This window comes from Sarcophilus harrisii, chromosome X, assembly GCF_902635505.1.
Source record: "Sarcophilus harrisii chromosome X, mSarHar1.11, whole genome shotgun sequence".
NCBI lineage: Eukaryota > Metazoa > Chordata > Mammalia > Dasyuromorphia > Dasyuridae > Sarcophilus > Sarcophilus harrisii.
In genome coordinates, this window is record NC_045432.1 from 77,801,593 (window position 1) to 77,945,771 (window position 144,179).

A 144,179-nucleotide genomic window follows, 5' to 3' on the forward strand; every position below is an offset into this window, starting at 1 on the left:
AGAGAGGAAAAAGTAAGAAGGAGAGAAATAAAGAGATAGAGATAAAGTAAAAGAAAATATGAGAGAAAGTAACTAGACTAAGCTGGAGAAGAGAAGCAATGAGAAATAAGAGTGGATATAGATATAAAGAGAGACTCAAAGATGGAAAAAGACAGAATGAAAAAGTGAGAGAGAAAAAAAGATTGAGACACAAACAGAAATAGATCAAAACTGAAGAGAAGGAAAAGAGACGCAATGTGAGAGAGCGAGGCCTGAGAAAGACTGGGGACAAAGAGATGATGAAAGAATAGAGGTAGGATAGAAAAACATGAGAGGTTGAAAGAGAAAAAAGTGACCAAGAAAGAGAAATAAAGATATGAAGAAATATGAAGTGGTCGAGAGAAATTGAAAGAATGGGAGAAAACAGAGAAAAAATAATGCAAGACAGCAAGAAATAGAGAAAGTAAAACAGTTTTTATGTGAATGAGATTAAGAGAAAGATTAATAATGATGGAGAAAGGAAATAAGACAATAGAAGGCAAAAGAGAGAAAAGAAAATGTGACTCACAAAGCAGAAATATAGCAAAAGAAACAGAAGAAGAAAAAACAGTGAAAGAGCAAAAAGTGAGAAAGAAGGAAAAAGAACATGGGAGAAAAGGGAAAATATGAAAGAGTGGGACTTGTAATAAAACAGAATGAAACAGAAAAGGAAACTGAGAGAAAAAGTAATAATAGTGAGACTAAGAAACAGAATGGGAGACACAAAGACAGAAATAGAGAAGGAAGAGAGAAATAAAGAGATAAAGGTAAGGTGAAAGAGTGAAAGTAAGAAAGAATAAAACAGAGAAGAAAATGGGAGACAGAAACAATGAGTGAGCAAGAAAGTGGAAGAGAAAATACAAAAGAGTGGGATACCATCAGAAAAAGAAATAGGATAGAGGGAAAAGAAAGGGAAAGAGGTAAAAGAATGAGGGTGAAAAGAGAGTAAAAAATAAAGTGGAAGAGAAAGTATGAAAGAGTAGGACTGAGAAAGAAAGAACATAAAGTAGTCAAGAGAAATTGGAAGAGAAGAAATTGGGAGATAGAAACACAGAGAAAAAGTAATGAGTGTGGGAGAGAAAAAAGAATGCAAGGCAAAAATAGAGTGAAAAAAGTAAAGAGGGAGAGAAGTAATGAGAGTGAGATACAGGAAAAAGGTGAGAGAGATGGCGAGAAAGAGAAGCCTAAGACAGACAGAGCAAGGGAAAGAATGAGAAAGAAAAAGTATGGAAAAAGTAGTAATTAGAGCAAATGAGAGTGAAACAATGAGCCAAAGAAAGAAGGGAAGATAAAGAAAAAAGAGAAAAGGAAGTTGAGAGAAGAAGCAAGAAGGAGAAGTAATGAGAGTTGGTTACAGATAGAGAAGCAGAAACAGTGAATGAAATAAAGATAGAGATAATTACAGACACATAGATATGGTGAGAGAGAAATACGAGTAGGATGCAGAGAGTGAAGGCATGAGGCACAGGAAGACAAAATGAGAGTAAAAGAAGTCTGAGATCAGGATAAAGAGATGGAGAAAAACAGAACAAGAGAAGGAAAAAAGAACAAAAAAGTTAAAGTGAGACACAAAGAAATAAGAAGCAAAAGAGAGGTAGTGAAAGAGAAAAAAGCGAGTGAGAAATAAGTGGGATACAAACTAAAGCAAACAGAAAGAATGGAACTGAGGGAAAGGAAGAGAATGAGAATAGAAGACAAAAAAGAGAAACAAAATTGAAAGAAAAATGAATGAGACACAAATTGAATGAAAAAAGTAAGCGAGAGAAAGATTAATACGGAGAGAGAAATAGTAAGAAAGATTGGGACAAAGAAATGGAGAAAGACAGAAGAAAGAGAATGAGAAAGATAAAGCAAGAAATAGAAAAATATGGAAGAGAAATTGGGAAACAGCAACACAGAGAAAAAAAGTACTGAGAGCAAGAGTGGGGGATTGGAAAAAGAATGCAAGGTACAGATAGAAATAGAGTGATAGAAGTAAGGAGGAAGAAAACAAAGGGAGAGAGAAATAAAGAGATAGAGCTAAAGGGAAGGTAAGAAAGAATAGAACAAAAAGAAAAGTTGAATGAGAGAGTAGAATACAGACAAAATAGTGAGAGAGATTAATAAAGATGAAAAGAGAAGAAAAAGAGGGATGGGGAATGATATTGAGAGTGAGTGAAACAGAAAGGGAACCTGAGAGAAAGAATAGAAGACAAAGAAAATATGAGAGAAAGTAACTAGACTAAGCTGGAGAAGACAAAGAAAAAAGACATGAGAAGTGAGAAATACAGTCATGGGTGATAAAGGGAGACAGTGAAAGAAAAATACAAATGGTATAGAGAAAAAACAGTGAGCAAGAAAGCGATTATAAAACAGAATGAAATGGAGAGGGGAGAGACAGAACAAAGAAAAGAAAGAAAGAGAGAATAAAAAAGCAAGAGAGTGGGACTGATAGCAAAACAGAAAAGAAAATAATGAAAGAAAGAATAGAAGAGAAGGGAGAGAGAAATAAGAGTGAGATAAAGACGGGGAGCCCCAAAGTAAGAAAGATTAGAACAAAGACATATCAAGGGAAAATGACTGAGAGTGAAACAGAAAGAGAACTTGAGAGAAGAAGCAATAAGGGTAGGATACAGACAGGCAGAAACAGTGAATGAAATAAAGAGAACGATTAATAAAGAAAAAGGAAAAGTGAGAAAGATTAGTACAAAGATATGGAGGAAGACAAAAAGAAAAGAAAAGAAAGAGTAAAAGAAAAAGGGAGGGATACAAAGAGAAATAAATAGTGAGAGCAACAGATTAATAAAGACGAAGAAAGTAAAAGCAAAAATGAGACAAGGTGAGAGAAAGTAATGAGAGTAAGACAGAGAATGAGAAAGCAAGAAATAGAATGGAGGAGGGATTTAAAAAAACACAAGCAACTGAAGAAAAAAGGAGAAAGAAAGAGTGGAAGATAAAGATAAAAATAGAAAAAAAGTGAGACTCAGAGAATTCTGAGAAAGACAGAAAGTGAGAAAAAAAAGTGGAGGGAAATAAGAACAATGATAAAATGGGAGAGAAAAGGTAATGAGATGGAGAAAGCAAGTAGAGAAGAGAAAAAGAATGAAACACAAAGGGAAAGAGTGAGAGAAAGAATAGAAGATAAAGAAAAAAGCAAGAGAGAGACAGAGGGGAAAAAGGAGGAAGTGGGGAAAATGAGAAATAGAAAATCAAGAAAGAAATGAGAGAGGGAGAGAATGATGAACAACAGTGAAAGTCTTAGTTCGTCTCACCAGTTCCATGATCCAAGATATTCCCACAGGAGTCATGATGAAAAATGCTGTCCACATCTAGAGAAAGAACCAATGGCATATTAATGCAGAGCAAAGCTTCCTATTTTTCACTTCTTAATTTTTGTTTTTTTAATTTGTTTCTTCTTTGACAACATGACTAGCATAGAAATATGTTTTACGTGATTACAGTTAAATAACCTGTATACAATTCTGTACCATCTTAGAGAGGGGTAAGGAAGATAAGAATGGGAGAAAATCAAAAATTTAAAAAGTGAATGTTAAAATTATCTTTTCATGTAATTACGAAAAAATGAAATACTATTTAAAACAAGTGAGACAGAAAGAAACAGAGCAAGAAAAAGAATGAGAAAGGAAGGAAGAGTTGGAGAGAGAACACATGAGAAATGGAGGAAAAAGTAAAAGGGATAAGTGGGATAAACAGAAAGAAGGAGAATGTAAGAGAGACAGAGCAAAAGACTGGTAGAATAATGGAGAGATTAGAGTGTATACAGAAATAGAATGGAGGACACAAAAGAGAAATTAATGAAAAAAATGCACAGAAAGGTGGTCTAGCTGTATCAGACCTAAAAGTATAAAGTGGCGGTCCTCAAAACCATATAGTACTGGCTAAGAAATAGAGGGGTGGATCAGTGGAATAGATTAGGTACACATGACACAACAGTCAATGACTATAGCAATCTAGTGTTTGATGAACTCACTATTTGACAAAAATTTCTGGGAAATTTTGAAAACACTATGGCAGAAACTAGGCAAAGACAACATCTCACACTCTAGGTCAAATGATAGGTCAAAATGGGTTCATGACCTAGATATTAGAAGCAATTTAGCAGAGTAAGGGATAATTTACTGGTCAGATCTTTGGGGAAGAGAAAACTCTATAACCAAACAAGAAATAGAGAACATTATGAAATGCACAATGGATTGTTTGATGACATTAAATTAAAAAGGTTTTTCATAAACAAAACTTATGTAGCCAAGATTAAAAGGAAAGCAGAAAATTGAGGAAACATTTTAACAGACGGTGTTTTTGGTAAAGGCCTCATTTCTAAAATATATAAAGAACTGAGTCAAACTTGTAAGAATACAAGCCATTTCCCAATTGATAAATGATCAAAGGATATAAACAGATAATTTTCAGATGAAGAAATTAAAGCCTAGTTATATAGGAAAAATGCTCTAAACCACTATTGATTAGAGAATGCAAATTAAAACAACTCTGAGATACCACCTCTCAGATTGACTAAAATGACAGGAAAATACAATGGTGGAGAGGATGTAAGAAAACTGGGACACTAATGTGTTGTTGGTGGAGTTGTGAACTGATTCAGCCATTCTGAAGAACAATTGGAACTATGCCCAAAGGGCTAACAAACTGTGCATATCCTTTGATCCAACAGAGTATCTGTATCCCAAAGAGATCATAGAGGAGGGAAAAGGACCCACAGGTACAAAAATGTTTGTAGTAGCTCTTTTTGTGGTGGCAAGAAATTACAAATTGAAAGGCTGTGCATCAATTGGGGAATTGCTGAATAAGTGATGGTATATGAATGTAATGGATTACTATTGTTCTATATGAAATGATGGGCAGGCTGACTTCAGAAAAGCCTGGAGAGACTTACATGAATTGATGCTGAGTGAAGTGAGCAGAACCAGGAGAACATCGTACACGGTAACAGCAAGACTGTGTGACAATCAACCTCGGCGGAATTGGCTCTTCTCAGAAGTGTGGTGATCCAAGACAATTCCAGTTTACTTGGGATGGAAAAGGCCACCTTGGGGACTGAATTTGGATCAAAGCATACTATGTAATTGTTTTTTTCTCATGGTTTCCCTTTTGATTTTTCTTTCACAACATGGAAACATGTTTAGAATGATTGTACATGTATAACCTATGTTAGATTGCTTGCTATCTTGGAGAGGGAGAAAAGTTTTTGTAACTCAAAATCTTAAAGAAGTGAATGTTGAAAACTATCTTAACATGTAATTGGAAAATAAAATACTGTTAAGTAAAAAAAAGTGAGAGTGAGACTAGATGAGAATTCAGTATAAATTCCTGAAACTTAACTAAAAATATCATTGGCAACAGAAAGTAAAAAAACTGGGAGAGCAAATAGGAGTTTGAGAGAGAGTAAAAGAAATTGAGAAATGCAGGGGAAAGAGAAACAATGGAATAGAGAGAAAATAAGATGGAGGAGTATAGAAGAGACAAAGTGAAAGACAAGTAGGGAATGAGCAAAAGATTAACAGTAGAAGTAGAGAAAGAATGAGAGAGACAAACAAAAGCGGAGTGGGGGGAGAGAGAGTAAGAAGTAGTGAGAAAAAGAGGGAGAATGGGAGGACAAGACAGAAAGAGAGATGGAGATAGGGAATGAGAAAAAGAATGAGAGGATGACAAAGAGAAAGAAAACTTAGGAAAACAGTGATTTTTTTTTAAAAAAAAAAGGACAGAATGTGAGAGAGCCATAGAAATAACAGGAGAGGAAAAAGGAGGAGAGACAGAGAAAGCCCAAAACAGAATGAAATAGAAAATGAGAGTGATACAGAGAGAGTGAGAAATGGGAAGAAAATTAGAGGGAAAGAAAAATAGTAGAATAGAGAAAAAAGGGAGATAGAACAAGAGAAATAAAAAGAAAGACAGACACAGTGAAAGAGAATAAAAGATTGGAGAGGGAAAAGGGGAAAGAGTGGGATAGGAGAGTGTGTGAGATTGGATTATTAGCTTACAATTTCTCAATCCTTACAAATGAGTGAGTCAAAGAGCAAATTTTAGGATGGATAATTTCATTAAAGATAATGACAACAATGAGCCAACATATGTGAACTGATCCAGCCATTCTTGAAAACAATTGAGAACTTTGCCCAAAGGGCTATCAAACTGTGCATACCCTTTGATCCAGCAGAGTCACTACTAGATTTGTATCCCAAAGAAATCATAAAAGAGGGGATGGGACCCCCGTGTGCAAAAACAGCACCTTTTTCTGTGGTGGCAAAGAAATGGAAAATGAGGGGATGCCCATTGGTTGGAGAATGGCTGAATAAGTGAATAAGATATATGATTGTAATGGAATATTATTGTTCTATAAAAAATGATGATTTCGGGGAGACTTACCTGAACTGATGCTGAGTGAAGTAAGCTGAACCAGGACAATATTGTACACAGCAACAAGATTATGTGATGATCAACTATGATTGATTTAGCTCTTCTAAGCAATGCACTGATCCAAGACAATTGTGAATTCAGAGAGAATTATGGAGACTGAATGTAGATAGAAGCATATTATTTTCATCTTTTTCCTTTTTCTTTCTCATGGTTTTCCCCTTTCATTCTGATTTTTCTTTCATAACATGACTACTATGTTTAAAATGATTATACATGTATAAATTATATCACATTGCTTGCTGTCCTGGGGAGGATAAACGGGAAGGAGAAAAATATTTGGAATGAGACAATGTACCAAAATTTATGTGAAACAGCCAAAATAGTACCAAATGGAAAATTTATGTTTCTAAATACTTACATCAATAAAATAGAGAAAGAGATGGATGAAATGCATATGCAACTAAAAACTAGCAAAAAATTAAAAATCCTGAAAATCAAAGGAAAGATTAGTAAAAATTGAAAACAATAAAAGCACTTAACTAATAAAACTAAGAGATGTATTCATGGAAAAAAAACCCAACAAAATAGAGAAAACATTGGTTAGTTTGAATTTTAAAAAGAAGAAAATCAAATTACCAGTATCAAAAATGAAAAGGGTGAATTCACCACCACTGAAGATGAAATTAAAGCAATTATTAGGAGCTATTTTGCCCAATTATATCAACAAATCTAACCATCTAAATGATTTTTCTCTCTTTCTCATCTTTTTCAAGAATGAAAGAGAAAAATTGCGAGAAATAAATGAGATTGGAAGAAATATGAAAGTGAGAAACAATAAGGGAGTGAGAGAGAATGAGAAAAAGAAAAAAGGTGTATTCTTGAAAGAAGAAAGAATGGGACAGTGAGGCAAAAATAAGAGAAAAAAGAATGGGAGAGAAAAGCAAAGTAAAAAAGAGTGGGAGACAGAGCCAGGGAAAGAGAGAAAGAAAAATGGAGAGTGAGAGAAAAGAAAAATAGACAAAGCTTTGGAGACAGGGAAGGGAGCAAAAGAGACAGAAAAAGTGAAGAAAACAGGGAGCATAAAATAAAGAGATAAGGGCAGAGTGAGGAAAAGGGAAAGCATGAGTCAAAGTGTGGCAGAAAGAAAGAAAAAGAGATGTTGGTGAAAGAGAAATTCTGTGAGTGGAATACAGAGAAAAAAGGAGAGAGGAAGAGAAAGAAGCAGAGAGCATGAGTGGGAAAAACAATTAGAAATTCTCTTATTTTTATGCCAACAAAACTGAAGATAAAATGAAATGGGTGAATATTTATAAAAGTATAAAATGGAGGAAATAACAAATATAAACAATCTTATCTCAGAGAATCTGAGTAAATCATAAATGAAATCCAAGGAAAAATTCCTAGTTTAATTATGAATTATATCACACATTTAAAGAACAGTTAATCATTCTGCTATGTAAGCTGTTCACAAAGTAATAGAGCAAGATGCCACCTTTACCAAATTCCTTCTATGAGAAAAATATGGTCCTGACAAACTAAATTAGGGATAAAGCTAATAAAGAAAAATACACACCAATATCACTAATTATTTAGTTAACCAAGCAGGTATAATATATTAAAAATTATTCACTATGATCAATTTAGATTTATACCAGAAGTATAAGGTTGGCTCAGAAATGCCATATATTTGAAAAACTACGCATTTATAACACATCATATTAATAAATCACATAATCATTTCAGTTCGGAGGGGAAAAAAAGCCTCGGGGAAAATATACTTTTATTTCTGATATCCAGTGAGAATATTAATTATGTTTTTTTAATATCTGTAAAATCAGGAACTAGTTTTTATTTGTAACAGAATAACACCATAGTCTTTCCCAGTAAGATAATACAAGATTCCTCACTGTCTCTGTTATTATTTGAATACCTTTCTAGAAATGCTCCTATAGCACTGACAATGAAAAGTAGCTCAGGGAGAACAAATCCATCAAGGGAGAAGAATATCCCTTCTATTGGCAGATAATATGATGTTTACTTTAAGAATTATGGGGTTTCAGAAAAAACACTCATCAAAATGACAGCCCCAGTAAAGTTGTAAGATATAAAATGAAACTACAAGTTGTCACCTTTTGTCTACATCACTTACAATCCAAGAGGAAGAGATGGACAGAAAAACTCTACTAAATCCTCTGTGATGCATTAAAAAATGGATTTAAGAGACTGAGACACGGTTAAGAGTGATCTAAACTCTGCCATAAAGCACTGCTGAGTGTTTTATGAGTAAAGTACATTGGAGAGAGATTCATTACTCATGGTTGGAGCGTGTCAAAATGTTTTAAAAAATTGTGATGACATTTAAATTAATTCATAAATTGAGTTTTTTTTTCAAGCAATATATTACCAAGGCGTTCCTGTATAGGACCATATAAGTCATAATGAAAGTTCATTAATTTCAAGGGAAATAGTGGGAAAAAATAATAATGAAGGGAGCTTAGCATTATCAAATCTCAGATGATAGTATGAAGCAGTAATCATCTATTTGAATGGTTTATATGGTTTAAGAAAAGGACTAGAGAAATGGGACTTAGGAGTAAAGGATACAGTCGTTCAGTGTTTTATAAACCCAAAGATATTGATATCATGGATATGGTAGATAGAAGAGTTCTTGGGAAATCACATTGGACTAGCATTTTATACCACGTAATCGTCATAAGCCTGAAATGGATGTATGACAGTAATATAAAAGGTCATAGCACCAAAAATTAAGAGTAAAGGTTCCATATATACCAAAATATTCCTAATTTTTTTTCCTTAACAGAAAATTCTCCAAATAAAATTAGTCCTTGTCTCTTAGGAAACGGATAAACAAAATGTGATATGAATGTAGTACGATATTATTTAATGTAAAAAAAATGACTATAAAATTCAGAAACTTGGGCAGACTTGTATGAACCTTGGGAACATTAATGATAGTAATTATAATTTCAATAGTACTTTAAAGTTTACAGAATTCTTTGGAAATGTGATCTCACTTTATCCTCACAACTCTAAAAAGTTTGAATAGTTATCAAAATAGAAAATGCCCAGATTCACAGAACAAGAAGTAAAGGGCTGAAATAACAGTTCATAAAAAGAAATGAAACAAGCCATAAATGACTTCCAAAAAGGGAGAGAGGACCTTAGACTTTATAAGTAAATTTGATTATTCAGAAAAAAGAGTCCATGGTGTTGTTAACCTAAACCAAGAAAAGTAAAAACAGAAAGAAAACTATGGATCAATATCCCTAATGAACACGGATGCAAAACAAGGTGGAAATGAAGGGAAAAGACCTTATGTATAAAAAAGTATTTATAGCAGTTCTCTTTGTGGTGACAGAACCAACAAAATGGAAACTAAGGGCGTGAGAATGATTTGGAGAATGGGTAAACAAACAATGCTATTTGAATGTGCTGTTATTCAGCCATTTTTCTGTCATGTCGGATTCTCTGTGACCCAGTTTGGGGTTTTCTTGGCAAAGATACTGATTGGCCATTTCCTTCTCCAGCTCATTTTACAGATGAGGAAATTGAGGCAAACAGGGTGAAGTGACTTGCCCAGGCTCACACAGTTAGTGTCTGAGGCTGGGTTTGACCTCAGGTTTACTTGACTCCAGTCCTGGCATTCTATCCATTGCACAATCTAAGGTGCCTTATATGAACACAGTGGAATATTACTGTGCAAGAAGAGATGGCAAAGGGGATACATAGGGAAGATGTGTATGAACTGATGCAGAGTGAAGTGAGCAAACCAGTAGAACCATTTATACAGTAATAATAATTTTGTAAAGACAAATTTGAAAGTCTTAAGAAATTTGATTATTACAGTGAATTACGATACCAGTAGAACTATGATGAAACCTTCTGTCCATTTTATGACAGAGAGGTGATACCTCAAATTTTGTTTTGTTCAGTTATGTCTTTATTGCAAGAATTTTGCTCTTTCCCCCCCAAATAGGGTGGGAGAGGAGTAAAGTGGGGAAGAGAGAAAATAGATTTATTTAACTGAAAAAGAACTAAACTTGATTTTTAAAAAAGGAAACAGTAGGGAAGATGGATTGGTTAGGGGGAAAACTCAAAGGAAGACAACCAGTTTGGAGATTGTTGCAGTAGCGTCTGCCAAAAGAAAGGAGGACCTGAAGAAGGGTGGTTATATCAGCACTGGAGGGAAAAGTGGGAGAGATCTTTTCAAGGTTGAGAGCTTGGTAATTAATTGGATATGGGGCAGGGCTTATCAGGAATGGGTAAGAGTTCAGGTTCTGAGCTTACAAACCCGAGTGACTGTGAAGATGGTGGTAGTGCTATGAACAGAAATCAAAGCCTTATGGGAAAGCACAGGTTTGGGGAAAGAGGGAAGATGTTCAATTTGTGGTGCTGGCCGTAAGGAGCTCTGGGGAAAGATCATGGATGGCTATGCGGATGTGAGTGTCAGTACTTAAACTGAAAAGATGAGCAAAGTAGTTCCCCGAGGGAGAGAATGGAGGAAGACTTAAGAGGAAAGTCCAGGAGAGAACCTTGCTGCATATCTCTAGTTTTATAATGGAAGGAGAATAGAAAGTCAGCACAAGAAAGAAATGGTCAGAGAGGGAGAAGGAACATGGAGTACGGGGTATCACCAGGGAAGAGATGTTGGTGACTGAGGCCAATATACACACCGGCTACTTATGGCCCAAGAAGGTCAAAGACAAAAAAGAAAAGCTCTGTATATCTCTGTATATATAATACTTGTCTTATATATACTCTCTCTATTCCCAATAGCACTTCTGGTAGGACAAAAACTAGAAATGAAGTGGATGCCTAGTGGTAGGTGACAAATTGCTGTCTAAATTGTGGCAGGTAAATGGGAGAGGTATGAATTATGGCCCCAAAATAAGAAGCAGGAGGAATTCCAAGCAACACAATCCAGGGCACATTAGTGCGTGCTAGGGATACAAAAGCAGATGAGATAGTCCTTACCTCCAAGTTATCTGGATTCTGTTGAGGAGCTGCATATAACCTGTACACATTCACCATGACAATCTAGACTCAAAATCAATCCAGGGACTAAGGACTGGGGAAATCATCAGGGGAGAGATCTCTTGAAGGAGAAGGCATTTGACCTGAACCTTAAAGGGAAGGAAAAGTCCCAATTACTAGAGGTGATTCCAGACATGGGGTGACTTTCACTGTACAGAAGAATGAAGGTGGAAGGGAGAGGGTCCAGTAAATCAGCTTGGTTGTAGTGGAGAATGCTGTGGGAGGAGCAAGATACAGTCAGTTTGTAGTGTTCCTGACAATTTTGCAATTTATCCCAAAGGCAATAGCATCCACCAGGGTTTCTGTACGGAGATTAGTCCTGTCCTTACTAATCCAGATCCCTGCCTCATAGTTGCCTGACCCCTTCTACATTTAAGGAATCAGCATGGGATAGTTGAAAGCTTGAACTAGGGTGTCTGTGGTGTGCATGGAGGGAAGGGGTGGTGGTGGGGGTGACATTGATGAAATTTAAAGTAATTGGATATGAGGAGTGAGTGAACTGAGTGAAGGGCCAAGGAAGACTCCTAGCTTGGAAACCCGGAAATGAGAAAATGCTGAAGATGGCTTGTAAATTGCCAAACATGGGAAGACTTGTTGGAACTGAGAAGAAGTGAAGAAAGTTGAACAGAAGAACATACCCGATGACTACAATAATGTCAACAAAAGCCAGCACTAAAGGACATTAGAACATGGAGGAGATCCGGCACCAGAGGATGGAACCCAGGACATCTCAAAGCAGAAATGGAGACTTCAGGTATGGAAGGGCAGCTTCTGCCACACTTGCTTTGTCCCAGTTCTCCTTTGTATTGGGAGGCTTCTTGGGGGGGGGGGGGAAGGCACACAGACCAGCTATTGGGATATGACAGTGTCATAGATCACAAATCAATAAAACAAACCATTGCTAAAAAAGAACGACCATAACAAATATAAACCATTAATCAGTAAAATAAATCATTGCTAAAAAAGGAAGACCATTACAAAAAGCTTCTATGAAGTCAGTCAGACTTGGACAAATGCGTTGTATTTTTTTTTATCACAACAGAATTTACCAAGACTGGAAAAATCATCAAATATGGAAACCTGGTTTCTTCAATCTACAGAAGGTAGGGTTATTTTACTGACTCCTCTAGTATATCTGGTTGTATTGAAATAAAGTTTAAGAAGGGTCTTCCTTCTTACCAAGTTCAAAAGGTGTAAAACTCAGAAGAAAATCGGGTCCTCCATAACCACCCCTGATTCCTTGCTCTTTGGTTCTTCACCTCAATCTACAAATATGCTCAGACATCACTTTGTGCATGTGGTTCCACCCACCCTTTAGATTGGCAGCTTCTGGAGGGGTTAGGAACTGTGTTTTTTAACCTTCTTTTTATCCCCAGTGTTTGGCGCGGTATCAACTCATGAAAGGTTCCCAATAATGCCGCTGACTGACCAGTGTGTATTTGTGTCTTACCTTGGCCTTTGGTGGTGTTTGATCTCAGAGCTCCAAGATCTGCAGCCAGGGAATGGACACCAGCATGAGAACATAAGTCCCAGAAAACACCTTTTGTAGCTCCGTGGGCCTGTGGTCGCCATTATCATCATCATTGTCGACATTATTGTTGTCCTCGTCGTCGTCCTCATCCTCGTCGTCACTGCTCCATGCTGTCTGGACCAGAGTGATCCTTCTTTGGTAAGGAGACATTCAACAATTGCTACTTACATAGCCTTTAGCTTGATTTTAGCAGGTGACTCAGCAGAAAATTGGTGGTCCCTCCTTTCTGGAGGTTTACAACTGAGCTGAGGGGCTGGGACTGCAGGCCCTTATGAAATATGGGAGCAAACAGAGAGTAAAGAAGTATGGGACAGGACAGACATGCCATGGCAGAAGAGTGCAGCAGATTCAGGTTGCCCTCCCAGGGCTGCCTGAGTCTTCTGAGCATGAGCGGGACCTGAAAAGAGAGGAAGAACCCAGGGAGGGGTCTACCCAGTCAGAAGGAACAATATCAAGAGTGAGGGTGGTCTATTGGAGGATAGGGAAGCAAGCTGGAGCCCACAACAAAAGGCTTCATTCTCTGTCATTAACCCACAGTGATCTTCCCCCCACCACAGTCAGCCCATCCCCCTGGGAAGTTAGTGCCTTGTTTGCTCCCCAGATTACCCAGCTGCGGGACTCTTGAGACAAATAAGGCTATGGGTAGTACAGAAGGCCCGAGATTAGAGGACCAGCATGGTTGAGTCTTATAATAGCAAAGTGAGAGAGAGGAGAGAGGGAGTGCTAGGAAGGGCAGAGGAGGGGAGGAGAGAGCTACATGAGAAGAAAAGGGGAGAAGCCATAAAGGAGACCACTGGGGAGTGAAGGCAAAAGATGAGTACAGAGAATTGGGTAGTGAGCTAAAGAGAGAAAGGATGGCAGTGGGCAGTCATGACTGGGCCGTGGGATCATTGGGCAAGAAAGGAGAAGTGGAAGGGGTTGGGCAATAACTGAGACAAAGGAGGAAAGCAGGGACCAGGTAGTAAGGTGCATGGGAGGGAACATTTCCAAAGGAGATATGAGTAATTCTCACCGTGGTCTGCTGTGCTGGCAGAATAAGCCAATTTGGGGGTTTCCAAGCCGCATACTACAACATCAGGCTGGTCGGTCATGTGTTCAGCTTGGCCTGAGCTTTGTGCCTAGGAAATTTAGGAAGCACTACAGACAGGAGTAGCCCTGGGCGGAAGTCAAAATGGTGTTCGCCCTTGTCAGAATGTGCATGCCGGTGGACTGACACGGGGCACAATTTCTTTCGGGAGATCCTTATCGGTAAATTCAGCTGTAGCTTGAGAGATGGCCTCTACCCACTGGGCTAGTTGGTCCTCCGTAACAAGACAGGTCTTATAGTGGCCAGACTTGAGCATGGAAAGGAAATCTGCAAATGATCAATGGGTATATGAGCTAGGAGATGCCCCCCATGGGGGTATACTGATCATATATCTTTCTGACCTTCCTGCATGGATAAAAATGTCTATTTTAAAAACAGAGAAGGGCTGAGGACAGAGCTCTGGAGCCCTGGAGCACAAGACACAGAGCTATCAATTAATCTAGTGATCAGCACCAGTCACTCAAACAGCTATCAAGCTGTGTGACTGAACTTTCTAAGACACATCTGTCACTTTTCTACAGGGTTGCCCCAAGAACCCCTGTTATATGTCTTATTGGCTATGGCCTTAGAGAGATACTCTAGATCCCCCCACTGGGGGAAAAACAAGAAAAGTAAATCAAAGAGGTTGTGAAGAGAAAAATTTAGAAAACATACCTTCCTCCATCTTAATTACAAATAAGGGATTATATCAGTGTGGAATACTGCATCTATAATCAGATCAAGATGGTGTTTGGCTCTTCCTTTTTTATATATATATATATATATTCATTACAAGGGAAAGGTTTGGGCTGGGAGGGATATATTCAGAAATGTGAAACATTTATGGGTTCATATGCAACGTTCTCTTGTTCTTCATTTATGGCAATGTTAATGTTTTTGTTCATTAAGCTCAGAATTAAAAAGCAAGTCAAAAAGGAAAAGGGTGAAGTAGAACAATTTAAGCTTTACTTTACTTCAAAATCCTTTGATATATAACTTGTTCTTAGTGAATACACACATGCTAGCTCTTAGTGGTCACTGTTTCTCTTTCTACATGTTCAAAAAGGATCTATTTCAAACCTAGAATTTTGAAATGAATGGCTATGTTGGTTTGGAGATTTATAAATGTATGGATTGTGTTTCTGTTTTTCTAAATCCTCATTTTGAAATCAAGTAATCCAAAGTCAAATCTACAGAGAAAGCATGGCCCATGGTCACAAAGGGACATTGCTGCTGCTGCTCAACACTGCCAGTGCCATTAGAATTCTAAATTACTTGAGAATGCCTCATGGATTTGGGCAAGTTCTCTTTCGTTTTCCAGTCTATGAACTCCCCAGAGATTCAATCCAGTTGTTCTGGGTTTCCATTTTCCCTAAAGTGAAGCCTTTACATCTCGGAAAACTTTGACAGAAAGCTAAGAGCAAGACTCAAGAATAGAACCCAGCATTCCTAGCTATTGCATCCAGTGTTCAATCATATTAACAATTTCTTGAAAGAAACACTACTAAATTATGATCATGGCTGGCCAGCTCAGACATATTCTTCAAGTGTAATTGATAAAGAATACTCAGGTGAATTTGTGGAAGTAGATCACTGCTTCCTCCTAATCTTCCCTAGTGCTCCTCTTTTGGGGAACTGTTTTAATTTGTTTCAGGAGTGGAAGTTCTTGCACCCCCTAAAAAACCCCAAGATGGTGGAACAGAGAGAACATTCCAGTGGAACTCTACCAACTTGCCTTTCCAAAAAACTTGAAAATATCAAATAATCAAATTCTGAAGTGCCATACAAAGAAAAAGTTTGTCCAGCTGAAAAAAATGTTTGAGGTGAGGAGAAGTTTGGGTCACTGGCTCAGAAGGCAAAGGGAAGGGCACTTACTATGGATCTTGGAGGACGGGAGGCACAGTGATAGCTGCAGGAATAGTTGTCACATTTCTTAAAGTTTTCACTGCCAAGAAACCAAGTATTAGACAACTGCTAAAAAGGTGATTAGGGGCAGCTCTGTGTGGGCACGGTAGACATTACCAGTTTCACACAAAGGGGGAGAGAGGCCAATGCCATCACAAAAAACTGGTGGTAACACCTGGAGCTCCAGAGTGAAGACGATCACTTGTTATCACAAGTAAACACATTCCCTGCTACTGCTCCAGGGTGAAGAGGAGCACCTGCCAGCATGATGACAAGGAAGAGGAAGTCCCCCCTGCAGCTACTAGGTGAAGAGACCTTGCTATAACAAAAAAAGCAATAGTCCCAGCTGCATCTCAGGGGTGCATAGAGGCCTTTCCCATTACAACAAAGCAGAGGTATCGGCTGCAGTTCCAGTTTGAAGAAGACCACTTTCCCATCACAAGTAACCAGAAGTCCCAGCTGTGGGTCCAGGGTGAGGAAGAGCACTTGTCATCACAATTAATCAGAAGTCCCTGCTGCTGCTCCAGGGTGAAGAACAACAGTTGCCACCACAAGTTACCAGAAGTCCCTGATGCTGCTCCAGGGTGAAGAGGAGCACTTGCCATCACAAGTAACTAGAATTCCCTGTAACAAGCTCCAGGGTGAAGAGGAGCACTTGCCATCACAAGCAAGTAGTGGTCCCAGCTGCAGCCATGGGACGGAGAGAGGGCTTTGGCATCACAACAAACCAGAGGTCCCAGTTGCAGCTCCAGTTAGAAGAAAAACACTTTGCATCACAAGTCACCAGAATTCCCAGCTGCGGGTCCAGGGTGAAGAAAAGAACTTGCCATCACAAGTAGCCAGAAGTCCCTGCTGCTGCTCCAGGGGGAAGAGGAGAACTTGCCATCAAAATGAAGCAGAGGTCCCAGCTGCAGCTCTGGGGTGGAGAGAGGCCTTTGTCATCACAACCAAGCAGAGGTCCCAGCTGCAGTTTGCATTTGAAGAACACTTCCCATCATCACAAGAAACCAGAAGTCCCTGCTGCTACTCCAGGGTGAAGAAGAACAATTGCCATTACAAGTTACTAGAAGTACCTGCTGCAGCTCCAGGGAGAAGAGGAAGACTTGCCATCACAAGTAACCAGAAGGCCCAGCTGCAGCTACTGGGTGAAGACCAATTGCCATCACAAAAATGGAAAGAACGCAGCTGAAGCTCCAGGGTAGAGAGAGGCCTTTGCCATCAAACCCATGTAGAGGTCTCAGTTACAGCTCCAGGATACAGAGAGGCCTTTGCCATCACAACCAAGCAGAGGTACCAGCTGCAGATCCAGGATGGAGAGAGGCCTTTGCCATCACAACCTAGCAGAGTTCTAAGCTGCAGCTCCCGTTGGAAGAAGAAAACTTGCCATAACAAATAACGGGAAATCCCAGCTGCAGGTCCAGTGTGACGAAAAGAAATTGCCATCACAAGTTACCAAAAGTCCCTGCTGCTGCTCCACAGTGAAGCGGAAAACTGGCCACCACAAGTAACCAGAAGTCCCTGCTGCAGCTCCAGGGTGAAGAGCAACACTTGCCATCACAAGTTACCAGAAGTCCTTGATGCTGCTCCAGGGTGAAGAACAGCAGTTGCCATCACAAGTTACAAGAAGTCCCTGCTGCTGCTCTAGGGTGAAGATGAACACTTGCCATCACAAGTTACCAGAAGTCCCTGCTTCTGCTCCACAATGAAGAGGAACACTTGCCATCACAAGTTAGCAGAAATCTTTCCTGCAGCTACTGGTTGAAGAAGACCAATTGCCCTAAGAAAAATGCAGAGGACGCAGCTGCAGCTTAGGGATGCAGAGAGGCCTTTGCCATCACAACTAAGCAGATGTGCAAGCTGCAACTCCCGTTTGAAGAGGAACACTTCCTATCACCAATAACTGGAAGTCCCAGGGCAAGGTCCAGTGTGATGAAAAGAACTTGCTAACACAAGTAACCAGAAGTCCCTGCTGCTGCTCCAGGGTGAAGAGGAACACTTGTCATCACAAGTAACCAGAAGTCACTGCTGTTGTCCAAGGGTGAAGACGAACACTTGCCAACACAAGTTAACAGAAGTCCCTGCTGCGGCTCCAGGGTGAACAGGACCACTTGCCATCAAAAGTTACCAGAAGTCCCTGCTGCAGCTCCTTGGTGAAGAGGACCACTTGCCATCACAAGTTACCAGAAGTCCCTGCTGCAGCTACAGGGTGAACAGGACCACTTGCCATCAAAAGTTACCAGAAGTCCCTCCTGCAGTTCCAGGGTGAAGAGGAACACTTGCCATCACAAGTTACCAGAAGTCCTTGATGCTGCTCCAGGGTGAAGAACAACAGTTGCCATCACAAGTTACAAGAAGTCCCTGCTGCTTATCCAGAGTGAAGATGAACACTTGCCATCACAAGTTACCAGAAGTCCCGGCAGCAGCTGCAGGGTGAAGAGGATCACTTGCCATCAAAAGTTACCAGAAATCTTTCCTGCAGCTACTGGGTGAAGAAGACCAATTGCCCTAAGAAAAATGCAGAGGACTCAGCTGCAGCTTAGGGATGGAGAGAGGCCTTTACCATCACAACTAAGCAGATGTGCAAGCTGCAACTCCCGTTTGAAGAAGAACACTTCGTATCACCAATAACTGGAAGTCCCAGCGGCAGGTCCAGTGTGATGAAAAGAACTTGCCACCACAAGTAACCAGAAGTCCCTGCTGCTGCTCCAGGGTGAAGAGGAACACTTGTCAGCACAACTTACCAGAAATCCTTGCTGTAGCTCCAGGGTGAAGAAGACCACGTGTGACCACAAGTACCCAGAAGTCCCTGCTGCTGTTCTAGGGTGACGAGGAACACTTATGACGCCAAGTAACCAGAAGTCCCTGCTGCTGCTCCAGGGTGAAAGGGAACACTTGCCAGCACAACTTACCAGAAGTCCCTGCTGCAGCTCCAGGGTATAGAGGAACACTTGCCAGGTCAACTTACCAGAAGTCCCTGCTGCTGCTCCAGGGTGAAGAGGAACACTTGCCAGCATAACTTACCAGAAGTCCCTGCTGCTGCTCCAGGGTGAAGAGGAATACTTGCCAGCACAACTTACCAGAAGTCCCTTCTGCAGTTCCAGGGTGAAGAGGAACACTTGCCATCACAAGTTACAAGAAGTCCCTGCTGCTTATCCAGAGTGAAGATGAACATTTGCCATCACAAGTTACCAGAAGTCCCTGCTGCAGCTCCCGGGTGAAGAGGACCACTTGCCATCAAAAGTTACCAGAAATCTGTCCTGCAGCTACTGGGAGAAGAAGACCAGTTGCCCTAAGAAAAATGCAGAGGATGCAGCTGCAGCTTAGGGTGTAGAGAGGCCTTTGCCATCACAACAAAGAAACTGTCTCAGCTGCAGCTCCACGATGGAGAGAGGCCTTTGCAATCACAACTACACAGATGTCCCAGCTGCAGCTTATGGGTGGAGGGAGGCCTTTGCCATCACAACTAAGCAGAGGTCTAAGCTGCAGCGCCCATTTGAAGAATAACACTTCCTATCACCAACAACTGTAAGTCACAGTTGCAGGTCCAGTGTGACGAAAAGAACTTTCCACCACAAGTAACCAGAAGTCCCTGCTGCTGCTCCACAGTGAAGAGGAAGACTTGCCATCACAAGTTAACAGAAGTCCCTGCTGCAGCTCCAGGGTGAAGAGTAACACTTGCCATCACAAGTTAACAGAAGTCCTTGATGCTGCTCCAGGGTGAAGAGTAACACTTGCCATCACAAGTTAACAGAAGTCCTTGATGCTGCTCCAGGGTGAAGAACAACAGTTGCCATCACAAGTTATAAGAAGTCCCTGCTGCTGCTCCAGGGTGAAGATGAACACTTGCCATCACAAGTTACCAGAAGTCCCTGCTACAGCTCCAGGGTGAAGAGGAACACTTGCCATCACAAGTTACCAGAAGTCCCTGCAGCAGCTCCAGGGTGAAGAGGACCACTTGCCATCACAAGTTACCAGAAGTCCCTGCTGCAGCTACAGGGTGAACAGGACCACTTGCCATCAAAAGTTACCAGAAATCTTTCCTGTAGCTACTGGGTGAAGAAGACCAATTTCCCTAAGAAAAATGCAGAGGACGCAGCTGCAGCTTAGGGGTGGAGAGAGGTCTTTGCTATCAAAACAAAGTAGAGGTCTCATTTATCGCTCCAGGAGAGAATGAGCCCTTTGCCATCAGAACTACGCAGATGGCCCAAGTGTAGCTTAGAAGTGGAGAGACCCCTTGGCCATCACAACTAAACAGAGGTCCAAGCTGCAGCAACCGTTTGAAGAAGAACACTTCCTATCACCAATAACTTGATGTCCCAGCTGCAGGTCCATTGTGACAAAAAGAACTTGCCACCACTAGTAACCAGAAGTCCCTACTACAGCTCCAGGGTGAAGAGGAACAGTTGCCAGCACAACTTACCAGAAGTCCCTGCTACAGCTCCAGGGTGAAGAGGAACACTTGCCAGCACAACTTACCAGAAAGTTGTAGCTCCTTGCTGTAGCTCCAGGGTGAAGAAGACCACGTGTGACCACAAGTACCCAGAAGTGCCTGCTGCTGCTCTGGGGTGACAAGGAACACTTATGACCCCAAGTAACCAGAAGTCCCTGCTGCCGCTACAGGGTGAAGAGAAACACTTGTCATCACAAGTAACCAGAAATCCCTGCTGCTGCCCTAGGCTGAAAAGGAACACTTGCCAACACAACTTACCAGAAGTCCCTGCTGCTGCTCCAGGGTGAAGAGGAATACTTGCCAGCACAACTTACCAGAAGTCCCTGCTGCTGCTCCAGGGTGAAGAGGAACACTTGTGACCCCAAGTAACCAGAAGTCCCTACTGCCGCTGCTGGGTGAAGAGAAAAACTTGTCATCACAAGTAAGCAGAAGTCCCTGCTGGAGCTCCAGGGTGAAGAGGACCACTTGCCATGGAATGTTAGCAGAAATCGTTCCTGTAACTACTGGGTGAAGAAGACCAATTGCCCTAAAAAAAATGCATAGGACACAGCTGCAGCTTAGGGTTGAGAGAGGCCTTTGCCATCACAACTACATAGAAGTGCCAGCTGCAGCTTATGGGTGGAAGTAGGCCATTCCCATCACAACTAAGCGGAGGTCCAAGCTGTAGCTCCCGTTTGAGGAACACTTCCTATCTCCAATAACTGGACGTCCCACCTGTAGGTCCAGTGTGACGAAAAGAATTTGCCACCACAAGTACCCAGAATCCCTGCTGCTGCTCAAGGGTGAAGAACAACTGTTGCCATCACAAGTTACCCTGAAGTCCCTGCTGCCGCTCCAGGGTGAAGAGGAACACTAGTCAACACAAGTAGCCAGAAATCCCTGCTGCTGCTCCAGGGTGAAGAGAAACACTTTTCATCACAAGTAACCAGCAATCCCTGCTGCTGCTCCAGGTTGAAGAGGAACACTTGCCAGCACAACTTAACAGAAGTCCCTACTGCCGCTCCAGGGTGAAGAGGAACACTTGCCATCACAACTTGCCAGAAGTCCCTTCTGCATCTCCAGGGTGAAGAGGAACACTTCCCATCACAAGTTATTATAAGTCCCTGTTGCAGCTCCAGGGTGAAGAGGAACACTTGCCATCACATGTTGTCAGAAGTCCCTTCTTAAGCTCCAGGGTGAAGAGGAATAATTGCGAACATAAGTACCCCTAATTCCTGCTGCTGCTCGAGGGCGAAGAACAACTGTTGCCATCAGATGTTGCCTGAAGTCCCTGCTGCCGCTCCAGGGTGAAGAGGAACACTTCTGACCACAAGTAACCAAAAGTCCCTGCTGCAGCTCTAGGGTGAAGAAGAACATTTCTGACCACAAGTAACCAAAAGTCCCTGCTGCAGCTCCAGGGTGAAGAGGAACACTTGCCATCACAAGTAACGAGAAATCCCTGCTGCTGCTCCAGGGTGAAGAACAACAGTTGCCATCACATGTTGCCAGAAGTCCCTGCTGTTGGTCCAGGTTGACGACGAACACTTTTGATCACAAGTAACCAGAAGTCCCTGCTGTAGTTCCAGGGTGAAGAGGAACACTTGTGAACAGAAGTACCCAGAAGTCCCTGCTGCTGCTCCAGGGTGAAGACGAACAATTGTCATCACAAGTAACCAGAAGTCCCTGCTGCGGCTCCAGGGGGAAGAGGACCACGTGCCATGAAATGTTACCAGAAATCTTTCCTGAAGCTACTGGGTGAAGAAGACCAAATTCCCTAAGAAAAATGCAGAAGACACAGCTGCAGCTTAGGGGTGGAGAGAGGCCTTTGATATCACAACAAATCAAAGGTCTCAGTTGCAGCTCTGGGTTGGACTGAGGTCTTTGCTATCACAACCTAGCAGAGGTCTCATTTACTGCTCCAGGATAGAACGAGGCCTTTGCCATCACAACTACGCAGACGTCCCAACTGCAGCTTAGGGGTGGAGAGAGGCCTTTGCCATCCCAACCAAGTAAAGGTCCAAGCTGCAGCTCCCCTTTGAAGAAGAACACTTCCTATCACCAATAACTAGACGTCCCAGCTGCATGTCCAGTGTGAGAAAAAGAACTTGCCAACACAAGTAACCAGAAATCCCTGGTGCTGCTCCAGGGTGAAGAACAACAGTTGCCATCACAACTTGCCGAAGTCCCTGCTGCTGCTCGAGGGTGAAGACAAACACTTGTCATCACAAGTAACCAGAGTTCCCTGCTGCAGCTCCAGGGTGAAGACGAACAGTTGTCATCACAAGTACCCAGAAGTCCCTGCTGCTGCTCCAGGGTGACGAACAATAGTTGCCATTAAAAGTTGCCTGAAGTCCCTGCAGCTTTTCCAAGGTGAAGAGGAACTCTTGCCATCACAAGTTACCAGAAGTCCCGGCTGCTGCTCCAAGGTGAAGAGGACCACGTGCCCTGAAATCTTTTCTGAAACTACTGGGTGATGAAGATTAAATTCCCTAAGAAAAATGCAGAAGACACATCTGCAGCTTACGGGTGGAGAGAGGCCTTTGATAGCACAACAAATCAGAGGTCGCAGTTGCACCTCTGGGTTGGACAGAGGTCTTTGCTATCACAACCTAGCAGAGGTCTCATTTACCGCTCCAGGATAGAACGAGGCCTTTGCCATCACAACTACGCAGACTTCCCAACTCCAGCTTAGGGGTGGAGAGAGGTCTTTGCCATCACAACTAAGCAGAGGTCCAAGCTGCACCTCCTGTTTGAAGAACACTTCCTATCACCAATAACTAAATGTCCCAGCTGCAGGTCCAGTGTGAAGAAAAGAACTTGCCTCCACAAGTAACAAGAAGTCCCTCCTGCTGCTCCAGGGTGAAAAACAATATTTGCCATCACAAGTTGCCAGAAGTCCCTGCTGCTGCTTCAGGGTGAAGAGGAACACTTGTGACCACAAGTACCCAGAAATCCCTGCTGCTACTCCATGGTGAAGAACAACAGTTGCCATCACAAGTAATCAGAAGTCCCTGCTGTACCTCCAGGGTGAAGAGGAACACTTGTGATCACAAGTAACCAAAAGTCCCTCCTGCAGCTCCAAGGTGAAGAGGAACAACTTGCCATCAAAAGTTACCAGAAGGCCCTGCTGTAGCTCCAGGGTGAAGAGGAAAAGTTGTGACCACAAGTACCCAGAGGTCCCTGCTGCTGCTCCAGGGTGAAGAGGAACACTTGTGACCCCAAGTAACCAGAAGTCCCTGCTGCCGCTACAGGGTGAAGAGAAACACTTGTCATCACAAGTAACCAGAAATCCCTGCTGCTGCCCTAGGTTGAAAAGGAACACTTGCCAGCACAACTTACCAGAAGTCCCTGCTGCAGCTCCAGGGTATAGAGGAACAATTGCCAGGTCAATTTACCAGAAGTCCCTGCTGCTGCTCTAGGGTGAAGAGGAACACTTGCCAGCACAACTTACCCGAAGTCCCTGCTGCAGCTCCAGCGTATAGAGGAACACTTGCCAGGTCAACTTACCAGAAGTCCCTGCTGCTGCTCCAGGGTGAAGAGGAACACTTGTGACCCCAAGTAACCAGAAGTCCCTGAAGCCGCTACAGGGTGAAGAGAAACACTTGTCATCACAAGTAACCAGAAATCCCTGCTGCTGCTCCAGGTTGAAGAGGACCACTTGCCATCAAATGTTAGCAGAAATCTTTCCTGTAACTACTGGGTGAAGAAGACCAATTGCCCTAAGAAAAATGCATAGGACAGAGCTGAAGCTTAGGGTTGAGAGAGGCCTTTGCCATCACAACTACATAGATGTGCCAGCTGCAGCTTATGGGTGGAAGGAGGCCATTCCCATCACAACTAAGCAGAGGTCCAAGCTGTAGCTCCTGTTTGAAGAACACTTCCTATCTCCAATAACTGGACGTCCCACCTGTAGGTCCAGTTTGACGAAAAGAACTTGCCACCACAAGGAACCAGAAGTCCCTGCTGCATCTCCAGGGTGACGAGGAATACTTGTGACCACAAGTACCCAGAATCCCTGCTGCTGCTCAAGGGCAAAGAACAACTGTTGCCATCACAAGTTACCCTGAAGTCCCTGCTGCCACTCCAGGGTGAAGAGGAACACTAGTCAACACAAGTAGCCAGAAGTCCCTCCTGCTGCTCCAGGGTGAAGAGGAACACTTGCCATCACAACTTGCCAGAAGTCCCTGCTGCAGCTCCACGGTGAAGAGGAACACTTGCCATCACATGTTGTCAGAAGTCCCTTCTTAAGCTCCAGGGTGAAGAGGAATAATTGCGACCATAAATACCCCTAATTCCTGCTACTGCTCGAGGGCAAAGAACAACTGTTGCCATCACATGTTGCCTGAAGTCCCTGCTGCCGCTCCAAGGTGAAGAGGAACACTTGTGACCACAAGTACGCAGAAGTCCCTGCTGCTGCACCAGGGTGAAGAAAAACAGTTGCCATTACAAGTTGCCAGAAGTCCCTGCTGCACCTCCAGGGTGAAGAGGAACACTTGTGACCACAAGTAACCAGAAGTCCTTGCTGCAGCTCCAGGGTGAAGAGGAACACTTGCCATCACAAGTAACGAGAAATCCCTGCTGCTGCTCCAGGGTGAAGAACAACAGTTGCCATCACATGTTGCCAGAAGTCCCTGCTGCTGGTCCAGGGTGACGACAAACACTTTTGATCACAAGTAACCAGAAGTCCGTGCATTAGTTCCAGGGTGAAGAGGAACATTTGTGAACAGAAGTACCCAGAAGTCCCTGTTGCTGCTCCAGGGTGAAGAAGAACACTTGTGACCACAAGTATCCCAAAGTCTCTGCTGCTGCTCCAGGGTGAAGACGAACAATTGTCATCACAAGTAACCAGAAGTCCCTGCTGTAGCTCCAGGGTGAAGAGGAACACTTGTGACCACAAGTACCCAGAAGTCCCTGCTGCTGCTCCAGGGTGAAGAACAACAGTTGCCAATACAAGTTGCCTGAAGTCCCTGCTGCTGCTCCAAGGTGAAGAGGACCACGTGCCATGAAATGTTACCAGAAATCTTTCCTGAAGCTACTGGATGAAGAAGACCAAATTCCCTAAGAAAAATGCAGAAGACACAGCTGGAGCTTAGAGGTGTAGAGAGTCCTTTGATATCACAACAAATCAAAGGTCTCAGTTGCAGCTCTTGGTTGGACTGAGGTCTTTGCCATCACAACCTAGCAGAGGTCTCATTTACTGCTCCAGGACAAAACGAGGCCTTTGCCATCACAACTACGCAGACGTCCCAACTGCAGCTTAGGGGTGGAGAGAGGCCTTTGCCATCCCAACCAAGTAAAGGTCGAAGCTGCAGTTACCCCTTTGAAGAAGAACACTTCCTATCACCAATAACTAGACGTCCCAGCTGCATGTCCAGTGTGACAAAAAGAACTTCCCAACACAAGTAACCAGAAATCCCTGGTGCTGCTCCAGGGTGAAGAACAACAGTTAACATAACATATAACCAGAAGTCCATGCTGCTACTCCATGGTGAAGAACAACAGTTGCCATCACAAGTTGCCAGAAGTCCCTGCTGCTGCTCGAGGGTGAAGACGAACACTTATCATCACAAGTAACCAGAAGTCCCTGCTGCAGCTCCAGGGTGAAGTCGAACAGCTGTAATCACAAGTACCCAGAAGTCCCTGCTGCTGCTCCAGGGTGACGAACAATAGTTGCCATTACAAGTTGCCTGAAGTCCTTGTAGCTTTTCCAACGTGAAGAGGAACTCTTGCTATCAGAAGTTAGCAGAAGTCCCGGTGGTAGCTCCAAGGTGATGAGGAACACTTGTCATCACAAGTACCCAGAAGTCCCTGCTGCTGCTCTAGGGTGAAGAATAACAGTTTCCATTACAAGTTGACTAAAGTCCCTGCTGCTGTTCCAAGGTGAAGAGGACCATGTGCCCTGAAATCTTTTCTAAATCTACTAGGTGATGAAGACTAAATTCCCTAAGAAAAATGCAGAAGACACAGCTGCAGCTTACGGGTCGAGAGAGGCCTTTGATAGCACAACAAATCAGAGGTCGCAGTTGCACCTCTGGGTTGGACAGAGGTCTTTGCTATCACAACGTAGCAGAGGTCTCATTTACCGCTCCAGGATAGAACGAGGCCTTTGCCATCACAACTAAGCAGAGGTCCAAGCTGCACCTCCCATTTGAAGAATACTTCCTATCACCAATAACTAAATGTCCCAGCTGCAGGTCCAGTGTGAAGAAAAGAACTTGCCTCCACAAGTAACCAAAAGTCCCTCCTGCTGCTCCAGGGTGAAAAACAATATTTGCCATCACAAGTTGCCAGAAATCCCTGGTGCTACTCCAGGGTGAAGAACAATAGTTAACATAACATGTAACCTGAAGTCCCTGCTGCTGCTTCAGGGTGAAGAGGAACACTTGTGACCACAAGTACCCAGAAATCCCTGTTGCTACTCCATGGTTAAGAACAACAGTTACCATCACAAGTTGCCAGAAGTCCCTGCTGTTGCTCCAGGGTGAAGAGGAACACATGTGATCACAAGTAACCAAAAGTCCCTCCTGCAGCTCCCAGGTGAAGAGGAACACTTGCCATCAAAAGTTACCAGAAGTCCCTGCTGCAGCTCCAGGGTGAAGACGAACATTTGTCATCACAAGTAATCAGAAGTCCCTGCTGTAGCTCCAGGGTGAAGAGGAACACTTGTGAGCAAAAGTACGCAGAAGTCCCTGCTGCTGCTGCAGGGTGAAGAGGAACACTTGTGACCACAAGTAACCAGAATTCCCTGCTGATGCTCTAGGGTGAAGAGGAATACTTGTCATCACATGTTACCAGAAGTTCCTGCTGCAGGTCCAGGGTAAAGACGAACACTTGTGACCATAAGTACCCAGAAGTCCCTGCTGCTGCTCCAGGGTGAAGAACAACAGTTTCCATTACAAGTTCCCTGAAGTCCCTGCTGCTGCTCCAAGGTGAAGAAGACCACCTGCCATGAAATGTTACTAGAAATCTTACCGGAAGCTACTAGGTGAATATGACCAAATTCCCTAAGAAAAATGCAGAAGACGCAGCTGCAGCTTAGGGGTGGAGAGAGGCCTTTGCCATCACAACCAAGCAGAGGTCCAAGCTGCAGCTCCTGTTTGAAGAAGAACCCTTCCTATCACCAATAACTGGACATCACAGCTGCAGGTCCAGTGTAAAGAAAAGAACTTGCCTCCACAAGTATCGAGAAGTCCCTCCTGCTGCTCCAGGGTGAAGAACAACTGTTGCCATCAAAAGTTACCAGAAGTCCCTGCTGCAGCTCCAGGGTGAAGACGAACATTTGTCATCACAAGTAATCAGAAGTCCCTGCTGTAGCTCCAGGGTGAAGAGGAACACTTGTGAGCAAAAGTACCCAGAAGTCCCTGCTGCTGCTGCAGGGTGAAGAGGAACACTTGTGACCACAAGTACCCAGAAGTCCCTGCTGCTGCTGCAGGGTGAAGAGGAACACTTGTGACCACAAGTAACCAGAATTCCCTGCTGACGCTCTAGGGTGAAGAGGAATACTTGTCATCACATGTTACCAGAAGTTCCTGCTGCAGGTCCAGGGTAAAGACGAACACTTGTGACCATAAGTACCCAGAAGTCCCTGCTGTACCTCCAGGGTGAAGAACAACAGTTTCCATTACAAGTTCCCTGAAGTCCCTGCTGCTGCTCCAAGGTGAAGAAGACCACCTGCCATGAAATGTTACTAGAAATCTTACCGGAAGCTACTAGGTGAAGACGACCAAATTCCCTAACAAAAATGCAGAAGACGCAGCTGCAGCTTAGGGGTGGAGAGAGGCCTTTGCCATCACAACAAAGCAGAGGTCCAAGCTGCAGCCCCTGTTTGAAGAAGAACCCTTCCTATCACCAATAACTGGACATCACAGCTGCAGGTCCAGTGTAAAGAAAAGAACTTGCCTCCACAAGTATCGAGAAGTCCCTCCTGCTGCTCCAGAGTGAAGAACAACTGTTGCCATCACAATTTGCCAGAAGCCCCTGCTACTGCTCCAGGGTGAAGAGGAACACTTGTGACGACAAGTAACCAGAAGTCCCTGCTGACGCTCTAGGTTGAAGAGGGATACTTGCCATCACAAGTTACCAGATGTCCCTGCTGCAGCTCCAGGGTGAAGAGCAACACTTGCCATCAAAGGTTACCAGAAATCTTTCCTGTAGCTACTGGGTGAAGAAGACCAATTACCCCAAGAAAAATGCAGAGGACGCAGCTGCAGATTAAGGGTGGAGAGAGGCCTTTTCTATCAAAACAAAGCAGAGATCTCAGCTGCAGCTCCAAGATGGAGAGAGGCGTTTTCCATCACAACTACATAGATGTCCCAGCTGCAGCTTAAGGATGGATGTAGGCCTTTGCTATCACAACTAAGCAGAAGTCCAAGCTGCACCTCCCGTTTGAAGAAAAACACTTCATATTCCCCATAACTATACGTCCCAGTTGCATGTCCAGTGTGACAAAAAGATCTTGCCACCACAAGTAACCAGAAGTCCCTGGTACTGCTCCAGGGTGAAGAACAACAGTTAACATAACATGTAAGCAGAAGTCCCTGCTGCTACTCCAGGGTGAAGAACAACAGTTGTCATCACAAGTAACCAGAAGTCCCTGCTGCTGCTCCAGGGTGAAGAACAACAGTTACCATTACAAATTGCCTGAAGTCCCTGCTGCTGCTCCAAGGTGAGGAGGAACACTTGCCATCACAAGTTACCAGAAGTCCCTGATGTAGCTCCAGGGTGAAGAGGAACACTTGTGATCACAAGTTACCAGAAGTCCCTGCTGCTGCTCCAAGGCGAAGAGGATGACTTGTGACCACAAGTACCCAGAAATCCCTGCTGCTGCTCCAGGGTGAAGAACAACAGTTGCCATTACAAGTTGCCTGAAGTACCTGCTGCTGCTCCCAGGTGAAGAGGAACACTTGCCATCACAAGGTACCAGAAGTCACAGCTGTAGGTCCAGGGTGAAGAGGAACACTTGTGATCACAAGTTACCAGAAGTCCCTCCTGCTGCTTCAGCGTGAAGAACAACAGTTTCCATTACAAGTTGCCTGAAGTCCCTGCTGCTGCTCCAAGGTGAAGAGGACCACGTGCCATGAAAGGTTACTAGAAATCTTTCCTGAAGCTAGTGGGTGAAGAAGACCAAATTCCCTAAGAAAAATGCAGAAGATACAGCTGTAGCTTAGGGGTGGAGAGAGAAGGCTTTGATATCATAACAAATCAGAGGTCTCAGTTGCAGCTCTGGGTTGGACAGAGGTCTTTGCTATCGCAACCTAGCAGAGGTCTCATTTACCATTTCAGGATAGAACGAGGCCTTTGCCATCACAACTACGCAGACGTCTCAACTGCAGCTTAGGGGTGGAGAGAGGCCTTTGCCATCACAACTAAGCACAGGTCTCAGCTGCAGTTCTAGGAAGTAGAGACACCTTTGCCATCACAACCAAGAAGCTGTCTCAGCTGCAGCTCCAAGATGGAGAGAGGCCTTTGCCATCACAACTAAGCAGAAGTCCAAGCTGCACCTCCCGTTTGAAGAAGAACACTTCCTATCACCAATAAGTAGATGTCCCAGCTGCAGGTCCAGTGTGAAGAAAAGAACTTGCCTCCACAAGTAATGAGAAGTCCCTCCTGCTGCTCCAGGGTGAAAAACAACATTTGCCATCATAAGTTGCCAGAAGTCCCAGCTGACGCTACAGGGTGAAGAGGAATACTTGCCATTACAAGTTACTAGAAGTCCCTGCTGCAGCTCCAGGGTGAAGAGCAACCTTTGCCATCACAGGTTGCCAGAAGTCCCTGCTGTAGCTCCAGGTTGAAGAGGAACACTTGTGACCACAAGTAAACAGAAGTCCCTGCTGCTGCTCCAGGGTGAAGAACAACAGTTGCCATTACAAGTTGCCTGAAGTCCCTGCTGCTGCTCCAAGGTGAAGAGGAACACTTGCCATCACAAGTTACCAAAAGTCCCTGCTGTAGCTCCAGGGTGAAGAGGAACACTTGTGATCACAAGTTACCAGAAGTCCCTGTTGCTGCTCCAGGGTGAAGAGGAACATTTGTGACCACAAGTAACCAGAAATCCCTGCTGTAGCTCTAGGGTGAATAGGACCATTTGAAATCAAAAGTTACCAGATATCTTTCCTGTAGCTACTTGGTGAAGAAGACGAATTACCCCAAGAAAATTGCAGAGGACGCAGCTGCAGATTAGGGGTTGGAGAGAGGCCTTTGCTATTAAAACAAAAGACGTCTCAGCTACAGCTCCAGGGAGGAGAGAGGCCTTTGCCATCAGAAGAAAGCAGAGGTCTTAGCTGCAGTTCCAAGATGGAGAGAGGCCTTTGCCATCACACTAAGGAGAGGTCCAAGCAGCAACTCCCATTTGAAGAAGAACACTTCCTATCACCAATAACTCGACATCCCAGCTCCATGTCCAGTGTGACAAAAAGAACTTGCCACCACAAGAACCCAGAATTCCCTGCTCCTGCTCCAGGGTGAAGAACAACAGTTGCCATCACCAGTTGCCAGAAGTCCCTGCTGCTGCTCCAGGGTGAAGAGGAACACTTGTGATGACAAGTAACCAGAAGTCCCTACTGACGCTCCAGGGTGAAGAGGAATACTTGCCATCACACGTTACAAGAAGTCCCTGCTGTAGTTCCAGGGTGAAGAGGAACATCTGTGACCACAAGTACCCAGAAGTCCCTGCTGCTGCTCCAGGGTGAAGAGTAACACTTGCTATCACAACTTACCAGAAGTCCCTGCTGCTGCTCCAGGGTGAAGAACAACAGTTGCCATTACACGTTGCCTGATGTCCCTGCTGCAGCTCCAGGGTGAAGGGCAACACTTGCCATCACAAGTTACCAGAAGTCCCTGCTGCAGCTCCAGGGTGAAGAGGAACACTTGTCATCAAAAGTATCCAGAAGTCCCTGCTGCTGCTCCAGGGTGAAGAGGAACACTTGTGACCACAAGTACCCAGAAGTCCCTGCTGCAGCTCCAGGGTGAAGAATAACAGTTTCCATTACAAGTTGACTAAAGTCCCTGCTGCTGCTCCAAGGTGAAGAGGACCACGTGCCATGAAATGTTGCCAGAAATCTTTCCTGAAGTTACTGGGTGAAGAAGACCAATTTCCCTAAGAAAAATGCAGAAGAAATAGCTGCAGGTTAGGGGTGGAGAGAGACCTTTGATATCACAACAAATCAGAGGTCTCAGTTGCAGCTCTGGGTTGGACAGAGGTCTTTGCTATCACAACCTAGCATAGGTCTCATTTGCTGCTCTAGGAAAGAATGAGGCCTTTGCCATCACAACTACTGAGACGTCCCAACTGCAGCTTAGGGGTGGAGAGAGGCCTTTGCCATCACAACCAAGCAGAGGTCCAAGCTGCAGCTCCCGTTTGAAGAAGAACACTTACTATCACCAATAAATGGACATCATAGCTGCGGGTCCAGTGTAAAGAAAAGTACTTGCCTCCAAAAGTAACCAGAAGTCCCTCCTGCTGCTCTAGGGTGAAGAACAACAGTTGCCATCACCAGTTGCCAGAAGTCCCTGCTGCTGCTCCAGGGTGAAGAGGAACACTTGTGATGACAAGTAACCAGAAGTCCCTACTGACGCTCCAGGGTGAAGAGGAATACTTGCCATCACATGTTACCAGATGTCCCTGCTGCAGCTCCAGGGTGAAGTGCAACACTTGCCATCACAAGTTACCAGAAGTCCCTGCTGTAGCTCCAGGGTGAAGAGGAACAGTTGCCGTCACAAGTTACCAGAAGTCCCTGCTGCAGCTCCAGGGTGAAGAGCAACACTTGCCATCACAAGTTCCCAGAAGTCCCTGCTGCAGCTCCAGGGTGAAGAGCAACACTTGCCATCACAAGTTACCAGAAGTCCCTGCTGTAGCTCCAGGGTGAAGAGGAACACTTGCGCTCACAAGTTACCAGAAGTCCCTGCTGCTGCTGTAGGGTGAAGAATAACAGTTGCCATCACAAGTTGCCAGAAGTCCCTGCTGCTGCTGTAGGGTGAAGAATAACAGTTGCCATTACAAGTTGACTATAGTCCTTGCTGCTGCTCCAAGGTGAAGAGGACCAGGTGCTATGAAATGTTACCAGAAATCTTTACTGAAGCTAGTGGGTGAAGAAGACCAATTTCCCTAAGAAAAATGCAGAAGACACAGCTGCAGCTTAGGGGTGGAGAGAGGCCTTTGATATCACAACAAATCAGAGGTCTCAGTTGCAGCGCTGGGTTGGACAGAGGTCTCTGCTATCACACCCTAGCAGAGGTCTCATATACCGCTCCTGGACAGAACGAGGCCTTTGCCATCACAACTACGCAGACGTCCCAAATGGAACTTAGGGTTGGAAAGAGGCCTTTGCCATCAAAACCAAGCAGAAGTACAAGCTGTACCTCCCGTTTGAAGAAGAACACTTCCTATCACCAATAACTGAACATCACAGCTGCAGGTCCAATGTGAAGAAAAGAACTTGCCTCCACAAGTAACCAGAAGTCCCTCCTCCTGCTCTAGGGTGAAGAACACCAGTTGCCATCACAATTTGCCACAAGTCCCTGCGGCTGCTCCAGGGTGAAGAACACTTGTGGTGACAAGTAACCAGAAGTTCCTGCTGAGGCTCCAGGGTGAAGAGGAACACTTGTGACCACAAGTACCCAGAAGTCCCTGCTGCTGCTCCAGGGTGAAGAACAACAGTTGCCATTACAAGTTACCAGAAGTCCCTGCTGTAGCTCCAGGGTGAAGAGGAACACTTGTGACCACAAGTACCAGAAGTCCCTGCTGCTGCTCCAGGGTGAAGAATAACAGTTTCCATTACAAGTTGACTAAAGTCCCTGCTGCTGCTACAAGGTGAAGAGGACCACGTGCCATGAAATGTTGCCAGAAATCTTTCTTGAAGCTAGTAGGTGAAGAAGACCAATTTTGCTAAGAAAAATGCAGAAGACACAGCTGCAGCTTAGGGGTGGAGAGAGGCCTTTGATATCACAACAAATCAGAGGTCTCTGTTGCAGCGCTGGGTTGGACAGAGGTCTTTGCTATCACACCCTAGCAGAGGTCTCATATACCGCTCCAAGATAGAACGAGGCCTTTGCCATCACAACTACGCAGACGTCCCAACTGCAGCTTAGGGGTGGAGAGAGGCCTCCATCACAACCAAGCAGAAGTACAAGCTGCACCTCCCGCTTGAAGAAGAACACTTCCTATCACCAATAACTGAACATCACAGCTGCAGGTCCAGTGTGAAGAAAAGAACTTGCTAAGCAACCAGAAGTCCCTCCTCCTGTCTAGGGCGAAGAACACCAGTTCATCACAATTTGCCAGAAGTCCCGCGGCTGCTCCAGGGTGAAGAACACTTGTATGACAAGTAACCAGAAGTTCCGCTGAGGCTCCAGGGTGAAGAGGAACACTTGTGACCACAAGTACCCAGAAGTCCCGCTGCTGCTCCAGGGTGAAGAAACAACAGTTGCCATTACAAGTTACCAGAAAGTCCCTGCTGAGCTCCAGGGTGAAGAGGAACACGTGCATGATCACGAAGCTACCTAGAAGCCCCTACTGACTGCTCCAGTGGTGAAGAGGAACACTTGTACACAGACCAGAGTCCCTGTGCACTGCAGGGTGAAGAACAACAGTTGCCATTACACGTCATGCCTGATGTACCTGCTGCTGTCTCCAAGTGAACAAACAGCTTGCCATCACAAGTACAGCAAGTCCCTGCTGAGCTCCAGGGTGAAGAGGAACACTTTGATCACAAGTTAGCAGATGTCCCGCTGCATGCCACGCGTGAAGAACAACAGCTTTCCATACAAGTGCCTAAAGTCCCACTGCTGCTCCAGGTGAAGAGGATCAAGGCTATGAAATGTTACACAGAAATCTCTCCTGAAGCTAGTGGGTGAAGAAGACCAATTTCGCTAAGACAAATGCAGAAGCACAGCTGCAGCTTCAGGGTGGAAGAAGGCCTTGATATCACAAGAAACAGAGGTCCCGTTGCAGCTCTAGGGTGACAGAGGTCCTTTGCCATCACACCCAGCAGAGGTCCTTCATCCGCTCCAAGATAGAACAGCCTTTGCCATCACAACTACGAGAGTCCACTGCAGCTTAGGGTGGAGAGAGAACCTTGCCATCACAACAGCAGAAGTCCAAGCTGCAGCTCCGTTTGAAGAAGAACACTTACTATCACCAATAACCAGACATCACAGCTGCGTCCAGTGGTGAAGAAAAACACTTGCCTCAAAAGTACAGTGAAGTCCCTCCTGCTGCTTAGGGTGAAGAACAACATTGCCATCACAAGTTGCCAGAAGTCCCTGCTGCTGCTCCAGGGTGAAGAGGAACACTTGTGATCAGTAACCAAGTCCCTGCTGCGCTCCAGGGTGAAGAGAAATTACTTGCCGTCGTTACCAGAAGTCCCTGCTGCAGCTACAGGGTGAAGAGCAACACGTGCCTGTGACCCAAGTCCAGAAAGTCCCTGCTGCTCTCTGAGGGTGGAAGAATGAAAGCCATCAGCAAGTAACTCAGAAGTCCCTGCTAGCTGTGAGGGTGAAGAAACAGGTCTCTCCATTACAAGTTGACTAATGTCCTTGCTGCTGCCGCAAGTGAAGAGGACCACGTACCATGAACAGTACTTCAGAAACTTTCACTGAAGCTTAGTGGGTGAAGAAGACCAATTTCCTAAGAACAATGCAGAAGCACAGCTGCAGCTTAGGGGTGGAGAGAGGCCTTTGATATCACAACAAATCAGAGGTCCAGTTGACAGCTCTGGGTAGACAGAGTCCTTTGCTATCACATCCCCTAGCAGAAGTCCCATAACGCTCCAGGATAGAACGAGAGCCTTTGCTGCATCACAACCACTGAACGTCCTAAATGCAGCTTAGGGGTGAGAGAGGCACTTGCCATCACAAGTCCAAGCCAGAGGCTCCAGCGTGCAGAGCACCTGTTGCAAGTAAGAACCCTCCTACTCCAGGTGAAGTGGACATCACAGCTGCAGGTCCAGATCCCGCTGAAGAAAAGCACTTGCCACCAAAGTAACCAGAAGTCCCTCCTGCTGCTCAGGGTGAAGAACACCAGTTGCCATCACAATTTCCAAAGTCCCTGCGGCTGCTCCAGGGGTGAAGAACACATTGTGGCAACAAGTAACAGAAGTCCTGCTGCAGCTCCAGGGTGAAGAGGAACACTCATAGATCCAAGTACCCAGAAAGTCCTGCTCTGCCCAGGGTGAAGAACAACAGTTGCCATTGCAAGTATACTCAGAAGTCCACTGCAGCTCCAGGGGTGAAGAGGCTGAACACACCAAATGATCACAAGTTACCTGAGGAAGACTCCCCTACTAGCTCGCTCCAGGGTGAAGAGGAAACACCTTTGACCACAAGTACCAGAAGTCCCTCTGCATGCTAGGGTGAAGAACAACAGTTGCCATTACACGTGCCCGATGTACCCTGCGCTGTTCCAAGGTGAAGAGAACACTTGCCATCACAAGTTACCAGAAGTCCTGCTGAGGATCCAGGGTGAAGAGGAACACTTGATCACAAGTTACCAGATGTCCCTCTGCTGCTCCAGGGTGAAGAACAACAGTTTCCATTACAAGTTGCCTAAAGTCCTGCTGCTGCTCCAGGTGAAGAGGACCAAGTGCTGTGAAATGTTACCAGAAATCTTTCCTGAAGCTCAGGGGTGAAGAAGACCACTTGCTAAGACAAATCAGAAGACACAGCTGCAGCTTCAGGGTGAGAGAAGGCCTTTGACATCTAACATAATCAGAGGTCCCGTTGCACTAGGTGACAGAGGTCTTTGCTCACAATTCCTAGCAGAGTCCCTCTATACGCTCCAGGATAGAAGAGGCCTTGCCATCACAATACCAGAGACGTCACAACTGCAGCTTAGGCGGGAAGAGGCCTTTGCCATCACAACGCAAGCAGAGGTCCAAGCTGCAGCTCCTGTTGAAGAAGAACACTTATATCACCAATAACTGGCTACCAGACCTGACTGGGTCCATGTGAAGAAAAGCACTTGCCTCAAAAAGCTACGAGAAGTCCTCCTGCTGCTCTAGGGTGAAGAAACAGCTTGCCATCACAAGTGCCAGAAGTCCCTGCTGCTCCAGGGTGAAGAGGAACACTTGCTGATGTCAAGTAACCAGAAGTCTCTCTCGACGCTCCAGGGTGAAGAGGAAACTTGCCATCACAAGTACCAGAAGTCCCGCTGCAGCTCCAGGGGTGAAGAGGCAACTTGCCATCACAAGTCCAACAGAGTTCCCTGCAGGCTCCAGGGTTGAAGAGGAACACTTCGATCACCAATTACAGAAGTCCCTATGCTGCGTCCAGGGTGAAGAAAACAGCTTGCCATCACAATTTGCAGAAGTCCACTGGCTGCTCCAGGGTGAAGAACACTTGTGGCGAAAGTAAACGCAGAAGTTCCGCTGACGCTCCAGGGTGAAGAGGAACACTTGGACTCAAGTAACCAGAAGCCCTGCTGAGCTCCAGGGTGAAGAGGAACACATTGGACCAGAAGTACAGAAGTCCCTCTGGCTGCTCCAGGGTGAAGAACAAGATTTGCCATACAAGTTGCCTGATGTACCTGCTGCTGCTCTAAGGGGAAGAGGAACACTTGGCGTCACAAGTTACCAGAAGTCCCTGCTGCTGCTCCAGGGTGAAGAACAACAGTTGCCATTACAAGTTACCAGAAGTCCCTGCTGCTCCTCTAGGGTGAAGAATAACAGTTTCCATTACAAGTTGACTAAAGTCCCTGCTGCAACTCCAGGGTGAAGAGCAACACTTGCCATCAAAGTCACTCTAGGTAAGCCCCTGACTGCAGCTCTCAGGGTGAAGAAGCAACACTTGCACTAAGTTACCAGAATCCCTGTGCTAGCTCCAGGGTGAAGAGGAACACTTGTGATCACAAGTTACCAGAAGCCCTGCTGCTGCTCCAGGGTGAAGAGGAACACTTAGACCACAAGTACTCAGAAGTCCCTGCTGCTCTCCAGGGTGAAGAAAACAGTTCCATTACAGTTGCCTAGATGTACCCTGCTGCTTCCAAGGTGAAGACAACACTTGCCATCACAAGTTACCAGAAGTCCCTGCTGTAGATCCAGGGTGAAGAGAGAACACTTGTAGTCACTAAGTTACCAGATGTCCCTCTGTTGCTCCAGGGTGAAGAACAACAGTTTCCATTACAAGTTGCCTGAAGTCCCTGCTGCCTCCAAGGTGAAGAGGACCAAGTTATGACAATGTTACCAGAAATCTTCCTGAACCAGGGTGAAGAAACCAGCTTTCTTGCTAAAGAATAAATGCTAGAAGACACAGCTGCAGCTTAGGTGAGAGAGGAACCTTAATATCTAACAATACAGAGGTCTCCGCTGAGCTCAGGGTGAAGAGGTCATTTGCTATCACAGCCCAGCGAGTCTCATATACGCCCAAGATAGAACGAGGACCTTTGCCATCACAACTACGGAGAGTCCCAACTGCAGCTTCAGGGGTGAAGAGGCCTTTGCCATCACACCACAGAGTCCAAGCTGCAGCTCCGTTGAAGAAGAACACTTCTATCACCAATAACTGGAGCTCACAGCTGAGTCCAGGGTGAAGAGAAAGCACTTGCCACCAAAAGTAACAGAAGTCCCTCCTGCTGCTCTAGGGTGAAGAACAACAGTTGCCATCACAAGTTGCCAAAGTCCCTGCTGCTCCAGGTGAAGAGGAACACTTGCTATGCAAGTAACCAGGAAGTCCCTGCTGACGCCTCAGGGTGAAGAGGACCATTGCTCATCACAAATTGCAGAAGTCCCTGCTGCAGCTCCAGGGTGAAGAGCAACACTTGCCATCACAAGCTACCAATCCCTGCTGAGCTCCAGGGTGAAGAGGAACACTTGCATCACAAGTTACAGAAGTCCCTCTGCTCTCTAGGGTGAAGAACAACATTGCCATTACAATTTCCAGAAGTCCCTGCTGCTCCAGGTGAAGAACACTTGTGGCGACAAGTAAACAGAAGTTCCTGCTGAGCTCCAGGGTGAAGAGGAACACTTGACCACAAGTTACCCAGAAGCCCCTGCTGAGCTCCAGGGTGAAGAGGAACACTTTGCACCAAAGACCCAGAAGTCCCCTGCTGCTCCAGGGTGAAGAACAAATTTGCCATACAAGCTGCCTGATAGTAACCTGCTGCTAGCTCTAGCAGGGAAGAGGAACACTTGGTGTCACAAGTACCAGAAGTCCCTGCTGCTGCTCCAGGGTGAAGAACAACAGTTGCCATTACAAGTTACCAGAAGTCCCTGCTGCTCCTCTAGGGTGAAGAATAACAGTTTCCATTACAAGTTGACTAAAGTCCCTGCTGCAACTCCAGGGTGAAGAGCAACACTTGCCATCAAAAGTTACCAGAAGCTCCTGCTGCAGCTCCCGGGTGAAGAGCAACACTTGCCATCATACAGAAGTCTAGCCTCAGGAAGACCCACATAAGCCTGTGAGCTCCAGGGTGAAGAGGAACACTTGTGATCACAAGTTACCAGAAGCCCCTGCTGCTGCTCCAGGGTGAAGAGGAACACTTGTGACCACAAGTACCCAGAAGTCCCTGCTGCTACTCCAGGGTGAAGAACAACAGTTGCCATTACACGTTGCCTGATGTACCTGCTGCTGTTCCAAGGTGAAGACGAACACTTGCCATCACAAGTTACCAGAAGTCCCTGCTGTAGATCCAGGGTGAAGAGGAACACTTGTGATCACAAGTTACCAGATGTCCCTGCTGCTGCTCCAGGGTGAAGAACAACAGTTTCCATTACAAGTTGCCTAAAGTCCCTGCTGCTGCTCCAAGGTGAAGAGGACCAAGTGCTATGAAATGTTACCAGAAATCTTTCCTGAAGCTAGTGGGTGAAGAAGACCAATTTCGCTAAGAAAAATGCAGAAGACACAGCTGCAGCTTAGGGGTGGAGAGAGGCCTTTGATATCATAACAAATCAGAGGTCTCAGTTGCAGCTCTGGGTTGGACAGAGGTCTTTGCTATCACACCCTAGCAGAGGTCTCATATACCGCTCCAGGATAGAACGAGGCCTTTGCCATCACAACTACGCAGACGTCACAACTGCAGCTTAGGGGTGGAGAGAGGCCTTTGCCATCACAACCAAGCAGAGGTCCAAGCTGCAGCTCCCGTTTGAAGAAGAACACTTACTATCACCAATAACTGGACATCACAGCTGCGGGTCCAGTGTGAAGAAAAGCACTTGCCTCCAAAAGTAACCAGAAGTCCCTCCTGCTGCTCTAGGGTGAAGAACAACAGTTGCCATCACAAGTTGCCAGAAGTCCCTGCTGCTGCTCCAGGGTGAAGAGGAACACTTGTGATGTCAAGTAACCAGAAGTCCCTGCTGACGCTCCAGGGTGAAGAGGAATACTTGCCATCACAAGTTACCAGAAGTCCCTGCTGCAGCTCCAGGGTGAAGAGCAACACTTGCCATCACAAGTTACCAGAAGTCCCTGCTGTAGCTCCAGGGTGAAGAGGAACACTTGCGATCACAAGTTACCAGAAGTCCCTGCTGCTGCTCTAGGGTGAAGAATAACAGTTGCCATCACAATTTGCCAGAAGTCCCTGCGGCTGCTCCAGGGTGAAGAACACTTGTGGCGACAAGTAAACAGAAGTTCCTGCTGACGCTCCAGGGTGAAGAGGAACACTTGTGACCACAAGTACCCAGAAGCCCCTGCTGTAGCTCCAGGGTGAAGAGGAACACTTGTGACCACAAGTACCCAGAAGTCCCTGCTGCTGCTCCAGGGTGAAGAACAAGATTTGCCATTACAAGTTGCCTGATGTACCTGCTGCTGCTCTAAGGGGAAGAGGAACACTTGGCGTCACAAGTTACCAGAAGTCCCTGCTGCTGCTCCAGGGTGAAGAACAACAGTTGCCATTACAAGTTACCAGAAGTCCCTGCTGTAGCTCCAGGGTGAAGAGGAACACTTGTGATCACAAGTTACCAGAAGCCCCTGCTGCTGCTCCAGGGTGAAGAGGAACACTTGTGACCACAAGTACCCAGAAGTCCCTGCTGCTGCTCCAGGGTGAAGAAACAACAGCTTGCCATTCAAGTTGCCTTGATGTACCTGCGCTGCTCCAAGGTGAAGAGGAACACTTGCCATCAAAAGTTACCAGAAGTCCCTGCTGTAGCTCCAGGGTGAAGAGGAACACTTGTGATCACAAGTTACCAGAAGTCCCTGCTGCTGCTCTAGGGTGAAGAACAACAGTTGCCATTACAAGTTGCCTGAAGTCCCTGCTGCAGCTCCAGGGTGAAGAGGAACACTTGCCATCACAAGTTACCAGAAGTCCCTGCTGTAGTTCCAGGTTGAAGAGGAACATCTGTGACCATAAGTAACCTGAAGTCCCTGGTGCTGCTCCAGGGTGAAGAACAACAGTTGCCATTACAAGTTGCCTGAAGTCCCTGCTGCTGCTCCAAGGTGAAGAGGAACACTTGCCATCACAAGTTACCAGAAGTCCCTGCTGCAGCTCCAGGGTGAAGAGCAACACTTGCCATCACAAGTTACCAGAAGTCCCTGCTGCAGCTCCAGGGTGAAGAGCAACACTTGCCATCACAAGTTACCAGAAGTCCCTGCTGCAGCTCCAGGGTGAAGAGCAACACTTGCCATCACAAGTTACCAGAAGTCCCTGCTGCAGCTCCAGCGTGAAGAGCAACACTTGCCATCACAAGTTACCAGAAGTCCCTGATGCTGCTCTAGGGTGTAGAATAACAGTTTCCATTACAAGTTGACTAAAGTCCCTACTGCTGTTCCAAGGTGAAGAGACCACGTGCCATGAAATGTTACCAGAAATCTTTCCTGAAGCTACTGGGTGAAGAAGACCAATTTCCCTAAGAAAAATGCAGAAGACACAGCTGCAGCTTAGGGGTGGAGAGAGGCCTTTGATATCACAACAAATCAGACGTCTCAGTTGCAGCTCTGGGTTGGACAGAGGTCTTTGCTATCACAACCTAGCATAGGTCTCATTTACCGCTCCAGGATAGAACGAGGCCTTTGCCAACCACAACTACGCAGGCGTCACAACTGCAGCTTAGTGGTGGAGAGCGGCCTTTGCTATTACAACCAAGCAGAGGTCCAAGCTGCAGCTCCCGCTTGAAGAAGAACACTTCCTATCACCAATAAGTGGACTTCACAGCTGCAGCTCCAGTGTGAAGAAAAGGACTTTCCTCCAAAAGTAACCAGAAGTCCCTCCTGCTGCTCTAGGGTGAAGTACAACAGTTGCCATCACAAGGTGCCAGAAGTCCCTGTTGCTGCTCCAGGGTGAAGAGCAACACTTGCCATTACAAGTTACCAGAAGTCCCTGTTGCAGCTCCAGGGTGAAGAGCAACACTTGCCATCACAATTTGCCAGAAGTCCCTGCTGCAGCTCCATGGTGAATACGAACATTTGCCATCAAAAGTTACCAGAAATCTTTCCTGTAGCTACTGGGTGAAGATGACCAATTACCCCAAGAAAAATGCAGAGGACGCAGCTTCAGATTAGGGGTGGAGACAGGCCTTTTCTATCAAAACAAAGCAGAGGTCTCAGCTACAGCTCCGGGGTGGAGAGAGGCCTTTGCCATCAGAAGAAAGCAGAGGTCTCAGCTGTAGTTCTAGGATGTAGAGACACCTTTGCCATCACAACCAAGAAGCTGTCTCAGCTGCAGCTCCCAGATGGAGAGAGGCCTTTGCCATCACAACTAAGCAGAAGTCCAAGCTGCAGCTCCTGTTTGAAGAAGAACACTTCCTATCAGCAATAATTAGACGTCCCAGCTGCATGTCCAGTGTGACAAAAAAACTTGTCACCACAAATAACCAGAATTTCCTGCTGCAGCTCCAGGGTGAAGACGAACACTTGTCATCACAAGTAACCAGAAGTCCCTGCTGTAGCTCTAGGGTGAAGAGGAACACTTGTGATCCTAAGTTACCAGAAGTCCCTGCTGTAGCTCCAGGGTGAAGAGGAACACTTGTGATCAAAAGTTACCAGAAGTCCCTGCTGCTGCTCCAGGGTGAAGAACAACAGTTTCCATTACAAGTTGCCTAAAGTCCCTGCTGCTGCTCCAAGGTGAAGAGGACCAAGTGCTATGAAATGTTACCAGAAATCTTTCCTGAAGCTTGTGGGTGAAGAAGACCAATTTCGCTAAGAAAAATGCAGAAGACACAGCTGCAACTTAGGGGAGGAGAGAGGCCTTTGATATCGCAACAAATCAGAGGTCTCAGTTGTAGCTCTGGGTTGGACAGAGGTCTTTGCTATCACACCCTAGCAGAGGTCTCATGTACCGCTACAAGATAGAGTGAGGCCTTTGCCATCACAACTACGCAGACGTCCCAACTGCACCTTAGGGGTGGAAAGAGGCCTTTGCCATCACAACCAAGCAGAAGTACAAGCTGCACCTCCCGCTTGAAGATGAACACTTCCTATCACCAATAACTGAACATTACATCTGCAGGTCCAGTGTGAAGAAAAGAACTTGCCTCCACAAGTAACCAGAAGTCCCTCCTCCTGCTCTAGGGTGAAGAACACCAGTTCCCATCACAATTTGCCAGAAGTCCCTGCGGCTGCTCCAGGGTGAAGAACACTTGTGGCGACAAGTAAACAGAAGTTCCTGCTGACGCTCCAGGGTGAAGAGCAACAGTTGCCATTACAAGTTACCAGAAGTCCCTGCTGTAGCTCCAGCGTAAAGAGGAACACTTGTGATCACAAGTACCCAGAAGTCCCTGCTGTAGCTCCAGCGTGAAGAGGAACACTTGTGACCACAAGTACCCAGAAGTCCCTGCTGCTGCTCCAGGGTGAAGAACAACAGTTGCCATTACAAGTTGCCTGATGTACATGCTGCTGCTCCAAGGTGAAGAGGAACACTTGCCATCACAAGTTACCAGAAGTCCCTGCTGTAGCTCCAGGGTGAAGAGGAACACTTGTGATCACAAGTTACCAGAAGTCCCTGCTGTAGCTCCAGGGTGAAGAGGAACACTTGTGATCACAAATTACCAGAAGTCCCTGCTGCTCCTCTAGGGTGAAGAATAACAGTTTCCATTACAAGTTGACTAAAGTCCCTGCTGTTGCTCCAAGGTGAAGAGGTCCAAGTGCCATGAAATGTTGCCAGAAATCTTTCCTGAAGATACTGGGTGAAGAAGACCAATTTCCCTAAGAAAAATGCAGAAGACATAGCTGCAGATTAGTGGTGGAGAGAGGCCTTTGATATCACAACAAATCAGAGGTCTCAGTTGCAGCTCTGGGTTGGACAGAGGTCTTTGCTATCACAACCTAGCATAGGTCTCATTTACCGCTCCAGGAAAGAATGAGGCCTTTGCCATCACAACTACGCAGACGTCCCAACTGCAGCTTAGGGGTCGAGAGAGGCCTTTGCCATCACAACCAAGCAGAGGTCCAAGCTGCAGCTCCCGTTTGAAGAAGAACACTTACTATCACAATAACTGGACATCACAGCTGCGGTCCAGTGTGAAAAACTGCACAAAACGAATTCCTGCCTCCAAAAGTAACAACTGACAAAGTACCAATCCCTGCTGCTCTAGGGTGAAGAAGAACAGTTGCCATCCAAGTTGCCAGAAGTCCCTGCTGCTGCTCCAGGGTGATTAGGAACAATTGTGATGACAAGTAACTAGAAGTCCCTGCTGCAGCTCCAGGGTGAAGAGCAACACTTGCCATCACAAGTTACCAGAAGTCCCTACTGCAGGTCCAGGGTGAAGAGGAACACTTGCCATCACAAGTTACCAGAAGTCCCTGCTGTAGCTCCAGGGTGAAGAACGAACACTTTGTAGATCAAAGTTACCAGAAGTCCCTGCTGCTGCTCCAGGGGAAGAGGAACTTATATCAGTTACATCAGAAGTCCTGCTGTGCCCAGGGTGAAGAACAGTTTCATCACATGCCTCTAGAAGTCCCTGCTGCTGCACCAAGGTGAAGAGGACCACTTGCCATGAAATGTACCAGAAATCGTCCTGAAGCTGACCTTAGGGTGGAAGAAGGACCATTTGCTAAGCAAAATAGCAGAAGACACAGCTGCACTTAGGTTGGAGAGAGGCCTTTGATCATCAATAACAAATCAGAGGTCCTTCAAAGACTTGCAGCTCCTAGGTGGACAGAGGTCCTTTGCTCAGTGACAACCCAGTCCATCACAATTTGAGTCCTGCTCCAGGATGAATGAGGCTTTGCCATCACAACACGCAGACAGTCCCAATGCCACCTTAGGGGTGAGAGCCTTGCCATCACAACCATGCAGAAGGTCCAGCTGCAGCTCCAGCTTGAAGAAGAACACTTATATCACCAATAACTGACATCCACTGCTGTGGTCCAGTGTGAAGAAGAAGCACTTGCCTCCAAAAGTAACCAGAAGTCCCTCCTGCTGCTCAGGGTGAAGAACAACAGTTGCCATCACAAGTTGCCTAGAAGTCCATGCTGCTGCTCCAGGGTGAAGAGGAACACTTGATGACAAGTAACCAGAAGTCCCTGCTGACGCTCCAGGGTGAAGAGCAAACTTGCCATCACAAGTTACCAGAAGTCCCTGCTGCAGTTCCAGGGTGAAGAGCAACACTTTGACATCAATAGTTACCAGAAGTCCCTGCTGCTCCAGGGTGAAGAGGAACACTCGATCACAAGTTACCAGAAGTCCCTGCTGCTGCTCAAGGGTGAAGAAGAAAACAGTTTCCATTACAAGTTTCTAAAGATCCTGCTGACTTCCTAAGGTGAAGAGAGACCAGTGCCAATGAAATGTTTCTCAAAATCTTCCTGAAGTTACTCGGTGAAATGAAGCAACCAATTTCACCTAAGGAAAAATGCAGAAGACACAGCTACGCAGCTTAGTGGTGAAGAGAGGCCTTTGCCATCACAACCAAGCAGAGGTCCAAGCTGCAGCTCCCTTTGAAGAAGAACATCTATCACAATAACTGGACATCACAGCTGCAGTTCCAGTGTGAAGAAAAGCACTTGCCTCCAAAAGTAACGAGAAGTCCCTCCTGCTGCTCTAGGGTGAAGAACAACAGTTGCCATCACAAGTTGCCAGAAGTCCTGCTGCTGCTCCAGGGTGATTAGGAACAATTGTGATGACAAGTAACTAGAAGTCCCTGCTGCAGCTCCAGGGTGAAGAGCAACACTTGCCATCACAAGTTACCAGAAGTCCCTACTGCAGGTCCAGGGTGAAGAGGAACACTTGCCATCACAAGTTACCAGAAGTCCCTGTCTCCGTAAGACATTGTGACAGCGAGTCCCCTCTCAGGGTGAAGAGGAACACTTGTGATCACAAGTTACCAGAAGTCCCTGCTGCTGCTCCAGGGTGAAGAACAACAGTTTACATTACATGTTGCCTAAAGTCCCTGCTGCTGCACCAAGGTGAAGAGGACCACGTGCCATGAAATGTTACCAGAAATCTTTCCTGAAGCTAATGGGTGAAGAAGACCAATTTCGCTAAGAAAATGCAGAAGCACAGCTGCAGCTTAGGGTGGAGAGAGGCCTTTGATATCATAACAAATCAGAGGTCTCAGTTGCAGCTCTGGGTTGGACAGAGGTCTTTGCTATCAACCTAGCAGAAGTGTCATATACCGCCTAGGATAGAATGAGGCCTTTGCATCACAACCACGCAGACGTCCCAACTGCAGCTTAGGGGTGGAGAGAGGCCTTTGCCATCACAACCATGCAGAGGTCCAAGCTGCAGCTCCCGTTGAAGAAGAACACCTTAATATCACCAATAACTGGACATCACAGCTGCGGGTCCAGTGTGAAAGTAAAAGACAACTCTGCCTTCCAAAAGTAACCTGCAAGTCCCTGCCCTGCTGCTCCTAGGGTGAAGAGCACTGAAGTAACAGTCCTGACGCCAGTAACACCAACAGTTGCCAGAAGTCCATGCTGCTGTCCAGGGTGAAGAGGAACACTTGCAGACAAGTAACCAGAAGTCCCTGCTGACGCTCCAGGGTGAAGAGAACACTTGCCATCACAAGTTACCAGAAGTCCCTGCTGCTTCCGCAGGGTGAAGAAACACTTCCACATAGTTACTCAAAGTCCCTGCTGTAGCTCCAGGGTGAAGAGGAACACTGTGCCATAAAGTTACCAGAAGTCCCTTCGCTGAGCTCTAGGGTGAAGAAACCATTTCCTTACAGAAATGCAAAGCCAGCTGCGCTTCCAAGGTGAAGAGAGGCCCTGCCAGAAATCAAGCTCAGAAGAGTCTCCTGAAGCTCTGGTGAAGAAGACCATTTCCTAACAAAATGCAGAAGCACACAGCTGCAGCTTAGGGGTGGAGAGAGGCCTTTGACATCATAAACAAATCAGAGAGTCCCGTCTGCGCTCTGGGTTGAAGAACAGAGGTCTTGCATCACAATCCAGAGAGGTGCATCTACCGCTCCAGGATAGAATGAGGACACTTGCATACAACTACGCAGACGTCCCAACTGCAGCTTAGGGTGAGAGAGGACCTTGCCATCACATACCATGCAGAGGTCCCGCTGCAGCTCCGGTTGAAGAAGAACACTTCCATCACCAATACAGGGACATCACAGCTGCGGTGTCCAGTGGTGAAGAGAAAGCACTTGCCTAAAAGTTAACCAGAGTCCCTCCTGCTGCTCTAGGGTGAAGAACAGAACAGTTGCCTAATCCTGTTACCAAGGAAGTCCCTGCCTGACCTGACTCCTAGGCAGGTGAAGAAACACAGTTTCCATTACAGAAATGACTAAAGTCCCTGCTGCGTTCCAAGGTGAAGAGAGACCATTGTCCATGAAAATCAGGTTTCTATGAAAGTCTCTCCACTGAAGCTTATCCGTCAGGAAGAAGAGCCATTTGCCAAGAACAATGCAGAAGCACAACTGCAGCTTAGGGTGGAGAGAGGCCTTTGCCAGTCACAACCAGCAGAGGTCCAAGCTGCAGCTCCCGGTTGAAGAAGAACACTTCTATCACCAATAAGTGGACATCACAGCTGCAGTTCCAGTGTGAAGAAAAGCACTTGCCTCCAAAAGTAACCAGAAGTCCCTCCTGCTGCTCTAGGGTGAAGAACAACAGTTGCCATCACAAGTTGCCAGAAGTCCATGCTGCTGCTCCAGGGTGAAGAGGAACACTTGTGATGACAAGTAACCAGAAGTCCCTGCTGACGCTCCAGGGTGAAGAGCAACACTTGCCATCACAAGTACAGAGTCCTGCCAGTTCCAGGGTGAAGACAACCTGCCATCAATATTCGAAGTCCCTGCTAGCTCCAGGGTGAAGAGGAACACTTGGCATCACAAGTTACCAGAAGTCCCTGCTGCTAGCTCTAGGGTGAAGAATAACAGTCCATTAGTTGATAAGTCCCCTCCAGCGGGACCACGCATGAAATGTTTCCTAGAAATCTTTCCTGAAGCTACTGGGTGAAGAAGACCAATTTGCTAAGAAAAATGCAGAAGACACAGCTGCAGCTTAGGGGTGGAGAGAGGCCTTTGATATCATAACAAATCAGAGGTCTCAGTTGCAGCTCTGGGTTGGACAGAGGTCTTTGCTATCACAACCTAGCAGAGGTGTCATATACCGCTCCAGGATAGAATGAGGCCTTTGCCATCACAACTACGCAGACGTCCCAACTGCAGCTTAGGGGTGGAGAGAGGTCTTTGCCATCACAACCATGCAGAGGTCCAAGCTGCAGCTCCCGTTTGAAGAAGAACACTTCCTATCACCAATAAGTGGACATCACAGCTGCGGGTCCAGTGTGAAGAAAAGCACTTGCCTCCAAAAGTAACCAGACGTCCCTCCTGCTGCTCTAGGGTGAAGAACAACAGTTGCCATCACAAGTTACCAGAAGTCCCTGCTGCTGCTCTAGGGTGAAGAATAACAGTTTCCATTACAAGTTGACTAAAGTCCCTGCTGCTGTTCCAAGGTGAAGAGGACCAAGTGCCATGAAATGTTTCTAGAAATCTTTCCTGAAGCTACTGGGTGAAGAAGACCAATTTCCGTAAGAAAAATGCAGAAGACACAGCTGCAGCTTAGTGGTGGAGAGAGGCCTTTGCCAGTACAACCAAGCAGAGGTCCAAGCTGCAGCTCCCGGTTGAAGAAGAACACTTCCTATCACCAATAAGTGGACATCACAGCGGCAGTTCCAGTGTAAGAAAAGCACTTGCCTCAAAGAACAGAAGTCCCTCCTGCTGCTCTAGGGTGAAAACACAGTGCCATCACAAGTGCCGAAGTCCCTTGCTGCTGCTCCAGGGTGAAGAGGAACACTGTGATGACAAGTAACCAGAAGTCCGCTGAGCTCCAGGGTGAAGAGAGGAATACTGCCATCCAAGTTACCAGAAGTCCCTGCTGTAGCTCCAGGTGAAGAGGAACATCCATCACAGTTACCAGAAGTCCCTGCCGAGCTCCAGGGTGAAGAGGACCACGTGCCATGAAATTTACCAGAAATCTTCCTGAAGCTACTGGGTGAAGAAGACCAATTTGCTAAGAAAAATGCAGAAGACACAGCTGCAGCTTAGGGGTGGAGAGGCCTTTGATATCATAACAAATCAGAGGTCTCAGTGCAGCCTGGTTGACAAGTCTTGCTATCACAACCAGCAGAGGTCATATACCGCTCAGGATAGAATGAGGCCTTGCCATCACAACTCACCAGACTCCCAACCTGCAGCAGGGGTGGAGAGAGCTGCCATCACAACCATGCAGAGGTCCAAGCTGCAGCTCCGTTGAAGAAGAACACTTCCTATCACCAAAATGACATCGCTGCGGTCCAGTGTGAAGAAAAGCACTTGCCTCAAAAGTAACCAGACGTCCCTCCTGCTGCTCTAGGGTGAAGAACAACAGTTGCCATCAAAGTTACCAGAAGTCCCTGCTGCTGCTCTGGTGAAGTAACAGTTTCCATTACAAGTTGACTAAAGTCCCTGCTGCTGTTCCAAGGTGAAGAGGACCAAGTGCCATGAAATGTTTCTAGAAATCTTTCCTGAAGCTACTGGGTAAGAAGACCAATTCCTGTAAGAAAATGCAGAAGACACAGCTGCAGCTTAGTGGTGGAGAGAGGCCTTTGCCAGTACAACCAAGCAGAGGTCCAAGCTGCAGCTCCCGGTTGAAGAAGAACACTCCTATCACCAATAAGTGGACATCACAGCGGCAGTTCCAGTGTCAAGAAAGCACTTGCCTCAAAAGTAACAGAAGTCCCTCCTGCTGCTCTAGGGTGAAGAACAACAGTTGCCATCACAAGTTGCCAGAAGTCCTTGCTGCTGCTCCAGGGTGAAGAGGAACACTTGTGATGACAAGTAACCAGAAGTCCCTGCTGACGCTCCAGGGTGAAGAGCAATACTTGCCATCACAAGTTACCAGAAGTCCCTGCTGCAGCTCCAGGGTGAAGAGCAACACTTGCCATCACAAGTTACCAGAAGTCCCTGCTGTAGCTCCAGGGTGAAGAGGAACACTTGTGATCACAAGTTACCAGAAGTCCCTGCTGCTGCTCCAGGGTGAAGAACAACAGTTTACAATTCAAGTTGACTAAAGTCCCTACTGCTGTTCCAAGGTGAAGAGGACCACGTGCCATGAAATGTTTCAGAAATCTTTCCTGAAGCTAGTGGGTGAAGAAGACCAATTTCCCTAAGAAAAATGCAGAAGACACAGCTTCAGCTTAGGTGTGGAGAGAGGCCTTTGATATCACAACAAATCAGACGTCTCAGTTGCAGCTCTCGGTTGGATAGAGGTCTTTGCTATCACAACCTAGCATAGGTCTCATTTACCGCTGCAGGATAGAATGAGGCCTTTGCCATCACAACTACGCAGGCGTCCCAAGTGCAGCTTAGTGGTGGAGAGAGGCCTTTGCCATTACAACCAAGCAGAGGTCCAAGCTGCAGCCCCCGTTTGAAGAAGAACACTTCCTATCACCAATAAGTGGACTTCACAGCTGCAGTTCCAGTGTGAAGAAAAGGACTTTCCTCCAAAACTAACCAGAAGTCCCTCCTGATGCTCTAGGGTGAAGAACAACAGTTGCCATCACAAGTTGCAAGAAGTCCCTGCTGCTGCTCTAGGGTGAAAAGCAACACTTGCCATTACAAGTTGCCTGAAGTCCCTGCTGTTGCTCCAAGGTGAAGAGGAACACTTGCCATCACAATTTGCCAGATGTCCCTGCTGCAGCTCCATGGTGAATAGGAATATTTGCCATCAAAAGTTACCAGAAATCTTTCCTGTAGCTACTGGGTGAAGAAGACCAATTACCCCAAGAAAAATGCAGAGGACGCAGCTTCAGATTAGGGGTGGAGAGAGGCCTTTTCTATCAAACAAAGCAGAGGTCTCAGCTACAGTTCTGGGGTGGAGAGAGGCCTTTGCCATCACAACCAAGCAGAGGTCCAAGCTGCAGCTCCCGTTTGAAGAAGAACACTTAATATGACCAATAACTGGACATCACAGCTGCGGGTCCAGTGTGAAGAAAAGCACTTGCCTCCAAAAGTAACCAGAAGTCCCTCCTGCTGCTCTAGGGTGAAGAACAACAGTTGCCATCACAAGTTGTCAGAAGTCCCTGCTGCAGCTCCACGGTGAAGAGCAACACTTGCCATCACAAGTTACCAGAAGTCCCTGCTGTAGCTCCAGGGTGAAGAGGAACACTTGTGATCACAAGTTACCAGAAGTCCCTGCTGCTGCTCCAGGGTGAAGAACAACAGTTTCCATTACAAGTTGCCTAAAGTCCCTGCTGCTGCTCCAAGGTGAAGAGGACCACGTGCCATGAAATGTTACCAGAAATCTTTCCTGAAGCTACTGGGTGAAGAAGACCAATTTCGCTAAGAAAAATGCAGAAGACACAGCTGCAGCTTAGGGGTGGAGAGAGGCCTTTGATATCATAACAAATCAGAGGTCTCAGTTGCAGCTCTGGGTTGGACAGAGGTCTTTGCTATCACAACCTAGCAGAGGTGTCATATACCGCTCCAGGATAGAATGAGGCCTTTGCCATCACAACTACGCAGACGTCCCAACTGCAGCTTAGGGGTGGAGAGAGGCCTTTGCCATCACAACCATGCAGAGGTCCAAGCTGCAGCTCCCGTTTGAAGAAGAACACTTAATATCACCAATAACTGGACATCACAGCTGCGGGTCCAGTGTGAAGAAAAGCACTTGCCTCCAAAAGTAACCAGAAGTCCCTCCTGCTGCTCTAGGGTGAAGAACAACAGTTGCCATCACAAGTTGCCAGAAGTCCCTGCTGCTGCTCCAGGGTGAAGAGGAACACTTGTGATGACAAGTAACCAGAAGTCCCTGCTGACGCTCCAGGGTGAAGAGGAATACTTGCCATCACAAGTTACCAGAAGTCCCTGCTGCAGCTCCAGGGTGAAGAGCAACACTTGCCATCACAAGTTAACAGAAGTCCCTGCTGCAGCTCCAGGGTGAAGAGCAACACTTGCCATCACAAGTTACCAGAAGTCCCTGCTGCTGCTCTAGGGTGAAGAATAACAGTTTCCATTACAAGTTGCCTAAAGTCCCTGCTGCTGCTCCAAGGTGAAGAGGACCACGTGCCATGAAATGTTTCTAGAAATCTTTCCTGAAGCTACTGGGTGAAGAAGACCAATTTCCCTAAGAAAAATGCAGAAGACACAGCTGCAGCTTAGTGGTGGAGAGAGGCCTTTGCCAGTACAACCAAACAGAGGTCCAAGCTGCAGCTCCCGTTTGAAGAAGAACACTTCCTATCACCAATAAGTGGACATCACAGCTGCAGTTCCAGTGTGAAGAAAAGCACTTGCCTCCAAAAGTAACCAGAAGTCCCTCCTGCTGCTCCAGGGTGAAGAACAACAGTTGCCATCACAAGTTGGCAGAAGTCCTTGCTGCTGCTCCAGGGTGAAGAGGAACACTTGTGATGACAAGTAACCAGAAGTCCCTGCTGACGCTCCAGGGTGAAGAGGAATACTTGCCATCACAAGTTACCAGAAGTCCCTGCTGTAGCTCCAGGGTGAAGAGGAACACTTGTGATCACAAGTTACCAGAAGTCCCTGCTGCTGCTCCAGGGTGAAGAACAACAGTTTACATTATAAGTTGCCTAAAGTCCCTGCTGCTGCACCAAGGTGAAGAGGACCACGTGCCATGAAATGTTACTAGAAATCTTTCCTGAAGCTAATGGGTGAAGAAGACCAATTTCGCTAAGAAAAATGCAGAAGACACAGCTGCAGCTTAGGGGTGGAGAGAGGCCTTTGATATCATAACAAATCAGAGGTCTCAGTTGCAGCTCTGGGTTGGTCAGAGGTCTTTGCTATCACAACCTAGCAGAGGTGCCATATACCGCTCCAGGATAGAATGAGGCCTTTGCCATCACAACCAAGCTGAGGTCCAAGCTGCAGCTCCCGTTTGAAGAAGAACACTTAATATCACCAATACCTGGACATCACAGCTGCGGGTCCAGTGCGAAGAAAAGCACTTGCCTCCAAAAGTAACCAGAAGTCCCTCCTGCTGCTCTAGGGTGAAGAACAACAGTTGCCATTACAAGTTGCCAGAAGTCACTGCTGCTGCTCCAGGGTGAAGAGGAACACTTGTGATGACAAGTAACCAGAAGTCCCTGCTGACGCTCCAGGGTGAAGAGGAACACTTGCCATCACAAGTTACCAGAAGTCCCTGCTGCAGTTCCAGGGTGAAGAGCAACACTTGCCATCAATAGTTACCAGAAGTCCCTGCTGTAGCTCCAGGGTGAAGAGGAACACATGTGATCACAAGTTACCAGAAGTCCCTGCTGCTGCTCTAGGGTGAAGAATAACAGTTTCCATTACAAGTTGACTAAAGTCCCTGCTGCTGTTCCAAGGTGAAGAGGACCACGTGCCATGAAATGTTTCTAGAAATCTTTCCTGAAGCTACTGGGTGAAGAAGACCAATTTCCCTAAGAAAAATGCAGAAGACACAGCTGCAGCTTAGTGGTGGAGAGAGGCCTTTGCCAGTACAACCAAGCAGAGGCCCAAGCTGCAGCTCCCGTTTGAAGAAGAACACTTCCTATCACCAATACGTGGACATCACAGCTGCAGTTCCAGTGTGAAGAAAAGCACGTGCCTCCAAAAGTAACCAGAAGTCCCTCCTGCTGCTCTAGGGTGAAGAACAACAGTTGCCATCACAAGTTCCCAGAAGTCCCTGCTGCAGCTCCAGGGTGAAGAGCAACACTTGCCATCACAAGTTACCGGAAGTCCCTGCTGTAGCTCCAGGGTGAAGAGGAACACTTGTGATCACAAGTTACCAGAAGTCCCTGCTGCTACTCCAGGGTTAAGAACAAAAGTTGCCATCACAAGTTGCCAGAAGTCCCTGCTGCTGCTCCAGGGTGAAGAACAACAGTTCCCATGACAAGTTGCCAGAAGTCCCTGCTGTTGCTCCAGGGTGAAGAGGAACACTTGTGACCACAAGCAACTAGAAGTCCCTGCTGACGCTCCAGTGTGAAGAGGAATACTTGCTATCACAAGATACCAGAAGTTCCTGCTGCAGCTCCAGGGTGAAGAGGAACACTTGTCATCAAAAGTATCCAGAAGTCCCTGCTGTAGCTCCAGGGTGAAGAGGAACACTTGTTATCACAAGTACCCAGAAGTCCCTGCTGCCGCTCCAGGTTGAAGAGCAAGACTTGTCATCCTAAGTTGCCAGAAGTCCCTGCTGTAGCTCCAGGGTGAATAGGACCATTTGCCATCAAAAGTTACCAGAAATCTTTCCTGTAGCTACCGGGTGATGAAGACCAATTACCCCAAGAAAAATGCAGTGGACCCAGCTGCAGATTAGGGGGGGAGAGAGGCCTTTTCTATCAAAACAAAGCAGAGGTCTCAGCTACAGCTCAGTGGTGGAGAGAGGCCTTTGCTATCAGAAGAAAGCAGAGGTCTCAGCTGCAGTTCCAGGATGCAGAGACAAATTTTCCATCACAACCAAGCAGCTGTCTCAGCTGCAGCTCCAAGATGGAGAGAGGCCTTTGCCATCACAACCAAGCAGAGGTCCAAGCTGCAGCTCCCATTTGAAGAAGAACACTTACTATCACCAATAACTGGACATCACAGCTGCAGGTCCAGTGTGAAGAAAAGCACTTGCCTCCAAAAGTAACCAGAAGTCCCTCCTGCTGCTCTAGGGTGAAGAATAACAGTTGCCATCACAAGTTGCCAGAAGTCCCTGCTGCTGCTCCAGGGTGAAGAGGAACACTTGTGATGACAAGTAACCAGAAGTCCCTGCTGACGCTCCAGGGTGAAGAGGAATACTTGCCATCACAAGTTACCAGAAGTCCCTGCTGCAGCTCCAGGGTGAAGAGCAACACTTGCCATCACAAGTTACCAGAAGTCCCTGCTGTACCTCCAGGGTGAAGAACAACAGTTTACATTACAAGTTGCCTAAAGTCCCTGCTTCTGCACCAAGGTGAAGAGGACCACGTGCCATGAAATGTTACCAGAAATCTTTCCTGAACATAATGGGTGAAGAAGACCAATTTCGGTGTTACCAGAAATCTTTCCTGAAGCTAGTGGGTGAAGAAGACCAATTTCCCTAAGAAAAATGCAGAAGACACAGCTGCAGCTTAGGGGTGGAGAGAGGCCTTTGATATCATAACAAATCAGAGGTCTCAGTTGCAGCTCTGGGTTGGACAGAGGTCTTTGCTATTATAACCTAGCAGAGGTGTCATATACCGCTCCAGGATAGAATGAGGCCTTTGCCATCACAACTACGCAGACGTCCCAACTGCAGCTTAGGGGTGGAGAGAGGCCTTTGCCATCACAACCAAGCAGAGGTCCAAGCTGCAGCTCCCGTTTGAAGAAGAACACTTCCTATCACCAATAAGTGGACCTCACAGCTGCAGGTCCAGTGTGAAAAAAAGCACTTGCCTCCAAAAGTAACCAGAAGTCCCTCCTGCTGCTCTAGGGTGAAGAACAACAGTTGCCATCACAAGTTGCAAGAAGTCCCTGCTGCTGCTCCAGGGTGAAGGGGAAAACTTTTGACCACAAATACCCAGAAGTCCCTGCTGCTGCTCCAGGGTGAAGAGGAACACTTGCCATCACCAGTTACCAGGAGTCCCTGCTGCATCTCCAGGGTGAAGAGGAACAGTTGCCATCACAAATTACCAGAAGTCCCTGCTGCTACTCCAGGGTGAAGAACAACAGTTGCCCTCACAAGTTGCCAGAAGTCCCTGCTGCTGCTCCAGGGTGAAGAGGAACACTTGTGACCACAAGGACCCAGAAGTCCCTGGTGCTGCTCCTAGGTGAAGAGGAACACTTGCCATCACAAGTTAACAGAAGTCCCTGCTGCTGCTCCAGGGTGAAGAACAATAGTTGCCATTACAAGTTGCCAGAAGTCCCTGCTGACGCTCCAGTGTGAAGAGGAATACTTGGCATCACAAGATACCAGAAGTTCCTGCTGCAGCTCCAGGGTGAAGACGAACACTTGTCATCAAAAGTAACCAGAAGTCCCTGTTTCAGCTCCAGGGTGAAGAGGAACACTTGTGATCCCAAGTTACCAGAAGTCCCTGCTGCTGCTCCAGGGTGAAGAGGAACACTTGTGACCAAATGTACCCAGAAGTCCCTGCTGCTGCTCCAGGGTGAAGAGGAACACTTGTGACGACAAGTAACCAGAAATCCCTGGTGACGTTCCAGGGTGAAGAGCAATACTTGCCATCAAACTTACCGTATGTCCCTGTTGCAGCTCCAGGATGAAGAGGAACACTTGCCATCACAATTTACCAGATGTTCCTGCTGCAGCTCCAGGGTGAATAGGAACATTTGCCATCAAAAGTTACCAGCAATCTTTCCTGTAGCTACTGGGTGAAGAAGACCAATTACCCCAAGAAAAATGCAGAGGACGCAGCTGCAGATTAGGGGTGGAGAGAGGCCTTTTCTATCAAAATAAAGCAGAGGTTTCAGCTACAGCTCCGGGGTGGAGAGAGGCTTTTGCCATCACAACCAAGAAGCTGTCTCAGCTTCAGCTCCAAGATGGAGAGAGGCCTTTGCCATCAACACTAAGCAGAAGTCCAAGCTGCAGCTCCTGTTTGAAGAAGAACACTTCCTATCACCAATAATTAGACGTCCCAGCTGTATGTCCAGTGTGACAAAAAGAACTTGACACCACAAATGACCAGAAGTTCCTGCTGCATCTCCAGGGTGAAGACGAACACTTGTCATCACAAGTAACCAGAAGTCCCTGCTGTAGCTCCAGGGTAAAGGGAACACTTGTGACCACAAGTACCCCGAAGTCCCTGCTGCTACTCCAGGGTGAAGAACAAAAGTTGCCATCACAAGTTGCCAGAAGTCCCTGCTGCTGCTCCAGGGTGAAGCGGAACACTTGTGACCACAAGTACCCCAAAGTCCCTGCTGCTGCTCCAGGGTGAAGAACAACAGTTCCCATTACAAGTTGCCAGAAGTCCCTGCTGTTGCTCCAGGGTGAAGAGGAACACTTGTGACCACAAGCAACTAGAAGTCCCTGCTGACGCTCCAGTGTGAAGAGGAATACTTGCCATCACAAGATACCAGAAGTTCCTGCTGCAGCTCCAGGGTGAAGAGGAACACTTGTCATCAAAAGTATCCAGAAGTCCCTGCTGTAGCTCCAGGGTGAAGAGGAACACTTGTTACCACAAGTACCCAGAAGTCCCTGCTGCCGCTCCAGGTTGAAGAGCAAGACTTGTCATCATAAGTTGCCAGAAGTCCCTGCTGTAGCTCCAGGGTGAATAGGACCATTTGCCATCAAAAGTTACCAGAAATCTTTCCTGTAGCTACCGGGTGATGAAGACCAATTACCCCAATAAAAATGCAGTGGACCCAGCTGCAGATTAGGGAGGGAGAGAGGCCTTTTCTATCAAAACAAAGCAGAGGTCTCAGCTACAGCTCAGTGGTGGAGAGAGGCCTTTGCTATCAGAAGAAAGCAGAGGTCTCAGCTGCAGTTCCAGGATGCAGAGACAACTTTTCCATCACAACCAAGCAGCTGTCTCAGCTGCAGCTCCAAGATGGAGAGAGGCCTTTGCCATCACAACCAAGCAGAGGTCCAAGCTGCAGTACCCATTTGAAGAAGAACACTTACTATCACCAATAACTGGACATCACAGCTGCAGGTCCAGTGTGAAGAAAAGCACTTGCCTCCAAAAGTAACCACAAGTCCCTCCTGCTGCTCTAGGGTGAAGAACAACAGTTGCCATCACAAGTTGCCAGAAGTCCCTGCTGCTGCTCCAGGGTGAAGAGGAACACTTGTGATGACAAGTAACCAGAAGTCCCTGCTGACGCTCCAGGGTGAAGAGGAATACTTGCCATCACAAGTTACTAGAAGTCCCTGCTGCAGCTCCAGGGTGAAGAGCAACACTTGCCATCACAAGTTACCAGAAGTCCCTGCTGTAGCTCCAGGGTGAAGAGGAACACTTGTGATCACAAGTTACCAGAAGTCCCTGCTGCTGCTCCAGGGTGAAGAACAACAGTTTACATTACAAGTTGCCTAACGTCCCTGCTGCTGCACCAAGGTGAAGAGGACCACGTGCCATGAAATGTTACCAGAAATCTTTCCTGAAGCTAATGGGTGAAGAAGACCAATTTCCCTAAGAAAAATGCAGAAGACACAGCTGCAGCTTAGGGGTGGAGAGAGGCCTTTGATATCATAACAAATCAGAGGTCTCAGTTGCATCTCTGGGTTGGACAGAGGTCTTTGCTATCACAACCTAGCAGAGGTGTCATATACCGCTCCAGGATAGAATGAGGCCTTTGCCATCACAACTACGCAGACGTCCCAACTGCAGCTTAGGGGTGGAGAGAGGCCTTTGCCATCACAACCAAGCAGAGGTCCAAGCTGCAGCTCCCGTTTGAAGAAGAACACTTCCTATCACCAATAAGTGGACCTCACAGCTGCAGGTCCAGTGTGAAAAAAAGCACTTGCCTCCAAAAGTAACCAGAAGTCCCTTCTGCTGCTCTAGGGTGAAGAACAACAGTTGCCATCACAAGTTGCAAGAAGTCCCTGCTGCTGCTCCAGGGTGAAGGGGAAAACTTTTGACCACAAATACCCAGAAGTCCCTGCTGCTGCTCCAGGGTGAAGAGGAACACTTGCCATCACAAGTTACCAGGAGTCCCTGCTGCATCTCCAGGGTGAAGAGGAACAGTTGCCATCACAAGTTACCAGAAGTCCCTGCTGCTACTCCAGGGTGAAGAACAACAGTTGCCCTCACAATTTGCCAGAAGTCCCTGCTGCCGCTCCAGGGTGAAGAGGAACACTTGTGACCACAAGGACCCAGAAGTCCCTGCTGCTGCTCCTAGGTGAAGAGCAACACTTGCCATCACAAGTTACCAGAAGTCCCTGCTGCTGCTCCAGGGTGAAGAACAATAGTTGCCATTACAAGTTGCCAGAAGTCCCTGCTGCTGCTCCAAGGTGAAGAGGAACACTTGCCATCACAAGTTACCAGAAGTCCCTGCTGCTGCTCCAGGGTGAAGAACAATAGTTGCCATTACAAGGTGCCAGAAGTCCCTGCTGACGCTCCAGTGTGAAGAGGAATACTTGCCATCACAAGATACCAGAAGTTCCTGCTGCAGCTCCAGGGTGAAGAGGAACAGTTGCCATCACAAGTTACCAGAAGTCCCTGCTGCTACTCCAGGGTGAAGAACAACAGTTGCCCTCACAATTTGCCAGAAGTCCCTGCTGCTGCTCCAGGGTGAAGAGGAACACTTGTGACCACAAGGACCCAGAAGTCCCTGCTGCTGCTCCTAGGTGAAGAGGAACACTTGCCATCAGAAGTTACCAGAAGTCCCTGTTGCTGCTCCAGGGTGAAGAACAATAGTTGCCATTACAAGTTGCCAGAAGTCCCTGCTGCTGCTCCAAGGTGAAGAGGAACACTTGCCATCACAAGTTACCAGAAGTCCCTGCTGCTGCTCCAGGGTGAAGAACAATAGTTGCCATTACAAGGTGCCAGAAGTCCCTGCTGACGCTCCAGTGTGAAGAGGAATACTTGCCATCACAAGATACCAGCAGTTCCTGCTGCAGCTCCAGGGTGAAGACGAACACTTGTCATCACAAGTAACCAGAAGTCCCTGCTGTAGCTCCAGGGTGAAGAGGAACACTTGTGATCCCAAGTTACCAGAAGTCCCTGCTGCAGCTCCTGGCTGAAGAGGTACACATTTCACCACAAGTAACCAGAAGTCCCTGTAGCAGCTCCAGGGTGAAGACGAACACTTGCCATCACAAGTAAGCAGAAGTCCCTCCTGCAGCTCCAGGGTGAAGAACAACAGTTGCCATCACAAATTACTTGAAGTTCCTGCTGCAGGTCCAGGGTGAAGAGGAACACTTGCCATCACACTTTACTCGAAGTCCCGGCCATTGCTCCAGGGTGAAGAGGAAAACTTGCCATCACAAGTAACCAGAATTTCCTGATGCCACTCGAGGGTGAAGAGGTGCCATCAAAAATTACGAGAAGTCCCTGCTGCTGTTCCAGGGGTAAATAAGAGCAGTCCCATCACACGTAACCAGAATTCCCTGCTATAGTGACAGGGTGAAGAGGAACACTTGCCATCACACTTTACTCGACGTCCCGGCTATTGCTCCAGGGTGAAGAGGAAAACTTGCCATCACAAGTAACCAGAATTTTCTGATGCCACTCGAGGGTGAAGAGGTGCAGTTGCCATCAAAAGTTACGAGAAGTCCCTGCTGCTGTTCCAGGGGTAAATAAGAGCAGTCCCATCACACCTAACCAGAATTCCCTGCTATAGCGACAGGGTGAAGAGGAGCACTTGCCATCACAAGTAACCAGAAGTCCCTGTTGTAGCTCCAGGGAGAAGACATGCACTTGCCACTATAAGGAAGCAAAAGTTCCTCCTGCAGCTTTGCTTTGATGGCATTAAAGGAGGTAGTTCTAAGAAGCAGAATAGAGTTTAGAAGAGGGATAGAATTTTAAAAAGAGTATGATAAAAAATAGGATGTAGGGTAATAGTTATTGATCATAACTGGGAATGGGATGAACTCAGCCATAAAATGGAAGCAGAAAACATAATAAATTAAGATAAGAGAATCCAACAAATATGTTGTTTACAGGAAACATACATGGAACAGAAAAACACATAAGAGTTAAAATAAGGTGCTAAAGCAGAATCTATTTTGCTTCTGATGAGCTTAGTAGGGTAGGCATTAGAATTAGGATCTCAAATGAAGCAAAAACAAAAATATCCCCAACTAAATGAGATAGCCAGGGAAACTCCATTTCATTAACAGGTATCATAGATAATGATGTAATACCAATACTAAAACGTAAGTATCAAATTGAATAGATTCTAGATCCTCAAGGGATATTGAGTTAGAGGAGGAAATATTATAAGTTTACTAGTGGGGAACCTCAGTTTACCACTTAGAACTAATTACATCTAGCAATAAAATAAATAAGAAACAAGTTAAGGAGATGAATAGAATATTAGAAAAGTTAGATTTCATAGACCTCTGGAGAAAACTGATTGGGAATATAGAAGCTACATATAGTTATCCTCAAGAAACTTACCATAGAAGGCATAAAAACCTCACTAAACTACAGAAAATCAGAAATGGCATATGTACTCTTTTGGTACCATAAAATAGTAAACATTTTGTTCAATAAAGACCTTTGGAAGCCTAGGTTAAACATCAATTGGAAACACAAAAGTCCTAAAAATTGGGTGGACCATAGAACCAATAAATTCATTAAAGAATAGTAATAACAATGAGACAATGTACCAAAATTTCTGGAATGTAGCCAAAGTTGGAAAAATAGGAAAATATTTATTTTCCTTAGGAAAATAATTATATCTCTAAATGCTTATAATAATAAAAAAGAAAAAAGCAGAACAATGAATTGGGCTTATAGTTAAAAAGAAAACAGAAAAAGATTATTAAAAAAAAACTTTTTATTAAATGTTATTATAGAAATCTTAAAAAAACAAAGGATTGATAAAATTAGAAGTTAAAAATTGACCCAATAAATATAAAATTGCCCAAATTAACAGAATGGGAAATGGAATTCTTAAATAACTCTATGTTAGACAAAGAAATTTTAACATGCCATCAATGGGCACATAAAAAGTCCTTAGGAACAATTTGATTCATATGTGTATTCTAACAATCATTTTAAAAAAGAATTAATTCTAATACTATTTAAACTCTTTGGAAAAATAGGCAAAGAAGTTATCCTACCAAATTTCATTTTACTACAGAAATATGTTGCTCATACCTTCCTATTGAGTATTGATTCAAAAATTTTAAATAAAATACTAGTGAGGAGATTATAGCAATATTTCAGAAACTTCATATATTATCAGGTTGGATTTATATCAAGAATGTAAGGCTTATTCAATATTGGGAAAACTTTTAGCATAAATGATCATATTAATAACAAAAGTAACAAAAATCATGTGATTATCTCAATAGATACAAAAAAAACTTGAGAAAATACACCTATTTCTAGAAAAAAAAAACCCAGAAAGCACAGGAATAAATAGAGGTTTTTAAAAAATTATAGTCTCTTTTTAAAACCAAGAAGAAGTATTGTTTGTAATAGGGATAAATTAGATGTCTTCTCAGTAAGATTAGTGTATTATTGTGCCTGTCTAGTAATTTATTGTTTCTACATTTTGTTCTCTTTGTTTATCTGATGGATGTGAGCTCAATCTTTACAACTGTTTTCATTTGTCATTTTCTTATTATTAGTGATATTCATCTGGTAAACATGGAAAGAAGCTGCTGTCCAAGTAATTGATGGTTTGAACCTGCTGTACCAAAGTTTTTTTCTATGGATCTCAACTTCGCCTTTGGAGTTCACTTTGAACTGCTTTTGATTCAATTCATACGGACACCAGTTGTCATTTTCACATGTGAGAGTAACACGATTCCTCCCTCCTAAAGGTGGAAAGTTTTACGGGCCTCCTAGTATAGTTAGCCTTTCTCCCTAACTGCTGCCATTACTTGTTAGTAACAGCTTTGATACACAGAACTAGAAACTACTAAGCTCAGAGGGGAGCTCAAATGAGAACAGCTGTTAGGAGACTAGGAGTGAAAGGTTACTCCTGGCAGCTGAAGTAGCTCTTGGTTATGGTTGACTGTGTAATACTAGAATTCAATGGGATTCCTCCCCTCAGCTAGGGCTTTCCTTTTCACTGGTTTTTAAAGTGGAGACAGATTTTAAGGACACCTGTAGTCCAAGGGAACAAAGTTCCTCCAAACTCTTAAATGTGGAGGTGCTCTCTCATTGTGTTCCATTTAGAATCTGCTCCTGGAGGTCTGAAATACAAGGCTAGAGTTTCGATGGAACTTGAGAATATCAGCTGGTCACTAAGCAGGCGGTTCAGACTCTAAAGCATCTGTCTCTGGAAGATGCCTTCAAAGTCAGGGCCTCTGATCCTAGCTCTGACACTCATGGTACCAAAGAGTTCCCAAAAAACAAGAGAAAGCAATCAATCTCACCTCTACCCTGTCATGTCTCTGAAACATCTCTGTTTCTTTCTATAGTGTCCTTCTCTGATGTTTGAAAAGATTGAAGGCAAAAGGAGAAGAGGATGGCAGGAGGTGACAAAGATGAGAGAGTGTCATGGAAGGAGCAAACGTGAACTTGGACAGACTTTGTAAGATAGCAGACAGAAGGGCCTGGTATGCTAAGGTCTCTGGGGTCACAAATCTTCAACGTTCAAAATACCGGAGCCCATAAAGTGAATCAGGTAAGAGAGAAAAGGGTTACTGGATTGTATCATCTGGGGATGTAATTTATAATTTACCTAGATTTTCGCCATGTATTTTTATTTGCCTGAGTATGTTGTGTTGCTCTGGGGAAAAAGGGAGTGATGGCTACTAGGTGACGGTATCATTAGGTGCTTTCACAAGTGCTTGGATGACCAGGGCAAAGTGGCGGTCATGAATGGGCTGATAACAACTTAGAAGTGTTGAGTGAAATATCCAAGGAGTGCTAATCATAGTAATAATAATAATAATAATAATAATAATAATAATAATAATAATAATATCTCAAACTTATATAAATATTTAAGGTTTGCAAACCGCTTTGTTCATGCTGGGAGAAGGGCTCCTGGAGACAGGGAGCCACTCGGATAGGTCCATAGAAAGGGAGGTACATGGGACACAGAGATAAGCAGACATTAGAGACAGATGATGGGAGGCAGGAAAATGTTAGGACAGGGGTGGCTGTGAAGAAAGATAGGACTCAAAGTAATAGATAGACAACCAACTGAAGAGAGCCACGAGAAAAGTTGGAGGGAGAGGGATAAAAATGATCTGGGATCTTTTGTGACCTGCAGTCTCCACATGGGCCGCGGGTGGAGTGTGGAAGTCACCCAGGCTGATATACTAGTAAGTGCCTTCTTTAAGAAAAGCACAGTTTCTTGGCAGAAGGACCCCAAGAAACAGACATACATTGGCATGAAATGTAGGGTGCAGCACAGTCAGACATGGGGATGCCAGGATGCCCAGAAAGACAGGAGGTCATAGAAATGAATGGGGGAGAGACATACAGGAACAGGAGCAGATGCAGGCAGAGAGCCCTGACAAGGAGATGCACCCAGATGGGGTCATGCCCATTCACGTACACAAGAAGGGGCACATGACCAGACAAGGGCCACACAGACATGACAGATAGAGAAGGGAGTGGGCACACCAATGGAGAGACAGATGAAACACAGACTGCCACGGAGACCCAGATGAGATCCACATAAGGGAAGGTATAGTTGGGGCACACAAACATAGGGACAGAGAGGAGGGCAGAATGGGACAAAACAGACAGGACATGCACAGGTGGGCAGAGGGAACTCCCAAGGAGGGTGATGTGGACAAATGGTAGACAGAGACCCAGACTGACAAAAGTGATCCCTATGGACCAGAGGGGAGTGGAGGGAACACAGAAATGTCCTTACAGAGGAGGACATACAGACAGGAAGAAGGGTTGACAGTCGTAGACCAGGTGCTTAAATGGGAGGATTTGGCAACAAACAGATTGGGAACAGACATATGTGATATGTAGAATGGGGCATAGAGACATGTACAAACAGAAGCATGACATGACTCCTCAACAATGAGACGATTCAGGCCAATTCCTATGGACATATGATGGAGAGAGCCGGCTGCATCCAGAGAGAACTATGCGACTGAATGGGGAGCACATCAAAGTATTTTCTCCTTTTTTGCTACTGTTATTTGCTTGCTTGGTTTTTTTTTCTTTCTCATTTTTCCCCATTTGATGTGATTTTTCTTGTGCAGCATGATAATTATGAAAAGACGTTTACAAGCATTACACATGATTTATCTATATTAGATTGCTTGCTATCTAGGGGAAGGGAGAGGTGGAGAGGAAGGGAGGGGGACAAATTTGGAACCCAAGGTTTTTTGGTGCATGTTGAAAACTCTCTGAATATATTTTGATAAATAGAGCTATTATTTAAAAAACAGAAGCAGGACAAACAGACATCGGATAACAAGACAGGGATACACGAAGGAAGTGGGACTCAGATGAGGACGTATACAATGGACGGGAACAAAGAAGACCCAAAGACAAGGAATATCCCAGGTGAGGAGGCATGGGTAGACACAGAAACATAGAGGGTATACACGCTGACAGAGCGTACGTAGAAGCAGGGAGGGTAAATACAGAGACACACTGATGAGGACCTATGGGCAGAAGGAGAGTCAGATAGACACACAAAGGGGCAATAGAGATAGAACAAAAGAGAAATGGAGGGAAATGACAGATGAGAAACACACACTGGTAGTGGGATACCAAGAGACAGATGGAAGACATGTCAAATAAATGAGAGCTCTAAAAGAAACATCTATATGGTGAATCAAATAGGGCTGCTTAGACATGGGGCAGCGACAACTGGGAGAAACACAAATGGGGAAAATGAGCGAGGGGGACAGGACATAGCAGCACAAGGGAACATATGGGAATGGTGACCAAGGAAGCATGTAGACACATGGATGCAGACACACGAGCATGTGGGAAAAGACACGGTTACAGATAAAAATGAACACTGGGACACAGAGACAGATGAAAGGATAAAGATAGGGGGGGACACAGTAGAGTAGAGGAGTATATATAAATGGAGGGATGCACACCCGAAGGGGAATACAGATGGGGATTTGCTTTTGTCTTTGGTGCTCAAAGCAAGTCGAGAGAGGACCTCGGCATCTGGTACCTTATCTTGCCAAGTATTTTTAGAATCTTCCTAAGACAATTCAAATGGAAGGACAAATGGGGGAAATATGCCCAGATATAAGGTGGGATATAAACAGCTGGGGAACATGTGGATCGCTTGAGGGCCTCTTCAATATCTGGGGGAACAGAGGCAGGAGGTGGGGGATATAGCTGAAGATACACAGCGTGAATATGGTAATATATGAATTCACATGGACAAAGAGGATACAAAAGCAAAGGGAAGAACAGACAAATGGGCACTTACAGACAAAAGTAAATGTATAGAGAGGGACAAATAAAAGAATAAGCTGGGTAGATGCACAAATTTTGGGAAAGAGATGGGACAATCTGTGGATATTCAGAGAGCCTCGTGGCTAGCCAGAGGGACATACACAGATGATACATGAAGATGGGAGACACACAGACCTGTGAAAGATATAGAAAAATTAGTAACTAGACAAACCAGGAGATACATGTGGCCAGAAAAGCTGGACACACAGATTAGGGACACAGAGCATATGGATAGAGCAAGAAAATGTGTTCTGTTTTGCACGTGTTGAATCTGATATACCTAGAAGGCATCCAGTTGTAAAATAGGTAATTTGTAATCCTAGATCTCAGGAGAGAAACGAGGGCTGAATATAGGTATCTCCAAATCATTTATATAGATATGATCAATAAACTCATGGGAACTGACACAGTCATCAAATGACAATTAGAAAGAGAAAAGAGAAGATGGCTCAAGGCAAAGGCTTTGGGGGCACAGATTTAGTAAGTATGATTTAGATGATGATCCAGCAAAGGAGATGGAGAATGAATGATGAGACAGACAGGAGAAGAACCAAGAAAGAACAAAGTTTACAAAAACCAGAAACATTTAGACTATCCAGGAAAAGGGGCCTCTTTAAACGCACTGAATGCAACGTACAGGTCAAGAAGGATGAGGACTGAGAAAAGGCCATTGGGTTTAGCAAGTAGGGGATCATTAGAGGAAATAGTGGAAGGATGAGGTTGGAAGCTAGAGGACAGAGTTTGGAACAGTGAATAAAGTGGAGGCAGCAGCTGTAGATGGCTTTATCAAGGAGATCTGTACCAAAGAGGAAGAGACAGAGAGATGAAAATGATGGTGACCAAGGAAGCATGTAGACACATGGACGCAGACACACGAGCAAGTGGGAAAAGACAGGGTCACAGACAAACATGAACACCGGGACACAGAGACAGATGAAAGGATACAGATGGGGGACACAGCAGAGTAGAGGAGTATATATAAATGGAGGGATATCTAGTGTGGATGGTAGGATCAAGGGAGAGTTTTCCCAAGATTCTCTGAAATCCTCCTATTGACGTTGTCCTATGTTTCAATGGCATTCCATTGCAATTCAGAAAAACAAAGCGCTATATTGCCCTTGACTACCAATGTAGGCCTTATTTGTGCCCTACCTCTCTGAAGAAGGAAGAAGCCACACGTGACCTGTCATGAGCAAGTTCCTACAGTGAGTAGAACTCGGAACTTTCCTGTGTTATTTTATTGAATATTCTAGTGGCCTTCGTGTAAAGTTCTCTCCTACTTTCCACTTACTTTGTTTTGCACTACCATATCCAAAGCTTCTTAATTTTTTCTGAATACTTAATATTTGTCTCTGTTTTGGTTCACAGAACAATGAGAATCCATGACATCTGCCCACCACAATCTGTCCTGCCATTCTCAAGACCATGTGGCTTTCCTTCCCCTGCTTTGCTACCACAAGGATGGGTACTTTCTTTTTGTTTCTCTTTCATATATGTAGGATATGTGAACATACATGCATGTGAGTGTCCAACTGGAAAATAGATCTATAGATCGTGTGTTTATATGAGTAATGTTGACATAGCAAGTATAAATGTAGGTTTAATGGCTTATATGCTGATAGCAAAATGTTTCCCCAAATCCCAAGAGCTCCTCACAGCTCTCCTCACTGACAAGATTTTCACACTCATTTGGACAGGTATTTAACATTTGTCTCTTGTTTTCGTGTTTACCAATCTGTGAAATTGAAGCGGTGTTTTCATTTGTATTTCATAATTAGTGAGTGGGAACATAATTCGATATGTTTGTCAATCAGATACAGAACTTCCCACAACAAACACTGACATCATATGGAGGAACCCGGTTTATCTTCTTCTACGATGGCAGAGTCAACTCTACAAATGTACATAGAATATAAGAGGGCCAAAAAGGAATGGAAGGAAAGGAAAGGAAAGAGGAAAAAAAGGGAAGAGGAGGAAAAGGAAATAAGCATTTATTAAGAACCTACTATGTGTCAGGCACTGTGATAAGCACTTTACTAATATTATCTTATTAAGTGTGAGGTAAGTGCTCCTATTATTCTCACTTCAAAATGAAGAAACTGAGGCAGAGCAGACTATTAGTTGTCACATAGCTTAGGAAACCAAAGATGGCACAGATTTGAAGAGGCAGGGAATAATGAATGTCCCAAACAAAAATGGAAGGAACTAACAGAGGAGGGAACAACAGAGTGACAGAAGGATGGATGGGGTGAGTGTGAAAATGTGAGAAAGATGGATGGGTTTCGAGTTCGATTTCTAGCTATCAATTCTTGTACACTGAGGCAGGTTTGAAAGGTGAAGCATGAAAAGCTTGGAAAACTGAGATAGCCGGGAGAGTATGAAAGTAGAGATGTTGTGATTTAGCTGTGCAGCGTTCAGAATGAATCACTCAGTAAGAGACAGATGAGTAGGCCTATGTATATGTGATGTTTGGATGCAAGGAAAGAACACTTGAGTGAGCGATCGGTGGGTTCATTGTTGTACTAAGTGGGAGTCGGGTGCATTATGAAAGCTATCAGCAGAGTGGTGGATGAATGAGTATACCTGGACTATGGGAGAATGAATGGAGAAAAGGCAGAAGAGGAGAATGTGTTTTGAAAGGCAGAAAGGGGTGAAAGGGGTTCATTCATGAGAAAGAGAAAAAGCTGAAAAAGGATAGAACCAAACCCTGATGGGGGAGGGAATGTGATGTGAAATTGCCAAACTGAGAAGTGGCCAGGAAGAGCAGAATGATGGGAGAGAATTAATTCTGCGACATTTCTAGTGCTCCCGTGTGTGAGATACCAGTGAATTTAGAGACTGATTACTGATGTTTGGCTGTTTAGAATGACTGCCGGTGTGAGGGACAAATGGAGGAGCTGATGTAAAAAGTGAGAGTTGTATGCAGAAAGAAAGTGGTAGAAGAGAAGATCTACCTAGACTGAGAGAGATGAATTAAAGTAGAAACTTCAGCATTGAGACACTAATGGGAATTGAAATTTAAGAAGGGTTCATATGCAGACTCTTCCTCATGCTCTCTGCCACAGATCTGGACCCTCTGCCCCTTAATCATGTGCCACCACTTTGGAAAAGATCAGAAAAGCTGCAAAAAATTGAGGGGAGCCCAAGAAAATGGTGTCTCCCCTGAAGTCAAAAGGAGACCCTGAGGGTGGGACCATGTCAGAAGATGAAAAAGAAACCAGAGCAAGAGAGCTTACAGTCCCTCAGAAGAATAGGAAAAGACCGTGGCTACCCTAGCAAAGGTCCCAGCGGCCACAAAAGCCACCGCTCCTGCAACAAAGTGCCTGGGATATTTTCTAAGAAGGCCTCCGGCAAGAAAGGGCCACCCCGGCCAAAGCTGATGTCATCCTAACAGAAGCGGGAGCCCCCCCCCCCGAGCCACCCACCCATGAGCAAAGGGGCCCCCAGGAAGTTAAGAAAGAAGATGGTGACTCTGAAGAAGACAGTGAAGATGAGAAGAGAGAACCTGGGCCACCCAGAGCTACAAAAGTGGGAGCAGCTCTAGCCAAATACACTTAGATGGTGGTAATGGAGGAGGAAGAAGAAGAAATGAAGGAGGAGGAGGAGGGTGGGGAAGAAGAAACAAAGGAAGAAGAAATGGCGGCGGTGGAGGAGGAGGAGGGTGGGGAAGAAGAAACGAAGGAAGAAGAAATGGCGGCGGCGGAGGAGGAGGAGGGTGGGGAAGAAGAAATGAAGGTGGAAGAAATGGCGGCGGCGGCGGAGGAGGAGGAGGGTGGGAAGAAGAAACGAAGGAAGAAGAAATGGCGGCGGCGGAGGAGGAGGAGGGTGGGGAAGAAGAAATGAAGGAAGAAGAAATGGCGGCGGCGGCGGAGGAGGTGGAGGGTGGGAAGAAGAAACGAAGGAAGAAGAAATGGCGGCGGCGGAGGAGGAGGAGGGGGGAAGAAGAAACGAAGGAAGAAGAAATGGCGGCGGCGGAGGAGGAGGAGGGTGGGGAAGAAGAAACGAAGGAAGAAGAAAATGGGGGGCGGAGGAGGAGGAGGGTGGGGAAGAAGAAACGAAGGAAGAAGAAATGGCGGCGGCGGAGGAGGAGGAGGAGGGGGGAAGAAGAAACGAAGGAAGAGGAAATGGCGGCGGCGGAGGAGGAGGAGGAGGGTGGGGAAGAAGAAACGAAGGAAGAGGAAATGGCGGCGGCGGAGGAGGAGGAGGGTGGGAAGAAGAAACGAAGGAAGAGGAAATGGCGGCGGCGGAGGAGGAGGAGGGTGGGGAAGAAGAAACGAAGGAAGAGGAAATGGCGGCGGCGGCAGCGGAGGAGGAGGGTGGGGAAGAAGAAACGAAGGAAGAAGAAATGGCGGCGGTGGAGGAGGAGGAGGGTGGGGAAGAAGAAACGAAGGAAGAAGAAATGGTGGCGGCGGAGGAGGAGGAGGGTGGGGAAGAAGAAATGAAGGTGGAAGAAATGGAAGAGGAGGAGCAAGAGGAGGATGGGGAACAAAAAATGAAGGAGGAAGAAGAAGAGGAACAAATGGAGGGTGAAGAAGTTGGGGAAGAAGAAATGGAGGAGAAAGAGGAGGAGAAGGGTGGGGAAGAAAAAAATGAAGAAGGAAAAAGTAAAGGAGGAGGAGGAAGAAGAAAACGACTAAATGGAGGAGGATGGTGAGGAAGATGAAATGGAGGAGGAAGAAGAAATGGAGGAGGAGAAGGGAGGGAAAGAAGAAATGGAGGAGGAGGAAGAAGAAATGGAAAAAGAAGAGGAGGAGAAAAAAATGAAAAAGGAAGAGGAGGAGGAGAAAGAAGAGGAAGAGAAGGAAGAAGAGGAGGAGGAGGAAAAAGAGGAAAAGAAACTGGAGGGTGGGGAAGAAGAAATGAAGGAGGAAGAAATGGAGGAGGAGGATGGTAGAGAAGAAATGGAGGAAGAAGAAGAAATGGAGGAGGAAGAGGAGGAGGAGGGTGGGGAAGAAGAAATGAAGGAAGATGAAATGGAGGAGGAGGAATAGGAGCGTGGGAAGGAAGAAATGGAGGAGGAAGAAGAGGAATTAAAAGAAGAGGAAGAGGAGGAAGAAATGGAAAAGGAAGAGAGGAGAAAGAAGAGGAACAACAAGAAGAGGAGGAAGAGGAAGAAGAAGAGGAGGAGGAGGAGCAAGAAAAAATAAAGAAGAGGAAGAAGAGGAGAAGAGAAGGAAGAATATTATGAAGAGGAGAAAATGCATGTCAGAGAAGCACCAGGAACAAGGAAAAAGGAAATGGGCAAGCGGAAAGCTCCCCAAATCAAGAGTGGAAGACAATGGAAAAGTATCTACAAACTTTAATCTCTCTGCTAGTAACCTGAACTTGAAGCCGAACTCTTTGGAACTCAAACTGGCGTCGCAGATGTCTTCCCCCCAAAGCCCTCACCATCATGGATGTCAACATGGACGGCACCAAGAAATGTGGCTATGTGGAACTCAGAGCCACTGAAGACACAGAAAGGCTCCAGAGCTCAAAGCCAGCAGGAAAATTGAGATGGGAGGATGCTCTCCGCTAGGGAAGTAAGTCCAAGAAGTGTGTGAAGACTCTACTGGTGTCAGACTGGTGTGCACAAGGATGGGACACCCAGCAAAATTGCGTATTTGAGATGGAAGCAGATGTGGACAAGATCTTGGAAGAGAAACAAGGAATCAAGATTGATAGTAAAGTGCTCATTCTGGACTACACAGTGAAGAAAAGTAAAGGACAAGAGAACAAAAGAAGTGGGGAGAAGGATCCCTGGAATTTGAACAAAAGCAAGCTGGGAGCTTCAGAGACACTGGTGCTGGATAATATGGCCAAGAGCTCAAGTGAGGAGAGTCCAAGTGTGTGAGAAGGCAATGTTCGTCCTTCCCCAGAATATCCAAGGCTGACCAAAAGGGGACCCGTTTGCTGAATTGATCTCTGTGGAAGATGCAAAAGAAGCTCTGAATTCTTGTAACAACACAGAAACTTGTAACAACCACAGCCATCCAGCGGGAGCTCAAAGAACAGAAGTCAGCACCAAGGACAGAGTTCTACAAAGTTCTTCAGAGGTCTGGATGAAGATATAAAAGAAGAAACAATGAAAGATTCATTTTATCCTTTGGGTGCCAGGATAGTCACAAGGAGGGGGACAGAGTCAGGCACAATGTACAGTTTGTGACCTTTTACCCAAAAGGAAAAGGTAAAGCTGCAAAAGAGTCCATGGAGGACAGGGAGGCTGATGGAAACAAAGAAAGTAGGCTGAGGATGGTGGCTTTGGAGGCCAAAGGGGCCATTATAGTGGTGGAGGCACTGCAGACATCACTGGCCTAGGATGTAGTAGCAGAGACCAAGTTGGCAGTGGCGGCAGAGGCTGGGAAAACTTAGGAGCTTGGGGTGATATCCTGGGAAGACGAGGAGAAAAGGAGAAAACAAGGTGAAGGAAAGAAGACAGCTTCTGAAAAGCTTTCCCCCATCTCCTTTTTCCTCACCATTGGACAGGACTCTAATCACCGGCTGAGCCTTCTGAGTATTTATCAAGAAAAACAGGAAGTCAATCTTACCAGATTGACTCTTGGTAAAACCCAACTTGATATTTCAAAAGAGAGAGCATCAGGATTGGACACAGGAATGTTTTGCAGAGATGGGTGACAAATAATGGAGTGAGATTTTTTTTGTCCCCGAGTTCTCAACTTTATAATGTCATATACCATGTGCAAAAACATTTTTCTGACAAATATCTGTGGAGGCTTTTTGTTTCATTTTTCAGCTGTAAAAGAAAAAGTGAAATATTTTTCATGGTTCCTGCGTCATCAGCCTGTCATTAAGATACATTAACTAACCTGGAAAACCAACTCTGTGGAGGTAGAGAATAACACAGGTTCAGATCAAAAAGGCATATGATGAACGTTATATGAATTATATATTCATGAGAGGTTGAGAAGAGATGGATGAGATGGATATATTCATGAGAGGTTGAAGAGAAAGTTCGAGGCAGGGAGTGGATGGAGAAAGCCAGAGACGGTGAAGGTGAGCATGGGAGACACACAGGCCCCAAAGATGGAGGGAAAGGAGAGATGCAAACTCTGAGACTTGTAATGACAGTGAAATTTCAATGGGGGAAAGGTTGAATGGAAAGACACAGCCACTGGAAGATGATAGAATTCAGGAGCAGCAAGGAAGTAAAGAATGACTGGTAAGAGTGAGAGGAACAAATTTTCTTATTGCCTCTTTCAGAGAAGGAAAAATGGATGCAAATTGTATGTGTATGAATATAGACATTTCAGCAGCGGAGGACAGAGGAACAAAGATGGTAGATAAAAGGGAGGGATTTTCTTGAGTTCTCCCAAATTCACGTCCAAACTATATTAAAATAACATCTCAAAACGAATTCTGGAATGGCAGATCAGACAAAAGAATGGGGTGAGAGGACTGTTCAACACAGACTTTAATTAGGGAGTGCAGCAGAGGCTGTGACCATGAGAAGAAGCCAACAATAGGCTCCTGGAACGATGGACTCACCAGTGGCGCTTTCTGGAGTTTTCAGCCCACACAAAAGGAGCTTTAGACAACCAGTCAGATAGAGACTGCAGGGGACTCTTTGCCAGAAAGGGGATTAGGAATCTGTTGCCATGCACAGTTCTAGGTCACAGGGACAGGAGTCTGGTTACAATTACAAGGCAAAAACCAGTGCTGACCATCACTCATGTTGCAGGAGATTAGTGACCAGACATATTCTTGGATGATTTCACTTTCTAAGAAGTGAAAGTTTAGAGATACCTGGAACTACCTAGAAAAAAACAGCATGAGACCTGAAGTTTGGAACAGTACGTCCTGAAGTCAAGGAGGAGAGTCGAACTATATGTGAAGTTGAAGCTGACAAATAAGCCTGAAAAGCAGCAAAAGAGGAAACTAGCCAGAAAGCTGGATAAGTGTAAAAAGGGGGGCATGAGTGATGGATGTAGAGAAACCAAGACAGTTAGAGGGTTATGGAAAAGTAGCTTTACATAGAGAAAGGTTGGCGCTGTAGATATTGAGACAGTGAGGTGTGTTGGAAAGCATAAGAGTTGAGGGAGAGACAGGTGAAAAAACAGAGATAGCCATGGTTATAAGAAAGTTGAGATGGTGAGGATTAGATAAGGAATATTGGGAAAAAAAGCAGTCTCAGAGAGGGAGTAGAATCCAGTTAGGAGGAATGTTTCTCTCCTAAGAAAAAACCCCTGAGTGAGAGAAGAGTCCCAAGAGACTAAATGAAAAAAGTGGCAGATATATGTATACAGAAAATGGAGGCTGAATGGCTATACAAAGGGTCAAAGGTGATTGAATAAAGAGAAGTAGAGAGAGGAGAGTGGAGTGAGAAAATGAAAGGGTGAGAATGGCAGGGTGACAGACTGACCCAAACTCTGATATATGAGTGATTGTCAAAATATGCAAGAAATGTGTGAATTTGTGTGAAATACATGGTTTGACACAGCTAACCTGACGAGAAGAAGGATGAAAAGGAAAACCAGGGAGACACAGCCAAAGTGAAACAGTTGATTAAGAGGCCTGAGAGAAGTAGGAGGGAATCCCATTTGAGACCCAGACTTTGGGAAATGGATGAATTTAGACACAAGTGCTATAAAAGGGTAAAGAGATATAAGGAAGAGCGAAACATGAATGTCTAGAAACCAAAGACAGAAAATAAAGGGAAGAGAGACCTAGGCAGTGACAGGCATCTGAATGGAGACCGTGAGAAATGAGAGATGGATGGATGAAGACAAGAAAAGAATGAGCAATCTAGGGAAAGACCGAACAAGCCATTGAGAAATGTATGTATGGAAAGAGAGAAAGAGTGAGTAATGTATGGAAGGAGAGAGCTAGTGAGTGAATAATATAGGGAAAAGAGCCATACACATGTTTCTTGGGTAGAAATAACTATACTTTTCAGTGTGTGTATGTGAGAAAGTAGAACTCTTGGCCATGAAGGATAAATAACTGAAAAAGAGCAGAACTGTGAAAGTATGAAAGAGGAGAAAGGATGAGAGTCAAGGATGCTTCACTGCTTAAGAGTCACTGGAGAACATGCAAGGAAATGGTATAGAGTGAAAGTGATGATTGGCTCTTGAGAAATCTACCTGAAGGAGTGAAGGATGAGAGAAGTGATGGACTGAATGAGCTTGGTGTGGAGAGGCAAAGCTGTCCCCTGTGGGGTTATGCGGCTAAATGTAGCGAGCTCGATTGTGATCAATGTATGAAAGGAGAAACTCCAGATTTGTGAGGTAGATGCATCTTTGAGCTACAGTGGGGCAGAGAAGAGTTTCTGTCTAGTACTAATAGAGCATGAATGAATACAGAAGAGGCCGGGCCACTGTGAAAAAAAAAAGTGAGAAAATGTGAGATTGCTTATACAAAAGATCAAGAGAGTGAGAAATGTGAGGATGGAAATGCTCTGGATGAGGGAAACCTGAGCAGAGAATTCTGTTAATTTAACAAAGTGAGATCTGGCTGTTATAAATACCCACCTGGAGCACTGTGACATTTGTGTGAAATAAGATGTTGAATGGGACTTGGATGTAGAACAAGGTTAACTGTGTGTGTGATGGATAATTGGCCATATCCAGAATATGAGAGATGAGTGGCTAAAGAGAAAGAGAGAGCGAACTGTGAATTCCAGATGGGGTGAAGGTGAGAATGTGAGACAGAGGCCGAAAGACAGGAGTGAAAGGAGAGACCCAACCTCTGATACTTAAGGGAACAGTCAAATTCCAATAAAACATAAGCATGAATGGAGCGAGGAATGCAATGTGAGATGACTGAATGTGGGAGCACGAAAGACAGTAGAATGATCTGTGAGACTGCATGACAGAAAAACATTGGGAGAAGAACAGTGAGAGAAGGGGAAATGAACATAAAACACATCACAACAGACCTCAAAGGTACAGTGCTGAGATACATCTGCAGGGGATCCTGTAAATGGAACTTCTTAGGGAACAGCAGCTTAGATTGTGGTCATACAGGCAGCAAAAGTCAAGACACTTAGAAGAGAAACCCAAGAGTTAAATCAATGGAGAAAGAGGGAGATAACACTGGATAGCAAGTAAGTAAGAGATATCTAGGAATGGGTACATCAATGTAAAGATTTGTAGCTGCAAGATCGCGGAGACAGTGAGGTGAGTAGAAAGCCAAAGAAATCAAGTGGGAAAGGTGGAGAAAAATAGAGATTACAGGAACTGTGAAAAGTCTCTGATGCTGAATTGGGGAGGGAAAAAGACCAGGGTCCTGATAAGGTGAATCACATAGCTCTGAGAGATGATCAGTCCTAGGAAACATCCCTGATGGAGAGAGAAGGCCCAGACAGATGGAAAGGAACAAGTGATGCTATGAAACAGACATTGAGGATTGGATTGATATACTGGAGGTCAGAATTGAATGGATAAAGAGAGGTAGGAAGGAGGGAGGAGCTTAAGAAAATGAGAGAGAGAGGATGAAGATGAGGACCACATCAGACACAAAAGAATGAACGGAGAGACCAAACTCTGATTCATGAGTGACTGTCAAATCTTGTTGAGAAAGAATGCATGAATGACATGGGATATTCAGTGTGAGATGGCTGAACTGAGGAGCACAGGGAAGAGAAGCAAAACTGAGGAGACAAATGCAAAGAAAAACAGTTATTCAGATTGCCCGAGAGAGGGAGTAATCTACATATGAGACTGGGGTAATGGATGAAATAGATACTGGAAAAGCAAAGAATGGGTAAAGAGTATAAGGAGCTAAGAAACCTGAATGTCTAGAAACTCAGAAAGAAAAAAAAGAGATGTGACACTGGAGAGAAATCCAACTAGAGATAGTGAGAATAGGAGATGGATGGAGAAAGACATCAAAAGTAGTTGAAATGTATGAAAAGAGAGAGCAAGAGGTGAGTGATGTGTGGAAATAGCCCTGTCATGCACAGAAAAGATATTTGGCTGGAAATAAGTGTGCTTTGCTGTGTGTGTGTGTGTGGGGGGTGGTATATGCGTGTGTGTGTATGCCATGTGTCTGTGGGCAAGGCACTGTAACGCAAGTGCAGTGGGTATAAAAGGGCGTGTGTGTGTGCATGTGCGTGTGTACATGTGTAAGGAAAGCAGAAGCCTAAGCCATGCAGGATGAAGGCTGGACAAACAACTAAACCAAGGAAAGGATGAAAGATGAGAGGTGAGTGTCAAAATGCTTCGCTGCAAAGAGCCACATTGGAGAACGTAAAAGGTGAAGAGGAAGTGATGATTAAGCTTAGAAAATCTACCTGAATGAATGAATGAGGAGAGAAGTGATGGAGTGAATGAGCGTGGTGTGGAGAGACAAGGCTGCTCCCTGTGGGCTAAAAGCAAGCAAATCTATTGAGCTTGACAGACCTGGAGTGTATGAAAAGCAGAAACTCCAGGTTTGTGTGGTCAAGGGACTGAGCTACAGAGGGGCAGAAGTTTAGGTCTAGTACTAATAGAGCAATGAATGAAGTGAAGAGGCCAACACTTGTGAAAAACAAAGAGGAGAAATGTGAGATTGCTATAATGAAAGGTCAAAAGTGTAGGTGTGTGAAGGGTGGAAATGTTCTGGAGTGAGAGGTGCCTGGGTAAAGATATATGTCAATACACCAAAATGAGAAAGCAGAATGGGAAACATTAAAGGATGGGCTGCTGAGCAAAGTGGAGAAACAGATTTTAGAAGGACATGAGATAGAGTGGCCCCCAGGGAACCACCAAGGCAAAGAGACAGGGACACTGACAGACTATGAGATCCATGTTATAAACAACCAATCTGGAGCAATCAGACACCAGTGAAAATGCATGAATGGACTTGGATGTGCAGAAGGTTAACTGTGTGTGATGACAACTACCATCCAGAATCATGAGAGATGAGTACAAAGAGAAAGAGAGAGACGAACCGTGAACCCAGATGGCATGTGAGGAATGCAGACAGATATCGAAAGACAGGAGTGAAAGGAGAGACCCAACCTGAGTACCTAAGGGAACAGTCAAATCTAACAAACATAAGCATGAATGGAGCGAGGAATGCAACAGATGACTGAATGTGGAGCAACGAAAGAAAGCAGAATGATCTGTGACAAAACATGTAGAAAAACACTGGAAATGAACAGTGAGAGAAGGAAACAATGCAATCACTAACAGACCCACAGGTATGAAAAGGAGATAGACCCAGGGGATCCCAAATGGGTACCTTAGAACAAAGGAAGCAGACTGTGGTCACATACAGTAGCAAAAAGTCAAGACACTACTAGGAAGAGAAACCCAAGAGCAACCAATGGAGACAGAGGGAAAGATACTGGAGCAGCAAGTGAGTAAGAGAGACCTATAAATGAGATACATCGAATGTGTGATTTGTAGCTGCAATCGAGACAGTGAGTGGCAGGAAAATGCAAGAAATCAAGTGGAAAGGTGGAGAAAATTGAGATTACAGGGACCTGTGAAAAGTCTCGATGCTGAATTGGGAGGGAAAATCTAGGGTCCTAGAGGAAGGTGAATCAAGCAGTTTGAGAGATGACTGTCCTGTGAAATTAACTCCCTGATGGAGAGAGAAGGCCCAGACAGATGGAGAAAGGAACAAGGGCCAAGCATAGAAACAGACATTGAGGGATGGATTGACATACTGGGAGGTCAAATTGAAATGGATAAAGAGAGGTAGGAAGAGGAGAGGAGCTTAAGAAAATAGAGAGTGAGAGGATGAAGATGGGTGACCGAATATCAGACACAAAAGAATGAACGGAGAGACCCAAACTCTGATACATGAGTGACTGTCAAATCTTTGGTTGAGAAAGAATGCATGAATGATATGGGATATCTAGTGAGATGGCTAACTGGTATACAGGGAAGAGAAGCAAAACTGAGGGAGATAAATGCAAAGAAAACAGCTGGTCTGATTGCCCGAGAGGGAGAAAGAACTAAGTGCTACATGAGACTGCAATGGATGAAACACACACTGAGCGGGAAAAGAAATGGCAAAGAGTGCAAGGAGCCAAGAAACCAAATGTCTAGAACCTAGCAAAGCAAAAGAGATGTGACACTGAGAGAGATCCAACCAGAGATAGAGAAACAGGGAGAGATGGAGAAAGACACATCAAAAGCATGAGAAATGTATGAAAAGGGAGAGCAGGAGTGAATGATCTGTGGAATAGCCCTACATGCACAGAAAAGATATATGGCTGGAAATAAGTGCTGTATGTGTGTGTGGGGTGGGGTGGGTAAGCAAAGTGTGTGTATGCGTGTGTGTGTGTGTGTGAAAGAAGCTTAGCCATGAAGGATGAACAGCTGAAAACAGCAAACCAAGGAAATGGATGAAAGGTGAGAGCAATATGCCATGCTGCTGAAGAGCCTCACTGAGAACATGCAAGTAAATGAAGTGATGACTGAGTTAAGGATGCTGGGAGAAGTGATGTACTGAATGAGTGATGTGGAGAGACAAAGCTGTCCCCTGAGGGCTGCTAACTAAATCTAGAGGGCCTGATTCTGACCACGTAAGGAAAGGAGAAACTCCAGGTTTGTGTGGTCACACGCTGGGCCAGTAGGCAGAGAAGAGTTTAGGGTCTAGTACTTATAGAGTATGAACAAATACAGCTGACACTGTGAAAAACAAAAAAAGGAAAAATGCTGGGATGGAATGATATGGCCTTTCGGATGTCAGAATTGGAATGTATGGAGAAGTTGAGAGGAAGTGAGTGAGCAAATGAGAGTGAGAAGGATGGGTGACTGGAATGGCAGAACTAAAAAAATGAACAGAGAGGAGACCAAACTGATACATGAAATGACTGTTAAACTTGTAAGGAATCCAAGGAATGGCACGAAGGATGGTGAGATGGCTGGAACTGGAGAAGCATAGGAAAGAGAAGCAAAACTGAGGAGACATGCAAAGAGAAAGAGCCCCCAGTGATGAGAGAGAGAAAGGAACTATGTTGAGCTCCAAACTGTGGGAAATGCATGAATTTATTAATTTGAATGACGAAAGGAATGAAGAGATATATGAGCTGGAACTATGAAATGTCTAGAACTCAGAGATAAAAAAGCCAAAAGAGATCTGGACACTGAGAGAAAACCAATTAAAGATGCAGTGAGAAACAGAATGAGAGAGACACCAAAAGCATGAGTAATATATGAAAGAGAGAGCAAGAGACCGAACAATGTCTCAGACAAAGAGAGAGCAAGAGAATGCGTAACTTAAAATTGAAAAGAGACCTGAACATAAAATAAGAGATTCCCTCAGATGAAACCAAATGCTTTGCAGTGTGTGTGTGTTTGTACAGAAGCCTAAACCCCTGCTGAAGGATGAATACCTCACAGAAACCATGAAGATGAAAGCTGACAGGGTGAGAGTATACTATGCTGGTAAAGAGCCATTGGAGAACTGAAAGAAATGGTCAGAGAGAATGTGATTACTGGCTGTTTAAAATCTACACCAAAGGAGTAAAGGATGAGAGAAGTACAAAATGAATAGGTGTGTAGAGAATCTGTCCCTCGACTGAGCAGCAGCTAAACTCCAGTGAGTTTAAGCTGTGAGTGATATATGAAAGGAGAAACCTGATGTCTGTGTTCCTCAATGGGTGATGGAGCCAGGGGGCAGAGAAGACCTTAGGTGCAGTACCAAGAGAGCATGAATGAATACAGAAGAGGCTGGGCCACTGTGAAAAATTAGAGAGAAATGAGATTTCTGCCTGGAAAGGTTAAGAGAATGAGACATGTGAGGATGGAAATGCAGGAGTACACATGCCTGTGTCTACATTCTGCCAAGTCAATAAAGTGTGAAAGCAGAATGGGAAGCATCAGCATGGGCTGCAGATGAAAAGAAAATGCCAAGATTTCAGAGGACAAGGAGATAGAGTGGCCCAGGAATCACTGAGGTAGATACAGGTACTTGTTGACAGGGGCCTAGTGATGTGGCTGCTAAAATACCACTGAGTGTCAAACATTTATAGCCAAGATGTTGAATGGGACTTGTATGTGTGAAGCCATAGTTGGTTATATGGACAAGATGGAGCTGGGTGGCTAACAAGAAAGCCAGGAGAGTGGACTGACAAATTTAAATGGCAAGGAAGGGGTGAGAATATGACCCAGAAACCCTGGAAAGAGGAGGGAAAGGAGACGAATCCTATAATACTTGAGGGGACAGTCAAGTCTCCAATAAGAAAGAAGGATGAATGGAGTAAGGAATGCAATGTGAGATGACTGAATGGAGCACAGAGAAAGAATGGTTGGTGAGATTAACGAAAGAAAACATTGGGAGAAGAACAGTAAGAGAACGGGAAATTAATGAATAAAGGCAACAGAGTGAAAGGCATAGAAAAGGAGAGCCTGCAAGGGAGCCTGCAATGGATGGCTAGGCCAAAGAAGGTAGATTGTGCTGATATTAAGGTAGGAAAAGGCAAGATACTAATCTGGCGAGGACCCAAGACTGAAAGAAGCAAAGAATAGAAAAGAGGGAAACAATGGATGGAGAGAGGGGGGAAGGAGAGACCTTGTAGATATGAGATGGATTGAAAGAGTTGTTCCTGAAGCTCATGAGACAGGAAGGTGGGCTGGAAAGCCCAAGTGATTAAATAGGAAAGGTGGAGAAAGAATGCTAGACAACCATGAGAAGGTCAATAGGCTGGAAAATTTAATAAACTACATGAGGAAGGAGCAGCTCAGAGAGAAGAAGCTAACCAAGAGTAATATGAGGGATGATTGTGTCCACAAATTAGAGAGAAAGAAGGCCCAGACTCATGGAAGGAACAAATATGCATACAGACATTGAGGGATGAAATGGACATCCTGAAATGTCAAAAGTAAGTGGATGCAGTAGTTGGAGAGGAGAGGGAGGAGAACATGAGAGAGTGAGAGTACGAGGATGAGAGACTGAATGGCAGAATAAATAAAATGAATGAGAGACCAAACTCTGATACATGAGTGGACTGCCAAATCTGTTGGAGAACGCATGAATGTCAAGGAATTTGTGGTGTGAGATGGCTGAACTGAGGAGCACAAGGAGGAAAAGCAAACTGAGGAGACAAACTAAAGAGGAAATAATTAGCCACAGGACAGAGAGAGGAGAAAGGAATGAATCCATGTTGGAGAACTAGACTGTGGGGAACCCAGAGAAAGAAAAGAAAAGCAAAAAGAGATGTGTGGACACTGAGAGAAATCCAACTAGACAGTGAGAAACAGGAGATGGATGGAGAAAGACATCAAAAGCATGAGAAATGTATGAAAAGAGAGCAAGAGATGGAGGACGTGTGGAAATAGCCCTGTCACATAGAAAAGACATTTATTGAAATATGTGCTTTTGGCTGTGTGTGTGTGGGGTGGTATGTGCTGTGTGTGTATGCATGTGTCTGTGCGTAAGTGTGGGTGCATGTAAAAGCGTGTGTATGAGCAGAAGCTCTGCCATGCAGGATGAATAGCTGACAAACAACAAAACCATGAAAGGATGAAAGATGAGAGGGTGAGGCCAAATGTCTCTGCTGCAAAAGAGCCATTGGAGAACAAATGTAAATGGTAAGAGGAAAGTGGATACATGTTTAGAAAACCTACCTGAATAAATGAATGAGGAGAGAGAAGTAATGGACTGAATGAGCGTGGTGTGGAGAGACAAGGCTGCTCCCTGTGGGCTATGCGGCCAAATCCATTGTTTTGATCAGACCTCATGTATGAAAAGCAGAAACCTAGGTCTATGGTCAAGGACCATTGAGCCTACAGAGGGGCAGAGAAGAGTTTAGTCTAGTACTCACAGAGTACAGAAATGAATACAGAAGAGCTGGCCACTGTGAAAACAAAGAGGAGAAATGTGAGATTGCTGGCAATGAAATCAAAAAGTGTGAGATGTGAAGGTGGAAATGCTCTGGAGTGAGAGGTGCCTGCAAAGATATCTTTCAATAAGCACCAAATGAGGAAGCAAATGGAAACATTAAAGGATGGGTTGCTGAGCAAAGGAGAAACAAAGATTTTAGAAGACAAGATAGAGTGGCTCTAGGGAACCAAATTCTAGTAGAGACAGGGACATATTGACAGGACTAAGTAGATCCATTGCCATAAACACCACCTGAGTAATCAGACATCTGTGTAGCCAAGATGTTGAATGGACCTTGATGTAGAAATACAATAATCTGTGTGATGGATACCATCCAGAATATGAGAGATGAGTGGCCAAAGAGAAAGAGAGAGAGAGAGCCTGAACTGTGAACTCCTAGATGGGTGAAGGTGGAGAATGTGAGTGACAGAGGCCGAAAGACAGGAGGAAAGGAGAACCCAACCTCTGATACTTAAGGGAAGTCATCAGCCAAATCTTGAAAACATATATAAGCATGAATGGAGCGAGGAAATGCAAATGAGATGACTGAATGGAGCAACAAAGACAGTAGGATCTGTGAGACTGTATGACAGAAAAAACATTGGGAGAAGAACAGTGAGAAGGGAAATGAAATGAGAACACGTTAATAGACCTCATATATAGAAAAGGAGATATCTGCAGATCCTACTAAGTACTTAGAATAAAGGAAGTAGATTGTGGCTTTCATACAGGTAGCAAAAGTCAAGACAATTCTAGAAGAGAAACCTAAGAGTTAAACCAATGGAGAAAGAGGGAAAGACAACTGGAGCAAAGCAAGTAAGCAAGAGATATCTAGAAATGGAGATACATCGAATGTAAGACTAGTAGCCAAGATCGTGAGAGTGAGGTGAGTAGAAAGCCCAAGAAATCAAGTGGAAAAGGTGAGAAAATAGAGACTGTATGGACTGTGAAAAGTCCTGATGCTGAACTGGAGGAAAGACCTAGGGTCCTAGAGTGAAGGTGAATCAAGAGTAGCCTGAGAGATGACTGTCCCAGGAAACATCCTCCTGGATGGAGAGAGTATTCAGACAGATGGAAAGGAACAAGTGGACAAGAAACAATGGAGGGATGACTGATATACTGGGAGGTCAGAACTAACTGACAAAGAGAGTATAAAGAGTGATATTTCAAGAAACGAGAGAGTGAGAGTGATGAAGATGGGTGGACCGTCAGGACACAAAAGAAACGAATGGAGATCCAAACCCGATACACATGAGGACCGTCAAATCTTGCTGAGAAAGAATGCAATGAAATGACATGGATATCCAGTGTGAGATGGCCGAACTGAGGAGCACAGGGAAGAGAAGCAAACTGAGGAGACAAAATGCAAAGAAAAAACAGCTAGCCAGATTGCCTGGAGAGAGGGAGAAAATAGGAATCCATGTTATGGAGATCAAATAAATGATGAAATAGATACTGGAGTGATGTGGAAAAGAAATGGGTAAAGGAGGTACATGAGCCAAGAAACCTGAATGTCTAGAACTCCAGAGAAAGAAAGAAAAAGCAAAAGAGATGGACACTGGAGAGAAATCCAACCAGAGATAGTGAGAAATAGAGATGGATGGAGAAAGACATCAAGAGAAATGTATGAAAAGAGAGAGCAAGAGAAGGATTGATGTGGAACAGTCCTGTCAAGTACAGAAAAGATGATTTGGCTGAAATCATGTGTGTGGGGGTATGCATGCATATGTGTCTGTGTGTTCAGTATTTCTGTGTATAAAAGTGCAAAAAGTGTGCAGTATGTGTGCATGAAAGCAGAAGCCTGCTTCAGGATGAATAGCTGACAAACAAGCAAACCATGTAGAAAGGACGAAAGATGAGAGGGTGAGGCCAAAATGCTTCTATTGCAAAAAGCCTCACTGGAGTACTGCAACCAAATGGAGAAGAGGGAAAGGATGACTGCCTAGAAAATCCACCCGAAATGAAACGAACGAGGAGAAGTGATTGAACTGAGCGTGGTGTGGAGAGTACAAGGCTGTCTCAGCCAAGCGCCAAACTCCTATTTGACTGGTGACCGATGCATGAAAAGAAGAAACCCAGGCCTATGGTCAAGGGACTACTGAGCCAGAGGGCAGAGAAGAGCTTTAGGGGTCCATACCACTAGAGTACGAATGAATACAGAAGAGGCCGGGGCCAATCAGAAAACAAAGAGTGAGAAAATGTGAGACTGCTGGTACCTAGTATACCAAAAGTGTGGAGTACAAGCCCATTCCACATGAGATAACCCCACAAACATTATTATCCATCAATCACAACCAAACCTGAATGGGAAACATTTCAGCTGACTGGGGTCAGCCATGTGCTGAAAACAAAGACCTAGAAGACCATGAGACAGAGGGCCTCCAGGGAACCAATCTAGTATGACAGGACACACACAGACCATGAGATCCACTACCAAACCAATCTGGAGCACCTAGTATACCTAGGAAATTGGGATTGAATGGGACCTGGACGTAGAAATGGCCATTAACTCGTGTGTGATGGATAAATGGGCCATGTCCAGAATATGAGAGATGAGTGGCTAAAGAGAAAGAGAGAGCGAACTGTGAATCTAAATGAAGAAGGTGAGAATGTGAGACAGAGCCTAAAAGAAAGGAAGGAGAGACCAACCCTCTGATACAAATCAACCCAATAAAACATAAGCATGAATGTGAGAGTGCAGGAATGCAAATGAGAGGACTGAATGTGAAGCACGAAAGACAGTAGAATGGATCTGTGAGACTGCATGACAGAAAACATTGGGAGAAGAACAGAGAAGGGGAAATGAATGAGAACAATGCCAATAGACCCACAGTACAGAAAAAGAGATAGTATCCAGGATCCCAATGGTACCTCTAGAATAAAGGAAGTAGATTGTATTACATACAGGTAGCAAAAGTCAAGACACCTAGAAGGAACCCAAGAGCTAAACTCAATGGAGACAGAGGAAAGACAACAATTGACAGCAAGGAGTAAGAGAGGAAATGGAGACACATCAATGTAAGATCTAGCCAGATCAGAGACAGGAGGTGAGTAGGAAAGCCCAAGAACTCAAGTGGAAAGCAGAAAATAGAGATTACAGGACCAGAAAAGTCCTCACGCTGAACTGGGAGAGACCAGGTCCTAGTAGCTGCGAATCAAGACAGTTTGAGAGATGACTGTGTCCCAGGAAACATCCTGATGGAGAGAAGGCCCAGATGATGGAAAGGAACAAGTGGACAAGTATAGAAACAGACACTGAGGGACGAACTGACATACTGGGAGGTCAGAACTGAAATGGATAAAGAGAGGAAGAGTGAGAGCAGCCTACAAGTGCAGAGATGGAGAGGATGAAGACAAGGACCAATGTCAGACACAAAAAGAAATCGAATGGAGAGAACCCAAACCTGACACATGAGTGACTGTCAAACTTGTTGAGAATGCAAATGACATGGATATCCAGTGAGATGGCTGAACTGAGTGGCTGCCAGGAAGAGAAGCAAACTGAGAGACAAATGCAAAGAAAACAGCTAGCCAGACTGTCTGAGAGAGGGAGAAAGAACCATGCTAAGGTGGAGACTGCTAAATGATGAAACAGATACTGGAGTGATGGAAAAGAATGGGTAAAGTATAAGGAGCTAAGAAACCCAATGTCCAGAACTCAGAGAAAGAAAAGAAGCTTTTATATGGACACTGAGAGAAATCAACTAGAGATAGAGAAATAGGAGATGGATGGAGAAAGACATCAAAAGTATGAGAAATGTATGAAAAGAGAGAGCAAGAGAGGAGTGGATGTGGAACAGCTCTGTCATGCACAGAAAAGATATTTGTTGGAAATAAGTGTGCTTTGCTGTGTGTGTGGGGGGGGGGTATGTGCCTGTGTGTGTATGCATATGTGTCTGCGTGTCTGCACATGCGTGTGGGTATAAAAGTGCGTGTGTGTGCAATGTGTATGTGAAAGCAGAAGCCTAAGCCATGCAGGATGAATAGCTGACAAACAAGTAAACCATGAAAGGATGAAAGATGAGAGGGTGAGTGTCAAAAATGCTTTGCTGCAAAAGAGCCATTGGAGAACGTGCAACCAAATGGAGAAGAGTGAAAGTGATGATTGGGCGTTTAGAAAATCTACCTGAATGAATGAATGAGGAGAGAAGTGATGGAGTGAATGAGCGTGGTGTGGAGAGACAAGGCTGCTCCCTGTGGGCTATGCGGCTAAATCTATTGAGCTTGATTGTGACCGATGTATGAAAGCAGAAACTCCAGGTTTGCGTGGTCAAGGGATCATTGAGCTATAGAGGGGCAGAGAAGAGTTTAGGGTCTAGTACTAATAGAGCATGAATGAATACAGAAGAGGCCGGGCCACTGTGAAAAACAAAGAGTGAGAAAATGTGAGATTGCTGGTACGAAAGGTCAAAAGTGTGAGGTGAAGGTGGAAATGCTCTGGAGTGAGAGGTGCCTGGGTAAAGATATCTGTCAATACACCCAAATGAGAAAGCAGAATGGGAAACATTAAAGGATGGGCTGCTGAGCAAAGGGAGAAAACAAAGATTTTAGAAGACAAGGAGATAGAGTGGCTCTAGGGAACCACCGAGGTAGAGACAGGGACATATTGATAGGACTAGTGAGATCTGGCTGCTATAAATACCACCTGAGCATCAGACATTTGTGTGAAATAAGATGTTGAATGGGACTTGGATGTGTAGAACAAGGTTAACTGTGTGTGATGGATAATGGGCCATATCCAGAATATGAGAGATGAGTGGCTAAAGAGAAAGAGAGAGCGAACTGTGAATTCCAGATGGGGTGAAGGTGAGAATGTGAGACAGAGGCCGAAAGACAGGAGTGAAAGGAGAGACCCAACCTCTGATACTTAAGGGAACAGTCAAATTCCAATAAAACATAAGCATGAATGGAGCGAGGAATGCAATGTGAGATGACTGAATGTGGGAGCACGAAAGACAGTAGAATGATCTGTGAGACTGCATGACAGAAAAACATTGGGAGAAGAACAGTGAGAAAGGGGAAATGAATGAGAACACACGTTAACAGACTCACAGGTATAGAAAAGGAGATATATCTGCAGGGGATCCCAATGGGTACTTAGAATAAAGGAAGTAGATTGTGGTCATATACAGGTAGCAAAAGTCAAGACACTTAGAAGAGAACCCAAGAGTTAAATCAATGGAGAAAGAGGGAAAGATAACACTGGATAGCAAGTGAGTAAGAGATATCTAGAAATGGAGACATATCGAATGTAAGATTTGTAGCTGCAGATCGTGAGACAGTGAGGTGAGTAGGAAAGCCCAAGAAATCAAGTGGGAAAGGTGGAGAAAATAGAGATTACAGGGACTGTGAAAAAGTCTCGATGCTGAATTGGGAGGGAAAGACTCAGGGTCCTAGAGGAAGGTGAATCAAGAGCAGTTTGAGAGATGACTGTGTCCTAGGAAACATCCCTGATGGAGAGAGAAGGCCCAGACAGATGGAAAGGAACAAGTGGGACAAGTATAGAAACAGACATTGAGGGATGAATTGATATACTGGGAGGTCAGAATTGAATGGATAAAGAGAGGTAGGAAGAGGAGAGGAGCTTAAGAAAATAAGAGAGTGAGAGGATGAAGATGGGTGACCGAATGTCAGACACAAAAGAATGAATGGAGAGACCCAAACTCTGATACATGAGTGACTGTCAAATCTTGTTGAGAAAGAATGCATGAATGACATGGGATATTCAGTGTGAGATGGCTGAACTGAGGAGACAAATGCAAAGAAAAACGGTTGGCCAGATTGCCTGAGAGAGGGAGAAAGGAATCCATGTTAAGGCGTAGACTGGGGGAAATGGATGAAATAGATACTCGAGTGATGTGAAAAGAATGGGTAAAGAGGTATAAGGAGCTAAGAAACCTGAATGTCTAGAACTCAGAGAAAGAAAAGAAAAGCAAAAGAGATGTGGACACTGAGAGAAATCCAACTAGAGATAGTGAGAAATAGGAGATGGATGGAGAAAGACATCAAAAGCATGAGAAATGTATGAAGGGAGTGAGTGATGTGTGGAAATAACCCTGTCACGCACAGAAAAGATATTTGGCTAGAAATAAGTGTGCTTTGCTGTGTGTGTGTGTGGGGGGGGGTGGTATGTGCTTGTGTGTGTATGCATATGTGTCTGTGCGTGGGTGTGGGTATGTGCGTGCGTGTGTATGAAAGCAGAAGCCTAAGCCATGCAGGATGAATAGCTGACAAACAACAAAACCATGAAAGGATGAAAGATGAGAGGGTGAGTGTCAAAAATGCTTCGCTGCAAAAGAGCCATTGGAGAACGTGCAATGTAAATGGTGAAGAGTGAAAGTGATGATTGGGCGTTTAGAAAATCTACCTGAATGAATGAATGAGGAGAGAAGTGATGGAGTGAATGAGCGTGGTGTGGAGAGACAAGGCTGCTCCCTGTGGGCTATGCGGCTAAATCTATTGAGCTTGATTGTGACCGATGTATGAAAGCAGAAACTCCAGGTTTGTGTGGTCAAGGGATCATTGAGCTATAGAGGGGCAGAGAAGAGTTTAGGGTCTAGTACTAATAGAGCATGAATGAATACAGAAGAGGCCGGGCCACTGTGAAAAACAAAGAGTGAGAAAATGTGAGATTGCTGGTACGAAAGGTCAAAAGTGTGAGATGTGTGAAGGTGGAAATGCTCTGGAGTGAGAGGTGCCTGGGTAAAGATATCTGTCAATACACCCAAAATGAGAAAGCAGAATGGGAAACATTAAAGGATGGGCTGCTGAGCAAAGGGAGAAAACAAAGATTTTAGAAGACAAGGAGATAGAGTGGCTCTAGGGAACCACCGAGGTAGAGACAGGGACATATTGATAGGACTAGTGAGATCTGGCTGCTATAAACACCACCTGAGCATCAGACATTTGTGTGAAATAAGATGTTGAATGGGACTTGGATGTGTAGAACAAGGTTAACTGTGTGTGATGGATAATGGGCCATATCCAGAATATGAGAGATGAGTGGCTAAAGAGAAAGAGAGAGCGAACTGTGAATTCCAGATGGGGTGAAGGTGAGAATGTGAGACAGAGGCCGAAAGACAGGAGTGAAAGGAGAGACCCAACCTCTGATACTTAAGGGAACAGTCAAATTCCAATAAAACATAAGCATGAATGGAGCGAGGAATGCAATGTGAGATGACTGAATGTGGGAGCACGAAAGACAGTAGAATGATCTGTGAGACTGCATGACAGAAAAACATTGGGAGAAGAACAGTGAGAGAAGGGGAAATGAATGAGAACACACGTTAACAGACTCAAAGGTATAGAAAAGGAGATATATCTGCAGGGGATCCCAATGGGTACTTAGAATAAAGGAAGTAGATTGTGGTCATATACAGGTAGCAAAAGTCAAGACACTATTAGAAGAGAACCCAAGAGTTAAATCAATGGAAAGAGGGAAAGATAACACTGGATAGCAAAAGTGGTAGATATCTAGAAATGGAGACATATCGAATGTAAGATTTGTAGCTGCAGATCGTGAGACAGTGAGGTGAGTAGGAAAGCCCAAGAAATCAAGTGGGAAAGGTGGAGAAAATAGAGATTACAGGGACTGTGAAAAAGTCTCGATGCTGAATTGGGAGGGAAAGACTCAGGGTCCTAGAGGAAGGTGAATCAAGAGCAGTTTGAGAGATGACTGTGTCCTAGGAAACATCCCTGATGGAGAGAGAAGGCCCAGACAGATGGAAAGGAACAAGTGGGACAAGTATAGAAACAGACATTGAGGGATGGATTGATATACTGGGAGGTCAGAATTGAATGGATAAAGAGAGGTAGGAAGAGGAGAGGAGCTTAAGAAAATAAGAGAGTGAGAGGATGAAGATGGGTGACCGAATGTCAGACACAAAAGAATGAATGGAGAGACCCAAACTCTGATACATGAGTGACTGTCAAATCTTGTTGAGAAAGAATGCATGAATGACATGGGATATTCAGTGTGAGATGGCTGAACTGAGGAGCACAGGGAAGAGAAGCAAAACTGAGGAGACAAATGCAAAGAAAAACAGTTATTCAGATTGCCCGAGAGAGGGAGAAAGTAATCCATGTTAAGGCGTAGACTGGGGTAATGGATGAAATAGATACTGGAGTGCTGTGAAAAGAATGGGTAAAGAGGTATAAGGAGCTAAGAAACCTGAATGTCTAGAACTCAGAGAAAGAAAGCAAAAGAGATGTGGACACTGAGAGAAATCCAACTAGAGATAGTGAGAAATAGGAGATGGATGGAGAAAGACATCAAAAGTATGAGAAATGTATGAAAAGAGAGAGCAAGAGAGTGAGTGATGTGTGGAAATAGCCCTGTCACGCACAGAAAAGATATTTGGCTGGAAATAAGTGTGCTTTGCTGTGTGTGTGTGTGTGTGGGGGGGTGGTATATGCGTGTGTGTGTATGCCTATGTGTCTGTGCGTGTGTTCGTGCACGTGCGTGTGTGGGTATGTGCGTGCGTGTGTGTGCATGTGCGTGTATGTGTATGAAAGCAGAAGCCTAAGCCATGCAGGATGAATAGCTGACAAACAACTAAACCATGAAAGGATGAAAGATGAGAGGGTGAGTGTCAAAAATGCTTCGCTGCACAAGAGCCATTGGAGAACGTGCAAGAAAATGGTGAAGAGTGAAAGTGATGATTGGGCGTTTAGAAAATCTACCTGAATGAATGAATGAGGAGAGAAGTGATGGAGTGAATGAGCGTGGTGTGGAGAGACAAGGCTGCTCCCTGTGGGCTATGCGGCTAAATCTATTGAGCTTGATTGTGACCGATGTATGAAAGCAGAAACTCCAGGTTTGTGTGGTCAAGGGATCATTGAGCTATAGAGGGGCAGAGAAGAGTTTAGGGTCTAGTACTAATAGAGCATGAATGAATACAGAAGAGGCCGGGCCACTGTGAAAAACAAAGAGTGAGAAAATGTGAGATTGCTGGTACGAAAGGTCAAAAGTGTGAGGTGTGTGAAGGTGGAAATGCTCTGGAGTGAGAGGTGCCTGGGTAAAGATATATGTCAATACACCAAAATGAGAAAGCAGAATGGGAAACATTAAAGGATGGGCTGCTGAGCAAAGGGAGAAAACAAAGATTTTAGAAGACAAGGAGATAGAGTGGCTCTAGGGAACCACCGAGGTAGAGACAGGGACATATTGATAGGACTAGTGAGATCTGGCTGCTATAAACACCACCTGAGCATCAGACATTTGTGTGAAATAAGATGTTGAATGGGACTTGGATGTGTAGAACAAGGTTAACTGTGTGTGATGGATAATGGGCCATATCCAGAATATGAGAGATGAGTGGCTAAAGAGAAAGAGAGAGCGAACTGTGAATTCCAGATGGGGTGAAGGTGAGAATGTGAGACAGAGGCCGAAAGACAGGAGTGAAAGGAGAGACCCAACCTCTGATACTTAAGGGAACAGTCAAATTCCAATAAAACATAAGCATGAATGGAGCGAGGAATGCAATGTGAGATGACTGAATGTGGGAGCACGAAAGACAGTAGAATGATCTGTGAGACTGCATGACAGAAAAACATTGGGAGAAGAACAGTGAGAGAAGGGGAAATGAATGAGAACACACGTTAACAGACTCACAGGTATAGAAAAGGAGATATATCTGCAGGGGATCCCAATGGGTACTTAGAATAAAGGAAGTAGATTGTGGTCATATACAGGTAGCAAAAGTCAAGACACTTAGAAGAGAACCCAAGAGTTAAATCAATGGAGAAAGAGGGAAAGATAACACTGGATAGCAAGTGAGTAAGAGATATCTAGAAATGGAGACATATCGAATGTAAGATTTGTAGCTGCAGATCGTGAGACAGTGAGGTGAGTAGGAAAGCCCAAGAAATCAAGTGGGAAAGGTGGAGAAAATAGAGATTACAGGGACTGTGAAAAAGTCTCGATGCTGAATTGGGAGGGAAAGACTCAGGGTCCTAGAGGAAGGTGAATCAAGAGCAGTTTGAGAGATGACTGTGTCCTAGGAAACATCCCTGATGGAGAGAGAAGGCCCAGACAGATGGAAAGGAACAAGTGGGACAAGTATAGAAACAGACATTGAGGGATGAATTGATATACTGGGAGGTCAGAATTGAATGGATAAAGAGAGGTAGGAAGAGGAGAGGAGCTTAAGAAAATAAGAGAGTGAGAGGATGAAGATGGGTGACCACATCAGACACAAAAGAATGAATGGAGAGACCAAACTCTGATACATGAGTGACTGTCAAATCTTGTTGAGAAAGAATGCATGAATGACATGGGATATTCAGTGTGAGATGGCTGAACTGAGGAGCACAGGGAAGAGAAGCAAAACTGAGGAGACAAATGCAAAGAAAAACAGTTATTCAGATTGCCCGAGAGAGGGAGTAATCTACATATGAGACTGGGGTAATGGATGAAATAGATACTGGAAAAGCAAAGAATGGGTAAAGAGTATAAGGAGCTAAGAAACCTGAATGTCTAGAAACTCAGAAAGAAAAAAAAGAGATGTGACACTGGAGAGAAATCCAACTAGAGATAGTGAGAATAGGAGATGGATGGAGAAAGACATCAAAAGTAGTTGAAATGTATGAAAAGAGAGAGCAAGAGGTGAGTGATGTGTGGAAATAGCCCTGTCATGCACAGAAAAGATATTTGGCTGGAAATAAGTGTGCTTTGCTGTGTGTGTGTGTGTGGGGGGTGGTATATGCGTGTGTGTGTATGCCATGTGTCTGTGGGCAAGGCACTGTAACGCAAGTGCAGTGGGTATAAAAGGGCGTGTGTGTGTGCATGTGCGTGTGTACATGTGTAAGGAAAGCAGAAGCCTAAGCCATGCAGGATGAAGGCTGGACAAACAACTAAACCAAGGAAAGGATGAAAGATGAGAGGTGAGTGTCAAAATGCTTCGCTGCAAAGAGCCACATTGGAGAACGTAAAAGGTGAAGAGGAAGTGATGATTAAGCTTAGAAAATCTACCTGAATGAATGAATGAGGAGAGAAGTGATGGAGTGAATGAGCGTGGTGTGGAGAGACAAGGCTGCTCCCTGTGGGCTAAAAGCAAGCAAATCTATTGAGCTTGACAGACCTGGAGTGTATGAAAAGCAGAAACTCCAGGTTTGTGTGGTCAAGGGACTGAGCTACAGAGGGGCAGAAGTTTAGGTCTAGTACTAATAGAGCAATGAATGAAGTGAAGAGGCCAACACTTGTGAAAAACAAAGAGGAGAAATGTGAGATTGCTATAATGAAAGGTCAAAAGTGTAGGTGTGTGAAGGGTGGAAATGTTCTGGAGTGAGAGGTGCCTGGGTAAAGATATATGTCAATACACCAAAATGAGAAAGCAGAATGGAAACATTAAAGGATGGGCTGCTGAGCAAAGTGGAGAAACAGATTTTAGAAGGACATGAGATAGAGTGGCCCCCAGGGAACCACCAAGGCAAAGAGACAGGGACACTGACAGACTATGAGATCCATGTTATAAACAACCAATCTGGAGCAATCAGACACCAGTGAAAATGCATGAATGGACTTGGATGTGCAGAAGGTTAACTGTGTGTGATGACAACTACCATCCAGAATCATGAGAGATGAGTACAAAGAGAAAGAGAGAGACGAACCGTGAACCCAGATGGCATGTGAGGAATGCAGACAGATATCGAAAGACAGGAGTGAAAGGAGAGACCCAACCTGAGTACCTAAGGGAACAGTCAAATCTAACAAACATAAGCATGAATGGAGCGAGGAATGCAACAGATGACTGAATGTGGAGCAACGAAAGAAAGCAGAATGATCTGTGACAAAACATGTAGAAAAACACTGGAAATGAACAGTGAGAGAAGGAAACAATGCAATCACTAACAGACCCACAGGTATGAAAAGGAGATAGACCCAGGGGATCCCAAATGGGTACCTTAGAACAAAGGAAGCAGACTGTGGTCACATACAGTAGCAAAAAGTCAAGACACTACTAGGAAGAGAAACCCAAGAGCAACCAATGGAGACAGAGGGAAAGATACTGGAGCAGCAAGTGAGTAAGAGAGACCTATAAATGAGATACATCGAATGTGTGATTTGTAGCTGCAATCGAGACAGTGAGTGGCAGGAAAGCCCAAGAAATCAAGTGGAAAGGTGGAGAAAATTGAGATTACAGGGACCTGTGAAAAGTCTCGATGCTGAATTGGGAGGGAAAATCTAGGGTCCTAGAGGAAGGTGAATCAAGCAGTTTGAGAGATGACTGTCCTGTGAAATTAACTCCCTGATGGAGAGAGAAGGCCCAGACAGATGGAAAGGAACAAGTGGGACAAGTATAGAAACAGACATTGAGGGATGGATTGATATACTGGGAGGTCAGAATTGAATGGATAAAGAGAGGTAGGAAGAGGAGAGGAGCTTAAGAAAATGAGAGAGTGAGAGGATGAAGATGAGTGACCGAATATCAGACACAAAAGAATGAACGGAGAGACCCAAACTCTGATACATGAGTGACTGTCAAATCTTGTTGAGAAAGAATGCATGAATGACATGGGATATTCAGTGTGAGATGGCTGAACTGAGGAGCACAGGGAAGAGAAGCAAAACTGAGGAGATAAATGCAAAGAAAAACAGTTATTCAGATTGCCCGAGAGAGGGAGAAAGGAATCCATGTTAAGGCGTAGACTGGGGTAATGGATGAAATAGATACTGGAGTGCTGTGAAAAGAATGGGTAAAGAGGTATAAGGAGCTAAGAAACCTGAATGTCTAGAACTCAGAGAAAGAAAGCAAAAGAGATGTGGACACTGAGAGAGATCCAACTAGAGATAGTGAGAAATAGGAGATGGATGGAGAAAGACATCAAAAGCATGAGAAATGTATGAAAAGGGAGAGCAAGAGAGTGAATGATCTGTGGAAATAGCCCTGTTACGCACAGAAAAGATATATGGCTGGAAATAAGTGTGCTTTGCTGTGTGTGTGTGGGTGGGTGGGTATGTGCGTGTGTGTGGGTATGTGCGTGTGTGTGTGTGGAAGCAGAAGCTATAGCCATGAAGGATGAATAGCTGAAAAACAGCAAAACCATGAATGGATGAAAGGTGAGAGTGTAATATGCTATGCTGCTGAAGAGCCACTGGAGAACATGCAAGTAAATGGTGAAGTGATGACTGAGTTAAGGATGGGAGAAGTGATGTACTGAATGAGCGTGATGTGGAGAGACAAAGCTGTCCCCTGAGGGTTGCGCAACTAAATCTAGAGGGCTCGATTCTGACCAATGTATGAAAGGAGAAACTCCAGGTTTGTGTGGTCAAAGGATCATTGGGCTACAGCAGGGGCAGAGAAGAGTTTAGGTCTAGTACTTATAGAGTATGAATGAATACAGAAGAGGCCGGGACACTGTGAAAACAAAAAAGTGAAAAAATGTTGGGATGAATGGATATACTGGGATGTCAGAATTGAATGTATGGAGAAGTTGAGAGAGGAGAGTGGAGTGAGCAAATGAGAGTGAGAAGATGAGGATGGGTGACTGAATGGCAGAACCAAAAATGAATAGAGAGACTCAAACTCTGATACATGAATGACTGTTAAATTCAGAAGGAATCCATGAATGGCACGAAGGATGCAGTGTGAGATGGCTGAATTGAGAAGCATAGGGAAGAGAAGCAAAACTGAGGAGACACATGCAAAGAGAAAGAGCCCTAGTGACAGAGAGAGGGAGAAAGGAATCTCATGTTGAGGCCTAAACTGTGGGAAATGCATGAATTTAGACACTTGAATGATTTGAAAGGAATGAATAAAGAGATATAAGGAGCTGGGAACTATGAATGTCTAGAACTCAGAGATAAAAAAAAATAAAAGAGATCTGGACACTGAGAGAAAACCAATTAAAGATAGTGAGAAATAAGAGATGAATGGAGAGAGACACCAAAAGCATGAGTAATATATGGAAAGAGAGAGCAAGAGACTGAATAATGTTCAGACAAAGAGAGCAAGAGAATGCGTAATCAATTGAAAGAGACCTGAACATAAAATAAGAGATTCTCAGATGAAACTAAATGTGCTTTGCAGTGTGTGTGTGTGTTTGTAAGCAGAAGCCTAAACCCCTGAAGGATGAATACCTGAAAAACAGTGAAACCATGAAAGGATGAAAGTTGACAGGGTGAGAGTATACTATGCTGGTAAAGAGCCATTGGAGAACTTGTAAGAAAATGGTCAAGAGAGAATGTGATTACTGGCTGTTTAAAAAATCTACCCAAAGGAGTAAAGGATGAGAGAAGTAATAAAATGAATAGGTGTGGTGTAGAGAATCTGTCCCCTCGGGACTGAGCAGCTAAATCTAGTGAGCTTGCTTGTGAGTGATATATGAAAGGAGAAACTTGATGTTCGTGTTCTCAATGGGTGATGGAGCTACAGGGGGGCAGAGAAGACCTTAGGTGTAGTACTAAGAGAGCATGAATGAATACAGAAGAGGCCGGGCCACTGTGAAAAATAGAGAAAATGTGAGATTTCTGGTTTGAAAGGTTAAGAGAATGAGACATGTGAGGATGGAAATGCTATGGAGTACAATATGCCTGTGTCCACATTCCTGCCAAGTCAATAAAGTGTGAAAGCAGAATGGGAAGCATCAGCATGGGCTGCAGATGAAAAAGAAAATGCCAAGATTTCAGAGGACAAGGAGATAGAGTGGCTCCAGGGAATCACTGAGGTAGACACAGGTACTTGTTGATAGGGCCTAGTGAGATGTGGCTGTTAAAAATACCACCTGAGTGTCAAACATTTGTGAGAAATAAGATGTTGAATGGGACTTGTATGTGTGAAGCTATAGTTGGTTATATGGACAAGATGGAAGCTGGGTGGCTAACAAGAAAGACAGGAGAGTGGACTGACAAATTTAAATGGCATGAAGGTGAGAATATGAGACCCAGAAACCCCAAAGAGGAGTGAAAGGAGAGACGTAACCTATAATACTTGAGGGGACAGTCAAGTTCCAATAAGAAAGAAGGATGAATGGAGCAAGGAATGCAATGTGAGATGACTGAATGGAGAGCAGCAGAGAAAGAAGAATGGTTGGTGAGATTAAATGAAAGAAAAACATTGGGAGAAGAACAGTAAGAGAAGGGGAAATTAATGTGAATAAAAGGCAACAGAGTGAAAGGTATAGAAAAGGAGATATACCTGCAGGGGAGCCCAATGGATGCATAGGCTAAAGAAGGTAGATTGTGCTGATATTAAGGTAGGAAAAGGCAAGATACTATCTGAAGAGGACCCAAGACTGAAATAGTTGGAAGAATAGGGAAAGAGGGAAACAATGGATGGAGAGAGGGGGAAGTGAGAGACCTTTGTAGATATGGAGATGGATTGAAAGAGTTGTTCCTGAAGCTCATGAGACAGGAAGGTGGGCTGGAAAGCCCAAGGATTAAATAGGAAAGGTGGAGAAAAGAATGCTAGACAAATCCATGAGAAGGTCAATAGGCTGAAAATTTAATAAACTACATGAGGAAGGACAGCTCAGAGAGAAGAAGCTGAATCAAGAGCAATATGAGGGATGATTGTGTCCTACACAAAATTAGAGAGAAAGAAGGCCCAGACTCATGGAAGGGAACAAATATGCATACAGATATTGAGGGATGAATGGATATCCTGGAGTGTCAAAAGTAAGTGGATGCAGAAAAGTTGGGAGAGGAGAGTGGAGTGAGAACATGAGAGAGTGAGAGGATGAGGATGAGTGACTGAATGGCAGAATAAATAAAATGAATGGAGAGACCCAAACTCTGATACATGAGTGACTGTCAAATCTCGTTGAGAAGGAACGCATGAATGTCAAGAAGTTTGTGGTGTGAGATGGCTGAACTGAGGAGCACAAGGAGGAAAAGCAAAACTGAGGAGACAAATCCAAAGAGAAATAATTAGCCACAGTGACAGAGAGAGGGAGAAAGGAATGAATCCATGTTGAGAACTAGACTGTGGGAAATAGATGAATTTAGACACTTGAGGGAGGGAAAGGAATGGGGAAAGAGGTATAAGGAGCTGAGAACCCAGAGACAGGAAATAAAGGAAAGATGAGCCTAGACAGTGAGAAAGGTCTGTATGGAGACAGTGAGAAATAAGGGATAGATGGAGAGAGACACCAGAAGTATGAGCAATGTATGGGACGAGAGACCAAGAGAGTGTGTCATGTATTGAATGAGACCCGTATGCAAGAAAGAGATACTTAGTTGGGAAAAAATTGTACTTTGCTGTGTGTGTGAAAGCAGAAGCCTAAGCATGAAGCATGAATAGCTGAAAAATATCAAAACTGTGAAAAGATGAAAGGTGAGAGAGTGAGAATCCAATATGCTATGCTGCAAAGAGCCATTGGAAGACATGCAAGAAAATGGTGAAGCGTGAAAGTGATGACCAGCTGTTTAGAAAATTTACCTGAAGGAGTGAAGGATGAGAGCAATGATGTATCGAATGAGTGTGGTGTGGAGAAATAAAGCTTTCCCCAGAGGCTGTGTGGCTAAATCTAGCGAGCTGGATTTGTGACCAATGTATGAAAGGAGAAACTTCAGGTTTGTGTTGTCAAGGGATCATTGAGCTATAGGGAGGCAGACAAGAGTATAGGGCTAGTAGCAATAGAGCATGAATGAATACAGAAGAGGCCGGGCCACTGTGGAAAAAAAAAGTGAGACAATGTGAGATTCCTGATACGAAAGGTCAAGAATTTGAGAGGTGTGAAGGTGGAAATGCTCTGGAGTGAGAAGTGCCTGTGTAAAGATATCTGTCAATACACCAAAGTGAGAAAACAGAATGGGAAACAATCAAGGATGGACTGCTGAGCAAAGGTAGAAAGCTAAGATTTCAGAAGATAAGGAGATAGAGTCTCTCCAGGGAATCACTGAGGTAGAGGCAGGTACATGTGGATAGGGACTAGTGAGATGTGGCTGCTACAAATACCATCTGAGTGTCAGACATTTGTGTGAAATGAATTCTTGAATGGGATTTGAATGTGTAGAGCAAGGGCAGCTCTGAGTGATGGATAATTGGCCATATGCAGACTATGAGAGATGAGCAGCTGAAGAGAAAGAAAGAGCAGAGTGGATTGAGAAACGCTGAGAGAGTGAAGCTAAGAATGTGAGACACAGAGACCACAAAGAGAAGAGTGAAAGGAGAGACCCAACCTCTGATACTTGAAGGGACAGTCAAATTCCAGTAGGGGAAAAGGGTTAATGGTAAGAGAAGGCAATGTGAGATGGCTGAATTAGGGAGCAGGAAAGGAAGGAAGAATGATTGATGAGATTTAATGTAGGAGAAATGTTTGGAAACAAACACTGAAAAAAGGGGAAATAATTGGGAAAACACGATAACAGATTCATAGGTATAGAAAAGGAGATATACCTGCAGAAGAGCCCAATGGATATTGAGTAAAGGAGATAGATTGTGGTGATATACAGGTAATAAAAATCAAGATATTATTAGAAGAGAACCCATGAGTTAAATGAATGGAGAAAGAGAGAAAGTTAACACTGGATAGCAAGTGAGTAAGAGATATCTAGAAATGGAGACATATCAAATGTAAGATTTGTAGCTGCAAATGGTAAGATAATGAGGTGAGTTCAAAAGACAAAGAAAGAATGTGAGAAAGGTGGAGAAAACAGAGGTTATAAGGCTTAGGGAGAAGAAATATCAAGAGATTTATGAGAGATGACTGAGTTCTAGGAAAAATCCCTGAGGGAGAGAAAAGGCCCAGACAGATGAAGGGAACAAGTGGGACATGTATGTGTACAGATATTGAGAGATGACTAGATGGCCTGGGGTGTCAATATTGAATGGATGAAGAGAAGTTGGGAGAGGAGAATGGAGTGAGAAAATGAGAAAGTGAGAGGATGAGGATGGGTGCCTGAATGGCAGAATGAAAGAATGAATGGAGAGACCCAAACTCTGATATATGAGTGACTGTCAAGTCTCAATGAGAAGGAATGCATGATTGGCAAGAAGTATGTGGTGAGATGGCTGAACTGAGGAGCACACGGAGGAAAAGCAAAACTGAGGAGCCACATGCAAAGGGAAATAATTACTAGAGTACCTGCGAGATGGAGAAAGGAATACATGTTGATTACTAGACTGTAGGAAATGGATGTATTTAGACACTTGAATGATATGGAATGAAAGAGGTAAAAGGAGCTGAGAAACCTGAATGTCTAAAAGTCAAAGAGAAAAGAAAGGCAAGAGAGACTTACATAGTAAGAGGGATCTGACTGGAGAGAGTGAGAAATAAGAGATAGATGGAGGGAGACACCAAAAGAAGGAGCCATGAATAGAAAGAGAGAGCAAGAGATTGAATAATGTATAGATGGAGAGAGCAAGAGAGCGTGTAATGGAGTGAGAGAGACCTGTACTCAAGTAAGAGATTCTAGGATGGAAATAACTGCTTTGTAGTATGTGTGTGAAAGCAGAAGCTTAAGCCATGCAGGATGAATAGCTGACAAACAACAAAACCATGAAAGGATGAAAGATGAGAGAATGAGTGTCAAATATGCTTCGCTGCAAAAGAGCCATTGGAGAATGTTCAAGTAAATGGTGCAAAGTTAAAGTGATGATTGGCTGCTTGCAAAATCTACCTGAAGGAGTGAAGGATGAGAGAAGTGATGGGCTGAATGAGTGTGGTGTGGAGAAACAAGGCTGCTCCCTGCGGGCTATGCAGCTAAATCTAGGGAGCTCAATTATATGTATGTATGTATGAATGAAAGGAGAAATTCCAGCTTGGTGTGGTTAAGGCATCATTGAGCTATAAGGGACAGAGAAGAGTTTAGGTCTAGTCGTAATAGAGCATGAATGAATACCGAAGAGGACGGGCCACTGTGAAAAATTAGAGTGAGAAAATGTAATATTGCTGGTATGAAAGGGTAAGAATGTGAGATGTGTGAAGGTGGAAATGCTCTGGAGTGAGAGGTGCCTGGGTAAAGGTAACTGTCAAAACACTGAAGTGAGAAAACAGAATGGGAAATAATCAAGGACAGACTGCTGAGCAAAGGGAGAAAGCCAAGATTTTAGAAGCAAGAAGATAAAGTGGTTCTAGGGAACTAACAAGGTAAACACAAGGACATATTGATAAAGACTAGTGAGATGTGGCTGGTACAAATATCACTGGGGAGTCAGACACCTTTGTGAAATAAGATGTTGATTGGGACTTGAATGTGTAGAGCAAGGCCAACTCTGAGTGTTGGCTAATTGGCCATATGCAGAAGATGAGAGATGAACAGCTAAAGAGAACGAGAGGGGAAAGTAGAGTAAGAAATCCAGATGGGATGAAGGTGAGAATGTAAGACACAGAGGCCAAAAGAAAAGTGTGAGAAGAGACCCAACTTCTGATACTTGAGGGGACAGTCAAATTCCAATAAGAAAAATGCTGAATGGAAAGAGAAGGCAATGTGAGATGACTGAATGGGGGAGCAGCAAAGAAAAGAATAATAATCAGTGATACTGAATGAAAGAGAAACATGGGGACAAGAACACAGAGAAGGGGAATTGAATGGGAAGAGAAGTTGATAGTGTGAAAGGTGTAGAAAAGGAGATATACTTGCAAGGGAGCCCAATGGATACTTAAGAGTATAGAAGGTAGATCGTGGTGATATACAGGTAGTAAAAGTCAAGACACTATTAGAAGAGAACCCAAGAGTTAAATGAATGGAGAAAGAGGGAAAGTTAACACTGGATAGCAAGTGAGTAAGAGATATCTAGAAATGGAGATGTATTGAATGTAAGATTTGTAGCTGCAGATCGTGAGACAATGAGGTGAGTAGGAAAGCCCAAGAAATCAAGTGGGGAAGGTGGAGAAAATACAGATTACAGGGACTGTGAAAAGGTCTAGATGCTGAACATTCAACAATCAAACCTAAGAAGGAAAGGCTCAGGGATAGGAAGCTGAATGAAGAGCAGTATGAAAGATGACTGTGTCCTAGGAAAAGTCCCTGAGGGAGAGAGAAGGCCCAGACAGATGAAGGAACAAGTGGGACATGTATGTGTACAGATATTGAGAGATAAATGGACATTTTGGGGTGTCGACATTGAATGGATGAAGAAAATTTGGGAGAGGAGAGTGGAGTGAGAAAATGAGAGTCAGAGGATAAGTATGTGTGGACTTAAGGGCAGAATGAAAGAATGAATGGAGAGACCCAAACTCTGATAAATGAATGACTGTGAAATCTCAATGAGAAGGAATGCATGAATGTTGAGAAGGATGCAGTGTTGAACTGAGGAGCTGAAAAGAGCAGCCACATCCAAAGAGAAAGAGTTTTAGGGTTCTTGAGAGAAGTAGAAAGGAACATGTGTTGAGACCTAGACTGTGGAAAATGGAATTTAGACACTTGAGTTATGTGAAATGAATGGGGAAAGAGGTATAAGGAACTGAGAAACCTAAATACCTAAAAGTCAGAGGCAGAAAATAAAGGGAACAAAGACCTAGATCTTGCAGAGCTTCCAAGTGGAGAAAGTGAGAATTAAGAGATGGATGGAGAGAGAAACCAAAAGAGTGGGCAGTGTGTGGAAAGAGATTGAATAATGTATTAATGGAGAGAGAAAGAGAGTAAGTAATGGATTGAAAGATCTGTATGCAAGTAAGAAATTCTGGTTGGAAATACCTATACATTTCAGTGTGTGTGTGAAAGCAGAAGCCTAAAGCATGTAGGATGAATAGCTGACAAACAACAAAAAGGATGAATGATGAGAGGGTGAGAGTCAAAAATGTTATGCTTTAAAAGAACCATTGGAGAACATGCAAGTAAATGGTGTAGAGTGAAAGTGATGATTGGGTGTTTACAAAATCTACCTGAAGGAGCGAAGGATAAGAGAAGTGATGTACGGAATGAGCATGGTGTGGAGAGAAAAAAAGCTTTCCCCTGGGGGCTGCATGGCTAAATCTAGCAAGCTTGACTGTGACCAGTGTATGAAAGGAGAAACTTCAGGTTTGTGTGGTCAAGGGATCATTCGACTACAGCGGGGGTAGAGAAAAGTTTAGGTCTAGTACTAATAGAGCATGAATAAATACAGAAGAGGCTGGGTCACTGTGAAAAACAAAGAGTGAGAAAATGTCAGATTGCTGGTAAGAAAGGTCAAACGTGTGAGATGTGTGAAGGTGGAAATGCTCTGGAGTTAGAGCTGCCTGGGTAAAGATATCTGTCAATACACCAAAATGAGAAAGCAGAATGGGAAACAATCAAGGATGGGCTGCTGAGCAAAGGGAGAAAGCCAAGATTTTAGAAGACAAGGAGATAGAGGGGCTCTAGAGAACCACTGAGGTAGAAACAGGTACATGTGGATAGGGACTAGTGAGATCTGGCTGCTACAAATATCACTGGAGTATCAGAAACTTGTGTTCAATAAGATGTTGGGCCTTTGTATGGGTAGAGCAAGGTTAACTGTGTGTGATAGATAACTGGCTATATACAGAAGATGAGAGGTGAGTTGCTAAAGAGAAAGAGAGAGGAGAATAGACTGAGAAATCCAGATGGGGCAAAGGTGAGAATGTGAGACCCAGAGACCACAAAGAGAGGAGTGAAAGAAGAGACCCAACCTCTGATACTTGAGGGGACAGTCAAATTCCAATAAGAAAAAGAGTGAGTGAAAAGAGAAGGCAATGTGAGGTGATTGAATGGGAGAGCATGAAAGAAAGGAACAATGACTGATGAGAATGATTGAATGAGAAACATTGGGAGAACACAGAGAAGGAGAAATGAATGGGAAGACAAATCAATAGAGTGAAAGGTTTAGAAAAAGATACGTCAGCAGGGGAACATAGTGGATCTGAAGACTGAACCAGGTAGATTTTGTTGTTATTCAGCTAGAGAAATGCAAGCTACTAGTAGAAGAGGATCCAAGACTGAAAGAGTTGGATAAATGGGGAAAGAGGAAAAGGGAGTCAGAGTTACATGAAAATGGAGATGTACTGAGAGTTTTGTAGGTTATGATTGTGAGACAGAAAGGGGGGCTGGAAAGCCTATGAAATAAAGTATGGAAGGTGGAGAAAAGAGAGATAGCCAAGGTTGCGAAAAGATCAGAATGTCATAAAAAAAGGAGCAGGGAAAGCTCAGGGAGAAGGAGCTGAAGCAAAAGCCATATGAGAAATGATTGTATCCTAGGGAAAAAGAGAGGAGGGAGGGAGAGGGAGAGAGAGAGAGAGAGAGAGAGAGAGAGAGAGAGAGAGAGAGAGAGAAAGAAAGCCTTGACTGATAGAAGGGAACAAGTGGGACATGTATGCATACAGATATTGAGGGAGGAATGGATATCCTGGGGTGTTGAAATTCAATGGATGAAGAGAAATTAGGAGAGGAGAGTGGAGTGAGAACATGAGAGAGTGAGAAGAAGAAGATGGGTGACTGAATGGTAGGACCAAAGAATGAATGGAGAGACCCAAACTCTGATAAATGAATCTGTCAAATCTCAATGAGAAAGAATGCATGAATAGCAGGAAGGATGCAGTGTGAGATGCTTGAAGTAAGGAGCACAAGGACAAGAAATAAAACTGAGGAACCAAATGCAAGGAGAAATAATTACTAGGGTGCCTGAGACAGAGAGAAAGGAATACGTGATGAGATCTAGACTATGGAATTTAGACTCTTCAGACAGAAAAGAAAGGACAGAGATCAAGACAGTGATAGAGAGGGGTCTGAATGGAAACAGTGAGAAATGAGAGATGGATGGATGGAGACACAAAAAGAATCTGCACTGTATTAAAAGAGAGCAAAGAGTGAGTGATGTACTGAAAGAGAGCCATATATAAGAGACACTTATTTGGAAATACCTATTTTGCACTGAGTGTGTGTGAAAGCAGAAGCCATAGTAATGAAGGCTGGATTCCTGAAAAAAATATCTAAACCTTGAAAGGAGGAGAGGTTGAGGTGGCGACAGTCAAGTATTCTATGCTGCTAAAGAGCCACTAGAGAACATGCAAGAAAATAGTATAGAGTGAAAGTGATGATTGCCTGTTTGCAAAATCTACCTGAAGGAGTGAAGGATGAGAGAAGTGATGGACTGAATGGTCATGATGTGGAGAAACAACACTGCTCCCTGTGGGCTATGCGGCTAAATCTAGTGAGCTGGAGTGTGACTGATGTATGAAAGGAGAAACTCCAGGTTTGTGTGGTCAAGGGATCATCCAGCTGCAGAAGGGCAGACAGTAGTTTAGGTCTAGTATTAATACAGCATGAATGAATACAGAAGAGGCCAGGCCACTGTGAAAAAAATTAAATGTGTGAGAAAATGTGAGATTGTTGGTATAAAAGGTCAAGCAAGTGAGAAATGTGAGGATGGAAATGCTCTGGAGTGAGAGATGCCTGGGCAGAGATTTCTGTCAATTTAACAAAGTCAGAAGGCAACATGGAAAGTAATAAAGGATGAGCTGCTAAGCAAAGGGCTAAAGCCAAGATTTCAGAAGACAAGGACATAGAGTGACTCTAGGGAACCACTGAGGTAGAGACAGGTGTATGTAGAGACTAGTGAGGGACTAGTGAGATCTGGCTGCTAGAAATAACACTAGAGAGTCAGAAACTAGTGTTCAAAATAAGATGTTGGCCTTTGTATGTGTAGAGCAAAGTTAACTGTGTGTGATGGGTAACTGGCTATATACAGATGAGAGATGAGTGGCTAAAGAGAAAGAGAGAGAATGGACTGAGAAATGCAGATGGGGCGAAAGTGAGAATGTGAGACCCAAAGACCACAAAGAGAGGAGTGAAAGGAGAGACCCAACCTCTGATACTTGTGGGGACAGTCAAATTCCAATAAGAAAAAGGATGAGTGGAAAGAGAAGGTAACGTGAGGTGACTGAATGGGGGAGCAGCAAAGAAAGGAAGTATGCTTAGTGAGACTGGATGAAAGAGAAACATTTGGAGAAGAACACAGAAAAGGGGAAATAATTGACAAGACAAGTTAACAGAGTCAAAAGTATAGAAAAGGAGATATTTCTGCACAGGAGCCCAATGAATACTTAGAATAAAAGAGATAGATGATTCTGATATTCAGAAAGGAAAAGGCAAGATAGTAGGAAAAGAGGAGCCAGAACTGAAAGAATACAATGAACGCAGAAAGAGGGAAAGAAAACACTAGATGGACAGAGCTGGAAAGTGAGCGAGAGAGAGATTATAATAGAGATGTACTCAATGAAAGATTTGTTGTTGCAGATCATGACACAGTTAAGTGGTTTGGAAAGCCAAAGAAGTAAAGTAGAGAATGTGGAAAAATAGAGATAGCTGAGCATGTGAGAAGATGAAAATAGTGAAGATTCAATACTAGCAAGGATAAGATCAGGGAGAGGAAGCTGAATCAATAGCAGTATGAGACAGGACTGTGTCCTAGGGAAAATCCCTGAGGGAGAGAGGAGGTCTAGACAGATTAAGGGAACAAGTGGGACAAGTACACATAAAGAAATTGAGGGATGAATGGATATACTGTGAGGAGAGAATTGAATGGATGAAGAGAATTAGGAAAAGGAGAGGAGAGTAAGAAAAGGAGAGAGAAAATAAGAGTCAGAGGATGAAGATGGGTGACCAAATGGCAGACAGAAAAGAATGAATGGAGAGACCCAAACTCTGATACATGAGTGACTGTCAAATCTTGTTGAGAAGGAACGTATGAATGGCAAGAAATTTGTGGTGAGAGATGGCTGAATGGAGGAGCACAGGGAGGAGAAGCAAAACTGAGGAGACGCATGCAAAGAGTAATAGTTAGACACAGTGACTGAGAGAGGGAGAAAGGAATCCATGTTGAGACCTAGACTGGGGGAAATGGATGAAATAGACACTCAAGTGATGTGAACGGAATCAATAAAGAGGTATAAGCAGCTGAGAAACTAGAATGTCTAGAACTCAGAGACAAAAAACAAAGGCATGAGAGACCTAGACAGTGAGAGAGATCCAAATGGAGAGAGACACCAAAAGAGTGAGCACTATGTGGAAAGAGACAGCAAGAGAGTGTGTGATATATGGAAATAACCCTGTACGCACAAAAGAAATATTTGACTGGTAATAAGTATGCTTTGCAGTGTGCGTGTGGAAGCAGAAGCCATAGCTATGAAGGATGAATAACTGAAAAACAGGAAAACAATGAAAGGATGAAAGGTGAGAGGATGAGAGTCAAGTTTACCATGCTGCTAAAAAGCCATTGAAGAACTTACAAGAAAATGGTGAAGAGTAAAAGTTATGATTGGCTGTTTGCAAACTCTACCTGAAAGAGTGAAGGATGAGAGAAGTGATGGACTAAATGGGCATGATGTGGAGAAACAACACTGCTCCCTGTGTGCTATGCGGCTAAATCTAGTGAGCCTGATTCTGACTGATGTATGCAAGGAGAAACTTCATGTTTGTGTGGTCAAGGGAGCATCAAGCTGTAGAGGGGCAGAGAAGAGTTTAGGTCTAGTACTAATAGAGCATGAAAGAATACAGAAGAGGCTGGGCCACTGTGAAAACAAAAAGAGTAAAAAATTTGGGGATGAATGGATATACTGGGAGGTCAGAATTGAATGGATAGAGAAGTTGGGAGAGGAGAGTGCAGTGAGCAAGTGAGAGTGAGGGAATGAGGATGGGTGACTGAATGGCAGTACAAAGAATGATTGGAGAGACCCAAACTCTGATACATGAGTGACTGTCAAATCTTGTGAGAAAGAACACATGAATGGCATAGTGCATGCAGTGTGATATGGCTGAATTGAGGAGCACTGGGAGGAGAAGTAAAACTAAGGAGCCACATGCAAAGAGAAATAGCCACAGTGACTGAGAAAGGGAGACAGGAATCTATGTTGATGCCTAGACTATGGGAAATGGATGAATTTAGACACTTGAGAGATATGCAAGGAATAGGAAAAGAGATATAAAGAACTGTGAACCATGAATGTTTAAAACTCAGAAAGGAAAAAGGAAGATGAACCTAGAAATTTAGAGGGGGTCTGAATGGAGACAGTGAGAAATAAGAAATGGATAGAGAGAGACACACACAAAAAGAATGAGCAGTATTTTTGGAAAGAGAGAGCAAGAGAGTGTATAATGTATTGAAAGAGACTTGTACGCAAGCAAGAGATACTTGGGTGGAAATATCTGTACGTGGCAGTGTGTGTGTGAAAGCAGGAACCAAAGCCATGAAGGATGATTAGCTGCAAAATTTCAAAACCATGAAAGGATGAAAGGTGAGAGGGTGATAGACAAGCTTACCTCACTGCTAAAGAGCCATTGGAGAACATGTACGTATATGGTGAAGAGTGGAAGTGATAATTGGCTATTTGCAAAATCTAAAAGAAGGAGTGAAGGATGAGAGAAGTGATGTACTGAATGAATATAGTGTGGAGGGATAAAGCTGTCCCCTGGAGGCTGTGTGGCTAAATCTAGCACGCTCAGTTGTGTCCAATGTATGAAAGGAGAAACTTCATGTTTGTGTGGTCAAGGAATCATCAAGCTGTAGAGGGGCAGAAAAGAGTTTAGGTCTAGTACTAATAGAGTATGAATGGATACAGAAGAGGCCGGGCCATTGTGAAAAAAAAACGAGTGAAAAAATAAGAGAGTGAAATGATGAGATTGGGTGACTGAATGGCAGAATAAAAGAATGAATGGAGAGACCCAAACTCTGATGCATGAGTGACTATCAAATCTCAATTAGAAGGAATGGCAAGGAGTATGTGTTGTGAGATGAACGTTTTTTACATTGTGAAAACAAGAAAATGAGTGAGAAAATGTGAGTCTGTTGGTATGAAAGTTCAAGACAATGAGAGTTGAGTGGCTAAAGAGAAAGACAGAGAAAAGTGGAGTGAGAAATCCCGATGGGGTGAATGTGAGAATGTGACACACAGAGACCAGAAAGACAGCAGTGAAAGGAGACCCAACCTCTGATACTTGAAGGAATAGTCAAATTTCAATAAGAAAAAGGAGTGAATGGTAAGAGGCATGTAAGGAGAAATGACTGAATTTGAAAGCACAAAAGAAAGGAAGAACGACTGGTGAGATTGAATAAAAGAGAAATATTTGGAGAGGGACAGTGAGGGAAGGAGAAATGAATGGAAAGGCAAGTCAACTGAGTGAAAGGTTTAGAAAAAGAGATATATCAGCAGGGGAACATAATGGATCTGAAGACAAAAAGAGGTAGATGGTGTTGATATTCAGGTAGGAAAAGGCAAGCTATTAGTAGAAGAGGACCCAAGACAAAAGAATTGGATAAATGGGGAAAGAGGCAAATGCAGTGAGGGTTATATAGAAATGGAGATGAATTGAATAAAAGATTTATAGCTGCAGATCAGGACACAATGAAGTGGGTTGGAAAGCCTAAAAAGTAAAGTAGAGAAGGTGGAGAAATAGAGATAGCTGAGCCTGTGAGAAGATGAAGATGCTGAAGATTTAATAAACAATACTAGGAGGCATAAACTCAGGGAGAGGAAGCTGAACCAAGAACAATATGAGATATCATTGTGTCCTAGGAAAATCCCTGAGTATGAGAGAAAGTGTAGAGAGATAGAAGGGAACCAAATGTGACAAGCATACATACAGAAATTGAGGGATGAATGGATATACTGGGAGGTCAGAACTAAATGGATGGAGAAATTGTGAGAGGAGAGTTGAGTGAGAAAATGAAAGTGAGAGGATAAGAATGGGTGACTGAATGGCAGAATAAAAGAATGAATGGAGAGACCCAAACTCTGATATATGAGGGACTGTCAAATCTCAATGAGAAGGAATGCATGAATGGTAAGGAATATGTAGTGTGAGATGGATGAACTGAGGAGCACAAGGAAGCAAAATCTGTAGTTAGCCAGGGTGCCTGAGCGAGAGATATAAGTGTACGTGTTGAGACCTTGACTGTGGGAGATGGATGAATTCAGACACTTGGGTGATGTGAAAGGAATGAGTAAAGAGATATCAGAAGCTGAGAAACATGAAGGTCAAAAAGTCAGAAACTGAAAAGAAAGGGAAGAGAGACCTAGACAGCTGGATGAATCCAAGTGGAGAGAGAGAGAAATAAGAGACGGATGGAGTGAGGCACAAAAAGTGTGAGCATTGTATGGAAAGAGACAGCAAGAGTGTGAGTAATATATGGAACGAGACAGCAAGAGAATGCATAATGTATTGAAAGCAATGTATGCATGTAAGAGAAACGTGGCTGCAAATACCTGTACTTTGCTGTGTGTGTGTGTGTGTGTGTGTGTGTAAGAAGTTTATCTATGAATTCTTGAAAAAATAACAAGGCCTTCAAAGGATAAGAAGTGAGTGTGTGAGAGTCAAGCATAATACACTGCTAAAGAGACGTTGAAGAACATGCAAGAAAATGGTGCAGAGTGAAAGTGAAGATTGGCTGTCTAGAAAATCTACCCTGAAGGAGTGAAGCATGAGAGAAGTGATGGACTGAATGTGCATGATGTGGAGAAGCAAGGCTGCTCCCTGTGGGCTATGCGGCTAAATCTAGTGAGCTGGAGTGTGACCAGTGTATGAAAGGAGAAACTACATGTTTGTGTGGTCAAGGGATCATCGAGCTGTAGAGGGGCAGAGAAGAGTTTAGGTCTAGTACTAATAGAGCATGAATGAATACAGAAGAGGCCGGGCCACTGTGAAAAAAGAAAATGTGTGAGAAAATGGGAGATTGTTGGTATGAAAGTTTAAGACAATGAGAGTTGAGTGGCTAAAGAGAAAGAGAGAAGAGTGGAGTGAGAAATCCTGATGGGGTGAATGTGAGAATGTGACACACAGAGACCAGAAAGACAGGAGTGAAAGGAGAGACCCAACCTCTGATACTTGAAGGAATGGTCAAATTTCAAAAAGAAAAAGGAGTGAATGGTATGCAAGGAGAAATGACTGAATTTGAGAGCACCAAAGAAAGGAAGAGTGACTGCTGAGAATGAATGAAAGAGAAATATTTGGAGAGGGACAGTGAGGGAAGGAGAAATGAATGAGAGGACAAGTCAACAGAGTGATCTAAGTTTTAGAAAAAGAGATATGTCAGCAGGGAACATAATGGATCTGAAGACTGAACGAGATAGACTGTGTTGATATTCAGGTAGGAAAAAACAAACTACTAGTAGAAGAGTACCTAAGTCTGAAAGAGTGAGATAAATGGGAAAGAGGCAAAGGCAGTGAGAGTTATATGGAAATGGAGATGTAGTGAATGAAAGATTTGTACCTGAAGATCGTGATACAGGAAGGTGGGCTAGAAAGTCAAAGAACTAAAATATGGAAGAGAGAAAAGAGATAGCCAAGGCTACGAGAAAGTCAAGATCCAATAAGAAAAAGGAGGGAAAGCTCAGAGCGAAGAATCTGAATCAAGAGTCATATGAGAAATGATTGTATCCTAGGAAAAAACCCTGAGGTGTGAGAAGCCAAAGGGAGAGATGGAGGGTCGTCATGGCAAGTAGCCATGGGAACTGGGGATGAATGGATATACTGAACGATCAGGTGAATGGATGAAAAGAAGTAAGGAGAAGAGATGGAATTATGAAATGAGGAGGATGATGACGGATGACCAAATGTGAATACAAAGAATGGAGACCCAAACTCTAATTACATGAGGTGACTGCTCAGTATCAATGAGGAAGGACACATGAATGGCAAGAAATATGGTTGGCGAGGATGGGCTGGATTGAGGGGCACAGGGAGGAAGAAACTGAAAGTGGGGAGGCATGAGAATGGTTAGCCACAGTGGGTGGGAGGAGGATAAGTACACATGTTTAGACCTGACTGGGGAAAATGGATGAACTTAGACCTTTGAGGAATGGTAAAGGAATGGGGAAAAAGATAAAGAGCAGTGAATCGTGCATGTGTCTGAAACTCAAGTTTGAAGGAGATGAATAGACAAGGGAGGGGGGTCTGAGATAGGGGTTGGTGAGGAAATAAGAGATGAATGGAGAGAGACACCGGAAGTGTGAGCAACGTATAGAAAGAGAAAACAAGTGAGTGTGTAATGAAGTGAAAGAGACCTGTAGGCACGTAAGCGATACTTAGCTAGATAGGATTGCTATTATTAATGACTGAGACAAGCCATTAGGTGATGGCTGTAATATCAAAACCATAAGGATGAAGGTGAGGTGGAATATGTTATGCTGCAGGCATGCAAGTGAATGGTGGAGGTGATGATTGAGGTCAATGATGGGAGGAGAGCGATGTACTGGATAGGCGTGATGTGAGGGACAAAGCTGTTCCCTGGGCTTTGTGGCTACATCTAGTAAAACGATTGTCCGGTTGTGAAGGAAAACTCAGGTTTCTGTGGTCAAGGGATTATTTATCTTTAGGGGGCAAAGAAGAGTTTAGATCTAGTAATAATAGAGTATGAATCAATACAGAAGAGGCCGGGCCACTGTGAAAAAAGAATGAGTGAGAAAATGTAAGATTCCTGTTATGAAAGGTCAAGAGTGTGAGACGTGTGAAAGTGGAAATGTTCTGGAGTGAGAAGTGCCTGAGTAAAGATATGTATCAATACTCAAAACCAAGAAAGTAAAATGGGAAACATTAAAGGATGGCATGCTGAGCAAAGGGAGAAAGCCAAGATTTGAGAGGACAAGGAGATAGGTGACTCTGGGGACGCCACTGGAGGAATGAGACGGGTGTATGTTGAGTGGGACTGGTGGATGTGAGCTGCATATATCGTGGGGGTCACACATTTGTGGAAATAATATGACAGATAGGACTTGTAATGTGGCAGACACGGGCACTGTGTGTGATGGATAATTGGATTTATATAGGACAGGTCTGAAGAGATGGGTGGCCCCTGGCAGCAAAGAAGGGGGTGGACTGGTTCAAGAGCCCCATGGCATGGATGTGAGGAATGTCAGGGTCTGAGGACCCTCAAAAGGAGGGTGGAGAAAGGAGACCAAGCCTCAGTGCTTGTGTGGGGACAGTCAAGATTTAATAAGAAAAGAGATTGAATGAAAGGGGCAGTGTGAGATGACTGGGTGGGTTGAGCAGCAGGGCAGAGAATGGTTAATTGAAGAGTTAAACTGAAAGAAAAGGAGAGAATAAGTAAGGAAGGGAAAGTTATATGAATAAAAGGCAACAAGTGAAGGTATAAAGGAGATATCTGCCAGGGGCCAATGGATACATAGTCTAAAGGGAGATGGGTGTGCTGATATTGGGTGGGAAGGGCAGATACTATCAGAGGACTAGAAGACTGAAATGGTTGGAAGGAGATGGGGAAGGAGGTATTGGGTGGAGAGAGGGGAAGGAGTGAAACCTTTGTGGATATGGAGTGGATTGGATGAAGACTTATTCTTGGAAGCTCCATGGGACAGGAAGGTGGGCCGGAGCTCAAGGAATTAAATGGGAAAAGGTGGAAAAAGAGGAGACTGAGAAGCCATGATAAGGTCAATGGGCTGAAGATTTAATAAGCAACGATGGGAGGAGCTCAGAGAGAGAAGGCTGAATCAAGAGAGCAAGTATGAGAGATGATTGTGTCCTAGAAAAAATCTCTGTGAAAACAGAAAGTAGCAGACTCATAAGGAGGAACAAATGGGACATGCTTGCACGCCCACAGATGAGGATGAATGGATATCCTGGGTGTCAAGAAATAGTGGATGCAGAAAGGATTGGGAGAGGAGGTGGAAATGAGAACAGAGAGGTGAGCAGATGGGACAAGGTAGTTGAATGGTGAGATAATAAAATGGATGGAGGACCCAAACTCGACAAATGGTGACTATCAAATGTCGTTGAGAAGGAACGCATATGGATGTCAAGAAGTTTGTGTTATTGAGGATAAGCTAAACTGAGGGCACAAGGAGGAAAAGCAAAACTGAGACAAACTGAGAAGAAATAATTAGCCACAGTGACAGAGGAGAAAGGAATGAATCCATGTTGAGACTGAACTGTGGGGAATAGATGAATTTAAACTTGAGGAGGGAAAGGAATGGGGAAAGAGGTATAAGGGCTGAGAACAGAGACAGGAAATAAAGGAAAGATGTCAGGCCCTAGACAGTGAGAAAGGTCCCAGATGGAGACAGTGAGAAATAAAGAGATGGATGGAGGGCACTCAGAAGTGTGAGCAATGTATAGGAAGAAACAGAAAGTATGTATTACTGGAAAAAACCATGTAAGGAAAGATACGTGGCTGGAAAAACTGTGCTTTGCTGTGTGCGTGTGGTAGAGTCAAGATTCTGAAGGGATGGATAGTGACAAACCTAAAGCTGTGAGAGGATGGTGGGGTGGGAATCAAATTGTGGCCGGAGACATGCAAGGATATGATGAAGGTGGAAGTGGCTGAGTTGGCTGGAAGGTACCTGGAGGAATTGGAGGATGGGAGAGTGATGTATTGAGATTCGGCTTGAGGTGTGGAGAGACAAAGCTTGCCCCTGGGGTCTGTGTGGCAAAATCCAGTAAGCTCGATTGTGTCTGATGTATCAAAGGAGAAACTTCTTGTTTGTGTGGTCAAGGGATGATTGAACTATAGGGGGGCCAAGAAGACTTTATGTCTAGTACTAACAGAGTATGAATGAATACCGAAGAGGCCGGGCCACTGTGAAAATAGAGTGAGAAAATGTGAGATTGCTGGTATGAAAGGTCAAGAGTGTGAGATGTGAGAGGATGGAAATGCTCTGGAGTGAGAGGTGCCTGTGTCAAGATTTCTGCCAAGTCAATGAAGTGTGAAAGCAGAATGGGAAGCAATATAGGATGGGGTGCAGATGAAAAGGAGAAAGCAAAGATTTTAGAGGACAAGGAGACAGAGTGGCTCTAGGGAAACATTGAGGTAGAGACAGGCACATGTTGATAGGGCCTAATGAGATATGGCTGCTACAAATACCACCTGAGTGTCAGACATTTGTGAGAAATAAGATGTTGGATGGGACTTGTATATATATAGCAAGGGCGACTCTGAGTGATGGACAATTGGTCATATGCAGAAGATGAGAGATGAGTGGCTAAAGAGAAAGAGAGAGGAGAGTGGACTGAGAAATCCAGATGAGATGAAGGTGAGAATGTGAGACCCAACCTCTGATACTTGAGGGGACAGTCAAGTTCCAATAAGAAAGGATGAATGGAGATAGGAATGCAATGTGAGATGACTGAATGGGGAGCAACAAAAGAAAAAGAGATGATTGGTGGATTGGATAGAGGAAAACGATTGGGAGGAACAGTGGGGAGAGGGGAATTAATGGATAAAGGGGCTGACAGAATTGAAATGTTAGAAGGGGATGTGGGGATGATAAGCCATGAAGAGGTGGATTCTGATGTACAGGGTGGTCAAACCAGATACAATGATTGGAAGAGGAAGCCCAGACTAAGAGTTGGATGAACTGGGAAAGAGGCAAAGTTAACACTGGATGGAAAGTGAGTAAGAGACATCTAGAAATGGAGACATATTGAATGGGAGATTTGTAGCTGCAGATCGTGAGACAGTGAGGTTGAGTTGGAAAGCCTAAGAAGTAATGTGGGAAAAGTGGAGAAACAGAGATAGCTGAGATTATTAGAAGGTCAAACTACTGAAGATTTAATAAATAATAATAAGAGGGAGAAGCTCAAGGAGAACAAGCTGAATCAAAAATCTATGAGAGATGACTGTGTCCTAGAAATAATCCTTGAGGGAGACAGAAGGCCAAGAGAGACAGAAGGGAATAAGTGGGGCATGTATGCAAACAGATATTGAGGCATAAATGGATAATCAGCTAAGTCAAAATTGAATGAAGAACAGTTGGGAGAGGAGAGTGAAGTGAGAAAATGAGAGAGTGAGAAGATGAGGATGGGTGACTGAATGGCAGAATTAATGAATGAATGTAGAGACCCAAACTCTGATACATGAGTGATTGTCAAATCTCAGTGAGAAGAAATGTATGAATGGCAAGGAATATGTGGGGTGAGATGGCTGAATTGAGGAGCATAAGGAGAGAAGCAAAACTGAGGAGCCACATCCAAAGAGAGTTAGCCACAGTGACTGACAGAGGGAGAAAGGAATCTGTGTTGAGATCTAGATCGTGGGAAATAGATGAATTTAGATGCTTGAGGGATGGGAAAGGAATGGGGAAAGAAATAGAAGGAGCTGAGAACTCTGAAGGTCTAAAAGTCAGAGACAGAACACAAATGCTTGAAAGACTTAGACATTGAGAGGGATCTCACTGGAGAAAGTGAAAAATAAGACACAGATGGAGAGAGACACAAAAAGAATGAGCAATGTGTGGAAAGAGAGAATAGAGTATAGAATAATGTATAGAAAGAGATAACAAGAGAGCGTGTAATGTATTGAAAGAGAAATAAGAGATACTTGACTGGAAATATCTGTATTTGCCAGTGTGTGCGTTTATAAGCAGGAGCCTTAGCCATGAAGGATGAATTGCTGAAAAATATCAAAAGCGTGAAAGGCTGAATGATAAGATGGTGAGAGTCAAGTATGTTACGCTGCAAAAGATCTATTGGAGAACATGCAAGTAAATGGTGAAGAGTGAAAGTGATGATTGCCTGTTTGCAAAATCTACTTGAAGGAGTGAAGGATGAGAGAAGTCATGTGTTGAATGGGTATGATGTGGAGAAACAACACTGCTCCCTGCAGGCTATGCGGCTAAATCTAGTGATCTACAGTGTGACTGATGTATGAAAGGAGAAACTCCAGATCTGTGTGGCCAAGGGATCATCAAGCTATAGGGGGGCAGAGAAGACTTTAGGTCTAGTACTAATAGAGCATGAATGAATAAACAAGAGGTAGGGACAGTGTGAAAAAAAAGAGTAAGAAAATGTGAGATTGCTGGTATGAAAGATCAAGAATGTGAGACATATGAAGATGGAAATGCTCTAGAGTGAGATCTATCTGTGCAAAACTTCTTGCTAAAACATAAAAGTGAGAAAACAGAATGGGAAGCAATCAAGGATGGGCTGCTGAGCAAAGGGAGAAAGCCAAGATTTTAGAGGACAAGGAGATAGAATGGCTCCAGGGAACCACTGAGGCAGACACAGGTACATGTTGATAGTGCTGGTGAGATGTGGCTGCTACAATTACCACCTGTGTGTCACTCATTTGTGTGAAATGAGATCTTGAATGGGACTTATATGTGTAGAGCAAGGGCATCTCTGAGTGATGGATAATGAGAGATGAGTGGCTAAAGAGAAAGAGAGAGAAGAATGGACTGAGAAATCGAGATGGTGTCAAGGTGAGGATGTGATAGAGACCATAAAGACAGGAGTAAAAGTTGAGACCCAAGCTCTGATACTTGAAGGAATAGTCAAATTTCAATAAGAAAAAGGGGTGAATGGTAAGAGATGACTAAATTGGGGAGGAACAACGAAAGGAAGAATGAATAGTGAGATTGAATGAAAAGGGAAATATTTGGAGAACACTGACAGAATGGGAAATGATTGGGAATAAAAGTCAACCGAGTGAAAAGTGTAGAAAAGGAGATATTTCTGCAGGGAAACCCAATGGATACTTATAATAAAGGAGGTAGATTTTGCTGATACTCAGGTAGTAAATGTCAAGATATTAGAAGCGGACTCAAGACTGAGAGAGTTGGAAGAATGGAGAAAGAGGGAAAGTTAACAATGAATGGAAAGTTAATAAGAGATATAAAGAAATGGAGATTTATTAAATGTAAGATTTGTAGGTATAGATCATGAGAGAGTGAAGTGAGTTGGAAATCCTAAGAAGTGGGGAAGGTGGAGAAAATAAAGATAATTGAGTCTGTGAGAAGGTCAACATGTTGAAGATTCAATACACAATACTAGGAGCAATGGCACAGGGAGAGGAAGCTGAATCAAGAGCAGTATGAGAGATGACTGTGCCCTAGGAAAAGTCCCTGAAGGAGAGAGAAGGCCCAGACAGATGAAGGGAACAAGTGGGACATTTATGCATGCAGAAATTGAGGCATAAATGAATATTGTGCTGGGACAAAATTGAATAAAGAAAAGTTGGGAGAGGAGAGTGGAGTGAGAAAATGAGAGAGTGAGAAGATGAGGGGATGGGTGACTGAATGGCAGAATAAAGGAATGAATGGAGAGACCCAAACTCTGATACATGAGTGTCTGTCAAATCTCAATGAGAAGGAATGCATGAATGGCAGGAAGGATGCAGTGTGAGATGGATGAACTGAGATACAAAAGGAGGAAAAGCAAAACTGAAGAGCCACATCCAAAAAGAGAAAGAGTTACTAGGGTACCTGAGAGAGGGAGAAAGGAACACATGTTGAGCCCTAGACTGTGGGAAATGGATGAAATTAGACATTTGAGGGACATGAAAGGAATGGGTAAAGAGATATAAAGAGCAGAGAACCATGTATGTCTAAAACTCAGAGACAGAACCAAAAGGGTAGATGAACCTAGGCTGTGAGTGGCGTCTGAATGATGACAGTACGAAATACGAGATGGATGGGGAGAGACACCAAGAGAGTGAGCAATGTAAAGAAAGAGAGAGGAAGAGAATGAATAATATATTGAAAGACAGTACATTAGACATACCTGGCTGGAAATATTTGTATTTGCAGTACGTGTATGAAAGCAGAAAAATGAATAGCTGAAAAATATCAAAACCATGAAAAGATGAAAGGTGAGAGGGTGAGAGTCCAATCTGCCAAAAGAGCCATTGGAGAAAATGCAAGCAAATGATAAAGAGTGAAAGTGATGACTGGCTGTTGAGAAAATCAACCTGAAGGAGTAAAGGATGAGAGAAGTGAGGTTTTGAATGAGTCTGGTGTGGAGAAACAAAGCTTACCCCTGAGGGCTGCATGGCTAAATCTAGAGAGCTCAATTGTGACCAATGTATGAAAGGAGAAACTCCAGATTTGTATGGTCATTGGGTCATGAATGGAGCTACAGGGGGGCGGAGAAGAGTTTAGGTCTAGTACTAATAGAGCATGAATGAATACAGAAGAGGCTGGGCCACTGTGAACAAAAAGAGTGAGAAAATGTGAGATTGCTGGTACGAAAGGTCAAGAGAGTGAGACGTGAGGATGGAAATGCTCTGGAGCGAGAGGTGGAAAGATATCTGTCAATTTAACCAAGTGAGAAAGCAGAATGGGAAGCAATAAGGATTGGGCTGCAGATCAAAGTGAGAAAGTCAAGGTCTTAGAGGACAAGAGACCAGGTGGGCTCCTAGGGGACCACTGGGATACAGGACAGATGCATATTGATGGGACAGGTGGGATCTGTCTGCTGGGTACCGTCTGAATTGATGGAGGTTGTGTGAGAATGGATGGATGGGAGGCACGTGTGTGCAGCATGGATTTACACTCTGTTGGATGTTGACGGATGGGTGGTAATGGGAGAGTCGGATGGAGGGTGTAAGGAATCAGGACAGGACCACAAGACAGAATTGAGAGGAGGATGACCTCGTGCTTGAGAAGAATAGTCAAATTTCAATGGAAAAAGGTGTGAATCGCCAAAAGATGCAGTATTGGGATGACTAGATGGGGGAATTAGAAAGATGACTGAATTGAGGATTGGATGGAGAACATTGGAGGACACAGAGAATGAATGGGAACACAAGTCAACAGGTGGGGGAGTGTAGAAGGGAATATTTCTGCAGACGAGGCCTGGATAACCCAGGATTAAACGAATTGGTTAGTAGTGAATATGGGTGGCAGACAAGATGTTATTACAAGGAGGCTAGGATTGCTGGGGACGAGATGGGGAAGGGAGAGAGTTGAGAAATGGATAGAAGGAAGTGGAGTAAGGATATATAGAAAGGGAGATGTATTGAATGTTAGATTTGTGGCTTGGATAGTGAGACGGTGAGGTAAGTTGGAAAGCCCAAGTAGTAAAGTGGGGAAGGTGGAGAAAATGGAGATAACAGAGGTTGTGAAAAGATCTAGATGCTGAAGATGTAATAGAAACTACTAGGAGTGAGAGGCTCTGAGAGAGGAAGCTGAATCAAGTAGGAGGAGACATTATGTCCCAGGAAAAATCCCTGAAGGAGAGAGAAGGCCTAGATAGATGGAAAGGAACAATTTGGACATGTATGCATTTAAAAATTGCGGGATGAATGGAAATACTAGGGGATAAAAATAAAATTGTTGAAGGGAAGTAGGGAGAGGAATGAGAATAAAAACTTAAATGAGAAAATGAGAGAGTGAGAGGATAAGGATGGGTGATCAAATGGCAGAACCAAAGAATGAATAGAGAGACCCAAACTCTGATATGTGAGTGACTGTCCAATCTTGTTAAGAAGGAATACATGAATGGCAAGGAGTATGTGGTACGAGATGGTTGAATGGAGACGCACAAGGAGGAGAAGCAAAACTGAGGAGCCACATCTCAAGAACTATATTTAGCCAGGGTGCCTGAGAGAGGGAGAATGGAATCCATGTTGAGATCTAGATTGGGGCAAATGGATAAAATAGACACTCAAGTGATGTGAAAGGAATGAATAAAGAGGTATAAGGAGCTGAGAAACCTGAATGCCTAAAAATCAGAAACAGAAAACAATGGAAAGGAGAGATCTAGAGTGTGAGGGTGATCTGACTGAAGAGAGTGAGAAATAAGACATGTATGAAGAGAGTTACTAAAAGAGTGAGCAACGTATGGAAAGAGAGAGGAAGAGAGTGAGTAATGTACTGAAAGAGAGCCATTCAAAAGTAAGAGATTCATGACTGGAAATAATTGTGCTTTGCAATATGTGTGTGGAAGCAAAAGCCTAAGCCATGAAGGATGAATAGCTATAAAATATCAAAACACATGAAAGAATGAATGGTGAGATGGTGAGAGTCAAGTATATTACGCTGCAAAAGAGCCATTGGAAGACATGCAAGTAAATGGTGAAGAGTGACAGTGATGATTGGCTGTTCAGAAAATCTGCCTGAAGGGGGGGAAGTATGAGAGAAGTGATATATCGAATGGGAGTGATATGGAGAATCAAAGCTTTCCCCTGGGGGCTGCACGGCTAAATCTAGCAAGCTGGATTGTGACAGATGTGTGAAAGGGGAACCTCCAGGTTTGTGTGGTCAGTTGATTTATAGGGGAGTAGACAAGAGTTTAGGTCTAGTACTAGTACATAGAGCATGAATGAATACAGAAGAGGCCGGGCCACTGTGAAAAAGGAATTGAAAATGGGGTTCCCTAATTTTGAAGTTTAAGGCATGAGGACATAAAGGGATGGGAATGTCTGGAATTGAAGGGAAGGGTGTCTGTGTGAGATATCCTGTGGTTCAACAAAGTAAGAAAGTAGAATGGGAAACAATAGAGGATGGGCTGCTGAGCAAAGGGAGAAAGCCAAGATTACAGAGGACAAGGAAATAAGAGTGGCTCCGGGGAACCAGTATGGTAGAGACAAGGTGCATGTATATAGGGCCTAGTGAAATCTGAGTGCTACAAATACCACCTAAGTGTCAGACATTTGTGTGAAATAAGATGTTGAGTGGGACTTGGCTGTGTGCAGCAAGGGTGACTCTTGAGTGATGGATAATGAGAACTGAGTAGCTAAAGAGACAACAGGAATAAGGTGAGGAAATCAGATGGGAATTGAAGGTGAGATGTGGGGATGGGGAGGCCACAAAGACAGGTGTGGAAGGAGGACCCAGCCTCTGATGCTTGAGATGATCAAGTTAAATGGAAAAGGGTGGATGAGTGCAGGAAGCATGTGGGGAGAATGACTGATTTGGGGGCACCAAGAGATGATTTGTGAGAGATGGATGGAAGGAGAAATATTTGGAAGGGATGCTTAGAGAAGGGAGATGGTGGAGACACAAGGTCAACAGGTGAAGGATATAGAAGGAGATATGTAATATGCTCCAGGCTCAATGGATACATAGAATAAAGGAGGTAGATTGTGGTGATATGCAGGTAATAAAAGTCAAAATACTAATAGAAGAGAACCCAAGACTGAAAGAGTTAGATGAAGGGGGAAAGAGGGGAAGTTAACAATGAGTGGAAATTAAGTGAGAGATATATAGAAATGGAGATGTACTGAATGTAGCTCCAGATCATGAGACAGTGAGGTGAGTTGGAAAGTGCAAGAAATAAAGTGGGGAAGGTGGAGAAAATAGAGATAACAGAGGTTCTGAGAAGTTCTAGGTGCTGAAGATTCACCAGACAATACTAGGAGCAAAAGGCTTCAGACAAGGAAGCTGAACCAAAAGCAGTAGGAGAGAGGCCCAGACAGAGGAAGGGAACAAGTGGGGCATGTATGTGTACAGATATTGAGAGATGAATGGATATCCTGGGTTGTCAACATTGAATGGATGAAGAAACATTGGGAGAGGAGAATGGAGTGAGAAAATGAGAGAGTGAGAGGATGAGGATGGGTGACTGAATGGCAGAATAAAAGAATGAACAGAGAGACCCAAACTCTGATAAATGAATGACTGTCAAATCTCAATGAGAAGCAATGTATGAATGGCAGGAAGGATGCAGTGTAAGATGGATGAACTGAGGAGCACAGGGAGGAGAAACAGGCAGGCAGCCATCAAAAGAGAAGAAGTTAGGATGCCTAGAGGAGAAGGGTATGTGTTGGGACCTGGACTGGGGAAGGATGGAAATATACAGGTGATGTGGAGAAGGGATGGGTGGGGATATGGGGTTGAGAACCTGGATGTCTGGGGTCAGGACACAAGACAGGGGAGGGACTATAGATGGTGGGGATCTGATGGAGGAACAGAATAAAGGATGGATGGAGGACACCAAGGGTGAGACAGTGTGTGGAGGGAGACAGGAGGTGTGTTGGCGGGGTGCATGGAATGGCCCAAATCACGCACAGAAGGATGATTTGTTTTCAGGAATGTGTGTGGCGCTGCGGTGTGTTATTGTGTGTGTGTGTGTGGAGGCAGGAGCCATATCCAAGAGGATGAATGGTTGAAAAACAGAAAAAGGATGGGGTGAGGAGGGTGTGAGTCAAGTTTACTACACTGCTAAAGGCCATTGGAGACTTGCAAGAGAGCAGTGAAGATAGAAGTGATGATTGGCTGTTTAGAAAATCTCTGCATGAAGGGAGTGAAGGATGAGAGAAGTGATGGACTGAATGGGTGTGGTGTGGAGACAAGATTTCCTTTGGGGGGCTGTGAGGCTAAATCTGTGAGCTCGATTGACCGATGTGTATGAAAGCAGAAACTCAGGTTTATGTGGTTAAGGTATCATTGAGCTATGGGGAGAGGGTGTGGAGAAAGAGTTTAGGTCTAGTAGTAATGAGAATGAATGAATACCGAGAGAGGCCGGGCCACTGTGAAAAAGAATGATTAAGGAAAATGAGATAGTGAGCGGATGAGGATGGGTGACCGAATGGTGAATAAAAGAATGAATGGAGACCAAACTCTGACACATGAATGAATCAAATCTCAATGAGAAGCAATGCATGAATGTGGGAAGGATGCAGTGTAGGCACAAGGAGGGAGGAAAAGCAAAAGTGAGGAGACACATGCAAAGAGAAATAGTTAGCCACAGTGACAGAGAGAAGGAGAAAAGAAATCCATATTGGGAGCCTAAACTGTGGGGGTTGATTGGGCAGCTGGTGATGTGAAAGTAATGGGGAAGGGGTATGGGGCTGAGAGCCTGGATGTCCAAGTATGAGGAGAAACCAAAGCAGGAGCGACTTGGACAGTGGGAGGTTCACTGGAGGTGAAGATAACAAATGGATGGGGAATTGAGGCTAAAACTGTGGGCGTTGTGTGTGGAAAGGACAGCAAGGTGTAATTGATAATATGGAAGAGGAGGAGGCAAGGCGTGAGTAATGTATGGAAGAGGCAAAGATTGAATAATATATGGAAGAGAGAGCAAGAGAGTATGTAATGGATTGAAAAAGACTTGTACAATAAAGAGATTCTTGGATGGAAATAACTTCTTTCAGTGTGTGAGTGTGTGTGTGTGAAGAAGCAAGCCTAAAGCCATACAGGATGAATAGCTGAAAATATCAAAACATGAAAGGATGAGGGTGAGATGGTGAGAGTCAAGTATACTACACTACTAAAGAGCCATTGGAGAACATGCAAGAAAGATTGAAGAGTGAAAGTGATGATTGGCTGTTCAGAAATCTGCATGAAGGAGTGAAGGATGAGAGAAGTGATGGACTGAATGGTGTGGTGTGGAGACAAAGCTTTCCTTTGGGGCTGTGGGGCTAAATCTAATGAAGCAGTTGTGACTGATGTGAAAGCAGAAACTCTATGGGTTTGTGTGGTTGAGGGATCATTTAGCTATGGGGAGGGTGGAGAAGAGTTTAGGTCTAGTAGTAATAGAGAATGAATGAATACCGAAGAGGCAAGGCCACTGTGAAAAAAAAAAGAATGAGATTGAAAAGTAGAGTGAGCGGATGAGGATGGGTGACTGGACTGGCCAGAATAAAAGAATGAATGGAGAGACCCAAACTCTGATACATGAATGACTGTCAAATCTCAATGAGAAGCAATGCATGAATGGCTTGGGAAGGATGCAGTGTAAGAGCGTATTGAGGAGACACATGCAAAGAAATAGTTAGCTACAGTGACAGAGAGAGAAGGAGAAAAAGAATCCATGTTGGGGAGAAGATGCTGAAGATTTAGTAAAGAATAATAGGAGGGATAAGCTCAGGAAGCGGAAGCTAAATCAAGGGAAGTATGAGAAATGATTGTGTCCTAGGAAAAAACCCTGGGTATGAGAGAAGGCCCAGAGAGCTGGAAGGGAACAAGTGCAACAAGTATATATAGAGAGATTGTATATACTGGTGGGGTATATAGTGGGGGATCAGAATTGAATGGATTAATAGAAGTATGGAGAGAAGGGTGGAGTAGGAAAATGAGAGGATGATGATGGGTGACCAAATGGCAGACAGAAATTTTAATGAATGGAGAGACCCAAACTCTGATACATGAGTGACTGTCAAATCTCGTTGAGAAGGAACACATGAATGGCAAGAAGTATGTGGTGTGAGATGGCTGAATTGAGGAGCACAGGGAGGAGAAGCAAAAGTGAGGAGACATATTAACAAGAAACAGTTATTAGGGTGCCTGAGAGAGGGAGATAGGTATACATGTTGAGACCTGGACTGGGGGAAATGGATGAATTTAGATACTTGAAGGATGGGACAGGAATGGGTAAAGAGATATAAAACTCACTGAGAAATAAGTTAAAGTCAGAGACAAAGGACCCTGGTGATGGAAGTGAAATAAGACATGGATGGAGCCAAAGGGTGGGCAATGTATGGAAGGGAGGGAAGAGGTGGAATTGATGTGGAATGACCCTGTACACACAACAGATTTGGCTGGAATAAATTAATGCAGTGTGTGTTTAAAGCAGGTACCTTGGAGGATAAATGGGGAATGTTGAATGGTGGGATGGTGAGAATGATAATACTATGCTGAAGGGAGAACAGTGTGGGACATGCAAGAAGGGGGAAGGTGAAGTGGTGACTACTTGTTTTGCAAAATCTGTCTGAAGGAGTGGAAACATGGGAGAGTGATGGACAGATATTGCATGGTGTGGGAACAGGGCTGCTCCTGTGGGTGTGCGGCTAAAGTCTAGTGAGCTGGGTGATAAGTATATGAAGGAGAAACTACATGTTTGGTGTGAGACCAAGGGATCATCAGGCTGTGAGGGCAGAGAAGAGTTTGGGTCCTAATTACTAATGGTGGCATGAGTTAAGATACAGAAGAGGTCGGGCCACTTAATGAAAAAGAGATGTGTGGCCAGGAAGGAAGTAGAATGCTTGCATGGAGATTTTTAAGACAATGAGGACTTGGTGGCTAAAGGAAGGAGTGAGAGTGAGAAATCCTGATGGGAATTGAGATGTGAGGTGTGACACACAGAGACCAGAAAGACAGGAGTGAAAGGACCCAACTCGGTACTTGAATAGATCAAATTTCAAAAGAAAAGGGTGAATGGTATACAGGAGAAACGTGACTGGTTGAGGCATAAGAGGAAGAGTGACTGCTGAGAATGCATGAAGAGAAATGTTGGAGAGGGACAGTGAGGAAGGAGAAGTAGATGAGAGGACAAGTCATAGGTGATCTGGTTTACTAGAAAGGGTGTCAGCAGGGAACATACTGGCTCTGAAGACTGAACCAGATAGACTGTGTTGATATTCAGGTAGCAAAAACCAAACTACTAGTACAAGAGGACCCAAAGATGAAAGAGTTGGAAAAATGAGGAAAGAGGCAAAGGCAGTGAGAGTTATATGAAATGGAGATGTAGTGAATGAAAGATTTGTAGCTGCAGATCATGACACAATGAAGTGGTTTGGAAAGCCCAAAAAGTGAAGTAGAGAAAGTGGAGAAATAGAGATAGCTGGGCATGTGACAAGAAGCTGGTGCTGAAGGTTTAATAAACAATGGGAGGCTCGCTCAGGAGGTGGAGGCTAAGTCAAGAATTACAGACATGGTTGTCCTGAAAAAACCCTGGGTGTGAAGCCCAGGATGGACAAATGGAACAGGTACAGCCAGGAGGACTGTATGTGCTGGTTGGTTATATAGTGGGATCAAGGAGACTGGATGCATGAATAGGTATGGAGGAGGGTGGGATAGGATGGGAGGTTATGATGGGTGAGACAAATGGCGGACAGAAGGGGATGAGGCCGGGAGATGAGCTCAGTGCATGGTGCTGTCAGGTCAGCTGAGGAAGGGGACACATAAATGTACAGAGGTGTGTGGTGACAGGATGTTTTGACAGGGGCACAGGAGGACAGGGGTGAGGGGGACACACAGCCACAGGGGACGGTTAGCCACAGTGGTGGGGAGAGGGAGATGGGTATACATGTTAAGGGGATGAGCTAGGGAAATGGATGAATTGGATGTGAAGGATGGGACAGGAATGGGGTGAGATATAAGGCTACTGAAGAGCCTGGAGTTAAGAGTCAGGACCAGAGAAACAAGGCACAGGGGACCTAAACAGTGAGGAGGCTGTGACTGGAGGTGGGGAAATATAAGACGTGGATGGAGGAGCACAAGAAAGGTGGGCAGTGTGTGGAGGGGAGGGTGGGTTGGTGTGGAATGGCCCTGTGCACAACAGGATGTTGAGCAGATAGGATTGTTGCGGTGTGTGGTGGTTTAAAGAAGCAGGCCTGTGAGGGATGGAAATGGGTGGATGGCCAGATGGGTGAGGATGGTGAGGAATAGCGATGTGCTGTGCTGCAAAGGACATTGTGGGACTTGCACGAGAAAGGAGGGAGGAAATTAGAAGTGGTGACTGCTTGTTTGCAAAATCACCTGAAGGGTGAAGCATGAGAGAAGTGATGGACTGGATATTGAGAAGTGGAGAAGCAAGACCTAGTAGATATGCGGCTAAATCTAGTGAGCTGGGTGTGATGATGTGAAGGGAGAAACTTCATGTTTGTGTGGTCAAGGGATCATCATCGAGGCTGTGAGGGGCAGAGAAGAGTTTAGGTCTGGTACTAATGGAGGCATGGATAGATGAAGGCTGGGCCACTGAATAGAAAATGGGTGAGAAATGGGAGGTGCTTGCATGAAGAGTTTAAGACAATGAGGAGTTGGTGGATAAAGAGAGAGAGAAGTGGAGTGGGAAATCCTGATGGGATGAAATTGAGAATGTGACACAGGACCAGAAGACAGGGTGAAGGAGGACCCAGCCTCTGGTACTTGAAGGAATGATCAAATTTCAAAGAAAAGGGAGGTGAGATGGGCATAGGAGAGCAGCTGATTTAGAGAGCACAAAAAGAAGGAAGAGTGACTACTGAGAATGCATGAAAGAGAGAAATATTTGGAAGGGACAGTGAGGGAAGGAGAAATAGAATGAGAGGACAAGTCAACAGAGTGATCTAAGATTTGGGAAAGAGATATCAAAGGGAACATAATGGATCTGAAGACTGAATAAGATAGACTATTGACGATTTCAGGTAGGAAAAACAGCCTACTAGTGGAGGTGCCCTAGAGTCTAGGAAGGGATTGGACCAGAAGTGGGGAGAAGGGGCAAGGGCAGGGTGGGGTTATGAGAAATGGAGATGTGGTGGATAGAGGATTTGTGGCTGCAGATCAGGATGCAATGGAGGTGCATTGGAAGGCGAAGTGCAGCAGAGGAAGGTGGAAATGGGGTCGCTGAGTCAGTGGGAGAGGATGGGGATGTGATTTAATGAAGCAATATGGGAGGGATAAGCTCAGGGAGAGGAAGCTACATCAAGAGAAGTATGAGACATGATTGTGTCCTAGGAAAAAACCCTGAGGTGTGAGAAGCCAAAGGGAGAGATGGAGGGTCGTCATGGCAAGTAGCCATGGGAACTGGGGATGAATGGATATACTGAACGATCGGAATTGAATGGATGAAAAGAAGTAAGGAGAAGAGAATGGAGTATGAAATGAGAGGATGATGACGGATGACCAAATGTGAATACAAAGAATGGAGACCCAAACTCTAATTACATGAGGTGACTGCTCAGTATCAATGAGGAAGGACACATGAATGGCAAGAAATATGGTTGGCGAGGATGGGCTGGATTGAGGGGCACAGGGAGGAAGAAACTGAAAGTGGGGAGGCATGAGAATGGTTAGCCACAGTGGGTGGGAGGAGGATAAGTACACATGTTTAGACCTGACTGGGGAAAATGGATGAACTTAGACCTTTGAGGAATGGTAAAGGAATGGGGAAAAAGATAAAGAGCAGTGAATCGTGCATGTGTCTGAAACTCAAGTTTGAAGGAGATGAATAGACAAGGGAGGGGGGTCTGAGATAGGGGTTGGTGAGGAAATAAGGGATGAATGGAGGACACCGGAGGTGTGAGCAACGTATGAAAGAGAGAAACAACAGTGGGTGTTACAATGAGTGAAAGAGACCCTGTAGGCACGTAAACGATACTTAGCTAGATAGGATTGCTATTATTAATGACTGAGACAAGCCATTAGGTGATGGCTGTAATATCAAAACCATAAGGATGAAGGTGAGGTGGAATATGTTATGCTGCAGGCATGCAAGTGAATGGTGGAGGTGATGATTGAGGTCAATGATGGGAGGAGAGCGATGTACTGGATAGGCGTGATGTGAGGGACAAAGCTGTTCCCTGGGCTTTGTGGCTACATCTAGTAAAACGATTGTCCGGTTGTGAAGGAAAACTCAGGTTTCTGTGGTCAAGGGATTATTTATCTTTAGGGGAGGAGACAAAGAGAGTTTAGATCTAGTAATAATAGGTATGAATCAATACAGAGAGAGAATGAGCCCTGTGAAAAAGAATGAGTGAGAAAATGTAAGATTCCACAGTATGAAGGTCAAAGTGTGAGACGATGTGAAAGTGAAATGTTCTGGAGTGAGAAGTGCCTGAGTAAAGATATATATCAATACCAAAACCAAGAAAGTAAAATAGGAAACGATAAGGATGGCATGCTGAGCAAAGGGAGAAAGCCAAGATTTGGGGAGGACAGGAGATAGGTGACTCTGGGGACGCCACTGGAGGAATGAGACGGGTGTATGTTGAGTGGGACTGGTGGATGTGAGCTGCATATATCGTGGGGGTCACACATTTGTGGAAATAATATGACAGATAGGACTTGTAATGTGGCAGACACGGGCACTGTGTGTGATGGATAATTGGATTTATATAGGACAGGTCTGAAGAGATGGGTGGCCCCTGGCAGCAAAGAAGGGGGTGGACTGGTTCAAGAGCCCCATGGCATGGATGTGAGGAATGTCAGGGTCTGAGGACCCTCAAAAGGAGGGTGGAGAAAGGAGACCAAGCCTCAGTGCTTGTGTGGGGACAGTCAAGATTTAATAAGAAAAGAGATTGAATGAAAGGGGCAGTGTGAGATGACTGGGTGGGTTGAGCAGCAGGGCAGAGAATGGTTAATTGAAGAGTTAAACTGAAAGAAAAGGAGAGAATAAGTAAGGAAGGGAAAGTTATATGAATAAAAGGCAACAAGTGAAGGTATAAAGGAGATATCTGCCAGGGGCCAATGGATACATAGTCTAAAGGGAGATGGGTGTGCTGATATTGGGTGGGAAGGGCAGATACTATCAGAGGACTAGAAGACTGAAATGGTTGGAAGGAGATGGGGAAGGAGGTATTGGGTGGAGAGAGGGGAAGGAGTGAAACCTTTGTGGATATGGAGTGGATTGGATGAAGACTTATTCTTGGAAGCTCCATGGGACAGGAAGGTGGGCCGGAGCTCAAGGAATTAAATGGGAAAAGGTGGAAAAAGAGGAGACTGAGAAGCCATGATAAGGTCAATGGGCTGAAGATTTAATAAGCAACGATGGGAGGAGCTCAGAGAGAGAAGGCTGAATCAAGAGAGCAAGTATGAGAGATGATTGTGTCCTAGAAAAAATCTCTGTGAAAACAGAAAGTAGCAGACTCATAAGGAGGAACAAATGGGACATGCTTGCACGCCCACAGATGAGGATGAATGGATATCCTGGGTGTCAAGAAATAGTGGATGCAGAAAGGATTGGGAGAGGAGGTGGAAATGAGAACAGAGAGGTGAGCAGATGGGACAAGGTAGTTGAATGGTGAGATAATAAAATGGATGGAGGACCCAAACTCGACAAATGGTGACTATCAAATGTCGTTGAGAAGGAACGCATATGGATGTCAAGAAGTTTGTGTTATTGAGGATAAGCTAAACTGAGGGCACAAGGAGGAAAAGCAAAACTGAGACAAACTGAGAAGAAATAATTAGCCACAGTGACAGAGGAGAAAGGAATGAATCCATGTTGAGACTGAACTGTGGGGAATAGATGAATTTAAACTTGAGGAGGGAAAGGAATGGGGAAAGAGGTATAAGGGCTGAGAACAGAGACAGGAAATAAAGGAAAGATGTCAGGCCCTAGACAGTGAGAAAGGTCCCAGATGGAGACAGTGAGAAATAAAGAGATGGATGGAGGGCACTCAGAAGTGTGAGCAATGTATAGGAAGAAACAGAAAGTATGTATTACTGGAAAAAACCATGTAAGGAAAGATACGTGGCTGGAAAAACTGTGCTTTGCTGTGTGCGTGTGGTAGAGTCAAGATTCTGAAGGGATGGATAGTGACAAACCTAAAGCTGTGAGAGGATGGTGGGGTGGGAATCAAATTGTGGCCGGAGACATGCAAGGATATGATGAAGGTGGAAGTGGCTGAGTTGGCTGGAAGGTACCTGGAGGAATTGGAGGATGGGAGAGTGATGTATTGAGATTCGGCTTGAGGTGTGGAGACCAAACTTGCCCCTGGGGTCTGTGTGGCAAAATCCAGTAAGCTCGATTGTGTCTGATGTATCAAAGGAGGGCTTCTTGTTTACAATGTGGTCAAGGGATGATTAGTTATAGGGGGGCCAAGAAGACTTTATGTCTAGTACTAACAGGTATGAATGAATACCGAAAGAGGCCAGGCCACTGTGAAAATAGAGTGAGAAAATGTGAGATTGCTGGTATGAAAGGTCAAGAGTGTGAGATGTGAGAGGATGGAAATGCTCTGGAGTGAGAGGTGCCTGTGTCAAGATTTCTGCCAAGTCAATGAAGTGTGAAAGCAGAATGGGAAGCAATATAGGATGGGGTGCAGATGAAAAGGAGAAAGCAAAGATTTTAGAGGACAAGGAGACAGAGTGGCTCTAGGGAAACATTGAGGTAGAGACAGGCTGGCCTGTGATGGGGCCTAATGAGGATATGGCTGCTAAATACCACCTGGGTATCAAGAGACATTTTGTGAGAAATAAGATGTTGGATGGGACATGTATATATGGCAAGGGCGACTCTGAGTGATGGACAATTGGTCATGTCTGCAGAAGATGAGATGGTGGCTAAGAGAAAGAGAGAGGAGAGTGGACTGAGAAATCCAGATGAGATGAAGGTGAGAATGTGAGACCCAACCTCTGATACTTGAGGGGACAGTCAAGTTCCAATAAGAAAGGATGAATGGAGATAGGAATGCAATGTTGAGATGACTGAATAGGGGAGCAACAAAAGAAAAAGAGATGATTGGTGGATTGGATAGAGGAAAACGATTGGGAGGAACAGTGGGGAGAGGGGAATTAATGGATAAAGGGGCTGACAGAATTGAAATGTTAGAAGGGGATGTGGGGATGATAAGCCATGAAGAGGTGGATTCTGATGTACAGGGTGGTCAAACCAGATACAATGATTGGAAGAGGAAGCCCGGACTAAGGTTGGATGGACTGGGAAGGGCCAAGTTAACACTGGATGGAAGTGAGTAGAGACATCTAGAAATGGGGCCATAATGAATGGGAGATTGTAGCTGCAGATCGTGAGGACAGTGAGGGTTGGGTTGGAAAGCCCTAAAGTAATCATGGGAAGAGTGGAGAAACAGAGTAGCTGATTATTAGAAGGTTAAACTACAGATTGTCAATGCTCAAGGAGACAAGCTGGATCAAATCTATGAGGAGATGACTGTGTCGAAATAATCAGGGGACAGAGGCCAAGAGACAGAAGGAATTAAATTAGGGCATGTGTGAAACAGATGTTAGGGCATAAATGGATAGTCAGCTAAGTCAAAGGTGGAATGAATGAAGAGAACAGTTGGGAGGGAGGTAGAAGTAGAGAAATAGAGAGTGAGAAGATGAGATGGGTGACTGAATGGCAGAATTAATGAATAGATATGAGGACTAAACTCTGTTCACATGGTGTCAAATCTCAGTGGGAGAAATGTATGAATGGCAAGGAATATGTGGAGTTGGGATGAGCTGATTGGGGAGCATAAGGGAGAGAGCCAAGCTGAGGGCCACATCAAGGGGTTAGCCAGTGATGACAGGAGGGAGAAGGAATCATGTTTGAGATCTAGATCGTGGGAAATAGAATCGTTTAGATGCTTGAGGGATGGGAAAAGGAATGGGAGAAATAGAAGGGCTGAGGAACTCTGAAGAGGTCTAAAAGTCAGAACAGAGTGCAAATGCTTGAAAGACTTAGACATTGGGAGGATCCTCACTGGAGAGTGGAAAAATAAGGCCTGGGTGGGAGAGAGACACAAAGAGATGAGCAAGTAATGGAAGGAGGAATGAGTATAGAATGATGTGTAGAGAAAGAGATAACAAGAGAGCGTGTAATGTATTGAAAGAGAAATAAAGAGATGTGACTGGAAGCCTCTGTATTTGCCAGTGTGTTGCGTTCTCATGGGAGCCTTAGCCATGAAGGATGGTGCTGAAAATATCAGCAGTGAGAGGCTGGATGATGGGATGGTGGGGTCAAGTATGTTGCATGCAAGAGATCTATTGGGAGACATGCAAGTGGTAGTTGAGAGGGTGAAGTGGTGGGTGCCTGTTTGCAGTCTACTTGGAGGGTGAGGATGAGGAGGAGTCATGTGTTGAATGGGTATGATGTGGAGAACGCCTGCTCCTGCAGGCTAATGGGCTAAATCAGTGATCTGGTGGCGAGCTGATGTATGAAAGGAGAGCTCCAGATCTGTGGCCAGGGATCATCAAGCTATAGGGGGCAGAGAAGACTTTAGGTCTAGTACTAATAGAGCATGAATGAATAAACAAGAGGTAGGGACAGTGTGAAAAAAGAGTAAGAAAATGAGATTGCTGGTAAGATCAAGAATGTGAGACATATGAAGATGGAAATGCTCTAAGTGAGATCTATCTGTACCAAAACTTCTGCTAAAACATAAAAGTGAAGACAGAGATGGGAAGCAATCAAGGATGGGCTGTGAGCAAGGGAGAAGCCAAGATTTTGCAGGACAAGGAGGATGGGATGAGCTCAGGGGACCATGGACGGACACAGGTGCAGCGTTGATGGTGCTGGTGGGGATCATGGCTGCTGGTTACTACCACAATGTGTCACTCATTTGGTGTGAGAATGGGATCTTGGATGGGACTTATGTGTGTGGGGCAAGGGGCATCTCTGGTGGATAGTAGGGGATGGTGGCTAAAGGGAAGGGAGGAAGGAATGGACTGAGGAAATCGGATGGTGTCAAGGTGAGGGGATGTGATGGGACCATAAGACAGGGAGTAAAGTTGAGTTAGCTCTGATGCTTGGAAGGGATAGTCAAATTTCAATAAGAAAAGAGATGGTGAGATGACTAAATTGGGGAGGAACAACAGAGAAAGGAAGAAGAATGAATAGTGAATTAGATGAAAGAAATGTTGAACACAACAGAATGGCGTGATTGGAATAAAGTCAACCGAGGTGAAAGTGTAGAAGGATATTTCTGGGAAGCCAATGGATGCTTATATTAGGGAGGTGGATTTTGCTGATGCTCAGGTGGTAAATGGCCAAGATGTGGGGAGCGGACTCAAGACTGGGAGAGTTGGAAGAATGGAAGGAGGGAGGAGTTAACAATGGATGGAGAGTTAATGAGATATAAAGAAATGGATTTATTAAATGTAAGATTTGTGGGTATAGATCATGAGGAAATTGAAGTGGTTGGAAATCCTAAAATTGGGAAGGTGGAGAAAATAAAGATAATTGAGACCTGTGGGAAGGTCAACATGTTGAAGATTCAATACACAATGCTGAGACAATGGCACAGGAGAGGAAGGCTGAATCAAGGCAGTATATATGAGAGATAATGACTGTGCCCAGGGAAAAAGTCCCTGAAGGAGAGAGAAGGCCCAAGACAGATGGAAGAGGAACAAGTGGGACATTTATGCATGCAAGAAATTGAGGCATAAATGAATGATAGGACAAAATTGAATAAAGAAAGTTGGGGAGGAGGTGGGTGAGAAAATGAGAGGTGAGAAGATGAGGGGATGGGTGACTGGATAGCAGAATAAAGGAATGAATGGAGACCCAAACTCTGATACATGAGTGTCTTATCAAATCCTCAGTAGGGAAGGGAATGCATGAATGGCAGGAAGGATGCAGTGTGAGATGGATGAACTGAGATACAAAGGAGGAAAAGCAAACTGAAGAGCCACATCCAAAAGAAAGAGTTACTAGGGTACCTGAGAGAGGAGAAGGAACACATGTTGAGCCCTAGACTGTGGGAAATGGATGGAAATTAGACATTGGAGGGACATGAAGGAATGGGTAAAGAGATATAAAGAGCAGAGAACCATGTATATCTAAAACTCAGGAACAGAACCAAAAGGGTAAGATGAACCTAGGCTGTGGTGGCATCAGATGACAGTACAGAAATACGAGATGGATGGGGGAGGAGACACCAAGAGGTGAGCAGTAAAGAAGAGAGAGAGAGGAAGAGAGATGAATAATATGTTGAAGAGACGGTACATTAGACATGCCTGGCTGGAAATATTTATGTTCTGTTCGTGTATGAAAGCAGAAAAATGAATAATGAAAAATATCAAAACCATGAAAGATGAAAGGTGAGGAGGGTGAGTCAATCTGCCAAAAGGCCATTGGAGAAAATAAAACAGATGATAAAAGGTGCAGTGACTAGTATTGAGAAAATCAACCTGAAGGAGTAAAGGATGGAAGAAGTGAGGTTTGAATGAGTCTGGTGTGGGCTCAGCTTACCCCCTGAGGGCTGCATGGCTGGAAATCTAGGAGCTCAATTGTGACCAATGTATGAGGAGAAACTCCAAGTTGTATAGTCATTGGGTCATGAATGGAGCTACAGGGGCGGAAAAGAGTTTAGGTCTAGTACTAATAGAGCATGAACTAGATACAGAGGCTGAGCCACTGTGAACAAAAGAGTGAAAATGTGGAGATTGCTGGTGCAAAGGTCAAGAGTGAGACGATAGGGATGGAAATGCTCTGGGCAGAGGGGTGGAAAGATATCTGTCAATTCAAGTGAGAAAGCAGAGATAGGAAGCAATAAGGATTGGAGCTGCAGATCAAAAATTGAGAAGTCAAGGTCTCAGAGGACAAGAGACCAGGTGGGCTCCTAGGGGACCACTGGGATACAGGACAGATGCATATTGATGGGACAGGTGGGATCTGTCTGCTGGGTACCGTCTGAATTGATGGAGGTTGTGTGAGAATGGATGGATGGGAGGCACGTGTGTGCAGCATGGATTTACACTCTGTTGGATGTTGACGGATGGGTGGTAATGGGAGAGTCGGATGGAGGGTGTAAGGAATCAGGACAGGACCACAAGACAGAATTGAGAGGAGGATGACCTCGTGCTTGAGAAGAATAGTCAAATTTCAATGGAAAAAGGTGTGAATCGCCAAAAGATGCAGTATTGGGATGACTAGATGGGGGAATTAGAAAGATGACTGAATTGAGGATTGGATGGAGAACATTGGAGGACACAGAGAATGAATGGGAACACAAGTCAACAGGTGGGGGAGTGTAGAAGGGAATATTTCTGCAGACGAGGCCTGGATAACCCAGGATTAAACGAATTGGTTAGTAGTGAATATGGGTGGCAGACAAGATGTTATTACAAGGAGGCTAGGATTGCTGGGGACGAGATGGGGAAGGGAGAGAGTTGAGAAATGGATAGAAGGAAGTGGAGTAAGGATATATAGAAGGGAGATGTATTGGATGTTACTGTGGCTTGGATGGTGAGACGGTGGGGCAAGTTGGAAGCCCAAATGATAAGAGTGGGAAGGTGGAGAAAATGGAGATAACAGAGGTTGTGAAAAGATCTAGATACTGAAGATGTAATAGAAACTACTAAGGTAGAGGCTCTGAGAGGGAAGCTGAATCAAGTAGGAGGACATTATGTCCCAGGAAAATCCCTATGAAGGAGAGAGAAGGCCTAGATGGAGATGGGAAAGGAACAATTTGGACATGTATGCATTTACAAAATTGCGGGATGAATGGAAATACTAGGGGATAAAAATAAAATTGTTGAAGAGAATGGGAGGAATGAGAATAAAAACTTAAATGAGAAAATGAGAGAGTGAGAGGATAAGGATGGGTGATCAAATGGCAGACCAAAAGAGATGAATAGAGACCCAAACTCTGATATGTGAGTGGCTTGTCAATCTTATTAGAAGGAATACATGAATGGCAAGGGTATGTGTACGAGATGGTTAAGATGGAGACACAAGGAGGAGAAGCAAAACTGAGGAGCCACATCTCAAGACTATATTTAGCCAGGGTACCTGAGAGAGGGAGAATGGAATCCATGTTTGAGATCTAGATTGGGGCAAATGGGTAAAATGAACACTCAAGTGATATGAAGGGCAGAATAAAGAGGATAAGACTGAAGCCTGAATGCCTAAAATCAGAGCAGAAAACAATGGAAAGGAGAGATCTAGGTGGGGTGATCTGACTGAAGGTGAGAAATAAGACATGTGAGAGAGGTTACTAAAGGTGAAGACAGCATGTGGAAGGAGAGGAAGAGGTGAGGTAATGTACTGAAGAGGCCATTCAAAGTAAGAGATTCATGACTGGAATAGTTGACGCTGCAATATTGACCAATGGAGCAAAGCCTAAGCCATGAGGATGAATAGCTGCCAAATATCAAAACATGGAAAGAATGAATAATTGAAAGTGTTGAGAGTCAAGTATGTGCAGCAAAGAGAGCCATTGGAGGTGGCAGTAAATGGTGAAGAGTGACAGTGATTGGCTGTTCAGAAAATCTGCCTGAAGGGGGAAGTAGGAGAAGTGATATATCAGATAGGAGTGATATGGAGATGAAACTTTCCCCTAGGGGCTACACAGCTAAATCTGTAAGCTGGATTATGACAGATGTGTGAAGGGAATATCAGGTTGTGCAGTCAGTTGATTTATAGGGAGTAGACAAGGTTTAGGTCTAGTGCTAGTGCATAGGCATGAATGAATGGAAGGAGGCCGGGCCACTGTGGAAAAGGAATTGAAAATGGGGTTCCCTAATTTTGAAGTTTAAGGCATGAGGACATAAAGGGATGGGAATGTCTGGAATTGAAGGGAAGGGTGTCTGTGTGAGATATCCTGTGGTTCAACAAAGTGGAGAGTGGAGATGGGAGCAATGGGGGATGGGCTGCTGAGACAGGGACAGGATTACAGGAGGACAAGGGAAATAAAAATTGGCTCAGGGAACCAGTATGGTGAGACAAGGTGCATGTATATGGGGGCCCTAGTGAAATCTGGGTGCTAAATACCACCAAGTGTCAGACATTTGTGTGAAATAAGATGTGGAAGTGGGACTTGGCTGTGTGCAGCAAGGGTGACCTCTTGGTGATGGATAATGAGAACTGGGTAAGCTAAAGAGACAACAGGAATAAGGTGAGGAAATCAGATGGGAATTGAAGGTGAGATGTGGGGATGGGGAGGCCACAAAGACAGGTGTGGAAGGAGGACCCAGCCTCTGATGCTTGAGATGATCAAGTTAAATGGAAAAGGGTGGATGAGTGCAGGAAGCATGTGGGGAGAATGACTGATTTGGGGGCACCAAGAGATGATTTGTGAGAGATGGATGGAAGGAGAAATATTTGGAAGGGATGCTTAGAGAAGGGAGATGGTGGAGACACAAGGTCAACAGGTGAAGGATATAGAAGGAGATATGTAATATGCTCCAGGCTCAATGGATACATAGAGATAAAGGAGGTGGTGTGAGGTGATATGCAGGTCAATAAAGTCAAAATACTAATGAAGGAACCCAAGACTGAAGAGTTGAATGAAGGGAAAGGGGAAGTTAACAATGAGTGGAAATTAAGTGAGAGAGATATAGAAATGGAGATATACTAGATACTTAGCTCAGATCATGAGATTGGTAAGTGAGTTGGAAAGTGCAAGAAATAAAGTGGGAAGGTGGAGAAAATAGAATAACAGAGGTTCTGAGAGTTCTAGGTGCTGAGAGATTCACCAGACAATACTAAAGACAAAAGGCTTCAGACAAGGAGCTGGACAAAGCAGTGGGAGAGGCCCAGACAGAGGAAGGGAACAAGTGGGGCATGTGTGTGTACAGATATTGAGATGAATGGATGTCCTGGGTTTGTCAACGATGAATGGATATGAAGAAACATTGGGAGGAGATGGGTGAGAAAATGAGAGAGTGAGAGGGATGAGGATGGGTGACTGAATGGCAGAATAAAAGATGAACAGGAGACCCAAACTCTGATGGAGAAATGAATGACCCCATCAAATCCTCAAGTAGAGAAGCAATGTTACTATGAATGGGAAGGATGCAGTGTAAGATGGATGAACTGAGGAGCACAGGGAGGAGAAACAGGCAGGCAGCCATCAAAAGAGAAGAAGTTAGGATGCCTAGAGGAGAAGGGTATGTGTTGGGACCTGGACTGGGGAAGGATGGAAATATACAGGTGATGTGGAGAAGGGATGGGTGGGGATATGGGGTTGAGAACCTGGATGTCTGGGGTCAGGACACAAGACAGGGGAGGGACTATAGATGGTGGGGATCTGATGGAGGAACAGAATAAAGGATGGATGGAGGACACCAAGGGTGAGACAGTGTGTGGAGGGAGACAGGAGGTGTGTTGGCGGGGTGCATGGAATGGCCCAAATCACGCACAGAAGGATGATTTGTTTTCAGGAATGTGTGTGGCGCTGCGGTGTGTTATTGTGTGTGTGTGTGTGGAAGCAGAAGCCATATCCATGAAGGATGAATAGTTGAAAAACAGAAAAAGGATGAAAGGTGAGAGGGTGAGAGTCAAGTTTACTACACTGCTAAAGAGCCATTGGAGAACTTGCAAGAAAACGGTGAAGATGAAAGTGATGATTGGCTGTTTAGAAAATCTGCATGAAGGAGTGAAGGATGAGAGAAGTGATGGACTGAATGAGTGTGGTGTGGAGAGACAAAGATTTCCTTTGGGGGCTGTGAGGCTAAATCTAATGAGCTCGATTGTGACCGATGTGTATGAAAGCAGAAACTCCAGGTTTATGTGGTTAAGGTATCATTGAGCTATGGGGAGAGGGGTGTGGAGAAGAGTTTAGGTCTAGTAGTAATAGAGAATGAATGAATACCGAAGAGGCCGGGCCACTGTGAAAAAAAAGAATGATTGAGAAAATGAGATAGTGAGCGGATGAGGATGGGTGACCGAATGGTAGAATAAAAGAATGAATGGAGAGACCCAAACTCTGATACATGAATGAATCAAATCTCAATGAGAAGCAATGCATGAATGTGGGAAGGATGCAGTGTAGGCACAAGGAGGGAGCAAAAGCAAAAGTGAGGAGACACATGCAAAGAGAAATAGTTAGCTACAGTGACAGAGAGAAGGAGAAAGAAATCCATGTTGAGGCCTAAACTGTGGGGAATTGATGAATTTAGACACTTGAGTGATGTGAAAGTAATGGGGAAAGAGGTATAAGGAGCTGAGAAACCTGAATGTCCAAAAGTATGAGAAAGAAAACAAAAGCAAGAGCGACTTAGACAGTGAGAGGGATTTCACTGGAGAGAGTGAAAAATAACAAATGGATAGAGTGAGGCACAAAAACTGTGGGCATTGTATGGAAAGAGACAGCAAGAGTGTGAGTAATGTATGGAAAGAGAGAGCAAGAGCGTGAGTAATGTATGGAAAGAGAGAGCAAAAGATTGAATAATATATGGAAAGAGAGAGCAAGAGAGTATGTAATGGATTGAAAAAGACTTGTACACAAGTAAGAGATTCTTGGATGGAAATAACTGCTTTCCAGTGTGTGTGAGTGTGTGTGTGTGAAAGCAGAAGCCTAAGCCATACAGGATGAATAGCTGAAAAATATCAAAACACATGAAAGGATGAGGGGTGAGATGGTGAGAGTCAAGTATGCTACACTGCTAAAGAGCCATTGGAGAACATGCAAGAAAAGGGTGAAGAGTGAAAGTGATGATTGGCTGTTCAGAAAATCTGCATGAAGGAGTGAAGGATGAGAGAAGTGATGGACTGAATGAGTGTGGTGTGGAGAGACAAAGCTTTCCTTTGGGGGCTGTGAGGCTAAATCTAATGAGCTTGATTGTGACTGATGTATGAAAGCAGAAACTCTAGGTTTGTGTGGTTAAGGGATCATTTAGCTATGGGGAGGGGTGGAGAAGAGTTTAGGTCTAGTAGTAATAGAGAATGAATGAATACCGAAGAGGCCGGGCCACTGTGAAAAAAAAAAGAATGATTGAGAAAATGAGAGAGTGAGCGGATGAGGATGGGTGACTGAATGGTAGAATAAAAGAATGAATGGAGAGACCCAAACTCTGATACATGAATGACTGTCAAATCTCAATGAGAAGCAATGCATGAATGGCAGGAAGGATGCGGTGTAAGAGCGTGAGGAGACACATGCAAAGAGAAATAGTTAGCTACAGTGACAGAGAGAAGGAGAAAGAAATCCATGTTGAGGCCTAAACTGTGGGGAATCGATGATTTTAGACACTTGAGTGATGTGAAAGTAATGGGGGGAAAAAGGTATAAGGAGCTGAGAAACCTGAATGTCCAAAAATACGAGAAAGAAAACAAAAGCAAGAGAGAGTTAGACAGTGAGAGGGATTTCACTGGAGAGAGTGAAAAATAAGAAATAGATGCAGTGAGGCACAAAAACTGTGAGCATTGTATGGAAAGAGACAGCAAGAGCGTGAGTAATGTATGGAAAGAGAGAGCAAAAGATTGAATAATATATGGAAGGAGAGAGCAAGAGAGTATGTAATGGATTGAAAAAGACTTGTACACAAGTAAGAGATTCTTGGATGGAAATAACTGCTTTCCAGTGTGTGTGAGTGTGTGTGTGAAAGCAGAAGCCTAAGCCATATAGGATGAATAGCTGAAAAATAGCAAAACACATGAAAGGATGAGAGGTGAGATGGTGAGAGTCAAGTATGCTACACTGTTAAAGAGCCAATGGAGAACATGCAAGAAAAGGGTGAAGAGTGTAAGTGATTATTGGCTGTTCAGAAAATCTGCAGTATGCAGTAACAAAGTTTATCCCTCAGGCCAACGTGGCTAAATCTATCTAGCTAGATTGTGACCAATGTATGAAAGGAGAAAGGTAGGTTTGTGTGGTCAAGGGATCATCGAGCTATAGGGGCTAGACAAGAGTTTAGGTCTAGTATTAATAGAGCATGAATGATTACAGAAGAGGCCGGGCCACTGTGAAAAAAGAACGAGTGAGAAAATAAGAGAGTGAGATGATGAGGATGGGTAGGACCAAAGAATGAATGGAGAGACCCAAATTCTGATAGATGGATGACTGTCAAATTGCAATGAGAAGAAATGCATAAATGGCAAAAAGGATGAAGTGTGAGATGGCTGAATTGAACAGCACAAGGAAGAGAAGCAAAACTGAGCAGCCACATGCATAGAGTAATAGTTAGCTACAGTGACTAGAATGTGGGAAATGGATAAAATAGACACTTGAGTGATGTGAAAGGAATTAATAAAGGGGTATAAAGAGCTGAGAAACCTGAATGTTTAGAACTCTGAGAGAAAATAAAGGCAAGAGAGACCTAGACAGTGAGAGAGATCCAATTGGAGAGAGTGAGAAATAAGAGATAGAGAGTGAGACACCAAAAGAGTGAGCAATGTATGGAAAGAGAGAGGAAGAGAGTGGGTGATGTATGGAAATAGCCCTGTACGCACAACAGAGATATTTGGCTGGAAATAAGTGTGCTTTGCAGTGCGTGTGTGTGTTTATGTGTGTGTGTGTGTAAGCAGAAGCCATAGCCATGAAGGATGAATAGCTGAAAAACAGCAAAATCCTGAAAGGATGAAAGGTGAGAGTGTAATATGCTATGCTGCTGAAGAGCCACTGGAGAACATGCAAGTAAATGGTGAAGTGATGATTGAGTGAAGGATGAGAGAAGTGATGTACTGAATGGGTTTAGTGTGGAGAGAAAAAGCTTATCCCTGGGGCCAATGCGGCTAAATCTACCTAGCTAGATTGTGACTGACGTATGAAAGGAGAAACTCCAGGTTTGTGTGGTCAAGGGATCATTGAGCTATAGGGGGGCAGAAAAGAGTTTAGGTCTAGTATTAATAGAGCATGAATGAATACAGAAGAGGCCGGGCCATTGTGAAAAAATAAAGAACGATTGAGAAAATGAGAGAGTGAGAGGATGAGGACGGGTGACCAAATGGCACACAAAAGAACGAATGGAGAGACCCAAACTCTGATACATGAATGACTGTCAAATCTCATTGAGAAGGAATGCATGAACTGCAAGGAGTATGTGGTGTGAGATGGATGCACAAGGAGGAGAAGCAAAACTATGGAGCTACAACCAAAGAGAAATAGTTACTAGCATGCCTGAGTGAGAAAAGAATATGTGTTGAGACCTGTTCTGAGGGAAATGGATGAAACAGACACTTGAGTGATGTGAAAGGAATGGGTAAAGAGGTATAAAGAGCTGAGGAACCTGAATGTCCAGAACTCGGAGACAGAAAACAAAGACAAGAGAGACCTAGACAGTGAGAGAGATCCAAATGGAGAGTGTGAGAAACAAGAGATGGATGGAGAGAGATACCAAAAGACTGAGCAGTGTATGGAAAGAGCGAGCAAGAGATTAAATAATGTATGGAAGAAGAGAGAAAGAGAGTACATAATGAATTGAAAGAGACCTGTATGCAATTAAGAGACATTTGGCTGGAAATAACTGTACTCTGCAGTGTGAGTGTGAAAACAAAAAACACAGCCCTGAAACATGAATAGCTGAAAAACATCAAATCATGAAAGGATGAGGGGTGGGAGTGTGAGAATGAAGTATACTACGCTGCTAAAGAGCCATTGGAGAACATGCAACAAAATGGTGTAGAGTGAAAGTGAAGGAGTGAAGGATGAGAGAAGTGATGTGCTGAATGGGCATGATGTGGAGAAACAACACTGCTCCCTGTGGGCTATGCGGCTAAATCTAGTGAGCTACGATTTGACTGATATATGAAAGGAGAAACTACAGGTTTATGTGGTCAGTGGGTCTTGGAGCTATGGGGAGGGGGTGGAGATAAGCGTTGAGGTCTAGTACTAATAGAGCATGAATGAATACAGAAGAAGCCGGGCCACTGTGAAAAAAAAGAGTGAGAAAATGTGAGATTGCTGGTACGAAAGATCAAGGGAGTGAGAAATGTGAAGATGGAAAGGCTCTGGATGAGGGAAGCCTGAGCAGAGAATTCTGTTAATTTAACAAAGTGAGAAAGCAAAATGGGAAGTAATAAAGGATGAGCTGCAGATCAAAGGAAGAAAGCCATGATCTCAGAGGACAAGGAGAGATAGAGTGGCTCTAGGGAACCACTGAGGTAGAGACAGGTACATGTGGATAGGGACTAGTGAGATCTGGCTGCTACAAATACTATTTGAATGTCAGACATTTGTGTGAAATAAGATGTTGAATGGGACTTGGATGTGTAGAGCAAGGACAATTTTGAGTGATGAATGGGACATAT

At 44.3% G+C, this 144,179-nt stretch overlaps 4 long non-coding RNA genes across 11 annotated transcripts; 3 read left to right on the forward strand and 1 right to left on the reverse strand.

Moving 5' to 3' along the window:
* The first annotated feature begins 7,662 nt into the window (after positions 1-7,662).
* LOC100920507 lies at positions 7,663-69,239 on the forward strand. Of its 8 annotated transcripts, XR_004230521.1 has the most exons (14): positions 7,664-12,199; positions 12,488-12,548; positions 12,924-13,114; positions 15,217-30,162; positions 38,773-39,781; positions 40,396-42,242; positions 43,136-43,675; positions 52,529-54,639; positions 61,825-61,988; positions 62,623-62,828; positions 64,567-64,684; positions 66,971-67,067; positions 67,417-67,663; positions 68,668-69,239. It is a non-coding gene; the product is annotated as an uncharacterized LOC100920507 (long non-coding RNA). The 8 variants fall into 8 exon arrangements; XR_004230524.1 differs by lacking the exon at positions 67,417-67,663 and having other exon boundaries at positions 7,663-12,199; XR_004230518.1 differs by having other exon boundaries at positions 67,417-69,236.
* LOC116420229 lies at positions 43,846-45,818 on the forward strand. Its single transcript, XR_004230527.1, has 2 exons — positions 43,846-44,047; positions 45,634-45,818. It is a non-coding gene; the product is annotated as an uncharacterized LOC116420229 (long non-coding RNA).
* Positions 51,901-55,519, reverse strand: LOC116420228. The gene is made up of 2 exons (XR_004230526.1): positions 54,647-55,519; positions 51,901-53,026 (listed from the first exon to the last, which is right to left on the reverse strand). It is a non-coding gene; the product is annotated as an uncharacterized LOC116420228 (long non-coding RNA).
* Positions 69,240-124,176: 54,937 nt separating the features above from the next.
* LOC116420273 lies at positions 124,177-127,383 on the forward strand. The gene is made up of 3 exons (XR_004230573.1): positions 124,177-124,223; positions 126,708-126,713; positions 127,365-127,383. It is a non-coding gene; the product is annotated as an uncharacterized LOC116420273 (long non-coding RNA).
* The last annotated feature ends 16,796 nt before the right edge of the window (positions 127,384-144,179 follow it).